This window comes from Eumetopias jubatus, unplaced genomic scaffold (assembly GCF_037043125.1).
Source record: "Eumetopias jubatus isolate StellerSeaLion01/CBP00866 unplaced genomic scaffold, mEumJub1_p1.0 scaffold_11, whole genome shotgun sequence".
Taxonomy (NCBI): domain Eukaryota; kingdom Metazoa; phylum Chordata; class Mammalia; order Carnivora; family Otariidae; genus Eumetopias; species Eumetopias jubatus.
This window is the reverse complement of record NW_028274817.1, coordinates 114,136,246-114,252,223: the sequence shown is the minus strand read 5'-3', so window position 1 is coordinate 114,252,223 and position 115,978 is coordinate 114,136,246. Positions and strand designations below refer to the sequence as shown.

The following is a 115,978-nucleotide window of genomic DNA, read 5'->3' as shown; positions in this document are numbered from 1 at the left end:
AAAATATGGGTTAATCATTCTTCTCCTCTCCCCGCAACCCCTGGTTAATCAAAATTCCTTATATTAAATTTTATCTGTGAAGTAAACGTCTCGTTGAAATCGGTAACCAAATTTGGTGAATGGGACTAATTGCAGCTGCCGACTCATAAGCTCAGCTGCAGATTTTTACCCAGACCTTTTTCCTTTGCCTTTAAATTTCCCTAACTCTCCTCTGTCGGAGGTGGATTTGAGGCTTGCTCTCCTGTCTCGGTCGGTCGTTTGGCTGCCTCTTTCCTTGCTGCACACTCGTTGTCTCAGTGATTGGCTTTGTTGTGCATCGGGCAAGATGAGCTTGGGCTTGGTTACAAATTTGGCAAACCAGCCGGTTGCTCTTTGCCCGTGCTTCTTTGGGCCCCCAGCCGGTGACAGGAGTCTGGTGGTAAGTCTAAGCAGCTGCCTACACTGTTTGTCCTAGGGACCGTCCCCAGGTCCCCACGCCGACTGGGCACTGCTGGCCTTCAGCGCCTACTTTAACTCTCGCCACAAGGAAACGGTTTGGGGGTTTGGTTTGGACAGACTTCTCTTGGTGAGTACTTCGTGCTTAACAGCACGTGACCTTATTTCTTCCTCCCGTTTGGGTTGGCTCTCTTAGATTTCTTCCTCTTGTTTAGTTGCCTTCCCCTGAAGGGTTTTGGTTCTCTTAGTCTCCTTTTCTTGCATGCCTAAAAAAAAGGCTGGGGAGGAAGCCATTTGGTTCAGTCGGTGAAGCCCCAACTTTTGGGGAGGAACCAACAGAACCAAGGCTTACAGAGCGACTCTGGGCTTTGTCTGGTTTGCTTGTTGCTATGTCTTTTGCTGTCTTTGAATAAAACTGGCTAAGGTGTAATTGGGAAATGAGGATTTGATCCCCTCATGCGGCCCTTTGGGCTGTATTCTCCAAAATTGGGCAATCTTTTTTTTTGCAACACTTCTTGGCTATGATATTCGTTAGACCCTGGAGAAAAATAACCAATTAACAGACCCATAAATTATAATATCATCTTGCAATTGTTTTTTTTTTTTAAGATTTTATTTATTTGACAGAGACAGCGAGAGAGGGAACACAAGCAGGGGGAGTGAGAGAGGGAGAAGCAGGCTTCCTGTGGAGCAGGGAGCCCAAAGCGGGGCTCAATCCCAGGACACTGGGATCATGACCTGCGCCGAAGGCAGACGCTTAACTACTAAGCCACCCAGGCGCCCCTAGATTTGTTTTTTTTTTTATTTGACATTTTAATATTTTATTTATTTTTAAGATTTTATTTATAGCGAGAGCAGGAACACAAGTAGTGGGAGTGGGAGAGGGAGAAGCAGACTCCCGCTGAGCAGGGAGCCCGATGCAGGGCTGGATCCCAGGACTCTGGAATCATGACCTTAGCCAAAGGCAGCTTAATGACTGAGCCACCCAGGTGCCCCTGCAATTAGATTTGTTTTGTAAAAAGGAGCTGTTGAGAAATCGGTCCTTTAAGATTTTGTTTGCATCTTGTGTTTTTGTATGTGTGTCCATGTATGTTATAAATGTGAGCTATTTTCTTTACCTCCTGATGGCATTGCTAAAATTAATTTGTAAAAGAGCTCTATTCAGTTGGTTTAAAGGCAAGCACTTGTAAGAATTGGGCAGTTTAAAACTCAGAAAGATGGAAACTAACCCAAATGTTCAAGTTCCCATGATCTTGGAAAATATTTGGCATTAAAGCTAATTTAAGGTGGTCAGTTTAATTACAATGGACATGTCTTTAGAATTATCAGCATTTAATGTAAAAGTTTGTTATTTCCATTGCAAAATTTGTCAGAAAACGGAAAAAACTTAGAGCTTTGTCTAATGCTTCATGAAGTTTTTTTTTTTAAAGATTTTATTTATTTATTTGAGAGAGAAAGAATGAGAGCATGAGAGGGGGGAGGGTCAGAGGGAGAAGCAGACTCCCCGCTGAGCGGGGACTGACCTGAGCCGAAGGCAGTCGCTTAACCAACTGAGCCACCCAGGCACCCCGCTTCATGAAGTTTTATGGGTGATCTAAGACTGGAAATAATAAGAGTAACAACTCTGTATGCAAGGAGAGACTGGTTCTTTAAACAGGGTAAAGTTAGAACAAAATCTGACTATATAAAAGGAAAGTTGTAGAAGGCTTATGAGAAGGAAGCCTTTGGTAAGGAATTTTGTAATTTTGTACATGGTCAGGACTAAGACTATAGAGCATGAACATGGAAAAAAGTTTATTAGGGAGTAATCAACCGCTGGGAAAGAGAAGGGAAAGTAAAAGAGCAAAATGAGGCAGAAATTGAACAGTAATAAAATATTAACAGAAGCCTTAGCTGATTCTGAGGAGTTCCAAAGTTGGATTACCCTTCAGAACCATCCTAAATTGGGGCAAAGGGGCTGGACTTCTATAACAGCCATTGGATGTGACCACCTGGGAAGAGGGCATGGTCTTCCCAAGGCAGCTGTCTTCGGTCAAGGTCATCCCTGATGGCCTCAGAGTTGGGAATGGTTGGCAGCCTCCCCACAGCTGAGAGTCCTTCATTCCTAGTGGAGATTTTGGTCAGTATATCACAGCATCCACAGCAACTCCGATCCATGCAGTGTCCTGGATGTTCTTGTCAAAGTAAGTCTATATCAACATGGGAGATGACAGGAAAAAGACTGCATAAAGTCTTTAAAAATTCATTTTGTTGCAGGGCGCCTGGGTGGCTCAGTTGGTTAAGCATCCAACTCTTGATTTCGGCTCAGGTCAGGATCTTAGGGTCATGAGACTGAGTTCCACATCTTAAGCCTCTCTCCCCCCTCAGTACCCCCCGCCGCTGACCCTCCCCCTTGCTCTTGCATGTGTTCTCTCTCTTAAAGAAATAATAAAATAAAAAAATAAATTTGTCTTGTTGGAGTAAGAGTTTTAATATCAAGTACATGGTATGAGCTTGGGATTTGGTTTTCCTCTGTTAAAATGACAGTTCTTTGAGATTATTGGTCTAAATGGTAAGCAAAGGTTTTTACCTTTAATCTGTCTGGAACAACAAAGTTTGTTTTGTCTTTATTAGATCTTTGATTAAACTAAGGTTTCCAATTTTCTCCCATTTTTCTTGACTTGAAACCATTGAAAACTAAACCTGTCCTCTTTTCCAGAAGCCCTGCAAACCGAAGCTAGACAACTTGAAGTAAACTTCAGAGAAAATCGCCACACTGGCCCATGTTTGTCTGTTGCTGTATGGGCCACTCAGAAAGATCACCAGAACAAGTTTATTCCAGCCATCCTGATTTGATGGATCTGCCATTGGAAATTCCAGACCTTAAGATAATCACGGATGGGAGCAGTTTTATGGATCAAGGACAACAAAGAGCTGGATGCAAGGGTGACCCATCAGCTATAGTCCAATGCTGAACACACCCCAGATTGTTTGATTGCTCAAGGGAATAATCAGGCAGACCAAGCCACTAAGCTGGGAACCCTTACAAAGACCGTAAAACTCTTTATAATATAATGGCTTCTGTACTAGATGTAGACTTAATTAAATACCAGCCCCAATATTCCTGGAAGAGCCTCAGAAGAACTAAAGAATGGGGATTTGGATACCCTGCTGGCTCTAAAGCCAGCTGGAAATATAATGAATCTTTATCCTGGAACATCTTATGGAAGAAATGGTTGGTTAACCATATTCACCAAAGCATCCATTATGGATGAGATACTATTCTTCAATGGATCCAGAAGTATTTGGTGGGACTCAATCTTCAGATAACTATTCAAAAATAAGACCTCTGTAGTAGTCGTCGTCGTCGTCGTCGTCGTCGTCCTAAATGTCCTAAATAATCCTAAGACTGGGACCCCATCAGTTCTAAAAGGTCTGTAACTTAGAGACACTGAGCTTGCAGAAGACTGGCAGGTAGACTAGACCATAACGCCAAAAGCAGGTTGTTTTGTTTTTGTTTTTAAGTAATTTCTATGCCTGACATGGGGCTTAAACTAATGACCTTGTGATCAAGACCTGAGCCAAGATCAAGAGACAGTGCTTAATCAAATGAGCCACCCAGGTGTGTGTGTGTGTGTGTGTGTGTGTGTGGAGATCCTAACCCATGAATATTTTGTTTTTTACCATTGTCTTTATATACATAGTTTCCATTACCTTGAAAGGATATAATTAAAACTGAGACTTGGGGAAATCAGAACAAAATTCATGAATGCCTGTACTCAAATATGCAATATATGTATGTGAGATTTGAGTTTTTGAAATGCACGTGCTCTCCCACTATTCCATACATGACGAGAACTTTGGGTGTATCCTCTTCCTGCTGGAGTTGGCTCCCCAGTGTGTGCCGATCTAATCGTACCCTCCATGGCCTGCCATCACTATGCCTGAGCAATCTGGGTATGAAGTAAAATCATTTTCTAAATCTTTTAGTGTCTGCCAGAAATGTGGAAGTGTATAGCAAATACTAAACTTGGCCAAATTCCTATAAGGACTTTAATCAGGGTTAGCTCAGAAGGATGGTATTGGGTAATCAAATTAAACAATAAGCTCTCTGTTCTATGAAAAGGCAAATACTCCTACCACTACCTACAACCCCAATAGTATCCAACAAACATGAAATAAATAATACTCCTGGCTGCTTTAAAGGTTAGGAGGAGCTCTTCTTTCTTTGAAAATACTGAGGTGGACTAGTCAAACTAGCATGGTTAACTTAACTCCCATTGACCCTTCAAGACACGGCTCAGATGTTACCTTAAACCTTCCTTAAATCTCTCTACCACCAGAAGAAAATAGTCCTCAAGAAGTTACTTTGCAATACCTGTATCGTAGGAATTATGTTGTTTGTGCATGTCACTGCCCATTACTGGCCTGGGCGCCCTTATTCTAAATTGTCATATGCCCAGTGTCTAATATAGTGCTCAGAATGTTGTAGGTGCTCAAATGTTTAATTGATGAATGAAAAATTTCTATTGCCACCAAGTTTATCCCGGGGTGATCTTGGTCCTGTGGCTGGCTGAGGTCTTCTCAGTGTAGCTGGGGGCTGTTGCTACCAGGAAACTCTCCAAGAGGTTGCACACAGGAATATCACCTTGGGAAATTGAGGGTTCAGCTTTCATCTGTACGGGTTCAGAAAAATGATTACCTTGATCTATTCAGAGGCTCTTAATAAGTATTGGGAGCTTTCTGAGTGTTATATTCTGTGGGGCAGTGTTAAGACAAGAGTTTAGTGGGGACTGTCCTTGCCCTCACTTCATTTACCACCTGGTTGGGGGAAAGAGTCAATTCAACAAGCCTTTACACTGAAGAGTGGGACTGGCTGGGGATGAGAAGTACAAAATGCTAGGGATGGGTAACACGGTACGCCCAAGATACCCTGGGCACCAGAGGGGCTTCCTGGAGGGGCCACTCAGGATATGTTCTCTCCAGAGCAGCCCTCAGGCCTGATTTACAAGGTCAAAATGTCCCTTTATTAACAATAAGCAATGGAAGTAGTTCACTGGATGGAAAGGTACACATATCTACATTCTCTCTCTCTCTCTCTAGTCAGATTCACATTAGGAGGCAGATTATAATGGTAAGATTGGTAAAATATCAAAACAATTTTCCCTGCTCAAAGGCATTAGAATGATGGGGCCTCCATCCCTACACTAGGAATTAGGCTTGTGAATAGGGCCATTATTTTTGAAGTTCTCTTTTTCGGAACAAAATTCTCTCTCCCCCAGACTTTGCATGGATGGCTTTGTCAGCCAGGCTTCCCTGACTCTCCCTTTTCTAGGTTTCTGCTCTTCTAATAGAAACACTGCTTCTTTAGATTTGTCAATACCTTTGATCATATTATAAGGTATGGTTGGGGAAGAAAAATTTTCCTCTATCCTTTAATATTCTTCTACCTAGGCTGAGAATCAAATTGACAAAGGACAGATTAATGGGAGAAAATAAAATTTATGTGCATATGAGGGATCCACACAGACATGAGAGAAGAGGGTAGGGGTCTGGGACTTCAAAGGGAAGGAAAGCGACTTTCATGAAGATGAAAAAGTAAATGTTTGGTAAACATGTTTGCTGAGCCACTCAAACAATGAGACACAAAGAGGAATTTGATCAAACAGGCTTGCTGGGTTCCTTCTTGTCTATCATATCTAGTTCATAGTCTAATATAGTTATTTATGGTGCTAGCTCTCCGAGTGGGTCCTCCATATTTGTTTAGGTAGTTAGGGGGAAGTTCCAGGTTTCTTCCTGAGTGTTTATGGGCATTGGTTATTTTCAGCTTGAAATAATCTGCATACTAACGTGGCACATTTTAGAGGAGCCTGCCCTTGGCCCTTACAGTTTGATGAGGTCTGTAATTTACTGTCAGCAAAAAGTGTAATAGTAGCAGCCTGTGTGTGTGTGTGTGTGTGTGTGTGTGTGTGTGTGTGTGTGTGTTGCATTAAATTAAGGGCTGGCAATGACACTACTCGGGACTTTACACACCAAGGGTGGTCAGCTATATTAATCAGGGAGTCCATATTCCATATTATAGCTACAAATGCTTCTGTTAGCCATAGCTCAATTAAACCAGCAGCTTTGCTAAGTAGCAGAATGAAGGTTAGAAATTGGTTTTCATTGGTGGAATTAGTAGTTTGTTAGCTGGTATGACAGGTGAGAGAAATGGGCTCGAATTGGTAAAATCAATGATACTCAAGACATGCGTTGTTTAGAATATGTGAGACTTCTCACCCTTGCATCGACAGGTCATAAGAACCTAGCAAGTTGCAAGCTTGTTCCCTTAGGGATAATACTATAGGCTAAAACTCCAAATGGCCCTGTGTCCAGCTATGAACTCTGAGAGTTCCAGCTCCCTGATAATGGTTGAGGCCAACAGAATCCTCTCTCTGTGATTGTGGTGAGTCTACTTTGAGTGCCTTGCATTTCCTGCAAAATGATTGTCAGAGCACGTGAAACAACAGAGAGCTGGGACATCACTGAACTTAATATTCATAAAAACTGTTTTGTGCCTCAGATACATGGCTGCTTAATAAACATCTGAATAAATGGGCCCATATTCAGGTTATGTGCAGAGCCCTTAGGGAGCCTGGGGAGAATACTCCCTACCCAACGAGGAGGAACTGTTTATCTTGGGACCTTTACCTTCCTGGCAGGCACAGTTCTTAACAGATGACAATTCCTTGAGCAAATGTGAGAATAATTAATGAAGACAGAACATGTGGTGCCTTTTCAAGACTCACAAAATAAAAAAAAAATGATAGCCCTCGCAAATCTAAAATATAACCCTAACAATGGATCCCAGCAGAGATAAGCAAAGTGCTTTATAGAGCTTTGGACTAAGTCTTGACAGAGACCTCTTTGAAGACCTTTACGATAAATATCTAAACAAAGAATGGGTATATAAAACAGCTTAGTCTGACCCAAGGAAAAAGAGAACAATCCAAGACCTAGAGGACAAGGCAGAAGCTATTCTTTCTCTGACCAGTGTTGGAAGCTGTGCATCACTTCTGTTATGCTATATTCCTTAGAAGCCAACCACTAAGCCTGGCCCACACCCTAGAGGAGGGGAATCATACTCCACCTTTTGGAGGAAGGAGCATCAGCGAACTTGTGGACAGATTTTAAAACCACCATTGCCTACATTAAAGATGTTATAGGACTTCTAAAATTCATATTTCTCTCAGGAGCAGTAATAGCTATGTTTCTCTTGAGCAACCACTTTGTTTTTATTTTACAGTATTGTGAATCACTCTGTAAATTGTGTTTTCCTCTTTTCTCAGCTGTCAAGAAGCACAAAATAAAAATTTGGCTCACCTCCAGCTTGTGTACGAGAACTCAAGGCATGTGTTTTATGGATTCAGCTCACCCATGACTTCATCTTATTTTTCCCATCCTTCTTTCATATTCACTTTCTCCTCATTCCCCCCCCATATATACATAGGAATGAATAGCATGATATAGATCTTTAACCCTACATACACACATACACCCAAATCCCTTTTGAAATAAGACCATGTATAAATAAAATAAATACAATTATTTTTCATCTTTTAAGATTTGACATCACTTACATAGTTCTTTTGTTTTCATAATAAAGATAACTACTGACTTTTTTCCATACATAATTAAACAACACAGAAAATCATGAAGTAAAAATACTCCCAAATCTCACCACCCAGGGAAACACATTATTAACATTTTGATTAATATCCTTCTAAATATCTCTTTATAAACAAACGGGCAATTCTATATAAATGGCTCTTTTTTTATTGAAGTATCATTGACCCACAATGTTACATCAGTTTCAGGTGTACAACAGTGATGTGACAAATCTATGCTACAGTATGTTGTGCTCACCACAAGTGTAGCTCCCATCTGTCACCATACAAGGCTATTACAGTACCATTGACTATAGTCCCTATGCTGTACCTTTTATCCCCATGACTTATTCATTCCATGACTGGAAGCCTGTATCTCCCACTGCCCTTCACCCCTTTTGTCCATCCCCTACCGCCTCCCAAATGGATTTTTTTTTTAAAGTAGGCTCTACACCCAACATGGGACTTGAATTCACAACCCAGAGACCAAGAGTCACATGCTCTACCGACTGAGCCAGGCAGGTGCCCCTGGAATTTTTTCTTTTAAAGCTCACCATGCTATGTATGTTTTCTAGGTCAAATTAAAACAATGTTTATCATTCTTAGTAGCTGAATGGTGTTCAATTGTGCCATTATTTAACTACTGTGCTTTTTGACACTCAGCTCCCTGAACAGGTTAGAAAAAGCATTACCCCTACATTTATTATGCATCTTGCTGGGAATTTTACCTTTAAGAAGGTGAAGCATGGGGCACCTGGGTGGCTCAGTCGGTTGGGCAGCTGCCTTCAGCTCAGGTCATGAGCCCAGGGTCCCGGAATCAAGCCCCACATTGGGCTCCCTGCTCAGCGAGGAGTCTGCTTCTCCTTCTGACCCTCCCCGCTCTTGTATTCTCTCTCTCTCAAATAAATGAATAAAATCTTAAAAAAAAAAAAGGTGAGGCCTGGTGGCTGAGACCATCAACTTTATATAGAATCTGGCTATGGGTTCATTATCTACTGCTCTAGTTTTGAAATCTCAAAGCTGGACTGAAGTGTTCTGCCTATGAGATAAAATACGGGTACTTTCCCCAAATTTACAGAAAAATTAAAATTGATAGATGGAATTTCCACAATATTGAAATTTACTCTCGTGTATATTATTACATTTTTAGCATATGCTACCACTGTCTTGTATTCAACTTTAATAAAAAATGGTAAAGAATTCACGCAAAACTTCATAATGAGTTATTTAATATATCAGAATTTCATGAGGGTCCGTGACTCTCAGAGGCTCGGTCATTAGAGATCTGGTTCCATCAGATGGAAACGGAATATTCCTGAGCAAAACTGCACCCCCCGCCCCAATCCTGTCAAGAAAAAATAAATCGATTCAGCAAACCTAATTTGTTTTAAAATTTCAGTAACGAGGAACACTACATCAAAAACTAATGATGTAATGTAAGGTGATTAACATAACATAATAAAAAAATAAAATTTCAGTAACGAAAGGACTAGCGGAGAAAACAGGATACATTCAACATGTATTAAGCGCCGACTAAATGTGGAGAGCTGTGCTAAAAGACCGGGCGGTTCAGCCAAGGTGAGCCGGACGCAGCCCCTACCCCGCAGGAGCTCAGGACAGGTAAATGGTGCTGAGAGCTCTGGTGGATGATTAGGACTCGGGACAGGTGTCCCAGCCAGAAACCTCAAATTCTGAAAGCCATTACATCTCTGCCGCCTTGAAAGTCATGATTTCCCCTTATCCCTAATCATTTGGGCTCAATTCCGAAGAGGAGCAACAGAAACAAAAACACAACAACACGTCCCAACTCCTTCTCCCTCCCAAACACTGGATTATTTCTAAACTTTTCCCTCAGGATAATCAAGAGCACCTTCCGGTACAGTTACATCGCTTCCAGAAAACTACAAGTCCCATAGGCTGCACGCACAACCCAGGGGACACTCCCCGTTTCAGAACACCGCCTTACGCTCCAATCCTGAGCGGGGCCGGTGAGCCGTGGCCGCGCAGCCTGCTGGGACTTGTAGTCCGCTTCAGATTTCTTTTTCCCTGTCTGCGCAGACTCGCGCGGCCTGTGTTCGCCCTTCGGCCCCGCAGAAGCCCAGCCCAGACTTCAATGTTCCCCACCCACATCCCGCTCCATCCCCTCGGGGGCCAACCTCCTCCGGTCACGTGGGAAGCCGTTCATGCGGCGATTGGCCGTGGGGGTTCAGGGGCGGGGAGCGGGGGCCCTGAAAGGTTCCGTGCCCCTTGTCGGGCCGCTTGTTTGGCTGCTGCCGTCACCTCATGGCGACGCGGGTAGAGGAGGCAGCGCGGGGAAGAGGCGGCGGCGGCGCCGAAGAGGCTATTGAGGCCGGACGGGGCGGACGGCGACGCAGCCCGCGGCAAAAGGTCAGTCTGGGAGGCGTCCGCGTTGTTGTACGGCCGGGGGAATGCCCGGGCTAGATTTTTCGGGGTACACATCTTCACTCTCTCCGGTTACCTTTAGCCACGGGACGAACATCCGGCCTTTTTCCTTCCCGGGGGTGACGACAGTGGGAGCAGGTGGGGGAGGATTTGGGACTGGGATCGATGGGGAAGAAGGGAGCGAAGGTTGGGGTTTTGGGGCGCGCGGCAGAGGTGGGGAGAGGGCAGGGGGCGCAGCCTGGTGTGAGGGGGAAGGGGTGCGAGGCGGGGGCACGCCAGGTGTGACAGCCACGTGCGGCCGGCGCCGGGGAACCCCAGGCGCCAGGTGTTTCTTCTAGCCCCCGCCCTCGGCGTGCTCCCAGTGCTCTCGGTGCTCTCCGTGCTCCCAGTGCCCCCGGCGCTGGCCGCCGCCGTCGGAGGGCTGCCTGGGTCAGCGGCTGGCCCTGCTCTTGCCGGGCAGGTGCGCAGGGCGCGCTGCGGGGTGCGCCCGGGCGGCGCGGGCGAGGCTGTTGCGCAGTAAGATAACCGCGCGGGAGCCGGGGTTGCACTGCGCCCCCCTTCCCCCGCCCCCCTGCCACTGCGCGGGCGGGCGAACGCCGCGGGGCTGGAGGGGCCATTCGGCTCCCGTGTCCCAGGGCTCGTCTCTGGGCACCACTGGCCTGGCTACACGTGGGACCGGCGATGGGAAGACGATGCTGGTGGACCTGGGTCCCGCAGGGTTGGGGGCAGCATCGCATGATAGCGGGTCTTCCCATTTAGCCCTTCCTCCCCTTTCTTGCTTTCTTTATTTACTCTTCTTTCCTTTCTTTTTTTGGGTGAACGGAAACTTGAGCGCCTCCCCCACCCTGGCCTTTGGTCTCTCTCAATCTGGGAGACAGGCTGGACCGTTCCCCTTGCCTTACTTGACTCACGTCAAGGAGTTTTCAGTGTCTCCCTGGATACAGGAAAATCGAGACCTTCAGAATGGGAGAATTCCACTTGTTCTGGAGTCAGTGGGTGGAGTTCGAAAAAGATTGCACAACAAATGGGGTACAGGGCTTTCAGGGCCCAGGAATGGAAATCCGCGGGGAAAGGCGCTGGAAAGGTGGAAACGCCTTTTTCCTTACAGTGGAACTTATTGAAACGTTCAACTTGTTGGACGGCCTGCTTGATCACTCAGTTATTTACTATTACTTAATTATGCATTTGAATACTCTCAAAAATCACTCCTGTGTGAAATTACGAAATAATATTTTTCTTATGAGATTTATAAGCTTGAAAAAGGAGAACAAAGGTTTGGTTTACATCTGAGCAAAATGTCAAGAATTGGCTTTTAGGGGCTTGTTTCTTTTCTTTTTTTAAAGATTTTATTTATTTGACAGAGACACAGCGAGAGAGGGAACACAAGCAGGGGGAGTGGGAGAGGGAGAAGCAGGCCCCTTGTGGAGCAGGGAGCTAGGGGCCTGTTTCTAAGGTCGAGTATTTTCATATCTCCCTGCGTAAGGGTGTTACTACTACTCAGTTACCTCTCTTTCTTTGTACTCTAAAATAAAGATCCAGTACTTGAAGGACAGAAAAAGAAGCTGTGGACCGAATGTACTCTAGAGTTTCAAAACTGTCACTTTGGACACTTATTTATTCCCTGAGAGTGGGGAGCCAATCTCAGTGTTTGATTTCATAGATTCCCCAGGGGAGGACTCTGATAGAAAGCCATTGCAATTGAGGACATAAGTTCCCGTTTATGTCACTAGGATAAGGACCAAGAGTCTGAATTAGGAACTGAGGTTTAATCAACTAGCATTTTAAACGACCGAGATAAGAGGTAATGACCCTTTGAGGCAGCACTCTGGGTAACAGCTGGATATGAATAGTCATATGTGTCTGTACTGTCTCATTTTTGTTTTATCTCATGTACCTTTTTTCTTTGCTCATGTTTTTCTGGGCATCTTTTTTCCCTTTTGTTTTCCAACTGACTATGACCTGGAATTGAAATACATGATTAAATATTAGTTTTTAAATTTTTATTTAAAAAAATTGGGTGACTATCTTGTGTCTGCAAAACTCAGTTCTTTATGACCCCTAATTTTTTTTATTTCCTCTGGGTTACTAATTTGAAAGAATATTCCTAATTCTAACTTGTAGTGTATATTTTCAGGAAGCAGAAATGATGTTTAACTAATTGGAATGTTTTGAAAATATTGAGGGAATTAAAGAAGAATGACTGTTTAGTCACTGACTTAAAGGGAAAAACAACTGGAGATGGGCTTTATTGGCTCCTAATTGTTTGAACCATCTACTTAGTCATTCTTCACCAACTCAGTTAATTGTGGCATTGTTTCATAACTACATGCATTTGAATGGTCTCTTGAGGTAACTCTTTTCTTCTAAGTTAATATTATAGTACATTTTTTTATTTTTAAGATTTTATTTATTAGAGCACGTGAGCGGGGGGAGGGAGGGTAGAGGGAGAAGCTGACTCCCCGCTGAGCAAGGAGCCCAGTGTGGGGCTCGATCCCAGGACCCCGGGATCACGACCTGAGCCGAAGGCAGACGCCTAACTGACTGAGCCACCCAAGCGCCCCTTATAGTACATTTCTTTTTTTTTCTTTTTTTATTATTATGTTAATCACCATACATTACATCATTAGTTTTTGATGTAGTGTTCCATGATTCATTGTTTGTGCATAACACCCAGTGCTCCACGCAGAATGTACCCTCTTTAAGACCCATCGCCAGGCTAACCCATCCCTTATAGTACATTTCTAAGGGTCTCTTGAATTGTCTAAAACTGTGCTGATATGTTAGCCACTAGCTGCATGTGGCTCTTTAAATGTTAATTGAAATTAAATAAGGGGCGCCTGCGTGGATCAGTCAGTTAAGCGTCTGCCTTCGGCTCGGGACCGAGTCCCACATCAGGCTTCCCCACTCAGCCCTTCTGCCCTCTGCCCTTCACCCTACTTCTGCTCTCTCTAGCTCTCTCTTTCTCTCTCTCTCTCAAATAAATCTTTTTTTTTTTTAAAGATTTTATTTATTTATTTGACACAGAGAGACAGCGAGAGAGGGAACACAAGCAGGGGGAGAGGCAGAGGGAGAGGGAGAAGCAGGCTTCCCGCTGAGCAGAGAGCCCGATGCGGGGCTCGATCCCAGGACCCTGGGATCATGACCTGAGCCGAAGGCAGTCGCTTAACCGACTGAGCCACCCAGGTGCCCCATCTCTCTCAGATAAATCTTAAAAAAATAATAAAAATAAACATTCCATTCTCTTTCATACTAGCCACATTTCAAGTGTTCAGTAGCCAAGGTGGCTAGTGGCTACTGTGTTAGAGAAGATCCAAAATATTTACATCATTGCATAAAATTCTGTTGGACAACATTGGTCTAAAAGGATGGGATATACATTGTCAAGTATTTCAGGCATTTTTTAGAACACCAAGGTCATGGGGCGCCTGGGTGGCTCCGTTGTTAGGCATCTGCCTTCGGCTCAGGTCATGATCCCAGGGTCCTGGGATCCAGCCCCACATCGGGTGCCCCGCTCAGCGAGGAGCCTGCTTCTCCCTCTCCCTCTGCCTGCCGCTCCCCCTGCTTGTGCGCTCTCTCTCTCTGTCAAATAAATAAATAAAATCTTAAAAAAAAAACACCAAAAAGTCATTACTCTGTAAATTTCTATGTAGAGTTTGTTTTAGATTGAATTTTTAAAAAAATTAATAGACACTGGTTTTTGAGCAGTTTTAGGTTACAGAAAAATTGAGCATCAATTACAGAGTTCCCATATATTCCCTCACGCACATCGTTTCTCCTATTATTTACATTTTCCATTAGTGTGGTGCATTTGTTAGAATTGATGAGCCAGTATTGATACATTGCCATTAACAAAAGTCCGTAATTTGCATTGGGGTTCATTCTTGGTGTTGTACATTTTAAGAGTTTTGACAAATGTATAGTGACCTGCATCCACCATTACAGTATCCTACGGAATAGTTTTCACTGCCCTGAAAATCCCCCATTTATCCCTCCTTCCATTCCCCTGAACCATTGGTAGCCACTGATCTTTTTACTATCTGTATCGTTTTTCCTTTTCCAGAATGTCTAAGGTAGGTTTGTTTTGGTTTTTAATAATAGAGTTTTGATGGGGAATGTTAAAAATGATTGAACTACTGTTAAACTTATTTATAGGGGCGCCTGGGTGGCTCAGTCTCGGTTGGGCGTCTGCCTTCGGCTTGGGTCATGATCACCGGGTCCTGGGATGGAATCCCATATTGGGCTCCCTGCTCAGCGTGGAGCCTGCTTCTCCCTCTCCTATTCTCCCTGCTTGTGTTCTCTCTCTTGCTATCTCTGTCGCTATCTCTGTCTCTCTCTCAAATAAATAAAATCTTTAAAAAAAAAACCCTTATTTTTATGTCAGTAAACCATTTGGAAGGATAAAGATATGTAACCAAGGCTCAAATTAACAAAATCTTACATTTACATCGTGCCCCATAATTTTTACAGCATATTTGCACTTTTGTTGACTAATTTTTTTTATTTTAAAGATTTTGTTTATCTGATAGAGAGAGAGAGACACAGAGAGAGGGAACACAAGCAGGGGGAGTGGGGGAGGGAGAAGCAGGCCTCCTGCTGAGCAGGGGGCGTGATGTGGGGACTGGATCCCAGGACCCTGGGATGGTGACCTGAGCCAAAGGTGAGCCACCCAGGTGCCCTTTTGTTAACTCTTTAGCATCACTGGATGCTATGGAGAAGGCTGGAGGAACTGTCATTGCCCTCATTTACAGATGACAAACTGCTCAGCAAGGTCAAGTGATTTGCCCAAGGGGTGAAGCCAAGTCTAAAAACCAATACCCTTTCATCTAGACTATGATAATAAGTAGTATACTAGTGGGTGAATAGTATGGATTTTGGAGTCAAGACTCTTGGCTCTCTGCCACTTACTTTACTAGCTGTGCAACCTTGGGTGAGTTTCTCAATCTTTCTGAGCCTCAGTTGCATCATCTGTAAAGTGGCGATGATGCTAACACCTACCACATAGGATTGTGAAGAATAAGAGTTGATGAGAAGTATTCGGCACAGTGCCAGGCATGTAGAATTTTACTTGATCTGGTAGGGAGAATATACGAAAGATCCATTTCTCTTGCTTTTAGGGTGCTATTAATTTTGTAAATCTACCTACCAAGCTTTGTAGTTTTCTTTCTTCCCAGAATCTCTCTATGATAGGTAAAATGAGAAGTCCAGTCAGGGTGTGGCAAGAGTATGGGGTAGGAAGAAACCATTTCATTATCTTGTTTTTCTCCCCATTTGTGGATTTGAATCTCCACTCTTCTGGCACAGAGATTAAATAATAAAGTGACCTTCTCTTTACAACGTTGTTGTCTATTTTCAAACTTTGGTCGATTTCATTTTCAAAGGGAACCAAAGAGGCAAAGCAGTAATGAGAGTAGACCAGATATAGCACATTCCTTTAGTAATTCTATGTTTTTAGATCATAATATGCCACATTTATATGCTATATTACTAGAAGGTGGTTTGTATGTTATGTGTGTCATTTATATTGTTTTTGACTAGAGAAGTGGTTTTTTATTTTTTTAAAGGTTTTGTTTATTTGACAGAGAGATACAGTGAGAGAGGGAACACAAGCAGGGGCAGTGGGAGAGGGAGAAGCATGCTTCCCGCTGAGCAGGGAGCCTGATGCGGGGCTCGATCCCAGGACCCTGGGATCATGACCTGAGCCGAAGGCAGACGCTTAACGACTGAGCCACCCAGGCGCCCCTAGAGAAGTGGTTTTTTTCTTTTGTTTTTTTTTTTTGGTTTGTTTGTCTTTGTGTTGTTTTGTTTTTGTTTTTTAAAGATTTTTTATTTATTTATTTGACAGAGAGCGTGAGAGCAGGAACACAAGTAGGGGAAGTGGGAGAGGGAGAAGCAGGCTTCCCGCGGAGCAGGGAGCCCATTGCGGGGCTTGATCCCAGGATCCCGGGATCATGACCTGAGCTGAAGGCAGATGCTTGACGACTGAGCCACCCAGGCGCCCCTTTGTTTTTGTTTTTAAGTAGGCTCCATGTCCAGCTTGGAGCCCAAAGTGGGACTTGAACTCACGACCCTGAGATCAAGGCCTGAGCTGATAGGAAGAGTTGGACACTTAACTGCCTGAGCCACCCAGACGCCTCAAGAAGTTTTTTTTTGTAACTGAAGTATAGTTGACATGTAAGGTTACATTAGTTTTGGGTATACAACATAGTGATTCAACAAGTCTATACAATATGGTGAATTACGCATTTACCACAAGTGTAGCTCCCATCTGTCACCATGTAGTGCTGTTACAATACCTTTGACTATATTCCCTGTGCTGTACCTTTTATTCCTGTGATTTATTCATTCTATAACTGGAAGCCTATACCTGTCACTCCCCTTCACCCATTTTGCCCATCCTCCCACCACCTTCCCCTCTGACAGCCATCAGTTCTCTGTATTTATGGGTCTGTTTGTTCTTTTTGTTTGTTTATTTGTTTTGGTTTTTTTAAGATTCCACATACAAATGAAGTCATGGTATTTGTCTTTCTCTCACTTTTCTTACCATAGTGCCCTCTAGGTCCATCCAGTTGACTAGAGAAGTTTTATGTAGGAATGTATATGTCAAATCTAGATGCCATAAAACCAGGTGTGTGTGATTTGCTTGTGTATGGGATTCTTTACAGAAGTCTTCACTATAATAGATTTTTTAATAATATGCTGTTCACATTTTACACTTTACAGAGAGCTCTCTTTCAAAGGAAAGAAATTTGAGCCCTCTCTGTTTCCTGCAATGTGCTAGGCACTTAAAATGTGCTCCCATTCTAATATCTGCTTACCTTTGCAGAGTGGGTGATATTCCCAGGTGGATAGATACGACATCTGAGGCTCAGTCAAATAACAGAAAACTTGCTTAAATAACATAGCTCAGAGTTGCTGAAGTTGGCCTAGAGTTGATATGTAATTGTGCAACTGATGTACTCTACTGCATGGACAGTTTCTGCTTACCTAGCACATTTTAATCTAACATCCCAAAGAAATTCCTTTGCCTTTTCCTCCCCTACTCTCCCCCTTCCCCCTCATTCAGTTCCTTTTGGTTGGGTTCTAAACTGCTTATCAGTAACTTTTAGTTACTATAACAGATGTGACAGTATTTTAAATGTATAAAATAATTACAAATTTAATGTAGTATTCATTAACACTGAGAATTAGCTATGTTTAAATTTTTCCCAAGTGGAGCATTTCCAGAAGAAAATAAAAATAGGTCAGGTGACCCTTTAAGGATTTGAACCCTGAGAGTATATTTTTATGATTCAATTCATTTCCTAGTTGAAACTCTCTTGGTACTTAGAACTACTTAAATTTTATTACTTGATGGAAAAGACATAAAATAACCAGTGTCGTCCTCCTGTGCTATCAAAATAATTTCCTTAGCATTTATTGCTCAGGGTGTTGATTTGCATTCTGTGTTACATTTCCAAAATATCCCCCAGAACGACCCCCATTATCCCCAACTTCGCATTCTGTAGTCTCCCATAAGTAATATTGCTAAACCAGCACTTCTCCACTTTTTTTCTTTCCCTACTTCAGAAAGGTCAGTGTAGAATGGTTTGGCAAGGAAGATGTGCCAGTAGCTTAGAAGCACATTTTGCCAAGTATTTTATGATTTGGGCCATATTAAAAGTGAGAACGTAGGCATTTTGCATAATTTGCAAATGCATCCTTATTCAGATATTATTGTAACAGTTTTGCATGCTACAGTTTATATTGACTATATCTAATATTACAACTCTAGAAGGTAGGTAATGTGTATCCCTAGTTTACAGACAGGAAACTGAGAGGTTGATCTCCCTCATGGCTGCATAGGAGGCAGTAAGTGGTCTGTTTGAAGGTCAGACTTTTTGGGCTCCAAAAGTTGTTACCCATGTGCCATATGTCTTGTGCTCTCTCTCTTTTTTTTTTAAAGATTTATTTATTGTTTATTTTGAGAGAGTGAGAATGAGAGAGAGAGAGAGTACATGAGGGGGGGAGGGTCAAAGGGAGAAGCAGACTCCCGCCGAGCAGGGAACCCGATGCGAGACTCGACCCCGGGACTCCAGGATCATGACCTGAGCCGAAGGCAGTCGCCCAACCAACTGAGCCACCCAGGTGCCCTGTCTTGTGCTCTCTTAACACATTTCTTGAGAATAGTGAATAAAAACATGCTCCTTGTTGAATGTAAGCTAAACTTGGTGGTGGGTCAAAAGAGTGATCATTTTTTGTTAAATGAAAAGATTGTGAAGGGTGGATTGGATCACTGGGGATATAGAAAAGCCATTATGATCTGGGAAGTTTTGAGGGGAATTTGGACCCTTACAGGTTTCATACCTTTTGTTTCACTGAGGCTTTACGTCAACCTTAAGGTAAATTATTTAGGAGGTATGCTGTACTTTAACTCTCTGCAAAAGCACCTCCAGGTGTAATTTGGATACATTGAAAGAGGGTTTAGAGAGACCTTTTTGTAAAAACCTGTCTTAAAGTCCACACAACACAGTGTTAACAAAGAGCTAAAGTGGTCTGGGTAAGTAGGACAAGGAAAAAGAGAAAGCTTGATGTTCAGAGGTACATCATGGTTGGTCCATGTGGAGCTGGTGAAGTGTGACTTCATAAAATTGGGACGGGTTGTTCCATTTAGGTAACCCATAAAAGTAGAAGACCATTTTTCGTCTTTTTTTTTTTAAAGATTTTATTTATTTATTTGACAGAGAGACCGCAAGAGAGGGAACACAAGCAGGGGGAGTGGGAGAGGGAGAAGCCGGCCTCCCGCCAAGCAGGGGGCCTGATGCGGGACTTGATCCCAGGACCCTGAGATCATGACCCAAGCCGAAGACAGTCGCTTAACGACTGAGCCACCCAGGCGCCCTGAAGACCATTTTACATCTCAAGAGTCTGTGGCTTGAAGATACTAATTGTGTGACCCAGGCCCTGCACCTCTGCAAAATAGGTCAGGCCCAAGTATATTTCAGCAGCTTTGGGCATTGAAATTTTGGGGTTTCCTGATATTTTTGCTGCCTAGATAGGTGTTTAGGCTAATGCTGCAGGTATCTTTCAGTTTGCAGATTATCAATGAATTAAACAGTTTTAGAGCTAGAAATGATTCTGCAAATCATGGAGTTCAGCACCCTTTATTTTTATAAAATAAATAGTCATAGAAATTAAATGCAAAATCTAATGCCGTCATCCTTATTTTAAAAGGCAAATGATGTGCATAGTCTAATACAGATGTTAGCACCTACCACAGATGTTAGTAGTATCTACTTACTACTATAAGAGAGATCATAAGGCTAAAGAAACTGTGTCCCAACTAGACCTTTTCCGGACCTCTTTGCTCATTTCTTGGCTTCTTCACCAGTGGGGGAAATCCGGTTCCCTCATCCTAACTTCAGTGCTGGTTTCCCTCTTTTTTTCTCATTTACCTATTAATGCCTCTGTGTGCTTCCGTGCTCAAAACATATTGCGACAGATCGTTGGCAGCCTTTTGCTGCCAAAAGTTAGAAGTTGGGACAACTCCTAGAACTTATTGCCTCCAGTTTATATCCCTCCTCAGAACTCTGTCATTGCTCTGGTTTTATTCATGTATTAATTTATGTTTTTGGTTAACAGCTTTATTGAGGTATATAATTCACATACCATACAATTCACCCACTTAAAGTGTACAGTTCAGTGGTTTTTAGTGTACTCACAGTTTTGTGACCATCACCACATTTATTTTTAACATAACCTTGGAAGAACAGATTCTCTGGAATGATGTAGAGAAAGCTAAGAATTCAGTCTCTGCTTTCTAAGCCCTTAGGTTCATGACCGAGGACAAACTACTTTAAATTATATCAGTGAGCCTCTTTGTTCATCATTCCTGCCTATTAGGTAGTTCTGAGGATTAAATGAGGAAGTATATAAAGTACTGTTGGAGAGGCTTCTGAATGAGCCAGAGGAAATTTGCCTTCTGACTCCCTGTCTTTGTACTTGGTACCAGGGCCGTATTCCCTAGAGATGGTATCTGCTTGGTTAAGGGTACCAAAATAAGGAACCCTCTCAGACCATGGTTTGAGTGTGTTGGCCTTCTAGTCTCTCTGTTCCTGTTCCACCACAACCAGGACAGCAGTTCTCAAACATTTTGGTTTCAGGATCTTTTTGCATAATTTATAACTATGTTTTTGTTTTTGTGGGTTATATCTAATATAGATTCCCATATTAGAAATTAAAACAAATTTTAAATTATCATTCATTTAAAATGAACTCATATTGTACTAATTATCTATTGCTGTGTAACAAATCACCCCAAAACTTAGTGCTTGAAACAACGTTTATGATCTCACTCTTTCTATAGGTCAGGAATCTGGGTGTGGCTTAGTTGGGTTCTCTGCTTCAGGGTCTCATGGACTGCAGTCATCTGAAGACTTGATGGGGATGGATCCACTTCCTAGCTCACTCATGTGGTTATTGGCAGGATTCAATTCCTTATGAGCTGTTGGCTCCGTGGGTGCCCTTGGTTCCTTGCTACATGGGCTTTTCCGTAGGCATCTCACAACATAGCTGCTGGCTTCATCAGAATGAGCAAGACTGTCAGCAGAAGAGAGAAGGAAGTTGCATTCTTTTGTCACATGACCATAGAGGTGACAGCCCCTCGCTTTTGCCAGATTCTCTCTTCATTAGAAGTCAGTCACTAGGTCTAGCCTGCATTCAAGGGGAGGGGATTGTACAAGGTTGTGACTACCAGGAGGATCACTGGGGTCATTGGGGGCCATGTCAGAAGCTGCCTGCCACATATCAGCATAATGGTTTTTGAAAATTAAATACTGATTTTCCAAAATAACAGACTCCTAAATACAGAGAACAAACTGGTGGTTGCCAGAGGAGAGGTGGGGTGGGGGAATGGCTGAAATAGATGAAGGGAATTTAAAAAAAAATCAAGATGTCTTGATTTTTCTTTTTTAAGTGAGAAGAGTGGCATTATTTATTTATTTTTTTTAAGATTTTATTTATTTGACAGAGAGAGTGAGAGAGCACAAGCAGGGGGAACAGTAGAGGGAGAGGGAGAAGCAGACTCCCCACCAAGCAGGGAGCCTGATGTGGGGCTCGATCCCAGGACCCTGGGATCATGAACTGAGCCAAAGGTAGACGCTTAACCATCTGAGCCACCCAGGCGCCCCAAGAGTGGCATTATTTTATGTTTTTGCAGGTTTCTTTAATGAATGGCTTAATAGCTGAATTGTCTCATCTGCTTCTGGATTCAGTTGGTGACAATATGCCATTGTAGTTGAAGTATACACAGTCTGGCCTTACACATGTATGTAGTTGGAGCAGGGAGGAGTGTTTTAATAGCTTTTTTAGACAGTTGTGGAAATTCTTTGATATTACACCAAAACTTGGCAAGTAGTAGTTCTTGCCATTGTGGGATCTGAAACTTTACTGAACTTTTAGTACTGTCATATTAAAATCTAATGGTCTGTTTTGCACTTTGAATGGATGTTCTTTTCCCCATGCATCATTTTGTAATATCATCTGTTAGTTATTTGAAAAGTATTGGTTTACCAAATTGTATCGATCTTCCAAATGTTGACACATTTTGCTATATAATATCAAAATAATGTTAGTATCACTACTGATGTCATCAGGAGAGTTTTTTTTTTAATATTATTCAGATGTACAGCATAGTGATTTAACAATTCTTTACATTACTCAGTGCTTACTACCATAACTATAGTCTCCATATGTCACCATACAGTGTTATTATATTATTCACTGTAGTTCCTATGTTGTACAGAAAAGTCCTAAGTATTGGGAAGCTCTCAAACTCATGGTAGCAGATAGTTTTAAAAAAATTCTAAATTTTCCTTAAAAACTCAAATTTTATCATTGGCAACAAATACTATCTGTTGTTTGCCTTGAAGTAACAGGCTCACTTCACTAATATATATATATACACACACACACATATATATATATTTTTTAATTTGACAGAGACAGCAAGAGAGGGATCACAAGCAGGGGGAGTGGGAGAGGGAGAAGCAGGCTTCCCGCCGAGCAGGGAGCCCGATGCAGGGCTTGATCCCAGGACCCTGGGATCATGACCTGAGCCAAAGGCAGACGCTTAACAACTGAGCCACCTAGGCGTCCCATCACTGTATATATTTTGGAGAATACGTTTGCCAAATACCCAAGTCTGAAGTCTGAATAAGTCTGGTTGGGCTTGTAGTTCAAACAGCTGCATTAGTGGTTTTCTTTACGATCCCATCACACTTTGGTGTGCAGCAGAAGTGCTTTATGTGTACTTTCTATGTCTTCACACAGTTAAAAAGATGTGTACTCATTGATTGAGATTTAATAAAAATTTGTAATTTTATTGCTTCCTCAAGGGCATTTTTAAGTAAAAATGCCCCCTCTCCCTCCATTTAGAGTACATGGTGGTGAAGAACACCATGACTTAGAGTTTGGTGCCTCTGCCTTGATTTCTTTACTGCTTTTGTACCATTAGTGCAAATGTTAACACCAAAAGATCAATAATATCTCTGTATTATTATGAAAGTAATGTTTGAGGTTGCATACTGTCTGGAAGGGTCCACAGGGACCATACTTTGAGAACCACTGCCCCTGAGTTTTCTCAGAAGTGGGCTCTGCTTTTCCTTGTTTTCCTGTTTTTTTTTTTCCCCCCAAGACCATTCTGTCAGAAGAGAATAGGCTTATTTTTCCTGGCCCTATTCCTAAACCTTGTTCTAGGAATGTGGAATCCCAATTATTACTGACTCAACTGCTTTATCTTGTTAATGGAGCAATTCAGTAATCCTAGCAACCAGAATATTTTTACATTTAATTCCTAATGGCCAGTATAAAGTTAGGTTTTATTTGCTAAAGGCTTGAAGAACATTCTAAACCAAAGTACATTCATCATGATTCTTTCGTGTGTGTGTGTGTGGGGGGGGGGGGGGGTAAAATATGCATAACGTAAAGTTTACCATTTTAACCCTTTTCGGGCATTCAGTGACATTAATTACATCAATTACGTTAACAGTATTGTGCAAACAACACAATCATCCATTTCCAGAACTTTTTCATCTTCCCAAACTGAAACTCTGTACTCCATTCCCCCTTGCCCTGAGCCCCTGGCAACTATTATTATTCTGTTTTCTTTCTCTATGTATTGGACTATTGTTGGTACTTCCTATACATGGAATCATACAGTGTTTGTCCTTTTGTGTCTGGCTTTTTTCACTTAACATACATAATTTTTTTTTTAAGATTTTTTATTTATTTATTTGACAGAGAGAGAGAGAGAGCACAAGTAGGCAGGCAGGCAGGCAGAGGCAGAGGGAGAAGCAGGGTCCCCGCTGAGCAGGGAGCCCAATGTGGGGCTCGATCCCAGGACCCTGGGATCATGACCTGAGCCGAAGGCAGACGCTTAACCGACTGAGCCACCCAGGCGCCCCAACATATATAATTTTTTAAAGACTTTTGAAGATGTATTTTTTTTAAGATTTTCTTTATTTTAGAGCATGAGCAGGGTTGGAAGCGGGGAGGAGTGCAGAGGGAGAGGGACAATCAGACTCCCCGCTGAGCAGAGGCCCCCCCCCCCCCCCCCCCCCCAGCCCCGCCACGCCACGCAGGGCTCTAGTCCTGAGATCACTGCTCAAGCCAAAATCAAGAGCTGGGCATTCAACTGAGCCATCCAGGTGCCCCTTTTTAAAGTTTATTTAAGTAATATCTACACCCAGCATGGGGCTCAAACTCATGGTCCCGAGATCAAGAGAAGCATGCCCTTCTGACTGAGCTAGCCAGGAACCCCCCACTTAAACATATTTTCAAGGTTCATCCATGTTTTAGCATGTGTCAAGATTTTACTTTTTAAGGCTGAATAATTTTAATGTCTGTATTATATACCACATTTTGTCTATCTGTCAGTGAACACCTGGGTATTCATGAATCATGGATTTTTTTTTTTTTTAAGGATTTTATTTATTTGAGAGAGCACAAGCAAGGGGAGCAGCAGAGGGAGGGGAAGAAACAGGCTCCCTGCTGAGCAGGTTCCATCCCAGGACCCTGGAATTATGACTTGAGCTGAAGGCAGATGCTCAACCGGCTGAGCCACCCAGACGCCCCACATCATGATTTTTTTTTTTTTAAGATTATTTATTTGTTTATTTGACACAGAGAGAGAGAGACAGCCAGAGAGGGAACATAAGCAGGGGGGGTGGGAGAGGGAGAAGCTCGCTTTCTGCTGAGCAGGGAGCCTGTTGTGGGGCTTCATCCCAGGACCCCTGGGATCACGACCTGAGCTGAAGGTAGACGCTTAACGACTGAGCCACCCAGGCGCCCCCCACATCATAATTCTTCAAATATGATTCTTCAGGACATCCCCCATAGAAGCATTACCTCCATACCAAGCTCAATAAATGTAGGTCTCAAATAATGGACTTTTTCTCTCTTACTTCCTACTTTGCTCCTTAGTTTATCTATATAATGGAGTGACATTCTCACTATCTTAGGAATTCTAAGGCTAGACTAAATAATGTATTTAAAAAGCTTAGCACATAGCAATTAGTAGATGTTAGGTGTTTTCCTTCCTCCCTTTACTCAGAATTTAGCCTTATGTATACTATGTTAACCCTCTTTTGTAAATTCCATGTATCTCTAACACTAGGCTGGTTTTTTTCCCAGTTTATTTAAATTGAGGGAAAAATGGTAATATCACATATTAGTTTTAGATGTACAGTATTATAATCAGTATTTGTATACACTACAGAGTGATCGCTACAGTAAGTCTGTTTACCATCCATCACCATATGATTGACCTCCTTTACCCTTTAGCCCACCTCCAACCCCCTTCCTCTCTAATAACCACCTATCTATCCCCTGTATCTGTGAGTTTTGTTTTTTAGATTCCACATATAATTGAAATCATACAATATTGTCTTTCTCTGTGTGATTTATTTTGCTTAGCGTGATACCCTCTGGGTCCATCCCTGTTGTTGCAAATGGCAAAATTTTGTTCTTTTTTATGGCTGAGTAATACTCCACTGTGTATATATACCGGATCTTCCTTATCCATTCATCCATTGATGGATACTTAGATTGTTTCCATATATTGGCTGCTGTAAATAATGCTGCAGTGAACATAGGGATGCATATATCTTTTCAAATTTGTATTTTCATTTTCTTCAGATAAATACCCTGAAGTGAAATAGCTGGATCATGTTGTAGTTCTATTTTTAATTTTTTAAGGAACCTCCATACTGCATTATCATAGCATCATAGTAGCTGCACCAATTGACATTCCCACTGTACTCAAGGGTTCCCTTTTTTTTCTGTAACCTCTCCAACACTTATTTCTTGTCTTTTTTTTTTTTTTTAAGATTTTATTTATTTGACAGAGATACAGCAAGAGAGGGAACACAAGCAGGGGGAGTGGGAGAGGGAGAAGCAGGCTTCCCGCCGAGCAGGGAGCCCAGTGTGGGGCCCGATCCCAGGACCCCGGGATCATGACCTGAGCCGAAGGCAGATGCTTAACAACTGAGTCACCCAGGCACTCCATCTTTTTTTTTTTTTTTAAGATTTTATTTATTTGAGAGAGAGAGCAAGCAAGCATGAGCAGGGGGAGAGGGAGAGGGACAAGCAGACTCCCCACTGATTGGGGAGCCCAATGCAGGGCTCAGTCCCAGGACCCCAAGATCATGACCTGAGCCAAAGGCAGATGCTTAACCTACTGAGCCACCCAGGTGTCCCTTTGACTTTTTGATAATAGCCATTCTGACAGGTATGAGATGATACCTCGTTGTGGTTTTAATTTGCATACCTCGTTGTGGTTTTAATTTGCATTTCTCTAATGAGTAGTGACATTGAGCATCTTTTTATATACCTGTTGGCCATCTGTATGTCTTTGGAAAAATGTGTATTTAGATCCTCTGCCCTTTTTTTTTTTTAAAGATTTTATCTATTTATCTGTTAAAGCACGCACAAGCAGGGGGAGTGGCATGCAGAGGCAGAGGGAGAAGCAGGCTCCCTACTGAGCAAGGAGCCTGACGTGGGGTTTGATCCCAGGACTCTGGGATCATGACCTGAGCCCAAAAGCAGATGCTTAACTGACTGAGCCACCCAGGCGTCCCTGCCCTTTTTTTATTTTTTTAAAGATTTATTTGAGAGAGAGCGTGCACACTTGTGCCAGGGTGGGGACTGATGGAGGGGGGAAATAATTTTTTTTTTAGATTTTATTTATTAGAGCATGCGTGCATGAGCTGGGGGGGCAGGGCAGAGGGAGAGGGAGAAGCAGGCTCCCCACTGGACAGGGAGCCCAAGGGAGAAGCAGGCTCCCCACTGGACAGGGAGCCCGATGCGGGGCTGGATCCCAGGGCCCTGGGATCATGACCTGAGCTGAAGGCAGACACTCAACCGACTGAGCCACCCAGGTGCCCCTGTGCAGAAGCTTTTTAGTTTGATAAAGCCCCATTTGTTTATTTTTGCTTCTCTTGCCGTTGCCTTTAGAGTCAGAACAAAAACAATTTCACCAAAAGCTGTGTCAAGGACCTTATCACCTGTGTTTTTTTTCTTTAGGAGTTTTATGGTTTCACTTTCAATTCTAATCCATTTTGAGTTAAATTTTGTGTAGAGTGTAAGAAAGTGGTCCAGTAGTCCCGGGATCGAGTCCCACATCGGACTCCCTGCTCAGCAGGGAGTCTGCTTCTCCCTCTGACCCTCTTCCCTCTCGTGCTCTCTGTCTCTCATTCTCTCTCTCTCAAATAAATAAATAAAATCTTTAAAAAAAAAGTGGTCCAGTTTCATTCTTTTGCATGTGGCTGTTCAGTTTTCCCAGCACCATTTGTTGAAGACTGTCTTTTCCCCGTTGTATATTTTACCTCCTTTGCGATAGATTAATTGACCATATATGTGCATGGGTTTATATCTAGGCTCTCTTAACTCTGTTCCTTTGATCTGTTTTATGCCAGTGCCATACCATTTTGATTACTAGAGCTTTGGAGTATAGTTGGAAATCAGGGCGTGTGATACCTCCAGCTTTGCTCTTCTTTCTCAAGATTGCTCTGGTTATTTTGGGGTTTTTGTAATTACATACAAATTTTGCGATTATTATAGTTCTGTGAAAAATGCCATTGGAATTTTGATATGGATTGCATTGAATTTGTAGATTGCTTTGAGTAGTATGGACATTTTAGCAATGTTAATTATTCTAATCCATGGGGTTATCCCCATCTGTGAGCACAGAATATCTTTCCATTTATTTGTGTCTTCTTCAGTGTCTTTCAACTGTGTTTTATAGTTTTCAGCGTATGTGTTTCTCATCTCAGTTAAATTTATTCCTAGGTATTTTTTCTTTTTGATGCCATCATAGGTGGGATTGTTTTCTTAATTTCTCTTTCTGATGATTCATTATTAGTGTATAGAAATGTAAATGATTTCTGTATATTGGTTTTGTATCCTGCAATTTCAGTGAATTCATTTATTCTAAGAGTTTTTTGGTGGAGTCTTCAGGGTTTTCTGTGTATAGAATTATGTCATCTGTAAATACGGTTTTGGATGCCATTCCTTTTTTTTTTTTTAAGATTTTATTTGAGAGAGAGAATGAGATAGAGCATGAGGGAGGGAGGGTCAGAGGGAGAAGCAGACTCCCTGCTGAATAGGGAGCCGGATGCGGGACTCGATCCCAGGACTCCAGGATCATGACCTGAGCCGAAGGCAGTCGCTTAACCAACTGAGCCACCCAGGCGCCCAGTGGATGCCTATTCCTTAATTGGATGCCTTTTATTTTCTTTTTCTTGCCTATTACTGTGGCTGGGATTTTCAATACTATGTTGAATAAACATGGCAATGGTGGGCATTCTTGTTCCTGTTAGAGGAGAAGCTTTCAGCTTTTCACTGTTGAGTATGATGTTTCCTGTGGGCTTGTCATGTATGGCCCTTATGCTGAGGTATGTTCTTTCTGCCTCCACTTTGTTGAGAGTTTTTATTTTATTTTTTAAAGATTTATTTATTTTAGAGAGTGGGAGAGAGCACGCGTGTGTGAGCATGGGGTGGGGCAGAGGGAGAGGGAGGAATCTCAAGCAGACTCCCTGCTGAGTGGGGAGCCCAACTTGGTGCTCCATCTCAGGATCTGCTGATCATGACCTGAGCTGAAATCCAGAGTGAGATGCTTAACCAACTGAGCCACCCAGGTGCTCCGAGAGTTTTTATTATAAAATGGATGTTTAATTTTGTCACATGCTTTTTCTGCATCCATTGAGATGATCATGTGATTTTTATCCTTCATTTTGTTTATGTTGGTGTATCATTGAATTGATTTGTGGTTATTGAGCCATATTTGAGTCACTGGAATAAATCCCACTTGATGATGGTGTATGAGCCTTTTTTTTTTTTATATTTATTGAGTATTTATTAGGTCCCAGGTATTATCCATAACACTCGATACTGTTAAATTCATTTAATTCTCTGGGGCACCTGGGTGGCTCAGTCGTTAAGCGTCTACCTTCAGCTCAGGGCATGATCGCGGGGTCCTGGGATCAAGCCCCGCATCGAGCTCCCTGCTCAGCGGGAAGCCTGCTTGTGTTCCCACTCTCGCTGTCTCTCTTCGATGAAGTAGCTGGCTCCCTCCTCCGTGAAGCCCTCCTCCCAGCCGCGGGGCAGGTCTGAACGGATCATGTGGCTGGAGTTGACTGGCTCCCCGGTGCGCGGGTGCAGCCAGGTCGTGCGGCGGAGCTCATCATTGATTAAGAAGACGCGGCCGTCCCGGCACACGCCATAGGACCAGTGCTCAGGTAAAGTGTCCAGCCCGACCGCCGCCGCTGCCATGTTCGCCGAGAGCCCAGCCGCCGCCGTGTATGAGCCTTTTAATGTAGTGTTGAATTTGACTTGCTGATATTTTATTTTTATTTATTATTTTTTAAAGTTTTATTTAAGTAATCTCTACACCCAACGTGGGGCTTGAACTCACAACCCTGAGACCTAGAGTAGCATGCTTTTCTGACTGTGTCAGCCTGGTGCCCCTTGCTGATATTTTGAGGATTTTTGTATCTGTTTTCTTTGGGGAGATATTGATCATCTGATTCCACTTGTGAATAGTTATCCATGATTGAACTTTTTTTAAACTAGTAAAGTGATTTGGTAGATGTCCTAGCCATATTTATAAATTGAGACCAAATTTAAGTGAGCTATTTAAATTTTCAGAATTGTTTTAAGAAGGAAATAAATGAGAAGTGCTACAAAACCTCATGCTTAGTAGATCCTACTTCCATAATCCAGTAGAAGATATGAGTATAAAGATCTAGAGGTCTGGGGCACCTGGGTGGCTCAGATGGTTAAGTGTCTGCCTTCGGCTCAGGTCATGATCCCAGGGTCCTGGGATCGAGTCCCGCATCGGGCTCCCTGCTCCTTGGGAGCCTGCTTCTCCCTCTGCCTCTCTCTCTCTCTGTCTCTCATGAATAAATAAGTAAAATCTTAAAAAAAAAAAAAAATCTAGAGGTCTGTAGAGCCGGGTGAAGGGAAAAGATGACATGAAATAGCAACTCCTGCAATCTTTAGACTTTAATCTTGGGGTATAGTGGTAGAATAATGAACAAGTATAATACTGTGATATCACCCCAAAATTAAAGAATAAATCAACTTCAAAGGTTTTTTTTTAATGAAAGTAATACATTCACATAATAAAATAAAATAGAACCAAAAAGTATAAAATGAAAAGTTAAGTCTTATTCATTTCCAGCTTCTAGGCCCATCTGTCATGGTAAACAATTTTGAGGATATCCTCAGAAAAATTTTTACAATATACTGGCTTAAATATGAATACATTCTTTTAAAAAGATTTATTAACTTGACACAGAGAAAGAGAGTGCAAGCAGGGGGAGTGGCAGGCAGAGGGAGAAGGAGAAGCAGGCTCCGTGCTGAGCAGGGAGCCTGACGCGGGGCTCCATCCCAGGACCCCGGAATCATGACCTGAGCCAAAGGCAGACCCAGGCACCCCTATGAATACCTTTCTAATTTATACTGAGACGTTCATCCTGCACTACATGTTTGTATTTTTCTCTACTTAATTATACCTTGGAGATCTGTCCATATTGACATGGATCTACATTATTCTTTTGAATAGCTGCAGTTTTACCTTGTATGGATGTGCATTATTTACTTAACCAGTTCCTTATTTGTAGATATTTAGGTGGTTTTTTTGGTAACAATCAGTTTGGTAAATAGCCTTTGCCCTTGAGTGGTAATATCTTCAGAATAAACTAGCGGTAGAATTGCTGGGTGAAAGTGAATGTGTGACATTGATAGATAATGCTAAATACCCCTACAAAACTAATACTTTACCAGTTTAGACTCCACAGGACTGTACTGAGGGATTTGTTTGCTCACAGTAAGGTTTGTTTTGTTCTTTTTAAATCAACCTTTTTACATCTGGTAGGTTAAAGATGACTTACGTTTTTATGTGTATTTCTTTTATTGTGAATGAGGTTAAACATGTTCTGTAACTGTGATCTGCTTGTTAACAAACCCTTGCAAGTGGGTCTCTGACTCATTTGAAGCCCGTACAAATGTGGCCTTTTGAAGCTGGTCCAAATGGATCTTCCTCTCCTTTTAAAAAATAGCTTCTGCACTTCTTGGTTAGTTCTTTCCCATGCCAAGGTTATGAAGAAAATTTTACTTAGGACTTCTAGTTCTTTTTGGTTTTCATTTTCTGTTTTTCAGTCCTGGTTCATCTGGAGGGATGCTACAGGGTATCACTCTTTTTCTCCCGTATGGTTTGGGAGCTATCTGAAATCATTTATTTCCTTTACCAATTTGAAATGACACCATTTTTAATATAGTGAATTCCCATATATGGGTCTGCATGGTCTGTTTTGGAAGAGAGTGCTATATAATTAGGAAGTTCTCTGACAAGTATTTCATGCTTGAAATAAAAATACGGTTTCATCTGTGGGAGTTTATATTTTGAGATATTAAGAGTTTATTGTCATAAAGAATATTGGGGGGGGCACCTGGGCGTCGCAGTCGGTTTAAGTATCGAATTCATGGTCTCAGCTCGGGTCATGATCTCAGGGTCGTGAGATCAGTGCGGAGGCTGCATAAGACTCTCTCCCTCTCCTTCTACCCCTCCCCATCCCCCAGAAAAGAATATAGACATTGTAGAGATGTACTCCAGAATCTAATTATATTCTAGTGCACAGTAATATATCATTTTATCTGTTAAAAATTAAAACCTTTTAATTTCACTTCACTCCTTTGTTCTAACACAGTGAAACAGACTACTGTTTAAGGAGGCATCAAGTTATGTAATATATATTTTAAAGGCTTTGGTCCAAAATGGTTAAAACAGAATTTTGAGATGAATGATTGATGCAGTGTTAACTGTGTGGAAAAGTTTGCTATCCAGAATAATTCTTTGAAAGCCTAAAATAGCTTTAGTATATAAACTATTTTAAATGATTCATATAAAGCTGAAGTCACTTTTCTGATTTAAAAAGTACATGAAGCCCCCACCAAGTACATGAAATCCCCACCAACTTCACCTATTTAAAAAAATGAAAAAGCACATGAAAATGTAAATGTTATAATAAGTTTGTAAAATTTGTATTTGGAAATATAAAAGCTTCTCAAAATAGTGGATACATTTAGGAGGGAGGTTCATATTTTAAAAATCAACTAAGGCTGATAGCTGATGTCTTGAGAGATACAGAGTATTTTTGGTATCTTTCAGTATTTCCTCAGGCGGTTTCTTCCTTCACAGGCCCCCACTGGGCCTGGCAAGCATATACTCTTGTCTTCACATTCCTGTTTGGTAGTTGACAACTCTTAGGGCAAGTTATTAGAAACAGGGTTGAAGGGATTTTTGGAGATAATTCAGTTTATCCTAAGACACAAAAAAGTAGGGGTGCCTGGGTGGCTCAGTTGGTTAAGCACCGGACTCTTGATCTCTGCTCTTGTTTTGATCTCAGGGTCGAGAGTTCAAGCCCCAACTTGAGCCAAAAAACTAAAACAACAACAACCTCAATACCTTAAAAAAAATCACTTAAATTATTTAAAGATATCCCTACCCCCAAATTAGTTCTATCTCACCTCCCTAAATTCCAGAGTTAATCACTGCTAAAAATTTAAAGCTCTTTCCCAACGTTTTCCTAATTTCATCCTTGTGTATCTAGCATGCTTTATATTTTTAGACATCATTTAATTTCTTAGGTTTATTTTGTAACCACATGAGAGATCTGTTTGACCTTTCATTTTTCAAGGCTAATGTATGAAATGTGAGGGGAGTTGTATAATGAAGAAAACCTAGGCTCTTGAGTTTGACAGACCTGCTTTTGAATTTTGTGAGTTCCTTTTATTGACTTTAATATGATCGTGGGCAAGTTACTTCAACTCACTAAGTTTCATTTTTCTTATCTGGGAACAATAAGTCCCACCTCTCAGAGGGGAAGGGTAAATGGGGGTAATAAAGGGACCCGCAGGTTCTGAAGGTTCTCTTTACCTACTCGATAAAATTTTCCAAGACTCTTTGGGAACCCAAGGCAAGCTATGGCTGTCTCCTCAGGAAAATGCATAAATGTGCACAGTCTTTCCCACTTGCTTCCTCTCAAGGGCCACCCTAGCCTTCAGTGGCAAGGTTTGAGTGATTTCTGCTTTTAACACATGCCTGGCACTGGTTGAAGACATTTGATCTCATTTAAGCAGATGGTAGTTGAAATAATTAGGAAGTGAATGTGGGTGGTGTTGGCTTTTTTGTTTGTTATTTAGACGAGTGTTAGTAAAAGAACAGTCATTACTAAAAACTTTTAAGTCCTTTAAACAATAAGCTAAAGAAATATGGTTCTTTAGCTTCAATAATATTTGAAAGAGCATAACTGAAAGTTTTAAACTTTAAAATTGTTCATCTTTCTCTTTACAGAGTAGAAGGGAAAGAAACTTATTTAAATACTTTTTTCTTCAAGTTCTTAATTCCTATGTGATCTGTTTCAAATGTGTTGATGGAAAAGCTATTACAAGTAGTAGATGAATACAGTGTATTCATGTTTGCAAAAATTGCTGTAATAGCTATTTGCTCCTACAATTAATGGTTGGTGAACTGGTGGCTATCCATTTTGAAGGCATCTCTTCTTCACTTAAGGAATCATCTTAGCTTCAAGTATGTAGACAATAGGAGGAAGTTGAGAAATGTATCGTTTGACAGGAGGGGAGTGGCTGGGGTGGAGGATTGTTGGGGGTTAGGGCTGTAGTAAACACTGCTGTGGCCGAATGACCTGCTCTGTCTAGTGTCTTTCAAGCTATAAGAGCTGTGTGTGCTGCTCATGACTGTAGACTCATAAACAAAATGAAAATGTGATAGCTCGTTTTGTGGTTTTCAGGGAAAAGTTCGAATAGAAGTTTATCTTGAAATCACTTATTGTCAGTTTCATTTTCATTTGAGATTGGAATTTCAATAAACACTTCCTCCTAATTTTTCCTAATGATAGGTACTATATTATTCTATTCATCTTGGTATTTAAAAAAAAAATGTTATGAAGGTAACTCATGGTCCCTAACTTAAAAAAAAAAAAAAAAGATAACAGGCATTCTGTGAAAGCTTGGTGTCCCCTTCCTTCCCTGCCACCTCCAGTTTCCCTCCATTAGTGTGTTTCTTTGTATCGTTCCAGAGATTGTATATGATTCCCACTCATAAACTTATGCAGCCACCCCCCTCACACACACACACATCCAAATTATGGCATGCAGTACATAGTGTTGGGCATTTTTCTTTATTCCCCTTTCAACTTACCCTTACAGATCAATAGTTCTACAACTACCTTATTTTTTAATAGGTGCCAAAGTACTCCGTTGTATGGATATACCACAGTTGATCTATCCAGTCCATTATTTTGGATGTAGTTTTAATTATTTATTTTAATTGAAGTATAGTTCACATGCAGTATTAGTGTCAGCTGTACTACATAGTGATTCAACATTTATGTACATTACAAAATGCTCACCACAGTTTATCATCTCTCACCATACAAAGTTATTACCATCCAGTTCATTATTAATGGACATTTAGGGTAGTTCTGATTTTTTTTCTTACTACAAATATTGCTACATAAATGTCATTATGTATATAATTTCACAGATGTACTGGTTTGTCCATAAAAGAAATTAATAAGAAAGGAGTTTGATGGGTTGAATCATTGTGGCATGATTTTTTTCCAACATTTTATTATGGAAGTTATTTAAAAAAAAATTTATTTCTGAGAGAGAGAGAGAGAGAGGCAGCAAGAGAGGGAACACAAGCAGGGGGAGTGGGAGAGGGAGAAGCAGACTTCCCCCGGAACAGGGAGCCCTACGGGGGGCTCGATCCCAGGACCCTGAGATCATGTCCCTAGTCGAAGGCAGACACTTAACGACTGAGACACCCAGGCGCCCCTATTATGGAAATTTTTAAACATAAAGTAAAGTTGAAAGAATTTGATACTAACATCTATATTGCCACCACCTAGATTCTACCATTGGTAGTTTACTATACCTTTTCATTTATCTATCCGTCTGTTGGTCCTTTCACCCGTGAAGCCATGTTATATGTACATGCTGAGTTTTAACAAATGCATGCAGCTCTGTAACCCAAACCCTAATCAAGTCATAGAGCAGTCCCATCACCCCAGAAAGTCCTTTGTGCCCCTTTCCACACACTCCCTGTCCTCAATTAGACTCATTTTTTTTTTTTTTTTTAAGATTTTACTTATTTGACAGAGATCACAAGTAGGCAGACGGGGCAGGCAGAGGGAGAGGGAGAAGCAGGCTCCCCGCTGAGCAGGGAGCCCAATGCGGGGCTCGATCCCAGGACGCTGGGATCATGACCTGAGCAGAAGGCAGACGCTTAACTGAGTGAGCCACCTAGGCGCCCCTAAATTAGACTGCTTGGTGGTTAAACCAATTTGTTCCCCAAGCAGGAATGCTTGAGAGTACCCCACATCCTTTCCCACACTGGTCAAAGTTTTTAATGTGAAAATGGTATCTGATAGTTTTAAGTTGCACTTCTCTTGTGAGTAAAGTTACATATGTGTTTACTAGCCACTTGCATTTTCTTTTCTGTGATTTCTTGCTTCATGTTGTTTGCCCATTTTTGTTGGGTTGTAGGTCTTAACGTTTTTTATTTCATTTGAGTATCCATTTGTGTTAAAACAATAAATTAATTTTGGGGCTGCCTGGGTGGCTCAGTCGATTGAGCATCCTACTCTTGATTTCAGCTCGGGTCATGATCTTGGGGTCGTGGGTTGGAGCACTGTGTCTGGCTCTGTGCTGGGCATGGAGCCTGCTTGGGATTCTCTCTCTTCCTCTCCCTCTGCCCACCCCCCTCCCCCGGTGCACACTCTCCTCTCTCTCTCTCAAAAAAAAATAAAATTAAAAATTTTTTTTACCTTAAATGACTGTAGAAATTTTAATAAAATTGACATGTTCTATGATGCTTCCAGTGTTGTTATTAGTATGAGTAGGTTTTTTTTTTTTAAGATTTTATTTATTGGGGCGCCTGGGTGGCTCAGTCGTTGAGCGTCTGCCTTCGGCTCAGGTCGTGATCCCGGGGTCCTGGGATCGAGCCCCGCATCGGGCTCCCGGCTCCGCGGGGAGTCTGCTTCTCCCTCTGCCACTCTCCCTGCTTGTGTTCCTTCTCTCACTGTGTCTCTCTCTGTCAAATAAATAAATAAAATCTTTAAAAAAAAAAAGATTTTATTTATTTTGATAGAAGGAGAGGGAACACAAGCAGGGGGAGTGGGAGAGGGAGAAGCAGGCTTCCTGCGGAGCAGGGAGCCCGATGCGGGGCTCGATCCCTTCACGACCTGAGCCAAAGGCAGACGCTTAACGACTGAGCCACCCAGGCGCCCCTAATATGAGTAGTTTTTGAATTTTTTTTCAATTCCAAGAGTAATAAAAATTCACTGTAGTTAAACTAGAAGATACAGAGAAGGATAAAGAAGTACCATCCGTAATTTTACTATTTAAAAATAAACATTATTGGGGTGCCTGGTTGGCTCAGTTGGTTAAGTGACTCTTGATTTCAGCTCAGGTCATGATCTCAGGGTCATGAGAATGAGCCTTGCGTCAGGTTCCATGCTGGGCATGAAGCCTGCTTAAGATTGTCTCTCTTCCTCTTCCCCTCCCCACTTTGTGGTCTCTCTCACTCTCTCTTAAAAAAAAAAAAAATTCCCTCTCCCTCTGTCCCTCCCCCTCTAATGTAGATGTATTTCTTCCCAGCTTTTTTTTTTTTTTAAGATTTTTAAGTAATCTCTACACCCAACATGGGGCTCAAACCAACAACCCTCAGATCGAGTTGCATGCTCTACCAGCTGAGCCAGTCAGGTACCCCTTCTCCCAACATTTTAATGTGTGTGTATATACATGCATAATATACATGTGTGTGTATAAAATATGTGGTACATACTGTTTTGCAATTTGTTTTTATACATATGGGGAGCGTCTCTACCCATTATTAAATAGATGTCTGGGCCAGGACAAGGGTGTTTGTATAGTAGACAAAGGGTAGTCATGAAGCAGTATATCACTGTGGTTAAAAGAGTGGACTCAGAAACCAGACTGCCAGGGTTCAAATCTTTGTTCTGCTGTTTACTAATTGTGACCTTTGGCATGATACTTGACTTCACCGTGTCAGTTTGCTCATCTGTAAGATGGAGGTAATAATACCTATCTTGTGACATTGTGAGGATTAAATTAGTTAATATAGGAAAGTGCTTACGCTTGTGCCAGGATGTAGTATTTGCTGTATAAATACTAACTGCTGCTGTTTATACAGGAAATTATACCCAAGAAAAGGCATTCACAGTGGCTCTCAGAGCAGAGTAGGGAGTTGTATTGGCCATGTGATGTAGAGGTCTCTGCTTGAGGAGATGAGGGCTGAGAAATAATTTACCATTTAAAGTTGTTGGCCTGGGGCGCCTTCGTGGCTCAGTCGTTAAGCCTCTGCCTTCAGCTCAGGTCATGATCCCAGGGTCCTGGGATCGAACCCCGCATTGGGCTCCCTGCTCGGCGGGAAGCCTGCTTTTCCCTCTCCCACTCCCCCTGCTTGTGTTCCCTCTCTCGCTGTGTCTCTCTCTGTCAAATAAATAAATAAAATCTTAAAAAAAAAAAAAAGTTGTTGGCCTAAGAATTTGCTTCATATCATGGCCCAGTGCAGAGCCTCAAGTAGGTTCTTGAACAATGGTCCTTACAGTAGAAAAATTGGAGCCTGCTATTTCAAGAGTCCAGCTGGACCTGGGCTTATTCATAAACAAAGATTTTGTAGCGCCAAAGTTAGTCTTTCATTAGCAAGTGTGAAAAATACATCAAAATTAGTTGCACAGGAAAGAAGGGAAATGTAGTACTGTATTGCTTCTAAAGATAAAGTAGCAATAGTGGTATTTTCCTCTAACTTGCATAGTAATGTTTAGGTACTTTCCATGGCTTGTTTTCAGCAACCATTTTGGCCCCTTGTGTTCTCCATCAGTTGACAACTGACTACCTTTTATGCATAAGCTTTTGGTGTCTAACTGGATATGCATACCAAATAAGTGATAATGTCATGTGTGTGACAGGATCTGAGAGGCCAAAGGGCAGTGTCTGGAAAGACAAAAAGAAATAGTATTAACTAAAAATAGAGAACAATGAAATAGAAGGACAGCATGAGATGTGGTGGTTATTAACTCTACACATTAATTCCATGTCCTTATTTATGCTCAGTGCCACCAGCTACTATTTTGAGTTAGGTAAACATTGTGACCTTTCTAGTCCTTCAATTTTTTTCTGTCTGATAGTTGAAATTGACCTGTATGCCTTTAATCTGAAGGCCAGAGTAACTTTTAATTAAATTTATGACATTTTGAAATAGGTCAATATATTGTGCGTTTTCTCCAAAATTGAGAGAACAGTGATAGAAGATACTTGCTAATCACATATCTGATAAGGGACTTGTATCTGGCATATATAAAGAACTCTTACAACTCAATAAGAAAATGACAAATAACCAGTTAAAAAATTGGGGCAAAGGATCTGAATAAACATTTCTCCAGAGGAGGTATACAGATGGCCAAATAAGCACATGAAAAGATTCTCAACATCATTAGTCATTAGATGAGATACCTTCACACTGTAGTGGCTGTTATCAAAAGGACAGACAATAACAAGTGTTGGCGAGAATGTATAAATACTGGAACCCTAACACACTGCTGGTGGGAATATAAAATGGTGCAGTCACTTAGGAAAATAGTGTCACAGTTCCTCAAAAGGTTAGATGGAGTGACCATATGACCCAGCAGTTCCATTCCTAGGTATATAGCCTGCAGAAATGTAAACATATGTCTGCATAAAGGCTTGTACATTAATGTTCATAACAGAATTATTCATAATAGCCAATAGTTAGAAATAATCCAATGTCTCATCAACTGATGAATGGATAAATAAAATATGGTATATCCAAATTGTGGAATATTATTTGGCAATAAAAAGAAATGAAGTAGTGATACATACTATACCATGGATGAACCTTGAAATCATGCTATGTGAAAGAAGCCAAACACAAAAGGCCACATATTATCTGATTGTGTTTATGTGAACTGTTCAGAACAAACACATCTGTGGAGACACAGTACATTAGTTGCCTAGGGCTGGGAGTAATGGGAGGGTTTCTTTTTGAGGTGATAAAAGTATTCTAAGATTGATTGTAGTGATGGTTGCACAACTCTGTGAATAATACTAAAAACCAGTGGATTGCACACTTTAAATTGGTGAATTACATGTGAATTATAGCTCAGTAAAGGTTATGAGAAGCACTAATAGAACTGAAAAACGTGAAATTAACAAATTCCATCCCTCAGATACCTTTCTTATTAAAATTGATCCTAGGAGAGGCCTCAGGTTTTCCTCGGTAAAAATTACTCATTAATTAAATGATGGCTCCCCCTTCTTCCAACAAATTGCTTGCTCATTATATTTTTAGTGTGGCATGACAAAACATTTTCTCGTACGATGTGGATTTTATCATTACACTTCTGAGAAATTCTGTCATGTATTAGAGATAGCAATCTTCCATTTTAATTATTTCTTAACAGACTTTCATCTGGTATTTAAAACCAATGTTGTGGTTGTGTGAACCCATTCTTATACTAATGGTTTTCAGGGGATAGGTTTAAAAGTTATTTTTTAAAAATTGGGGAAGGGGCGCCTGGGTGGCTCAGTCGATTAAATGTCTGCCTTCAGCTCAGGTCATGATCTTGGGGTCCTGGGATCAAGCCCTGCGTCGGGCTCCCTGCTCAGTGGGGAGTCTCCTTCTCCCTCTGCCGCTCCCTTCCCCCACTGGACCGCCCCCAAATAAATAAAAATAAAATTAAAAAAATAATTTAAAAATTGGGAAAGATGATATTAACAGCACGTATTATTTTTCCTCTACTGCTTTTGTATAGAGGGTGGCTGTTAACGTTATCCATGTGCCCAATAGTAAATGGCATTTCAGTATTTGATAGAAAGTAGAGGTGGAACTAATAGCCCTATGTCTAGTGTAGCAATAAATGGTCACTTTGCATTTAGTTTGAGATTAATATGTAGGTAGTATGTTATTTGGGCATATTCATGGCTTTAAGAAGTTTCTGCAGGAATGAAATTTAATGAAAGATGTTTGTTTTGAAGTTCTTGAAACTTCATCATGAATATTTTATAAATTTAATACCTATGGATTACACTTGAGTAATCTCATTCCACAGAATGCATTACATATGGAAGTGAGTTTTAAAAAGTTTTTGAAAGGGCGCCTCGGTGGCTCAGTTGGTTAAGCGACTGCCTTCGGCTCAGGTCATGATCCTGGAGTCCCAGGATCGAGTCCCATATCGGGTTTCCTGCTCAGCAGGGAGTCTGCTTCTCCCTCTGACCCTCCCCTCTCATGCTCTCTCTCTCTCTCAAATAAATTTTAAAAAATCTTAAAAAAATAAAAGTTTTTGAAAGAATTTAAGAGTCTTTTCAATATTTCTAAGTTTTTAGGCTTAGAGTGTGGCATCAAACAGTAACTCTGAAAATAGATAACCCATTTCCCCTTAATGCATTAATTTTTTTAAGAAATGAAAGTATTGCATGCATATTATTTTATTTTTAAAGATTTTTTATTTATTAAAAAAAGATTTTTATTTATTGAGAGAGAGAGAGAGAGAATGATAGCATGAGAGGGAGGAGGGTCAGAGGGAGAAGCAGACTCCCTGCTGAGCAGGGAGCCCGATATGGGACTTGATCCTGGGACTCCAGGATCAGGACCTGAGCCGAAGGCAGTTGCTTAACCAACTGAGCCACCCAGGTGCCCTGCGTGCACATTATTTTAAAAGTATCACAAAAAGCAACATATTGCTAATCTTTCTATCCAGAGGAAAATACTCTGTTTCTTCATAACTCTTGAATAATGTATAAATTGCAACTTTTAAAAGAAACTTTTCCGAAATATGTTTTACTTCAATAAAGTAGACGAATTGCAAATGTTTAAGGCTTCATGAATTTTCATAAGGTGAACATCTGTGTTACCCGATCTGGATCAAGAAGTAGAATATTACCAAGCACCCCAAAAGACCCTACCCCCAAAAATAACCACTCTGTTGATTTCCAGCACAATTGATTAGCCTTGCCTGTTTTTGAACTTTATATATAAGTGGTTTCCTACAGTATGGATTCCTTGGCTCCTTCCTCATAGTGTTTGGTCTATGAGACTCATCTGTGTTGCTGCATCTAGCAGTAGTTAGTTCTTGTTGCTGGATGGTATGAGCATAGTACGATGTATCCCTTCTTCTGTTGATACAAATTTGGGTTGATTCCATTTTGGGGCAATTACAGATAGCCCTGCTTTAAACATTCTCGGCCTTTGGCTGCACATATGTACACACTTGGGGAAAATCCTAGGAGTAGAATTAACTTGGTTGGAAGGTATCCGTATTGGTCAAAGAGTTTTTCAAAGTGGTTATACCAATTTGTCCTTCCAGAAGCATAGTACCTGATTATCAACATTAGGCTGTAAAAGATAAGGACGTGATATAATCTCCGCCTCCCCTGCTACTTTGATACTTTAAATCAATTTTAGTTCTTCAGTTGGAAGTACTCTTATAACTTGAAATAATGAATCTCTGCTCTCCTATTAACTTTGGAAAGTAGTTTTTGTCCACTTGTGATAAGAGAAAGATACTAGACACCTCCCCCCTCCAACTGTATTATTCAGAAAGGGAAGAGGCCCTCTTTCATTACAGAGAGGGAATGTATAGAATGTATAGAATTCAAATTTGTGCCACATCATATGTTAAGGGGGGGAACCCATAAATAGGGTTAACAATATAATAGAAGAGAGAGCAAGGTAAATTTTACTGATTTGAGAATAAAATACTAGAATAATGCCTTCACTCCCATGGCTACTATCTACATTTGTTAGGGCAGGGATAGTTGCTTAAAACGTTGTTCTCAGTTTCTGTGGCTTAACGTGAGAGAAATTTATTTTTGTACTCGTCTAATAGTCCAGTGCGGGTGTTCTTTGTAAGAAGGGCAGCCTTCTTTTGTATGTACATGGGATTTAGGGGCTAGACTGTTACTTATTTCATCCTATGGCTGTGCCATCTCTCAGGGTCTAGGAGACATCTGCATTCAGCCAGAGTGGGGAGGAAATGGTGGGGAAAGAATGTATGCTTCTAACAATGAAAGTCCTGTTGAAAAAGGGACAGTCATTATTTTGTCTTATATTTCATTGGTGGGAACTTTACATGGGAGTTCCACTTAGATACAGGGGGTTGGGAAATGGAGTCCCAGGCTGAGCATTTGTCCAGCAGTGCCAGCTCCAGAGGATATTGGAGGAGCAAGGTTTTTGCTGGATAGCTAGTGAGCCATCTCTGCTGTACCATCTCTTCAAGGATAGGAACAGAATAATTAATGTTCACTAATGGGATAATTTCATTTCTAAGATGCAGATTATTTTCAATTTTAGTATACGTGCTGCCAAAGCGAGCACGATGCTGATTATTTTAATGGTGAATTTTTATAGGGAAAAAAGTTTATTTTTTTAAAGGAAGTTTGAGTACTTTCTCTTTTTTTTAAAGATTTTATTTTATTTGAGAGAATAAATTAAGTGCAAGAGAGAGCACAAGCTGGGGGAGAGACGGAGAGGGAGAAGCAGGCTCCACCCTGAGCAGGGAGCCCTACTCGGGCTCAATCCCAGGACTCTGGGATCATGACCTGAGCCACCCAGGTGCCCCTTTTTAAATTTTTTTTTTTTAAGATTTTATTTATTTGAAACACAGAGGGAGAAAGAGAACATGAGTGGTGGGGAGGGGCAGAGGGAAAGGGAGAAGCAGACTCTCCACTGAGCAAGGAGCCAGATGTGGGGCTTGATCCCAGGACCCCGGGATCACGACCCGAGCCAAAGGCAGACACTTAGACACTTAATGGACTGAGCCACCCAGGCGCCCCTAGGGAAATAAGTACACCTAAATGGCATTTCTCACTTCCTTTGGTACCACTTAGTTATGTGATTTGTTTTAACTTTAATTTTCTTACACTTTACAGTTATGTCCCCCTCTCTGTGAAACTTATAAATTACCATATTTAGTCCATGTATACAATGGAATATTACTCAGCCATCAGAAAGGATGCGTACCCAACTTCTACATCAACATGGATGGGACTGGAGGAGATTATGCTAAGTGAAATGAGTCAAGCAGAGAAAGTCAATTATCATATGGTTTCACTTACTTGTGGAACATAAGGAAGAGCACGGAGGACATTAGGAGAAGGAAGGGAAAAATGAGGGGGGGTGGAATTGGAGGGAGAGATCAACCATGAGAGACTATGGACTCTGAGAAACAAACAGGGTTTTGGCGGCAGGTGGGGGGGATTGGTTAGCCCGGTGATGGGTATTAAGGAGGGCACGTACTGCATGGAGCACTGGGTGTTATACGAAAACAATGGATCATGAATTACCACATCAAAAACTAATGATGTATTGTATGGTGACTGACATAACATAATAAAATTAAAAAAAAAAAATTACCATATTTACATCAGTTTTACATATCACTAAGAAAGAAAAGCTATCAACCTATGGTGTATCATTGGACGGAAACATTGATTACATTTGACTTAACCCCTCTTTCCATATTTTTTCTTTTCCTCTTTCCCTCTAGTTTGTGATTGGCACAATGGAAGAAGCTGGAATGTGTGGGTTAGGGGTGAAGGCAGATATGTTACACAACTCTCAATCAAATGATATTCTTCAACATCAAGACTCGAATTGTGGCACAAGTAACAAGCATTCATTGGAAGAAGATGAAAGCAGTGATTTTATTACAAAGAACAGGAGTTTGATGAGCCCAGCATACTGCACACAAGAGTCAAGAGAGGAAATTCCTGGGCGAGAAGCTCGAATAGATCCGCCTGACGGTCAGCAGGATTCAGAATGCAGCAGGAACAAAGAGAAAACTTTAGGTAATAATCTGTGCTCAGTGGTTGGACATTTTCACATGCTGCTCTTTTTCCTTCTGTTTTCTGCAGCACAGGTGGTTATGAACGTGGCCAGTGTTGAGGTAGATGTTTAGCTAATACATCTCTTGTCTTCAGTGGGGTCACTGTGTGTATTTACTGCATTTTGTGCAGGAGACAGAGATAGCAGAGTAGGAAGTCATTTTCTCTAAGTAATCAGGAATAGGCTTTCTTTTTTTTTAAATATTTTATTTATTTATTTGACAGAGAGAGATAGCAAGAGCAGGAACACAAGCAGGGGGAGTGGGAGAGGGAGAAGCAGGCTCCCCTCTGAGCAGGGAGCCTGATGTGGGACTCGATCCCAGGACCCAGGGATCATGACCTGAGCCGAAGGCAGACGCTTAACAACTGAGCCACCCAGGCGCCCCAGGAATAGGCTTTCTTGACAAAATTTGGGGCCAACTTGGCAAAGTGGTATTTGACTTCCTTGTTTGCATCTTTAATGTAGTTTGACTGAAATTTACTGTGAAAACTATATTTATTTGCTTGTTTTATTTAAAATCTAGTCACAACACTTTAGAGACAACATAATGTTATCTGTAGTTCAGAAAGTGGGTTAAGACTGGCTTTCAAGGGGCGCCTGGGTGGCTTGGTCGTTAAGCGTCTGCCTTCGGCTCAGGTCATGATCCCAGGGTCCTGGGATCGAGTCCCACACTGGGGCTCCCTGCTTGGTGGGAAGCCTGCTTCTCCTTCTCCTTCTCCCACTCCCCCTGCTTATGTTCCCTCTCTTGCTGTGTCTCTCTGTCAAATAAATAAATCTTAAAAAAAAAAAAAAAGACTGGCTTTCAAGGGTATGTTTTTTTTTTTTCCTCCTGCTGTGTTTGAGATTTAGGACTAAGAAAGTGATATGTTAAATCTTGTTATGAAATCTGAAATCCCCTTTTATTTTATCCTTACTCATTGCCTCTAAATTTTTTCTTAATTTTATTTAATTATTTGACAGAGAGAGTGAGTACAAGCAGGGGGAGATGGAGCGGGAGAAGCAGGCTCCCTGCTGAGCAGGGAACTCAATGTGGGGCTCAATCCCAGGACCCTGGGATCATGACCCAAGCGAAAGTACACTCTTAACTGACTGAGCCACCCAGGCGCCCTGCCCCTAAATTTTTTATGCTCAGTATACCTAAGATTAACAGTGTTTGATTTATATGGTTTTCTCTACAGAACTGTCCTTATTAAATCTATTTTTCGCTAACTTGGAAAACCTAAAAATTCTTATAGAAATACAAGAAATAATTTTAATTCCTTACAAACTTACTTCTTCAAAATCAGCAGCCCCAATTATATGTGTAAAAGCAGATATGGAGTCTTAAGTTACACAGAATGGGGCGCCTTGCTGGCTCAGTTGGAGGAGCATGCGACTCTTGATCTCGGGGTTGTGTTTGAGCCCCATGTTAGGTGTAAAGATTACTTAATATTTAAAAAAAAAATTGCACATAATGTTGCCATGTGATACCTCTAGGTATGTAACCAGGAGGGTTGAAAGCACATGTCTGTGCAAAAATGTGTACATGAGTGTTCATGGCAGCCTTTTTCATAGTAGTCAAAAAGTTGAAACAACAGTTATCCGTCATCTGATGAATGGATAAACAAAATGTGTATTATATCTGTACAATGAAATATTATTCAGCTATAAAAAGGAATGAAGTAGTGATAACATCCTACATGGGTGAGCCTTGAAAACATGCTAAATGAAAGGAACCAGACACAAAAGGCCACATAATAGGATTCTGTTTTATATGAAATGTTCAGAATTGGCAAGTCCATGGAGACAGAAAGTGGTTGCCAGGGTCCCGGGGCGGGGGAGGAGCAAGAGGGAGGGACTGCTAAAGGATATGGGGTTTCTTTTTGGGGTGATGAAAATGTTCTGGAATTAGGCAATGGTGATTGTTGCACAACTTTGTGAATGTACTCAGTTGTACACTTCTAAGTTAAAAGGGTGAATTTTATGGTATGTGAATTGTGTCTCAAAAAAAAAAACAGATGGAATATGGGTTTTAAGATCTTGATTAAAAATTGCAGGTTACATTATGGTTACTTCTAATCATATTTAATAATTATGTTTAGTCATCTCTTTTAAAATTCTTACTGACCTTGGGCTTTGAGAGGTTTTGTTACTGAAATTTCGTGTGGATAGGAAGGTGTTCTATTTTGAAGTCAGCCTGCATTTTTTTCTTCATGTCAGTCTGTATATCACATACCAGTCCTTTTAATATATATTTTTAAATGCAATATCCTACGTATAAGAGTAAACATTTGAAAAAATAAAAATGGTTCCTTAAGAAGTAAAATATTATCACTTATTTTATTTTATTTTATTTTATTTATTTATTTTTTTGGATTTTATTTATTCATTCATGAGAGACAGAGGGAGAGAGAGAGAGAGAGAGAGAGAGAAGCAGAGGGAGAAGCAGGCTCCCAAGGAGCAGGGAGCCCGATGCGGGACTCGATCCCAGGACCCTGGGATCATGACCTGAGCTGAAGGCAGATGCTTAACGACTGAGCCACCCAGGCACCCCGACAAATGGTCTTTTAAAATAAGTGATAATAGGGCGCCTGGGTGGCTCAGATGGTTAAGCGTCAGCCTTCGGCTCAGGTCATGATCCCAGGGTCCTGGGATCGAGCCCCACGTCGGGCTCCCTGCTCCGCGGGAAGCCTGCTTCTCCCTCTCCCACTCCCCGTTTGTGTTCCTGCTCTCACTGTGTCTCTGTCTGTCAAATAAATAAAATATTAAAAAAAAAAACACATTTGTCTTGGACATCAATGGTTAAGCAAGGGAATTTTTAAGCCTTCAGCAAGAGTTCTTACAAATAGCTAGTGGTATTAATGAATGAAGAAATTTGGGGTGGGAGTGGGAAGGGAGGGGTGCCCGCTAATCCAGAATTTTAAAATAGCTTTCGGGCGCCTGGGTGGCTCAGTTGGTTAAGCGGCTGCCTTCGGCTCAGGTCATGATCCTGGAGTCCCGGGATCAAGTCCCGCATCGATCGGGCTCCCTGCTCGGCGGGGAGTCTGCTTCTCTCTCTGACCCTCCCCCCTCTCATGTGCTCTCTCTCTCATTCTCTCTCTCAAATAAATAAAAAAATCTTAAAAAAAAAATAAAATAAAAATAGCTTTCTTTAATTTAGCTGGTAAATCTCTTATGTCTAGATACAGGCATAAATTATTTTACTCTGGATGTCGGAACCTAGGAAGTGTTACGTAGAATTTACAGGTTAGACTTGATCTTATTCTTCTTATCTTGTTAATCATCAGGAAAAGAAGTTTTATTATTGATGCAAGCCCTAAACACGCTTTCAACTCCAGAAGAGAAGCTGGCAGCTCTCTGTAAGAAATATGCTGATCTCGTGAGTATTAAATCAAGGGAGTAAGGTTCATATGAAATACAGCAAAATGTGTATGTACTTGATAAGCTTTTGAAAATACTTTGATATAGCTTTAGATGTAAAATTACATTGTATTCCAAAATTGAAGAGGAGAATGTCATTTCTTGGGGCTTTTTGTTGCTTGTATAACTTCATTTTGTAAGGTGATACCTATAGGACATTATAATGCTAAGATATGGCACAGATTTTCTAAAACTCAGTTTTAGAAATGAAAAGGCTGACTTAGAAATACTCTGTTGTGATGCTGTACATGCTAGTCTGGGTGTAGTGGTTCCTGTATTTAACTTTTCCCAAGAGAATTTTAGAGATAAAGGTTCTAGCCATTGTGATTGAAATTGTGAGTTAGATGAAATAGTCTACTAAAACAATACTTTGTCTCAGGAAATATTTATTTCACATCTACTATGTGCCAGGCATTTCTTTTTCCATCTTCAAAAGAAACTGACCTCATTTGTTCTGGGCCTATGTTATTTCAAGTAGCATTAATTCTCTTTTTAAAATTATGAAAGAAGTTTCAACATGGAAACCCTGCCATCCTGTTTAGGTTGAAGAATGGGGAAGCCCTAGAACCCTTTGAAGTGTAAGGTTTGTGGGAAACTTAGAATAAATGTAATATGAATGCTAAAAATAATGCCTTTTGTGAAAAACTTACGTGAACTATTGACAATTTTTATGCATTTTCATCTGTTGTTGAAGCAGTTATTCCATATCACAAATACTACTTTTTGTCATTGGCCAGCTCTAAAAATTAATTCTGTTTATTATTCAAAGAATTATAGTTACTCTCCCTTGGTTTATAAAGGGGTGTGTGTATATGCCCATGTAGCTGGCATTCAGCACCCTAGCACCTTCTATTCAGAGCAGCAGGAAGCCCTGTGCGTCAGTATGAATGGCCTAGAACAGTCACAGATACAAAGATGGAAGAAAACCCCGTGTTGGTCTGATTGCTGGCTTCAGGAAAGGAACTCTTCCTCTGTCTGGGGAAGACCACTCCTATTGGTTCCATCCACATGGGAATTCTGCAAGAAGTGGTGGAAAAAGAAGACACGAAAAAAAAAAGGGAAAAGAAAAAAGAGAAGAGTAAAAGACCAAAAGCAGTGTAGAGGATTAGCTAGCTGCTTGGCCGTGTACTGGGACAAGGCAGACAGCCACGAAGAGACTATAAGAAGAAAGGGCGAATAGTTGCCTAGGGCAGTCCTCAGATTCATCCATATCATTGGGACTTCTGTTAAAAGGCACATTCTGATTCGCTGGGTCTGGATTGGGGCCTGAGAGTCTGTATTTTAACAAGCTCCCAGGTGATGATGTTGATGTTGTTAGCCCTTAGATCACACTTTAAGTAGCAGGGGTCTAGGCTGTTTTTGTTTGTGGCTTTTATTGTGTGTGGAGGTGGGTACGGTTATTTTTAAGTCGCAGTGATAATTGCTACATTCATTTTAGGATGTGTGACACATTGAAGACTTGCCTAGTGGTAACCTCTCTTTGATTTAGATTTGTGCTGAATGTATGAAGGATGAAATGTGTACCGTTTTCAGAAAATGTTCTAAAGCTTTATTTCTTGAAACCACACTCATTTCTTTTAAAAGGTAGAGTATATAGGTTATGTAGCAGTGAGACCATCAATGGAGTAGCCTCTTCCTAAGGGTTATTTAGAAAACTTCCCTTTAGCCATCACTGCCCTCTGCCCTTTTTGTGATAGCATCATCTGACATCATTGGTGCTTGTGTCATGGATAAGTAGAAAAGTCCTGTAGAGCAGGTGGTATGGCGTGTTGCACTGTAACTGGGATTGTCCACTGGGGAGACCTTGTGGCCTCCATGTTTACCAGATAACATGGGTTCTTGAAATCCTCACATTTCACTTGCTAAGTGTGGATATATTAGGTTTGTAACATTTTTTTTTTTTTAAGATTTAATTTATTTGACAGAGTGAGAGCAGGAACACCAGCACGGGGAGTGGGAGAGGGAGAAGCAGGCTTCCCGCGGAGCAGGGAGCCCAAGGCAGGGCTCGATCCCAGGACCCTGGGACCATGACCTGAGCTGAAGGCAGATGCTTACCGACTGAGCCACCCAGGCGCCCCATAACATGATTAAGTACTTGTTATAGTGCTATTCTTTCCCATTCCTGAGTCAGTTTGTGTAGATTATTATTATAATTATTTTCAAAGATTTTATTTATTTGTCAGAGCGGCAGGCAGAGGGAGAAGCAGGCTCCCTGCTGAGCAAGGAGCCTGATGTAGGACTTGATCCCAGGACCCTGGGATCATGACCTGAGCTGAAGGCAGACGCTTAACCGACTGAGCCACCCAGGCATCCCGTGTGTAGAGTATTATAGTGTAATAATAAATCTTGATATCTGCTGGGGTAGGTGTGTATATTCTTATTCTTTTTGTTAGAAGTATCTTGGCTAGTCTTGGCTCTTTATTCTAAAATTTTAGGTTCAACTTATTGGGAAAAATTGGGGGGAAGAAACACCAGTTGGGGATTTAGAAGAACATCTCATGGATTCTCTTGGTGCATTTGGGGGAGAGTTGCCATCCTCATGAAATCAATGGAACTTAAAAAGTGTATATCGTGGGCGCCTGGGTGGCTCAGTCGTTAAGCGTCTGCCTTCGGCTCAGGTCATGAACCCAGGGTCCTGGTATCGAGCCCTGCATCGGGCTCCCTGCTCCACGGGGAGCCTGCTTCTCCCTCTCCCACTCCCCCTGCTTGTGTTCCCTCTCTCGCTGTCTCTCTCTGTCAAATAAATAAATAAAATCTTTAAAAAAGTGTATATCCTGGGGCACCTGGCTGTTTAAATTGATGGAGCATGCAACTCTTGATCTCGGGGTCATGAGTTGGAGCCTCATGTTGGGTGTAGAGTTACTTAAGGTGTATATCCTTATGGGAAATAAATTAGATTCTTATATATCATACTACACAATGATTAATTCCAAATGGATTAAGGATTTAAATGTTAAAAACTAAGCTTTAAAAATTTTAGGGATGCCTGGGTGGCTCAGTCGGTTAAGCGTCTGCCTTTGGCTCAGGTCATGATCCAAGGGTCCTGGGATCGAGTCCCTGCATCAGGCTCCTTGCTCAGCGGGGAGCCTGCTTCTCCCTCTGCCTGCCACTCCCCCGCTTGTACTCTCTTTCTCTCTCTCTCTAGCAAATAAATAAATAAAATCTTAAAAATTTTTTTAGATATTTAGGGGCGCCTGGGTGGCTCAGTCGTTAGGCGTCTGCCTTTGGCTCAGGTCATGGTCCCAGGATCCTGGGATCAAGCGCCGCATCGGGTTTCTTGCTCCGCGGGAAGCCTGCTTCTCCCTCTCCTGCTCCCCCTGCTTGTGTTCCCTCTCTTGCTGTGTCTCTCTCTCTGTCAAGTAAATAAATAAAATCTTTAAAAAAATTTATTTTAGATATTTAGGTTTATTTAGATATATTAATATTTTTCTAAACTTGGGTTAAGGGTTTTTTTTTTTTTAAAGATTTATTTAAAGATTTTATTTATTTGACAGAGACACAGCGAGAGAGGAAACACAAGCAGGGGGAGTGGGAGAGGGAGAAGCAGGCTTCCTCCCAAGCAAGGAGCCCGATGTGGGGCTTGATCCCAGGACCCTGGGACCATGACCTGAGCCGAAGGCAGACACTTAACGACTGAGCCACCCAGGTGCCCCTATTTATTTATTTTAGAGAGAAAGGGGAGGGGGAGGGGAGAGGAAGAGAGAGAACCACAAGCAGACTCCCCGCTGAGCACGAAGCCTGATGTGTGGCTCCATCTCACAAACCTGATGAGACCGTGATCTGAGCGGGTATCAAGAGTCTGACACTTAACTGACTGAGCCACCCAGGGGGCCCCAAGGGAAGGATTTCTTTTTCTTTTTTCTTTTTTTTTAAGATTTTATTTATTTCACAGAACACAAGTAGGCAGAGTGGCAAGCAGAGGGGAGAGGGAGAAGCAGGCTCCTTACTGAGCAGGGAGCCCGATGCGGGACTCGATCCCAGGACCCTGGGATCATGACCCGAGCTGAGCAGACGCTTAACTGACTGAGCCACCCAGGCGTCCCAAGGGAAGGAATTCTTGCAACACAAAAAGCATTATCAGAGAAAGGATTGCAAGAATGGGCTGTGTTGAAATTAAGTTTCTGTTCAGCAAAAGACACTTCAAAAGACAGAAGTCACATTAAAAAACTGGGAAGAAGGGGCGCCTGGGTGGCTCAGTCGAGTGTCTGCCTTCGGCTCAGGTCATGGTCCCAGGTCCTGGGATCGAGCCCTGCATCGGGCTCCCTGTTCGGGGGGAGGCCTTCTTCTCCCTCTCCCACTCCCCCTGCTTGTGTTCCCTCTCTTGCTGTGTCTCTGTCAAATAAATAAATAAACTTAAAAAAGAAAAAAAATTAAAAAACCTGAAGAACATATTCCAACAAATACAACCAGCAGAATATTTAGTTTCAAGAATATGTAAGGAACACCTACAAATGAATATGAAAAGAATAACCCAACGGAAAAATGGGCAAGAGACATGTAAGAGGCATTTTATAGAAGTGGAAAAACATGAAGATACAAAGAGATGTGTGACTTTATTAGTGATCAGGGAAATGCAAATCTGGACTGGAAGGAGATGCCATTTTATGTCCATTGTAGGGGCATAAATTAAGAATTCTGATTGTACTTTGTTTTGGAGAGGATGTACATCTATCTGTATGATCTCTTATAAGTCGCTGATGGGAGAATAAATTTGTCAGCCACTCTGGAAAAGAGTTTGGCATTGTCATGTGAAATAGAACATTAATCACTGCCTAGCAGTCCCACGCTTAGGTTTGCACCCAGAGAAATTCTTGCATGTGTATAGCAGGAAACGCATAAGACAGTGTTCATATCATTCTAAGTAATCAAGTCTGGAAACAACCCAAATGCCCATTGACTTGAGAATGGATCAGTAAAGTATGTTGTGTGTGGTATATTTTTTAAGTGAGATATATAACCAGTGGGCCAAATCTGGCGAGGCCTGTTTTTGTACTGCCCACAAGCTAAGAATGGTTTTACATTTTTAAAGTGTTTTAAAAAAAAAGACAACGATGCAACAGACAGAGTATGTGGCTTGCAAAGCCTAAAACACTTACTTTTTGGCCCTTTACAGAAAAAGTTTGCTGTTCCCTGATCTGTGCAAATGATTTGGATGAGTTCTAGCAATATAATCTACAGCTGTGCTGTCCAGAATGGTAGCCATGAGCTACATGCGGCTATTTAAGCTCAATTTAAATTCAAGAAAAAATTCAGTTCTTCAGTTGCACTAGCCACAACAGAGTCAAAATAACTGAAACCAGAACGATTCTTTTAGGACCACACACAAATGAGATAAAAGAGAAGAGCAAAGGAATTGTGAGCCTGGGATTCAGGATTGTGATTACCTTGAGTCTGAGAGGGCAGGGGGGTTGCCGCTCTCAGTGGAGCTCCAGATAGTATGTACAGACTGGAAGCCTCTTGCAGCTGTGCTGTACCCACAGTCATCTAAGATTACTTTGCAAAAGTAGTAAACAAAAAAAACTATTTTTTCCGCAGGACTTTCTGTAAGGATGTTTCTAATAGCTGTAAGCATATGGCATGTAAGGATGCTGGGTGTGTTTTGATAGGCCACAAGGTGTCACTCTTGCTCCTGAAATTGACTCAGCATCCTTGCTTTCTGTGAAACTCAGTCTGAGTCTTAATCTGTTACTGTTGATTTAACCTTGAAATATATTTATATGCTCCAGACCTAAAATTGCAGCAATTCCTCTTTCTCACAAAGAACCCTGAGTGCTGCTTATTCTTTTTTTTTTTTTTTTTTTTTTTTTTAAGAGAGAGCGTGTGCAAGTGCCTGAGCTGAGGAGAGTGTGGGCAGAGGGAGAGAGAGAATCTTAAGCAGGTTCTACACCCAGCATAGAGCCTGGTGTGGGGCTCAGTGTCACAACCCTGAGGTCATGACCTGAGCCGGAATCTGGAGTCGGACGCTTGACTGAGCCACCCAGGCGCCCTACCATTTCAGTAGAGTAGCCTGTGTGTGTTTTTTCAGAAAAGTAAAACTCGATTGTGTTGGTCTCTAAAATTTTTCCAAAAACAGCATTTTTCAAAATTTTTAATAAAAGATTAAGAGTGCTTGGCTGGCTCAGTAGATAGAACATGTGAGTCTTGATCTCAGGGTTGTGAGTTTGAGCCCCACTTTGGGGGTAGGGTTTACTTAAAAAAAAATGGATTAAGATTGTTTTTTCCCCTACCCTTAATTATTTGCTTACTTTCCTGTCACAACTGGAAGAGAGAGAAGTTTGGCAGAGTAATATGGCACGAAATAATTAAAAAAAAAAGACTAATATTTGTTTTTTGAAAATGTGTTCCATAGTTCTTAGTGTAATTTCTCCAGCCATAACTCAAAGGTTTTCATTGTACTTCCTGATTGTAAAGTGCTTATTAATTTTAGCTGGAGGAGAGCAGGAATGTTCAGAAGCAAATGAAGATTCTGCAGAAGAAACAAGCCCAAATTGTGAAAGAGAAAGTTCACTTGCAGAGTGAACACAGCAAGGCTATCTTGGCAAGAAGCAAACTAGAGTCTCTTTGCAGGGAACTTCAGCGTCACAATAAGACATTAAAGGTTAGTTGGTTCGCTTTTTTGTTTTTCAGGAGGGACTGACACTTAGCTTGTTTTATAATCACTGTGTACCTATTTGAAGTAAATCTTTTATCTCTACATGGAAACAGCAACCACTTTTCTACTGTTTTGCTTGGCCTGATGGTTCTTAATGAACCTCATATATGATCATGGGGAATCGAATTGAGATTGGTATTTAGACCACAGCTTACCTGCCTGGAGCCCTGGCTTAGGAAACTCAAAGTTGCCAATTTTCTGCTGAGCACTGAGGTAGTTAATTACCACGTAGGAAAAGCTGACGTGAATGAGGAGCTGAGTAGAAACAGACTTGAGGCAGAAACTGAGTCTGGGGAGGGAAAACATCTGCTGAGCTCTGTAGGGGCTGTTCACCAGCTGCATTGCCAGACTACCCTTGCCTACCCCCCAGTACCCAGTGGCTAAGTACTTTCAGAATAGTACTTAAGCTATGGCTGAAAAAAGGAAGAGGGAGCAGGTGCCCAAAGATGAGCTGGTGCCAGCAGGGGAAGAAGGAGAAGGAGCCAGAGACGTTGGAGGTGGGCCTGTCCTCATGTACAGTGTTGGTATGATTTTGACTGAGCAGGATCTCTCATCAAACTGCCCCAGCACAGCAGATGCCCAAGGTCCTAGAATCCAGGAACACTCGGAAATGGATCTTCACCACTCTGGGAGCTGTTAGTTTTTTCTTTGCTTTTGAACTCTTGGATTTAATTATTCACTAAAGTAGGTGGTATTTTTTTTCCTATAGAAAAATCAACATTTTGATTAGACTGGATAGCCGTTTAAACACGTGAAAGTCTTTTAACACTTGTATCTTTGGCAAGTGATGGAAGTAGTCCCTTGCCTTCTAGGAGGTCAGGTGTACCCAGAAAGTAAGCTGCAAGAAGGGTCTCTCTCATCAGGCTCATGTAAGATGTCGCTGTGTAACCGGAGAGTGTTGGGGAACGTACAATGGAGGGAGCTGGCCACGTGGAGAAGCTCCTTGTCTTTCAGGGTAGTCCGTTTAATTACTTAATTTTCAGTATGGTGATTTACATTGGACGTAGCCTCATTTTACAGCAGGGCAGCTTGCCTCTCATTATCTGCTCAGGAAGAGCTGCTTGCTTATTAAATGAGCACTTTCTCATCACAAATAAAGGGAAGGGGAATCAGAGTTCAGAAGCAATAAATAAACCCCCGGAGCAGCAGAAGCTTTTATGAGCATCTTCTGTATAGGTCTATACCATTAACAGAGATTATTTTGGATGATAAGGAAGAAAATATGCAGCAGGCACGAGAGGAGGAAGAAAGACGGAAAGAAGCTACCGCCCACTTCCAGGTCACTTTAAATGAAATCCAGGCACAGCTGGAACAACATGACATACACAATGCCAAGCTCCGCCAGGAAAACATTGAACTGGGCGAGAAGCTGAAGAAGCTCATTGAACAGTATGCGCTGAGAGAGGAGGTAAAGCCATTTTATTGGTTTACACAGCTTCTCATTATCGGCAAGAATTTTTCACCATTCGCTACCAGAGTAAAACTACCATCACAGGATGTTTTACAACTTTTATATCTGCATAATGGCAGTTGGGTTTTTCTTAGGAAATCTTCAGCCACCGTGAGAATGGGAGCCTTGGGGACGTAGATAGGTGAGGAGCCCGTGGGTGTGGGTAGGGTGAGGCAACTTCTTAGGGAAGCGTTGGGTACTGCTCGTCTTCTGTGTGTGCGCTACTACAAGCCTGCGTTTGGAGCATACAGATTTTTCCCCTTGTCTGGACTAATAATAAATATTTGGCCCCCAAATATGCTCTAATTCAGACATCTGTGATAACCTGTACAGTCTACATTACCATTGTGTTATACCTGTGTTTTAGATTTTTTCTTTTAATGAGGGTTTTATACTCTTTGAGAGGAAAAAATAGAACCTATTTCTAAACTCTCATACCCGTTGAAGTAAAAAGTTTATCGGAAGGATCCATGCCTGCTGATCTTGGTCATTGGCCTCCAATTAAGACTTTTTCAATCTAGTCAGGAAATTCAGAGGTGTCAATTAAAAGCAAATAGGTGGGCGCCTGGGTGGCTCAGTCGTTAAGTGTCTGCCTTCGACTCAGGGCATGATCCCAAGATCCTGGGATCGAGCCCCGCATCGGGCTCCCCGCTCGGCGGGAAGCCTGCTTCTCCCTCTCCCACTCCCCCTGCTTGTGTTCCCTCTCTCGCTGTGTCTCTCTCTGTCAAATAAATAAATAAATAAAATCTTAAAAAAAAAAATAAAAGCGAATAGGTGATGGCCTGTTTTTTGTTTGTTTTGTTTTGTTTGTTTTTTTTAAGGTTCCTCATTTTTAGAGGCCAAGTGGGCAAGATTAGAGGCATCAGGCTTTTTATTTTATTTTGTCAAAGAAAATGACATTAATTTCTTTCATGTTTATATGCTAAAAAGTTTTATTTTCAATTAGCCATTGTTAGTTTTTGATGTAATGTTCAGTGGTTCATTAGTTGCATATAACACCCAGTGCTCATCACAACACGGGCCCTCCTTAATACCCACCCCCCTCCCCTCTGTAACGCGCAGGTTGTTTCCCGGAGTCCAGAGTCTCTCATGGCTTGTCTCCCTCTCTGATTCCTTCCCCTTCAGTTTTCCCTCCCTTCCCCTGTGGTCCTCTGCGCTATTGCTTATGTTCCACATATGAGTGAAACCATATAATTGTCTTTCTCCGCTTGACTTATTTCACTTAGCATAATACCCTCCAGTTCTACCCATTTCGATGCAAATGGTAGGTATTCATCCTTTCTGATGGCCTCAGGCTTTTTAAACAGTGCATCCCCTGCCTTTGAAGTTAGGGAAATGTGCTTTTATGTGTGTTAGAACCCTACACAAGTAGGTTAAAATAACTGATTAAAGGAAAAAAAAAAAAGATTGGCACCTCTGTGGGTTACTGTGTCCAGTTTTGAAGGCAAACTTCAGATCATACTTAGAGTCCTACATTCAGCCCTTCAAAAACTTTTTTTTTTTAAAGATGGTTTATTATTTGAGAGAGTGCATACGGGGTGGGGGAGGGGCAGAGGGAGAGGGAGGGAGAGAATCCCAAGCCGACTTCATGGTGAGCATGGAGCCCAACATCAGGACCCTGAGATCATGACCTTAGCCAAAATCACGAGTCGAACGCTCAACCGACTGAGCCACCCAGGAGCCCCTTAATCACTCTCTCTGCCTTCTCCCTTTTTTTTTAAATGGAGAATTACAAACTTAAAAGTAGAGAGAGAATATGTCATCTGGTTTTAGCAGATGAAACCATAGTTTCAGCTTTATTCCCATCGGCTTGCCCTGGGTTATTTTGATACAACTTCAAGGTGTCCTCTTCCATTCTGTTCATATATATTTGAAGGGTATACCTCAAAAAGATAAGGATTCCTTTTTAAGCACAACCATGCTATCATTTTCACACCTAACAAAATTAACAGTAATTACTTAATGTTAAATATTGAGTCGTTCAATTTTCTGTAGTCCCCCCGTGCCTTTTTTTTTTTTTTTTTTAAGCTATTTGAATCAAGCTCTAAGTAAAGTGCATCTGTTTCACTGGTTGATCGGTCTCAAATCTGTAACATGAAGATTTCCTCTTCACTGTTTTTTTTTCTTAGAGTATTTATTGAAGGAACTTTTTTGGCCTAGAGAATAAATTTTGTATTAGATTATAAAACCCTCAATTTTCTTAAAATTGTTCTTTTAGTTTTGTTTAATATGACAGTCTGCCACATGATGGAGAAAACTTGAAAATTAGATATGTTTAAATCACATTACATGTGAGTCGTCTTATTTTGAACGTTATCAAGTGTTCTTTGGTCAGGAAGAGTTACTCTTTGTACATCTGAGGAGATGTTCTGATGACTTTATTGTGGATAAATAACCACTTAACAATTTCGTTTGGAAATCATAATGACATTTTAGCAAATGTCTAATATGTGCTGGGTACCAGGCACCTTACACAGCAGAACCACCACTTTGGCATTTAGAGCTGTGCAGCGAGTGTGGTTATCTGTGCTTGGAGGAGGGAAGTGAGAATCAGCAAGGGAAAATCTGCCCTGGGCCACACACCAGCCAGGATTTGACCTGGGACCACTCCAGTTGTCACTGCATGCTGCTTCCAACTGAGAAATTTGGGGAAATTTAAAGGGGAGAAAAATATCCAGGAATTAATGTGTTTGATGTACAGGTTTAACAGTTTGATCTCCTTATCCATCTTTTTCTTGATACACTTTGAGCCTCATTTTCGTTGTAGGGCAGAAATAGGAAGTACAAATGTGTGGTTATTGAGGCTCCTTGACAGCCCACCTCCAAAAGGGAGGGGGTACAGGGTAGTAGCGGGAAGGCTTCTTTCCTGCAAGTGCCAGGAGGGCTTGCAAGGTGATGTAAAGCTCACGCTTCTACAAACTCGTTGACCCAGTGTCTTCAGCTATGGTGGTATTAGCAGGAAAAGCAGGGTTAAGAATAAGCAAGGTATTGTAACTTGTGTTTCCTTATCGTTGTGTTCCTTTTTCATTAAGTGATGTAAGAAATTTTACTTCTCCCATAGCATATTGATAAAGTGTTCAAACATAAGGAATTACAACAACAGCTTGTGGATGCCAAGCTTCAGCAGACGACACAGCTAATAAAAGAAGCTGATGAAAAACATCAAAGAGAGAGAGAGTTTGTAAGTTCTCTTAAAAAAAGAAATTTATTGTCAAAATTGTAACCAAAGCCATTTAAAATACTTAAACTTATTCTACATTAATAGAGCTCCTGGGTCATGCTAATTGGTTTTTTGTTCTAGATTGAGAAGGGCATGTGTGTGTTAGAAAGTATTTGGCTTTTTATTTCTGTTTAACTTTTTTTATACAGAAGACCACTGGAGAGATTAGACCAAATTAGTGGAAAGACCTGCACTCATTTGACTTTTTCATGCTTATAATTATTTCACTTCTTTGGTAATGGTCACCAAGTTCAAGAATTATACCAGTATTTAGCACATTAAATTTGGCAGCTCAATTTAATATCGAGCTTACCAAACACTGGTCTCCTATATAGTGTGATATTTTGTTTACAGACAAGTAACTTGAAACTAGGGAAACTATTTGTCTACTTACTCTGGTATAATTTTCTGATAAAACTTTAACAGAATTCTCTGTACCTAATCACTCAGCATCGTTCCCAGAGTGTATGTTCAGACTATATTGCCTGTCAGTAATTGTGAATACAGTGGAATCTCATTGGGTATGTATATTTAACATATGCAAGTTCAAGTTTATGTGCTTAACCCCCCACCCCCAAAAAGTGAGAAATGATTATGGCAATGAGGACTGTTCATCCAGCTTTCACTCAAGTAGCATAGGCCTTGAGGCAAACCAGGTATGAAGACTCTGTGAGTGGCCTTCATGATGTGAACTTACCATGTTGAGTGTGAGTCTAGGCTTAAGAGAGACCTGTTTTTCATACAGCACGATCTTCTGTGTGAACTGATAATGCTATTCTGTGTGTAATTGAAGAAACGGTTGTTCTTTGCAAAGTGGGGGTATAAATTTCATATATTCACAGACATATACATACATTGCACGTATATACTTTGTAGTTGGTTTAATGACTTTTTAGGGCTTATTTGGACTACATGTGACCTTTTACTTCAGGGGCTGAATTTCAACAGTCTGTTACTATGCAATTTCACTATATAATTTTCTTGAAAACCCAAGTATATAAAGCTCTCATCCACTTCTGCCCTGCTTTTTAAGAAGTGATCGGAAACTGGTCTCTAATTTCATTGCTTTGCTCCATACCCTTTCACTCTGCCTCATCTGGACTCTCAAGGAGTAAAGTGGCTTTCTAAGTCACCTAGATCATGTCTGCTAATACCAAACTTCTAATTATTTTCACCTGAAACATAACAATTTAACCCTGAGCTTTGTAAACCTATTATTAGGCCTCCAGGTTACTCTTTCTAAGCAGTAAAAGATTGTTCCAACATTCCTGAATGTTAACAAGTAGAACAGATTGAAGATAATAGGTAATGAGCAATTGATGTAACTGAAAATTTTATCTATAGACTTACAGTTCTTGCTAAAATAATGAGTGGAAGGATTAAGCCTAACTGTCTCTCTGGTCATTTGACATTATAGTCATATTTGTAATTACTATTAGTATTTTGCCAGAATGTTTCTGTTTTCTAGTTATTAAAAGAAGCAACAGAATCGAGGCACAAATATGAACAAATGAAACAGCAAGAAGTACAACTAAAACAGCAGGTAACTTGACAGGAGGGGATAGTAGCATTTGTTTAAAAAAAAAAAATGGTTCATTTGATATATACCTTGAATCTTCTCTAAGATGCTTGTGCTTGTTCCCAGCCAGAGCCAGCCAGGACTGAGAGTAGATCACGTGTCCCTCTTGGAGTTTTCCTCTTGGTTTAGGGTGACCAGCTCATCCTGGTTTGCCCAGGACTTTCCCTGGTTTTAGCACTCAGAGTCCCGTGTCCCAGGAGACACTTAGGTCTCAGGCGGACTGGGGCAGTTGGTGATGCTTCCTGCAGTGTTCCCTTTCCAATATCCCAGGTGTTTCCTCCCTTTCTCAGTCTTTTTCCACATGTGTCTCCTAACTTCCAACTAAAGAAAAACTGAGCAGTTTGCAGATTGGAGCTCTTGTGTATTAAGTTGAATTACATGAAATTGCTGATACGTTTTTGACTTAAAAAAATGGCAGTTTCATATTTGAACCTAAAATCTTCAGGGTTTTGTGCTGTGAGCACATAACCCATTTTAAAAATTGCCTATTAACCACTCTACTCTCAGAGCCATGGAGATGGTGATGTTAATGGGGGCCTTCCCAAGTTTTCTTCTCTTTTTAAGTATATGGTACGTGATTGTAAAGTATGGTTACCATGCTGTACATTAGATCCTCCAAACGTATTCATCTTACAACTGAAAATTGGTACCCTTTGACCATCATCTTTGTATTTCCCCCTCCCGTCCATCCCCTGATAACCACCATTCCACTTTCTGTTTCTAGGAGTTTGACTTTTTTAGATTCCATATGTAAGTGAGACCATACACTGTCTTTTCTCTGTCTGGCTTATTTCACTTAGCATAATGCCCTAAAGGTCCATCCATATTATCACAAATGGCAAGATTCCTTTTTTTTTTTTTTTTTAATGGCTCAGTAATACTGCCTTGTGTATTTATACCACATTTTCTTTATCCATTCATCTGTTAGTAGGCACTTAGGCTGTTTCCATATCTTGGCTATTTTGAATAATGCTGCAGTGAACACAGGAGTGCATATATATCTCTTTTAGATAGTGATTTCATCTTCTTCAAGAGGTTTATACCCAGAAGTAGGATTCCTAGATCACATGCTAGTTCTGTTATTAATTTTGAGAAACCTCCATATTGGTTTTCATAGCAACTGCCGATTTCCCTTCCCACCAGCAGTGCACAATGTTTCCCTTTTCTCCACACCCTTGCCAACATTTGTCATCTCTTGTCTTTTTTATAATAGCCATCCTAACAGGTGTGAGATGACATCTCATTGTGGTTTTGATTTGCATGTCCCTGAGGAGTAGTGGTGTTGAGCACTTTTTCATGTTCCTGTTGACTGTTTTTTGTATGTCGTCTTTGGAAAAATGTCAGTTCAAGTCTTCTGTCCATTTTTAAATTGGATTATATATTTTTTTCCTCTTGAATTGTATGAATTCCTTATATATGTTGTATATTAACCCCTTATCAGGTACATGGTTTGCAGATGTTTTTACCCATTCCATAGTTGCCTTTTCATTTTGTTATTTCTTTTGCTGTGCAGAAGCTTGTTAGTTCAGTGTAGTCCCACTTGTTGATTTTTGCTTGTGTTGCTGGTGCTTTTGGTATCATAACCAAAATTCCAAGACTGCTTTCAGAGAGTGTTTTATCTGTGTTTTCTTCCAGGAGTTTTATGGTTTCAGGTCTTACGTTTAAGTCTTTAATTTTTGTGAATAGTGTTAAGAGAGGGGTCCAGTTTTCCCAACACCATTTATTGAAGAGACTGTCCTTTCCCCACTGAGTATTCTTGGCTTCCTTGTCAAATATTAGTTGACCATATTGTATGAGTTTATTTCTGGGCTCTCAACTCTCTTCCCTTGTGTCTCTGATTTTATGCTGGTAGCATACTGTTTTGATTGCTTTAGCTTTGTAGTATAGTTAAAAGTTTGAAGTCAGGGAGCATGGTGCCTCCATCCGGTTTTGTTCTTAAGATTGCTTTGGCTATTCCAGCTCTTTTATGGTTCCATTCAAATTTTAGGATCATTTTTTCTGTTTCTGTAAAAATACCATTGGGGTTTTGATAGGGATTAAATATAGATGGCTTTGGATAGTGTGGACATTTTAATAATACTAACTTCTGATCCTTGAACACAGGATATCTTTCCACTTTGTGTTTCTTCAAGTTTTTTTCATCAGTGTCTTAGTTTTCAGTGAGTTGATCATTTATATCCTTGGTTAAATTTATTTCTAAGTATTTTATTGATTTTGAGGCTATTGTAAATAGGATTGGGTTTTTTTTAATTTCTTTTTCAGATATTTTGTTATTAGTGTATTGAAGTGCAACTGATTTCTGTACGTTGGTTTCACATTCTGAAACTTTACTGAATTTGTTTTAACAGTTTTTTGGTGGAGTCTTCAGGATTTTCTATATATAAGATCATGTCATCAGCAAACAGATACAGTTTTACTTTTTCCTTTCTGATTTGGATGCCTTTAATTTTTCTTGCCTAATTGCTCTGGCTAGGAATTCAAGTACTGGGTTAGGTAAAAGTGGTGAGGGTGGGCATCCTTGTCTTGTTCTGATCGTAGAAGGAAAGCTTTAAACCTTTCACAGTTGAGTATGATGTTAGCTGTGGGTCTGTCATGTATGGCCTTTATTACATTGAAGTGTGTTCCTTCTATACCCAATTTGTTGAGTGTTTATATCATGAATAGATGTTGTATTTTGTCAAATGCTTTTTCTGCACTTGAGATGATCATATGATTTTTCTCCTTTATTCTATCAACGTGGAGTGTCACATTTATTGATTTGTGTATGTTGAGCCATCCTTGCATCATCACAGGGATGAATCCCATTTGGTCATGGTCTGTGATCTTTTTAATGTGCTATTGAATTTGGTTTACTAGTATTTAGTTGAGAATTTTTGCAGCTATATTCATCAGGGATGTTGGCCTGTAGTTTTCCTGTAGTATCCTTATCTGGCTTTGATATCAGGGTAAAGGCTGCCCTTATATAAAATAAGTTGGGGAGTGTCCCTTCTCTTCAGTTTTTTGGAAGCGTTTAGGAAGAATTGACATTCATTCTTCTTTAAATGTTTGGTGGAATTCACCCATGAGACCATCTGGGCCTAGGCTTTTCTTAGTTGCTTCCCTATTTTTCAACCAAACCCCTTAAGTTTGTCCTAATGCAGTCTTTCTCTGTATTTGTCTTAATGTGGAGTAAGGGTAGCAGATGCTGCCTCCTCACTCAAAGGAAAGGTACAGAAAAGAGTTTCCATGTCTTTATGGACAGGTGAAATTAGGCATTTACCTATAGTCCACCCTTTTCCAAGTAACTAGATTACATTCTGTTGAAAAAAGTATTCATTTTAAAAGTTTATTAAATAATACATTTATATTTAATGTAAGGTCTCTAAATTAGTTCTAAAATGCACTGACACACTGAGACTAGTCTGAATCTTTATGAGCCCCTCTTTTGAATGCTATTTTTGTCTTTGGGCATGTTTTGCGATGTGGTGCTCATTTCCTAGAATAGTAGCCTAACTCTGAAAACTCAAGAAGTTTTTTGAATTTTGCACTGTAACCTAGGATTGTGCTAGATTGCTTCTAGGAAATTTGAACCCCTTATTAGCTCTGTAAACTCTCAGTTGTCCATATAAATGGAGAAGAGTGTTGATGTGGAAAATGTATGTAAAGTCTATTTATATACGGCTTTGGAAGATAGACTTTAATGTGGGAGTCCTTGTCATGTCTCTAGTGCAGAGCACCGGAGGACCCTTCTGTGAAGCTCCCAGGCAGCTCTGATGCTGTTGGACTGTTACCAGTGAAACTTCTGTTGTCGGCGATCTGTGTCACCCTGGGTCGTGTTATCTGATCATTAGTTTGTTGCCTTTGCTGTCCCATCTTCCTTTTCCCAGTCCCTAAATGTGGCTGTCCTTGCCAAGAGTTGGTCCCATTCCATGCTCTTACCATGTTAATTTCCAGCATTTGTTGAGGATAGAGTCGAATTGGTGTCGGTTGACCCGTTCTGTAATGCAGGCATGTAAGTCCAGGTGTGAGGGTAGTTGCCACTTACGAACTACCCAGAGTGGGCCAGCATTGAGCTTTCCGATGGGACAGTCTACCTGGATGTTCCATCTTCAAGAAAAGCAGCTATGAACATGCATTTAAAACTTTAGATATTCTACAGTGCACCAGCGATATTATGGTTATTACAAGCAGGATAATTTATAGTATTTGAAGTGTACTTTAGAGCCATGGTCCCCAACACCCAAATCAATTAAAATCAAAGCAGTCAAAAGACCCCATCCCACTGAATTCTCCCCCCCCCCCCCGCCCAAGCCAATGTTTCGTCTTCTGTTTTGTTTTCCTGCCTATGTTAAGGCGAGAGCTATCCTTGATAATCAAGCTAAGAACTGTGCAGGTGGTGTTTTAAAAGAATGCTCTTTTTGCATGGACAGTTTTCAAATACGAGGAGAGGAAATTGGTGGATCGGAGCTAGTAAATATTTGTGCATTTTAAACATTTACATCTAAGGATGTTTAAGTCAACAAAATTTCCTAAGTTTCCATGAATTTCCATGGGTTATAGAACTTCAGCTGTCTCTGTGTGGTAGCCAAGGGCTGGGTGTATGTTCTTATTTCTGTCACTTGTAACAAGTAACTAACGTGTAACTGTATTATGTCCTTTTAGAAAGTCTTTTGGAATCATTTTAAATCGTTTACCAGGAACTCAGAATATGTCATACTTTTTTCTGTAGCTTTCTCTTTATATGGATAAGTTTGAAGAATTCCAGACTACCATGGCAAAAAGCAACGAACTGTTTACAACCTTCCGGCAGGAAATGGAAAAGGTATTTGCATATTTAAGTAGAATATGACCTAAAAGGGCATTTATGTAAGAAGCTGTTTTAAGCACGATCACGACCTGGATGAGTTGATGTTCTTACGGTACAGTCTTCATTTCCTCTTTTCTGATCCTCCAGTGGTGCCTCATTTGGTCATTTTGCCCATGGTGTGGCCCATGTAGCTAGTGGTCTCTATGCTTATTTTAAATACTAGCTTTATTAAAGTGAATTCCTCTATTAAATACAATTTGTTGTTACACATAAAGTGGTTTCTTTTTTGTTGTGTCTTTTGTTTTATTCACTCAGGTGACACCCCACCCCTCCTTCACAAAGCTGTGTTTTTGGAGATTATTTAAAGACATCCAAGCCCAGAACAGTAATTACACGATTTGGTTGGTTGATTTTATATATACATACACACACACACACACACACACACACACAGACATGCACATTTATGTATGTATTTTTATTTATATGTAATCAAAATATGTCCGTGTTTCCACCTTTTTTTTTTTTTTTTTTTTGAAGTAATCTCCACACCCAACATGGGGCTCGAACTCACAACCCTGAGATCAAGAGTTGCACGCTCCACCGACTGAGCCGGCCAGGTGCCCCAGTGTTTCTACCTTTTTAGCTTTTTTTTTTTTTTTTTTTAACTATACTCCCACTGAATTCTTTCTCCTTCAACCAAACCCATTCTTTCTTTGGCTTCTTTTTAATTTTCCTGCCTATGTTAAGGAAAGCGATATCCTTGATACCAAGCTGAGAACCAGAATATATACATATGTATCTATCTGTCCGTCCATCCATCTGTCCTTATTTTATGTGGCATATGCCCCTTAAAATGGGGCTTTGGAAGATGGTGGTGGGTTGGGGAGAAGTAGAGCGGTGCCTGGCACTTTGTAAGCGTTCAGTAGATGTTAGTTGTGACTATAACTAGATCTTAAATAGTGGCTGGGAGTGTGTGCTCTGGGTAATGTCCCAGTTGCATCATATAATGTGTGACTGGGCACAAGTTGCTTAACCTTTCTGGGTCTTCCTCTTTAAAAATAACAAAAATACCCTCCCTACAGTGGAGTATTTCAGACAGCGCTTGGCCATGTTAAGTGCTCCCATTACCACCTTCAGGTATTTTTAGACCCGGTAACCTGGAGAGTTTGGTGAGTAGTGGATTAGTTCCGCGTGCCAGTGCTTTCAGCGGAGGCTGCGGTCGAGGGCGCTCTTGTACCCGGCGGGCGCCTTCGCCAGCCTGCGGCGTCCCCGCGCACTGTTGAGCCTGAACAGAGTTCACTGTCGGTCAGCGCTCAAGCCAAATCTTCCACGAGCTCGTCCTGTGGCCTTTGTCACACTGTGCCTTGTGCTGCAGTTTTGTGGGTGATTACCCCCAGCACAGGGCATCGGCGCTGCCGTAGCCTGGTCGTCCCTGACAGCACGTGGCCCGGTGCCCCACCTGGGATCAGAGCTGGGCACAGTCAACAGTGCATGGAGGAATCTTGAAAGCGGGCTCAGTGACAGGCACACAGAAGTCGCGTGGTGAATTTCTGAAAACTGGGTTCTTTCGGTATAGGTTTAAGAATGTTCCCCTCATTTGGGGGCCCATTTTCTTTCGGTTTTGCTGAAGAGAGACGTGAGTTGTGGGCATGCCCAAAGCTAAGGATAAAACTACTGCTATCTTTTTCTTGGTCACGGGAATGTTCCCAAAGGGACACTGCCAAAAAAATTTTTTTTTTTTTTTTAAGATTTTCTTTCTTTCTTTGACAGAGAGAGACACAGCGAGAGAGGGAACACAGGCAGGGGGAGCGGGAGAGGGAGGTGCAGGCTTCCCGCCGAGCAGGGAGCCCCCCCCCCCGATGCGGGGCTCGACCCCAGGACCCCGGGACCCCGGGACCATGACCCGAGCCGAAGGCAGACGCTTAACGCCTGAGCCGCCCAGGCGCCCCTATAGTTCTGAGATTGACATGGTCTTGGAGGTTGTGGTAGATCAGCAATTCTCAATCTCTGGGGGGAGCTGGAAACCCCTATACTTCCAAGAACCAAATTAATTTAATGAATAGAAAACCCCTAACCTGGACATGTTTTTGTACAGCCCGGGGAGGTCTCCTTGTTAACCCCAGCTGGAATGAAAGACGCACTCCAGCCTAAGTTAGAGTTCACAGTGTGCTGTCTGACCGCTTCCTCCATGTGCTGCTGCCTCTGAAATTGAGGAGATTAGGTTTGTTTTTCTCATAATTTGAAACCCCTACTTCGGTTCCTGCTGCTGCCACTGTAGGAGCCCCTGAGGTCAGCTCTGCTGCCGATGCACAGGCACAGCGGTCTGCTGCGCGAGGCTGGGGCAACGACGGGGCTGGGGTGGAGCAGACCTTCTTGTGGTGGGACAGGGTGTAGAGAGAAATGGAACTGAGAATTTACATTTGCAACTGTGTTGATTGACAGATGACAAAGAAAATTAAAAAACTGGAAAAAGAAACCATAATATGGCGTACCAAATGGGAAAACAACAACAAAGCACTTCTGCAAATGGCTGAAGAGGTGAGGTGGTTTCCCATGATTAAGGTGTGTTTGTCATCATGGGGGCTCATGAAGCTCTTGCTCCTAACAGGGCAGGGGGCGTGTGGTGACACCACTGCCATAGTTGAGGGCTCTGGCTAGAGCCGGGGGTAGGGGGATGGCGCCGTAGAATCTGTAGATGTCTTTCGGGCTTGCAGGTGGGGGACCCTGAGGGAGGTACTACATTTCCTACCGTGCAGTTGACTAGACCAGGCTTGTGCTAGAGATCGCTATAAAGCATCGCGATTTTGCTTGCTTCTATAGCAGTGATTTCTCAGACTGGAGCTTGCGTCGAACTCGAGCTTGTTAAGACCAAGATGGCTAGGTTCCACCTAAAGTTGGCTCGACTAGTTCTGGGGTGGGGTTGCAGAATCTTTCTGCCAAGTTTCCAGGTGGGGCTGATGTCACCGCCACGGGGCCCATATCCAGTAATGCTGAGCACATTGCTCAGGGCAGGAGTGCGGAGAACAATTCTGGTGCCTGCCTTTTTTTGCTTTGACTGAGTCTTCAAAAAAGGCAGCAAAGGAGAAAAAAAAAAATTTTTTTTTTTTTGCCAGCTGAAATGTATCCTCTGCAAACACTAAATTTCACACCTTGAATCTTGTTCTCACCTAAAGATTGGTAGAACAAGAGAAATCTATGTAGAAAAGAATCCTTTTCTGTGTTTAATCAGGCCCTTAATTTTTTGATCTTTAGCTTTGTGATGAGTATCTTAAAATTTTCTGAATAGTTGATCAATACAAAATGTTTTTAAAAGTGGATTTTGCTTATTTCTTTTGTCACCCCAGAATGGTGGGAACCGGTAAGTATCACCTGGTACCCGTGGACAGGTATGCAGCGAAGCTAGCTACGTGGTCAGGTGGTGTGTGAGGAAACAGTGTGGTCGAGAGGCGATTAAACGAGTAGTTTCTAATATGGCTCAGGTTAATTTGTATCCTATGAACTGATTTGTATTCAGCGAGGTTACGTAAATCATCTTTTTTCCTTCTAGAAAACTGTCCGTGATAAAGAGTACAAGGCCTTTCAAATCAAACTGGACCGGTTAGAGAAGCTGTGCCGGGCTCTTCAAACCGAGAGGAACGAGCTCAACGAGAGGGTGGAAGTCTTGAAGGAGCAGGTCTCGGGGAGAGCTGCAGGTGGCCATCTAGCGCTGCCCGGGACACAGCCCTGCACTGGCCTGGTGGCCCCCAGGGAGCCGAACACTGCTTCTACAGGTGCCCCGGGAGGCCCCCTGGAGGCCATGCCCAGGGCCTCAAAGGAGAAAGCAGCTGTGTCCGCAGGCGCCGCGCCAGGTATTGAGTCCGTCGACTGAAAGGAAGTATGATCACTGTATCGAGAGCTATATTTTGTGTATAACTTTCTGTTAGTAGTAACTATTGGTTTTGTGGTGAAAATTTTCTTACTTTTTCTACCATATCTGTATTTTCTTAGAACTACTGGACTTATGTGGTACAGGCGGCTGCTTAGCAGTTTTGAATAGTTTTCCTCTATACATTTTCCTCAGCCGTGTTGCACATCTGCCTCATTTCCCTTCGTTGGAAGGCATGTGACCATCGCCTTGTCCTATCTTCCCTGTTCCTTGCACAGAATTATTCAAAATTTCACTCAAGACAGGGCCGATCATCACAAGGGAACTTTGTTCTGATAATGGTTCCTTGATGTGAAAACAATATTGATTCAAACATCCTGCCCCCACCCCCCCATCAATATTACACAAAATCAAGATGATTAGTTTTGTCTAATAGCCCACTGACATGCCAAGTAAAAATAAACTTAGGGTTGGGTCAGAAATAAGCATAGCATCTTTGAATCAAATTAGCTTTTTGATAATATTTATATCCCTTGACAAATTGACATGGCTGCAAGCCTCAAATACTCAAAAGTTTTGGCAGATTATGTACATAAAGGTGTCACTTTTAAAGTAGTATATACAGATCAATGGACAAAAAAAAAAAAAAAAAACCAGGCTTAATGTTTGTGACTAAAAACAATCCTACTGCTTTCGTTTCTAGGTTAGAACTAGAACCCATGTTTGAACTTGGACCACCTAGATGGTTCACTGTGGAGTATGGTGGTTTGCTTTCAGTTTGGGATTTGGGTACGCATCCTCCCCCTCCCACAGAAGGCGGCCATCGGTAGCCATCGGTAGTTGTCTTATTTTAAGACAATGAAAGCTACACATGAACTTAACCCTCACTAAGAAGTCCCTCTGCTGCCATGCTGCCTGCTGGCTACTTGAAATTTCATGTTCGACTGTTTTGTGAATCCCGCCAAGCAAAGTTCTCTAGGTTTTTAAAATGGGAATTTTAATTGTGGATCATGCTAACTGAAATGGGTTTTATTTCCGAAACAGAAAGACTGAAACCCACACTTTTAACTTAACTGTGGGAAGACTTGGCACAGAGTTTTAAGTAGTCAGGATCTATGATGCTTTTGGTCTGATTCTCATCCCTTTTAATTACTGTCTTTTTAAGAAAAAAGCCAATAGTATTACCAAGGTCTCTATACTTGCACTGGGGGAACTTTCTGTACGAAGCACGTCACTTCTGAATTAGTTCTTTTAATTTTCCTTTGTTCTTAACGATGTTGAATATGGCTGAGTTACACAAATGATAAGTCAGGTTGCACCACGGAAGTTTGGACTTTGTCCCTGATAAAATTTGCATTGAAATAATTTATGAAATATAAAGAGGCTCTACTAGAATTGATATTAGCACATTCCACGGAGCAAAGCTATCAAACTGACACTGAAACTGCTCACTGGACTGAATCAAGCCCGTTCTGTCCAGTTAAAAGCGTTTTCTCTTTAAAACTGTCTTTGTAAAGTCCTGTCATATTCATGGTCTAAAGTGGGTTGAAAGAATTGGAAAGTTGTCTCATAGAAGCTTCTGCCACTGTCACAGGAATCAAGGGGCCAGACAGTGGAGGAAAAGAAAACAAAACCACAGAGCAGGTTCTCTCATTACGCTGTCAAAAATGAGTCGGAAGCAAAAACAAACAATCCCCTTCTCCAGTGGCCTCGTATAAATACTCCTTTCTGCTACTAGATGAAATGTTGGACTCATTTCCCCTGGAGGAAATGAAGGTATATATCAGAAATATAATCTTTAAAAATTAGTACTAATGATATTTCACAAGAACTCTGCTGGATGTACAGCTCTTACTGTTGAAGCCATTTGTGTAGCCCACCACGTTTCTTTGTGGTGCTTGTCCTGTGTGGAAGATGTAAATCTTGGACGCGTTGCCTATTTTCAAGGGCTTTCTAAAGCAATGTGATTTAACAGTCCTTGGCCTGCTGCTTTCGGCTTTTACTATGTATTTGTAGCTAGATGCGATCGTGGTATTTAAAGGAGCTCGATTCTGTTTGGGATGCACGAGGGGTCCTTTCCTCCCATTACCCTGTGAATAAAAACAAGCAGGCCCCTCTGCAGACACCCTCCTAAAAGCAATCACCTCACCAGCCCAGTGTTGTGGCTTTGTAGCACACCCTGTATCCACCGTATTCTAGAACACTGTAATGCTGTTAGGCTGGTCCAGAAAAGGTTTAAATGTCACATTTACTTCAATTGCATTTGTTGCACCATCATGGAATCTTGCTGTGTATTATTTATAGTGGCGGTAGACTCCGAGGAGTAGAGAATACTTGGGTCTTGGATCATGGACCATTTCATCCTCAGACTTGTTAGGAGTACATTTCTTGGTCTTGAGACCAGTGTTTTTTAGTTATGTATGCAACTGCCTTTATTACACCTGGTTATCACAATTCAATTCTCAGGTGTTGCAGAAAAATCTACCTCTTTCAGACTGTAGATGGAAATAACTGTGAAAAACAAATGATGCAGAGATCTTCTAGTTTGTGCTAAACACACGGCTTTATTTTTACAGCCCACGTCTTTCATGAGGATACGAATTGTTCAGAGGCAGTCTTGTTTTGCTTTTCAAAGACATTTTGTAGAGATTTTTCACTAATGTGAATCTGATTTTATCTACTCAATTCTGTATAGATTAAGTAAATATGTATGATAAATTTAACAGTTTCTGTGTATTTTGTCGCACATGTGACCTTACCTGTAACAAGTGCAAGGACCGCTGTAGATGGTTGGTCTCTCAAGGCCTTAGAAAGGATGGAGCAGCAGCTCACCCCTGGGACTGGGTGGCAGAAGACTCATTTTATGTAGCCAGACCTCTGTGCCTACTTTTTTTTCCTTTAGAAAAAAAAGACTTAAAAAAAAATCTTACAGTTCAGCTGCTGTCAAACCTTAAGAAAAAAAAAAATATGCATTTCCACAAGTCTTGGCTTTTCCTAGCACATCCCAGGGTGCACCTATTTGAATAGCAAGAGAATTAGGTATATTATAGAGGCAAATAGGGAATGATCTAATTTGAAGATGAGCAAAAAGTATTTAAGCACATACAATCAAATATGAGGGGGACCAGCCAACTTTATTTTAGACTTAATGGGCTACACGGTCTTTGTTGTCAATTTTTGATCTGCTAAAATTAAAAACTATTCCTAGCTGGCAGCTCCTACAAAATAGGTTGAGAGGCCAACCTGGTTTATCCCCTTGGCTAACCCCTGCTGTATAAGCAAACAAGCTTTCCTTGGGGCGGGGGGGGAGGGTTGTGTAAGATATGGTAGTTCCAGGTTTTCAAGTCTAACTTCTCCCGCCCCATCTTTGGATTAGGACACTCTCATGTACCCTGGAAAGTCAGTTCCACATACACACGTACCAGCTTTCTCACAAGAAGGGACACACATGGACAACACACACTCATACTCTCCTACCCGGGTTCTAAAAGAATAAAACCGAACTTATTTTAAAACTTTATTTCTGCAAAGCCAATCAACAAGTGTTGGAGGGAAAAAGTGTAAAAGTTATTCTTGCATATTTGGGAACAGCAAGCACTTAGTTTGAGAAAACAAGGACTTAAAATAGTTGAATCAAAGGCAGTACCCTGCTACTTGTATTTTAAAACAACCGAGATGTTCTCGCTCAACATTCCTTTCTTCCCTAAAAGCTACAATATGATACAGTACGCAATAGCTCACTTGAAAGTGCTAGAATCAGAAGGTAAAGAACGCCCTATGCCATCCCACTTACATTTCCTACTATACAATGCCTTTTTGGCGCTTGATAAACCAAGCATTCGTGTAGCATTACATACATTCAATAGAAACATTTCTTGTACTTTGGGTTTTAAGATCCTTGCCCCTCCAGTTCCGATGTTGTGACATCTGACTCTTCATCATTGTAAATATTTTCAGCCTGGAGAGGACAACCAAATAAAGGCACAGGTAAAACTCCCCATGGTTTTTACAAAATTTCCTAAAAACAGCATTTAAGTCCATCTAAGATTTTGGGATTCACTGGTCAGCGTGTTTCTGTGTTGGACATTTTTAGAGTAATTTACTTTGTAGTTTCCCCCCCAGTCTTGAATGAGGAAAACCCAGGGCCAGTGTTCTTATTTGGCAGGGGAGCCCACCTACACACCGAGCTGCCCACGCACTGCTACATTCTATTGTAAAAAGTGTTTTCCAAAAGTATTTCAAGCATCCCTGAGATGAAGCAATGGCCCCGCAGTTAACGAGAGGGTTAACACCACCTCAGAAATATCAGGTTCTTAGTACTCAGCATCCGAGAACTCGTGGCACTTTGCTTCATGCCCGTGACGCAGCAGACACTGGACCTACAGCAGTGATGCCAAGAGCCCAGCCGATGAAGCGGACGACAGTCACGCAAAGCAGAACAGAGGCTGTGTCCCCATCTGTGTGTAGACACAGATTTCTCCTGACCTGACAGGTGCATACTGAACTAAAGACTTGTTAAAATGGAGAAATGTCTTTTAAGATTATACAGGTACACCAAATTTAGAAAAGCAACAATCTATAACAAACATTTCAAATAGTTTGTTTCTTCTTTTCACTCAGGAAAAATAAATACTTTAGCTCACCATTTGCCATATCTGCATGATGTTATCCTCAGACACCGAGCAGATGACCCAAGGCTCATTGGGGTTCCAACTAAAATCTGATATCTTGGCGGTGTGTCCTCCATGAATAAACTGTTAATAAGAATTTTAAAAAGCCTTTGTTTCGTATCTTATGTAGAAGCTTTTAGAGCATCAGTCTTCCAACTGAGGTTTAAAGGGAGGGGTTTTACAGGCTTATACAACCTTAGTAATCTACCTCTTGCTTATTTTGCAAATTTTCAAACCCTCAAAAAAGGTGAAAGAACAGTACAGTGAATGTCTGGATACCCTTTGCCTACATTCCCCTGATACAAGTATGTTCACAGGTGCGTTTTCTTATACAGACATACCTAACTAAGCCCCCCGCCCCCCAAGTACTCACTCCACATCACCCAAAAGTAAGGACATTTTCCTATACAACCACAAGACCATTTCCATACCTAATACATTTAACATTAATTTACCTTCATTATCAAATATATGTAGTTCGGTACAAATAGTTAAGGCAGTAAATTTCCTTAAAGTTCTGTTATAGACTCTCAAAACTGGCCCACCCGAGTCGTCTTCTGGTTCTTCTGTAGCCTTGGCCTGTTCCCCCTTCTCCCTCTTGCTAAAAGAAAGGCACACCTCCCAGCCACCCTCCATCTTTCCAAGGTCCATCACTCAAGGTGGGGATTCAAAAAGCCAAACCAACCCGGGCTCCAAAAGCAAAGCCCCACAAAGGCTAAGCAGAGGGCTTTGCTGTGAAATGATGGAGGGGGCAAAGACTCCTTCCCTACAAGACACACCCTCATGGGAAGGCACTGGACTTTCCTTAGCTCAGAATTAAGAATCCGAAGAAACCATTCTCACAGGGACAATATGAATATACGGTTTTGGACTGAGAAGTCACACTTCCTGACAAAGTCTGATTGGACTCAGGCTGACAATTAGGTTACATGCAAGGTAACTATTTTACCTAATAATTTTTTTTAGTTGAAAAATGATAGGAGGAAAACAGCTTTTCAGAATTGTGTTACGGGGGACATAAGAGAAAATATGTTAAGACCACAGGCTTGGAATATATAAGGAGTCCTCAAATCAAGATATTGTTATACTAAAATTAGTTAGCATCCAGTTTACTACAAGTTAAGTGTCCCTTGATTTCAGGCTCTCTGGTGAAAGGAGCAAAATCCTAGTGGATCTCCTCAAGGACCATAAAATTGTTAAAGAACCATAATATACAGGGTACCCAAAAATAGCTGGAAACCTTGGAAACATGCCAAGTACAAAAATCAGTCACAAAAGACCACCTTATATTACATTTCTATGAACTATCTAGAATAGGCAAATCTAGAGACACAAAGTAGATCACTGGTTGCCAGGAGCTGAGGAAAGGAGCAGACTGGGAGGTGATAAAAGAGTAGAGTTCCTTTTAGAGGGGAAGGAAATGTTCTAAAACTGACTTGTGGCAATGGCCAATTCTGTGAACAGACTGAAAACCATTGAATTATATCCTTTAAATAGGTGAACTGTATGGTATGTGAGTTATATCTCGAAGTTTTTACCAAAGTAAAGTAAGTACAAATAGCTGGACGAAAACAACTGATAGCAATGCCTTGGCTAGAAAATACTTTAAAAACTATGAGGCCATGCATCACAGACAGACTTTTCAGATTAAGTCACTCAAAAAACCATAAACCATTTAGGTGCCGTCCATCTGTCTAGGAGAGTTTATTGAGAAATGCTCTTCTTTAATCAGCAGTGCACAGAACATGCTGGCGCGTCTGCGCGTCATCACAACCTTGTGTCACTTTCTGGCCACTGCTGTCGGGCGCGGTAACACACAGGACAAGGAGTAAGGGGATCTGGGAGGTTTGTGCCACATGGGCTTTAGTGAGCATCTCCTTTATGTACAGCTCACCTTCAAGGGCCGCCTTTACCTTTTAAAACGTGGTGGGCGAAGCCCAAGTGTGCCAAAAATTAGTACTGGCCTAAGAACTAAAAATGAGTCACAGAGGAAGGAATGACTAACTGCCACATAAATGGTGGAGACGAATGTGGATTCTGAGTGAGGAAGAACCACTGCTAAGTGTGACCATGCTCAACAGGAAGGGGACCTGAAGCATATACCGAAGAGCTCAGAAACAGGAAGAACAAGGAGCGACAGGACAGACACACCACAGAAACCTTCAAAGGGCCAAGGAGATGCCGAGTGATTCTATTAGGAGCAGGAGGGAGATGGTAGACACTTGGCACCAACAAGATCGAGAATGCTTTCGTTTTCGGGGCAGGGAACTTAAAAATCAGGTCACTAAAATATTTCTGTGCTGTTAGAAAATGTTTATTGCTAACCGAATATCAATACCTAGCACCCCCCCAAAAAAAACCCTCAGAAATACTACAAAGTGAGAATCAGTGAGAAATTATACTATTTTCCAAGAGCCCAAATGGTTCTTAAATATCCATAAAAACCTACTGTGCTCTATTTGTTATTTTCAATAAACGTCAAAACCCAGTCAGAATAACCTTCAAGACCTCCAATTTGAAATCATCTCCAAGAGCTAGCATTTGAAGTTCTGACTCATTTTCCAAATTCATGGATCAATGACAAGTAGTCCAATCTGCATATGACATTTCATCTTGCATAAGAAAGCCAATATATACCAGAAGTTCTGGAGGCCCATCTTCTGCATCTTCTGCTGACTGTTCTTCTCCAATTTTGCTATCAAGAAAGAACATAATGCTGTCATTACTGAAATTCTTGTAGACGGCATGAACGTTCACAAAACCAGCATCAGCCCACAAAGGGCATCTTAAAACATACACACTCCAGAAACAACTTATTTCTATACTACTGTCAATGACAACTTCTATATTAATTACTGGTGGGAGGGTGGGATGTTCACTTTCTAGAAATGATAAGAGCTGTTCATAACTGAGGATGCAGCACAGAAAGTGTTAATAATAAATATTAATGTAAAATTCATTATTTTTAACTGTGGCTGTTTATTACACTGGATTTAAAAGGTGAAACATAAGATACAAGCCAAGGAAAGGCTAAAATTTTTTTCCTCTCTTAACTTCAATTTGTAGAATCTGCCAGCAGTCCCAACAGTGAAATCACTCAAGTTACACACCAAACAAATATCAGCCTTGATATCTAGCCCCAAGGTGGACTTTGCTAGTAAGAGCTGTTGAAAAAGCAACCAAAATACACAACCTTCCAAGTGATACTTTAGTTTTCTTCCCATTAAACTCAAACCAAACACATGGGACTGCTAGACAATGATGTATATCCTCTGGTCAGGACCATTTTAATCTGTAATTTTATCCAATGTAATATAATTTTAATAGTACATAAGTCATAAAAGCGCTAAGAAACTACAATGCCTACAAATTTACTACTGGCACCTTTAGGGACAATTCAGCTGCCAGGGCATCAGACTTTCAAAGCTTGCTGCTTCACTTCATATAACCACTAGAGTTTTCAGTTTCTAATTTTACTACTAAAATTGTTTTCAAATAAAATAGTGTATACTCAAATGTCTGCTTTAAAGATTCCCTACATTTCCAAGATTTGATCACGGCCAGAGTTTGTTCTATACAAACACAGAACATCAGATGTTCAGAAATTTTGCAATACAAGCATTTTATTCTAATGTTTTATGCTCTATACACTGAAGGACCGGCCTACGGTCTCTGCCTTGGTTTTAATAAACTAAAAACTTAGTCTACTTCAAAGCAATACATTTAAAAGAAGTATTTTAAATAAGTTATTTCTTGGTAATTATTTAAACTTAGGATAATGACATCTTAGAGGGAAGTATATATAACTGGACAGCTTTATTAATGGCTCTAAAGGCTCAGACAAAAAAAAGTAAAGGAGTCTGAAATTAGTAGAATGGCAACTCTGAAATCAAGGTACTTTACAAAATTGGCAGGAACTCTATGAGCCCCAGAAGAACGTAAGCTCTGTTACAGCATGGTGTGTGCTTATCCCATCCCCAAGTGTATCCCCAGCAGCTACAGAGCCCACAGCAGGGGCTCAGCTCCTCAAAATGAACCAATGAAAGCACAGAAGAGCAAATGATAGAAACACCCTAAGAGTGCAGGCGTCACGTGAGCTCCAATGAGACAAGAACAGCTAACATCTATACCCCTTTCTATACCAACAGTGTTTTCAATACAATTATGTGGATCGTTAAGACATACAAACGCCCCCAACTTCATGCCTGAATAACAATAAAAACTCTCATCGTATAAATTTATTTTGCATTCCATTTGCTGATTCACTTCTATTTTACAGAACAAAGACTCTTCAGGAAGGTACTTGAAAGTTGCTTTAATATCTGGCTTATTAAACTGGGGTCAGCAAACTACTCTCTACTTTATGAATTACATCATCTGTCAGATTAGCATACTTAAGCGGTTTCTTGTCACCGGACTCAAGAGTTACCTTAAATCCCACACATTCAGGCGGCGATCAGTACCACTTGAAGCCAGGATAGTTTCGTTATGTGGAGACCAGTGGACCTAGCAACACAGATTTGAAAGTGTGAAGTATCATCTGTTCCTATGTTTGTGGGTATTATTCTAATCCTTGAGATTTTTCCATCTTCTGTTCTGTATCCTCTCCTTTCAAGTGCTCTTCAACGGCCCATCTCCTCAGCCCGCTCTCCAGGAATGTCACACCCCAATACAGGGGGAGCTTGGCTAGGAATCCCCCTAACTATCCCAGAAGCTTTTCAACATTTCAATGAAGTGTACCTTAAACCTATGCAATTTGAAACCACATACAAGGCATTTTTTTTCCCCCACTAGAGGACCCACCACACTGGACACCTTATCTAAAGAATCCTTGGATTTCACTTTTTAAACTGATCCTGTTTTGCGAGACATTCTCTACTTCTAAAATCATAATCTCACAGAGCTCCAAGTTACTTCCCACTAGTTAACTTATACAGAAGAGGAACTTAAAAAAAAAAAATACACAGCATGCCTGCTATAAAAGCAAAAAGATTTTAAATTTCCCCCATCAAAAAGTTACTAAAAACCTGACAGAGACACGAGAAAACCACCACGTACCTGGAAAATTTCATCTTTATGAGATTCAAAGGTATGGAGTTTTAACTTTAAATTACGCAGATCCCATAAAGCTACAGTCTGAAGAAAAATAAATGAAAAGTTCATTTGTGCACTTTACGTAAGAATTTTAGACTATCTCACTGTAGCATTAAGAAAACTGGATTCATAAACACCCAATATACAAAAACTGAGAAACCTTATCTGCAGAGCCAGTTGCAAGAATGAACTCGCTGTAGGGGTTGAATGACAGGCAGTTGACCTCGGCAGTGTGCGCATCCACCAGGTGGCTTGGCTTGGAGGTGGTATTGGACCTGGTGTCCCATCTAAAACAGAAAAGCACAAGGCACACAGCACAAGACGAAGCCACCCGCCCCTCCCTAGCTTCTCACACCTGTTTCCATGTCCGCACCACTCCACAACCCCCTTATCTCTGCCATGCTCGCTCCTTCACAGACACCCCAACCACATACAAAGCTGCCAATTTGGATTTCCAACCGAGTGACATATTCTAAACCTATAGAAAATAAATTAGGGCTATCATTTCCAGTTTGTTTATTAGATTCCTGTCTTAATACCAACTATTTCAAGCATACACCAACTACTACATATAGAATAACGTAACAGTTTGATACCTACAACATAGCCTTGTCAAATTTTACTATTTGGCCACATTTGCTTCAGTTAGGAGTTTCTTTATGAAATAAAACACATTATAGGTGGCTGAATGCAGCCCTGTGGCCATGACCTGATATAATCATTCTCAGCCCTCATCTTCAAAGTCACCACGACACCGATTTTGACATTTACCACTACCAAGCATGTTTCTTCATATTTACTTATCTGTTTTCTTTTCTCGAGTAAAAAATGGTGTTCATTTATATAGCACAGTAACTTTTATGCAAAAAAGCCATTACACATGTATGGTTTCTTGTATGTCAATTATACTTCACTGAAGTTTTTAAGGCCAATATATAACTTAAAAAAAAAAAAAAAAACAAACCACAGGCCACCACAATCACTGATGGTCCTTCAGGACACCCATATAGCAAGACCCCACTGAAGCTTCCACCTTACATCATAAGTTTCTGATCATCAGCAACGGATCCAAATAAGGACTCGTGTAGCAGATGCCAGGCCACATCCTCTACAACAGCCGAGTGGCCAGTGAAGATAGCTTTAGCATCCACAATCTTGCCTTCCTTTGGTCCTGCATTTATATCCCACAGACAGACAGTCTAAAGAAGGAAAAAGCAAACAACCTTCATTAAAAAATTATTTAACGACGGGGCGCCTGGGTGGCTCAGTCGGTTAAGCGACTGCCTTTGGCTCAGGTCATGATCCTGGAGTCCCGGGATCGAGTCCCGCATCGGGCTCCCTGCTCAGCGAGGAGCCTGCTTCTCCCTCTGACCCGCCCCCCCCATTTACTCTCTCTCTCTCTCTCTCTCATTCTCACTCTCTCAAAATAAATAAATCAATCTTTAAAAAAATAAAAAAAATTATTTAACGAGGGGCACCTGGCTGGCTCAGTCGGAAGAGCATGATCTCAGGGTTGTGAGTTTGAGCCCCATGCTGGGTGTAGAGATTACTTACATAAACAAACTTAAAAAAATTAACTATATAAAAGGTAGAAATAAACACAAGAGAGAAGAAACAAGCAAAAGTGAAGCTTCTAAAACAGAAGAGTAGATACGCTTGTAGCATTCATCCTCTGAGACGCAGAGGCCAAGGAAAGGGTACGATAATGGGGACGGGGAAACCAAGCACGACGGCAGGCAAGGGACATTCAGGTTCGAGTTTCTACCGACATACCTTCAGGCAAGTATCCAAAGTTCATCTAGATTACACAACGCAACACTGAGAACCCAACATTCAGTATCTACTGAATACATATTTGTGTCCTCAAAATTCACACAGGGTTGGGAGACTGGAAATTAAAACTAAAACATGCTTCTTAAACAGCAAAAATATTTGGATAAGTCTTTCACTTCACAGTAGAAGCCACTACAAACATTAGGAAGTGGGACAGGTGAATAACCCAGAAACCCCAACTAGGCTATTTTGAGAGATCAAAGCTTAAGGGCCTGAGGACAGATCCCCACAGCACGCTCCTCAAAACATCAGCAGAACCCAAGGAGAGGCCATGGGCCTTCCCCAGGCCTCAAAGATCACAGATCAGCAGGCTCTGGGACCTGAGCCTTCAAATGACAATCATCACAAAGTTAAGAGGAAAGTTTTTATGAAAAAATATTGCAAGCTATCGGGGCGCCTGGGTGGCTCAGTCAGTTGAGCGTCTACCTTCGGCTTGGGTCATGATCCCAGGGTCCTGGGATCAGGTCCTGCATTGGGCTCCCTGCTCGGTTCTCCCTCTGCCTGCCTCTCTGCCTACTTGTGCTCTCTCTCTGTCAAATAAATAAATAAATCTTTAAAAAAATATTGCAAGCTATAAGGCAATGATTATCATCGAAACGATTTAAAATAAAAGGTAATTCCATTAAGGTGTATTTGCTGCAATAATTCCACTGACACTGGTATGGGGTTCATCTCTTTGAAAATCACTTTCTTATCTCAATTTCTATAACGAAGCTATTTCCCAGTAATAGCTATTTACCCAATAACAAAAAAAAATAGTTTTACGTAATACACACACTTAGTCTTTGTTGATACACAGACACACAATTTACAAGCACTGAAGAGAAAGGAACATGTAGAGCTCTAGTCATCCTCCCCTGCTCATTTCAGAAGGATCCTGGGAACATGAGCAAGATGCCTGGCACATGCAGTGCCCTTGAAAAACAGTCAGCTATTATTATAACTAGCAACTCCCAGCCTGGTGTCTTCAAAATGCACTAGTAATTAAGTTACTGAGCGTAACTCATCCTCCCTGTTTCAGGGACTCAACCACGCCCACTTTGAGGGAAGTGGAGGAAAGCTTCCTTTCGGAGAACTAAGGAAGACCCTTGCTTCCCAGCCTCTCTTGTGGCTGGAACAAGATGTTGGCTCCATCAGTCTGACCATGATTTTGAACTGTGAACATCAACAGGGAAATCTGTTCTCATGACTGCGAGTGTGTTGGGGGGTGCACAGCAGAGAGTAACATCCACTGGTCTCTTCTGTTTTAGGCCATTTTCTAGCCAGCACAGCAATTCTGTGAGCTACTCTGCCCAATGCCCTTCTGATAAATTCCTTTTCTGTTTGTATCAGCCAGAGTTGGTTTTGGTTGCTTGCAGCTAAAGATTCTTAACTGGGCCAATTATCCACTTTCAATATTTAAAAAAGCATAACAGAAATTGTGACCAGTAGAAATATAAAGAAAGTCTGTGACGGGACAGGCCCTGTTCCAGGCAGGAGGATATACTAAGGAAGAAGGTAAAGAACCTATGGCCAAGTTACAAGATGTTTCAAAAGCTCCAGAAGTCTACTCTCAGCTCTGGGCTGGTGTTATAGGAAACATGTTTTGCTTACAGTATGGGATCCATGAAGGAAGGTATGGAGCTGTACGTGGCAAGAATGCTACAAACATTGATCTATAATAAATTAACAAAATCACTTTGCATTTGTGTAGTACTTTTGTTAAAATACTTGTATTAAGGATGCCAAGATAACTCAATAGGGAAAGGTTAGTCTTCTCAACAAATGGTGCTAGAAAAAACTAGATAACCACATGTGGAGAATGAACTTGAACCCCTACCTCACACCATATACAAAAATTAACTCAAAATGAATAAAGGACCTAAATGTAAGAGCTAAAGTTGTGCAATTCTTAGAAGAAAACATAGATGTAAGAATCTTTGTGATGTTGGATTATGTAATGGTTTCTTAGATATGATCTCAAAAGCACAAGTGACAGAATAGAAACTACATAAACTGGACTCAAAATTCAATTTTTGGGCTTTGGAGGACATCACCAGAAGAATGAAAAGACAACCCACAGAGTGGGAGAAAATCTTTTGAAATCCTATCTGATAAAGGACTTATATCCAGAATATATAAAGAACTCTTACAACGCAATAAAAAAACAAAATTTAAAAACAGACAAGGGATCTGAATAAATATTTTTCCAAAGAAGGTCTATAAATAGCCAATAAGCACATAAAAAGATACTTAACATCATTAGTCATCACCACCACCAGGAGATAAACCACCCCGCCCCCACCAGGACAGCTATAATAAAAAAGACAGACAACAAGTGCCGGCGAGGAAGTGGAGAAACTGGAAGCCTGGGGTACACATTGCTGGTGGGAATGTGAAGTGGTGCAGCTGCCTTGGAAAAGCTTGGCAGTTTTTCAAAAAGTTAAATACAGAGTTACCATATGACCCAGTATTTCCATTCCTAGGTAATTACCCAAGAGAAATGAAAACCTACATCCACACAAAAACTTATACAAAAATGTTCATATAGCAACATCATTCAAAATAGTCCCAAAGTGTTAAAAAAAAAAAAAAGGAAAAAGCCCCAAGTAGAAACAACCCAAATGTCCATCAACTGACAAAGAATCACTTCTGGCATACCCATATAATGGATTATTCAGTCATAAAAAGGAGTGACATACTGACCTATGCTTCAACATGGTTGAAAAACTTATGCTAAATGAAAAGAAGCCAGACAGAAAAAAAGCACATATGATTCCATTTATCTGAATTATCAAGAAGAGACAAATCTACACAGATAGAAAGTAAATTAGTGGTTGCCAGGAGCTGGGGGAAGTGGGGAGTGACTGCTTAATGGGTATGGAGTTTCTTTTTGTGACATTTGATGAAAATGTTTCAGAAGAACTTTTTTTTTTTAAGATTTTATTTACCTATGAGAGAGAGAGAGAAAGCACAAGCAGGGGGAACAGCAGGCAGATCCCTGTTGAGCAAGGAGCCTGATGCGGGGCTTGATCCCAGGACCCCAGGATCATGACCTGGGCCGAAGGCAGACGCGCAACAGACTGAGCCACCCAGGCGCCCCGATGAAAATGTTTCAGGACTAGATAGTAGTGATGACTGCACAACTTTGTGACTATACTAAAGCCAATGAAATAAAAAACTAAAATGTAATTTCTGTTTATCAGGCCTCACAAACACTTCATAGTTTCCATTACAAAGATACACTTTGAAATAATGGGACACCTTTTGCCCACCTTCCTTCCATTCTAAGGCTGCTTCAAAAGAGCTCTGTGGAATTCTAAGGCTCCAGCAGGGCAGTATGATAACCATTGCTCTAAATCCTGTGAAAATGTTATCACAGTAATCAGGAGTATTATCTTAGGAAACCTTTCTCAACAATACAGCGCTCCTTCAGCGCACAGCTCTCCACGACAGTCTTTAAGTACATGAGATTAGAAAGAATAGGTCTCTCACATGATCATCCGATGCACTTAGGAGATGTCCACTCAAATTTGAATTCCAGGAAAGACCATAGCCTTCCTTTTGGTGGCCTCTTAACCTAAGATCAGGATTACATTCTCCACTTGGGTCTAAAAAAGAAAAGAAACACATTAACTACTAAGTGATTTTCTGTTTATCAGAACTAGTAAAAGCAATCCTTACTCCTCATTGAATGAGCCATAACATTCATTACAATGCTTGAAGAAGCATCACATACAAACGATGACTTAGGACTTGGTCTGACCCAGAGCCACCCTGAAAAGCTGTTCTCTGTGCTTCACTTCAAATACTCAATGCAAACCAAGTCTCAAGATCATAAAGTGACAGTTCCTTTGCAAAACCTAGTACTAGCTCCAACACAAAATACTGAAAACTCCAGCTATACCCTCAAATTTCAGTGGTGGCAACCTGCCCCATCTCCGGATCAATTTTTTTCAAACCGGTTTGTGAGGAAAGAGTTAACACAGCAGGTCTGGTTGCTCAGTCCTTGCATGTCTCCAGGGTAGCCCGCAACCATGACTGACCCTTAGCCAACCTCTAGGAATGTGACCCTCACAAAATTCTTCATGTCACCGACTGATGAAGTTGTGTATGCCCAGAGCAGTGAGGCGTGCTGTAGCAGCTCATCAAGACTTGCAGGATTGTTTAGCAAGATTCATGATGTATCTGGCTTCACTGTTGGGGTCCTGAGTTGCCCTTACCATGGGTGGTCATAGAACAGAATGTTGCTATGTGATCAGAGCTCTATAAAAACACCAGATCCTGAGATTCAAATAGGCTTCCCTAAGCAGAGACATACATGCCCCTTTGGTCTGCTGCTAGAGAAAAAGCACGTTCTACCTGGCTCTGGTGGGGAAGGACTCAGAAGCCGGTGCCTAACCTCTTTAGACTCTGCCTGCTATCTATCTTTTCCTCCTGCTTTTGCTCTGTACCCTCTGCTGTAATAAACCCTAGCCAGGAGTATAACCTGTTGGGAGGTCCCGTTACATCAACTGAATTTTGAGGGTGCTGACGGGACCCCTGAAACCATTTTTAAACCTTTAAAAATTATAGATTATACTAGTCTGAATGATCTCAAAGCAATTATCTCAAATCAAGAAAAATGTTCAAGCAATGGCCTGATTTCATCACTACATACCTGGTTTAGCAGGGTGCTTTGTATAGTCAAAAACCAGCACATCAGAAGATGGTGTTTTTGTAGCAATGATGTGAGGATTCTGCGGCATGTAACGAGCACGATTTACTTCTCCTTCATGGTTAATTTTAATTTCACATTCGATTTTTCCTGTTACAGAACCAAAGCCACCAAATTCTAATGTGAGAAAAAAGAAACACATACACTTATGATTAAAAACCACAAGTCATTTAGTGTAATCCACCCAACAGATTTTAACCTGACAGAATACAACACAAATTAGAGAACACAAAAATACGGGTTTTTTTTTTTTTTTTTAAGATTTTATTTATTTGACAGAGAGAGACATAGTGAGAGAGGGAACACAAGCAGGAGGAGAGGGAGCAGCAGGCTTCCCACAGAGCAGGGAGCCCGATGCGGGGCTCAATCCCAGGACCCTGGGATCATGACCTGAGCCGAAGGCAGACGCCTAACAACTGAGCCACCCAGGCGCCCCAATGGGTTCACTTTCCACTTGGAATTAATTTATTCTCAAAGCCCATTTGAATTGGAAAATGTTGATAGCTATTTTATGCAAGTTAATTGTTTCACCTTGGATTTAGAATAAAGAACTGGCCTCTTTCAGTTGTGAAGAGGATGTAATTATTCCCTAAAATCAGAAATCCATGCTAATTAACCCCCCCAACCCTAAGACATAGACATATTGGTTCCACCGATATCGTGGATACCAAATTCAACTGCTAGTGGAGTGCCAAAGCTAAAACGAGGGGGCTAACCTCTCTATCTGGTGTGTAAGTAAGACTACAGTGTTGAGGGGCGCCTGGGTGGCTCCGTCGTTAAGCGTCTGCCTTCGGCTCAGGTCATGATCCCAGGGTCCTGGGATCGAGCCCCACATCGATCCCTGCTCAGTGGGAAGCCTGCTTGTCCCTCTCCCACTCCTCCTGCTTGTGTTCCCTCTCTTGCTGTGTCTCTGTCAAATAAATAAATAAAATCTTAAAAAAAAACTACAGTGTTGAATAGTTATTAAAAAGGCCTTGGAAAAGCAACAAAGTCACATAAAAAGTGTAAGGAACTTCTGAGAAGCAGCAAGATAATAGCAGAAAGAATACAAGTAGAGAACATCTAAGCAGATAAGGACAAATAAGATCATTTTCTTTTCTTGTGTTCATAGATTAAGAACTCAAATAGTTGCTAAAAAAAAAACACAACTCGAATAGCTGCTGACGCTTAAAAAGTTGGGAGGTTTCATATTGTAACTGTGTTATTTCTTCCTGACCTATATTGCTGCTTCTCTGCACATTCCTTTTTTGTTCCCCCTGTGTCTCAGGTTAGGGAACACTAACTCAAATGCCTAATGGAGCCAGGCAGGTAAAACAAGTAAAACAGACTAGCTGGGTCCTGGAGAAAACCAACTGAAAGCAGCAAACCGTTTCTCAGTTTCAGTCAGCTCTTGCTGTATGGGAATGCTTAATGAACACTGGCTCCCATGGTTTAATATTGGCATTCAGCCATTCTTCTCTGTGGCAAACATAGCTTACACAACCATATACACAATCACCTCTTTCCCTCTTAGCACGGTCCCTTTCCATCCCTCCCATGTCAATTGGAGAAATTGGCCCAGCCTTTCTAAGATTGCCACTCATCCTGAGACTCTGCTTCAAACCTGCCTCGACCTTGCTCTTTCAACCTACCACCCAACCCTCCACCCACCCCTCGTGGACTCCAAGGGCTCTAACGTTTCTAATATAAAGACACTCAAGTTCCCTAATTCCTTTACTTAAAACAACCTGAACAGCTCTCCTCTTTAAAAAAACAAAAAATGGATTTCCAGGTAAGATTTACTTTCAACACAGGGCCTTGTTTTCTCAAATTCAAAAGTTTGAAAATAAAAACCACTATTTTGGGGCGCCCGGGGGGCTCAGTCGTTAAGCGTCTGCCTTTGGCTCAGGTCATGGTCCTGGGATCAAGCCCCACATTGGGCTCCCTGCTCAGCAGGAAGCCTGCTTCTCCCTCTCCCACTCCCCCTGCTGGTGTTCCCTCTTACTGTGTCTCTGTCAAATAAATAAAATCTTCAAAAAATAAAATAAAATAAAAACCACTATTTTAATAATAGTATGCATTAAAAAATACCGTAACTGAAAATAAAAATAGGTGTTAACCGTGAATTATTTCAGTCACTTGTTGGAATGCAATACACTGAACAAGTGACTTCAGTAACTTAATACATCCATAAATTATGCGCAAATTCTTAAGCCAAACGTCCAATAAATACATACTTTAGGATTAAAAGCCACTAAAAATTTCTGATTACAATATTTACAGAAATAATGCATAAGGTCATAGGGAAATGGACTGTGAACTGTGGCAGTGGCAAATGGATAAAATCATTTTGGAAAATAGTTTTATACTATTTTAAGCTGACAATGAATATACCATACGACTCAGCAATTCCACTCCACTAGATAAATTTTCCCACATGTGTACAAGGAGACATGGCAAGGATGTTCACTGAAGCACTGTTTATAAGAGCAAAATACCAAATAGATGCAATCCAACTGCCCCCTGGTAGAAGAATGAATAAAGTAAGGTTTAATCACAATGGAATACTACACGGCAGTTAAAAGGAGATAGATATCTACATGGTATACGCACATACACTAACAGTACCCAAAGAAAAAAGCTGGGGAAAAAACCCTTTATATATATTCACTATTGTATGAGTAATAAAAATACAAGCAGTTAAAAATGGCACACTAATTTCAGGACAATGATAAATTCTTCAAAGGGAGGCAAGTTAGGAAAGCAGTATGGGGTGGCAGGACTTTATAATGTTTTATTTTCAATAAGAAAAAAACTAAAGTAAATTCCTTAAAATGTTAAGATTAAACCTTTCAGGGCCGTGCAGACAGCACTAACCCAACAGGTCTGGTTGCTTAGCCCTCATAACTCTGTGGGACACTGGGACCATGAATGACCCTTGGCCAAGTCCTAGGAACATGGACCTCAGAATGTTCTTAACGTCACTGATGGATTGATGATTTTGTGGTGTACACCTGGAGCAATGGACCATGCTGTACCAGTTTGTCAGGGTTGCTTTGCACAAATACCAAGATTGACAATATGCACCTGGTTTCATTACTGGGGTCCTGAGTTTCAGTTGTCTTTTTTTTTTTTTTTAAGATTTTATTTATTTATTTGAGAGAGAGAATGAGATAGAGAGAGCATGAGACGGGGGACGGTCAGAGGGAGAAGCAGACTCCCTGCTGAGTAGGGAGCCCGATGTGGGACTCCAGGATCATGACCTGAGCCGAAGGCAGTCGCTTAACCAACTGAGCCACCCAGGCGCCCGAGTTTCAGTTGTCTTAACTGGCTGCCAGCAGGATGTGCCTGTGAACACAACCCCCACAAAAGCCTCAGATCCTGACACTCAGATGGGTTTCCCTGGGCAGAAGAGAGATTCTGCACATGTCCCTGTTGTTTGCTGCCAGAGAGAAAGCACATCATGTGCGGCCCTGGAAGAGACTTGTGCCAGACCTCCCTAGACTCCCTGATGTGTATCTTTTCCTTGTTGCTTTTGTTTTGTATTCTTTACTGTAACAAACTTTAGCCACGAGTATAATTTGCTATGAGTCTTGTGAGTCCTTCTAGCACAATGACCAACCTTGGGTGATGGTGGGAAGACCAAATCAGGGGAATGTATGTTTGGAGAAAAAAGGAAGTCAATAGCTTCCATAAAAAAAGCCATTATTAACTGGCACATACACCTCCTGACTTCTTCCTATGCAAACCCAATGCATATTACTACTTTTTACCAAAATGGGTACTATAATCATACAAACGAGTTACTCAATTTATCTTGGATACCTTTCCATACTAAGGCATACAGATTTGCCTCACTGTGAGTCTGTGTAAAATTTCAGATTTATTGCATTCTTAGGAACTGCTGCATAGTAACTCATACCACAATGTGTTTAACCAATTTCCTATGAACTAACATCTAAGTTGCTAGGTTGATCTTAATTTTTCAATCCTGCAAATAATGCTATTGTGAAATCCTTGTGCACATGTGTGCAAGTAGTTCTATGAGATAAACTCTTAAAAGTTAAACTGCTAGGCTAAAAGATATTATTAGAAAACTGTAATAATATATTAGGAAAGAAGACACACTCCCTTAAACATCAATACTGGAATATATGGTATACTTACCACCCTTCTCACTGTCACAGTGGGAAGCATCAAACTGTGCATCATCGTTCGGAATATGGACTCGAGCAACCACGAGATGATTCTGCTCATCAGATGTGTGAGTCCCCAACACCAGCCAATGAAGGGCATAATCCTTTCCTTCCGGTCTGTTTAGGAAAGAAAGAAAGTCACACTAACCCTACAAGAAATCAGTTGCTAACAAATTCAGTCCATCACCAATCATACTCATAATCACTGACTTCTCACCTAAAAAATATCTTCCATTTTAATAAACTAGACACTTCTAATTTTCCAGTAAGAGGCAACAAGACAGAATGGAAAGTTTAAGCACTGAGCCAGAAAACTGGGTTCAAATCCTGGCTCAAACTAAAATTAACTACATTCAATTCTTTAAATCACAACTTCTTGGGGGCCCCAGTTTCTTCACCTAAAAAACAGGTTATGAGTGCAAAAGGCATGAAAACTCTTTATTAATGTTCATGGTGCTTAAAGTTTATGAAATGGGGATTCTCAATTTTATGGGGGGAGGGGTATCTTTGTTACTTTGCTCTATGGAACTTATTTTGAGGCTAAAGAACCTACTGATGCTTCTTGGCACCCTGGTCAAAAGAGTGATTTTTTTACATCTGTATCTATTAATGATGTTTTCCCATTTGTAATATCTAGAATAGCAATTTGCACCTGTGCTCCATGGTCCCACCTCAGTGAAGATGGCCAAGACATAAGGCTCTGGGCCCCAACACCAGACAAGTTAGGCTATTTATCTGTTTCTAAAGTTCAATTGTATAAAGGATTAATAGATTTTTAAAAAGGCTTGAGGGTTGCTTCTACAAATGTTAATTTACTAATAACTAAAAAAAATACAAGATGAAATTTTACCAAGATTTGGCTTAACGTAAAAAAGAACAATAAATACATACACAACTCCAAGAACAGAATAACGCAGCCAATGGCTAAGCAATAGCAACTTGTTTGAAAAAAGACATGAGTCTTAGTCAATGTATGTTCGGGGGCCAAAAATAGGATATAGCTATCAAAACAGTTAATTCCATCTTAGATGAACTTATATGGGGAGGGGGGAGGCAATGCATGTGAGCGCTCACCCACTTATTTTTATTTTTTTTAAAGATTTTATTTATTTGACAGAGAGAAAGACAGCCAGAGAGAGGGAACACAAGCAGGGGCAGTGGGAGAGGGAGAAGCAGGCTTCCCGCCGAGCAGGGAGCCCGATGCGGGGCTCGATCCCAAGACCCTGGAATCATGACCTGAGCTGAAGGCAGACGCTTAATGACTGAGCCACCCAGGCGCCCCTCACCCACTTATTTTTAAATGAAAAAAAAAACTTGGAAAATTAGGCTCTAGGGCGCCTGGGTGGCTCAGTTGGTTAAGCGACTGCCTTCGGCTCAGGTCATGATCCTGGAGTCCCGGGATCGAGTCCCACATCGGGCTCCCTGCTCAGCAGGGAGTCTGCTTCTCCCTCTGACCCTCTTCCCTCTCGTGCTCTCTCTCTCTCATTCTCTCTCAAATAAATAAATAAAATCTTAAAAAAAAAAAGAAAATTAGGCTCTAAGCAACGTACTTTAGGAGGACTGAGACAAAACAAAATCTTTGTAGCTCAAAATGAAAGGGAACTTAAACATCTCATTAAAACCATTTGAAGAGAAATAGGAATGCTTGAGAGAAGGGAGGCACTGCAGAGCATTATTAAGGCTAACATAAAAAGGAAGGAAGTGACTTTTTAGGGGGTTAAACAGAAAAAAGAGGACCTTTCTAAGGAGCAGGGTCCCAACATAGACAGGAGAATCTAAAAAATTCCTCCACTCTAAAATTCAATTCATATATCCCCTGACACAATAATCATACAAGGATTTTTTTTTTACTGGAAATCCTTTCATCTCCATGATTAAAATACAAACTTATTTTCCTGAACCAATCAATATTACAATGTTTTCCTCCAATGCTAAATGCACCTTCTGCATTAGGCAGAAGCACTAATGTTAAAAGACCTTGTCCATTTCCAGTGCCAGCATCCTTTGATCACTTGGACTTCACTGCTAAGAAATTCACCTAACAATCACAGATTATCACAAGGTTATTCTCAGTAGCACTGTCTTAGTGGCAAAAGACTGATAACAACCTAAATATCCATCAATAAAGAACTGATAACATAAATTATAATATATTCATAAATGGAATTCTATGGAGCCCTTAAAACAAAAGAGCGTATCTAAGCATGCTGATAGGAGAAAATCTCCAGTATAAACTACTAACTGTAAAGTCAAGTGAATAACTTGCTACCATAAAAAAAGAGCGGAAGGGCACCTGGGTGGCTCCGTTGGTTAAGCGTCTGACTCTTGGTTTCCGCTCAGGTCATGATCTCATGGGTCCTGGGATTGAGCCCCCTGTTGGCCCCTGCACTCAGCCAGGAGTCTGCTTAACTGTCTCTCTCACTCTCTCACCCTCTGCCCCTCCCCCTGCTCATGTGCACATGTGCTCTCTCTTAAAAAAGATGGAGGGTAGATAAGTATATATACTTATTTCTGGAAGGATGGGTAAAAAAAAAAAAGCCAAAAATGACCCTCTGCTCTGGGTAATAAAACCAGGAGAATAGGGGACATGGAAAGGGAACTTGTATTTCACTGCATGCACTTTGTACCACCTGAATTTGAGTGATTGCAAAGATTTTTAAATAGAGTGTTAGTCTCAGTATGTTTAATAACAAATTATTTAATAAAAGATATAGAATAATGAAATTATTTCTTAGAAACACCTAAATAAAAATTTTTACAAGGCAAATCCACTATGTGGACAATTACCTAACTCAGTTTAAGGACAAGAGTTCAGAAAGTGCAAGTAATTATTAGGAAGTATGTTGTATGTAGTATGTAGGTAGAAAGCAGGCCTTGGGGCGCCTAGCCTAGGTGGCTCAGTCGTTAAGCATCTGCCTTCGGCTCAGGTCATGATCCCAGGGTCCTGGGACTGAGCTCTGCACTAGGCTCCCTGCTCAGCGGGAAGCCTGCTTCTCCCTCTCCCACTCCTGCTGCTTGTGTTCCCTCTCTGTCTCTATCTCTGTCAAATAAATAAATATTAAAAAAAAAAAAGGCAGGCCTTATGAGGTTGACTAGGATCTAGTTCCTCAAAGACTCAGGGAGTTAAGAGTAGCCAACATTTCCAGTGTTCCATACAGTAACAAAACACAATCACAGTCCCTTCATATTCCAAACAGAATCCTGCAAAAGCACCACAAAGCCATCCTCAACATCCAAGAATGCAGGCTGGCTGGCATTTTCTTGCATTCCCAGAGCAACTGCACATCCCACAACCAGATCCCACTTCTTTGTATGCAAAGAACACCATGGAATACATAATTTAAGGTATTTTCTGTTAAGTTCTTAACTGTTAATATAAAAGCAGTATGGGGGGAGGCTGGCTGGCTGGCTGAGTAGGTGGAGCATGTGACTCTTGATCTCAGAGTTGTAAGTCTGAGCCCCACGTGGGGTGTACATATTATTTAAAAACAAAAATCTTTATCTGGGCCAAGAACTTACAGATTTATCGTCTTTAAAATTGTTACACAAAACATATCATAGGTAACATTTTCAAAAGACATGAATAAGCAGTTTTCATTGGAATCCAAATAGAGAAACACAATTATTACACTCTAATAAATTATTTCTGAATACAAAGGGGTGGGAAAATCAGCATCAGTCACCACTTACTGCATACTTACTCCATGCCAGCACTTTAACAGTGCATGATCTTATTTAATTCCCTCAAAAGCAGGCAGTCACAACGGCCAGCACCTCCACTTATCAGCTTGGAGACAGAGACTAACCAACGTGCCCTAATTTAGCTACTAAGAAGCAGGGGGCAGGATTCAAACTCCAGTTTCTAACCTTAGAGTCCCACCCACCCCCGCTGTTTTCTACTGTTAAGGTAGGTCAAAAAGATCCAAAAGAATGTAAATTAAGCTGTTAAAGCTTTTAATTTAATTAACAGCAATGCAGAGTCAAAAATACATGGTGCTGGGGCGCCTGGGTGGCTCAGTTGTTAAGCGTCTGCCTTCGGCTCAGGTCGTGATCCCGGGGTCCTGGGATCGAGCCCCGCATCGGGCTCCCTGCTCCGCGGGAAGCCTGCTTCTCCCTCTCCCACTCCCCCTGCTTGTGTTCCCTCTCTCGCTGTGTCTCTCTCTGTCAAATAAATAAAATCTTAAAAAAAAAATACATGGTGCTCAAAATGAGAACCTGAATACCCTTAAGTATTTGATGCTCAAAATTGTTATGTCAGTGCTCAGAAGTCTCCATTATTTATTTATTTCTTGGCTACTCTTCCTACATCTGTGTATCTACACTGTGATTTTTGGGAACCCCAATGGAAGCCCCTACCTGTAAGGAAGACAATGTTTGCATATGGAGAATCTGGCCACTGAAGGAGTAACCTTATATAAAATTTACTTGCTCTTATTTTCATTACTTGTCTCAAAATCCCCTTCCTAGTTTTGTTAGTCCTCATTAAATTATATGCTCACAATACCTAAATTTAATAGTTTTAAAGTACATGGCCAAGTTCCTACTAGAAAAAGCACAAGCGCATAAGAAAGGTAGTCTAATACAGGGCTGGCCTCAACTCTGGGATACTCAGTTTGGGCTCAAAATCACCTTCCACCACTTACAGGCTGTGTGATCTTGGGAATTTTACTTAACGTCTCCACCCCCGTTTCCACAACACAAGGATGATAAAAAGTAATCACAGTATAGTTCTGAGTATTAAACCAAACAACGGGACACAAAACTGTTCAGATGTGCCAGGCCCTATTTTAAGTGTTCAATAACACCAGCAATTATTACCAGGGAAATTTTAGAAATGGCTGAAAAGAACACTCTTATGAAGACCAACAACAGCCTCAAAGTGTATTCCACCCTATTAGCCAATAACATCTTTTCTTTGGTGAACTGTTGCTAAATGGTTTTCCCCTTTGTCAATTAAAATCTATTCATATGGGGTAGCTGATTACATGAATGTGCTCACTTCATAGAAATCCATCAAGCCATATGCTTATGATTTGTGCACTTTTCCATACATACCCTATTTTTCAATAAAGTTTTAAAGAAATCCATTAGTCTGGGCCCCCCCAAAATGCCACTCTTTATTTAAGCCCAAGAAATATCAAATATGTCAGGTGCTTCCCACGAATATCATTAATCACACTTTATCCCCACACTTACGTATCAGAAACCATCCCATAAATCACGTTTTGAAAATATAAATCACCTGCCACTCCATCCAAAGGCTAAACTGATTACACGCTCATGTTCTGTGTGTGAAATGCCAAAACTAGGAAATTAAGGACAATAGTTAAATCTATGCAAAGTAAAAGTTGCCAGAAACCCTTACTTAGTCACTTCAGGAAGCCACTGAACGGTAAGACTCGGCCACTGAAGAGCATGGGTCATAACCAGGTCATAGAGAAACGGTGTATTCTTCTTCCAGATTTTATATTCTTCATTGATGACACGCTCCTCCACAGTATCTTCAAACACTGAAATTTGGAGAAAGCCCATACAATTAAGTGGCTGAGAGAAATCGAAGTCAGAATCTGTACACAGATACTGGAGGTCACCTCGAGATGGCCACACCTAATCCACTCAGCTTTACCTCTAATTTGGACACGAACTAACTGCTCTTCCAGAATGTGGAGAAACTATTTATTAACACCAGGAAGCTTATTTTTTGCACTTAGAAATCAATACCGCTTGCGTATACAGAATTGGGTAATTACACAGACAACGATTTTGTTTCGCCAGTTACAGCTGTTCGCACCTGTTCTAAGATGACGACCCATATGCACAGGGGCTCCAAGACCCACCCGGAGAGACGAATCCACGTGTAGCAGAAACCCCTCGGCCCGCTCCCTCCATCCCCCACCAGGAGCGGCCTCCGCTCCCACGAAGCCCGCGTCAGCAGCCATAGGCCGGCGTGTTCCAGAATCCCCCGGACAAGGGCCGCGACCCCGAAGCGGTCGACGCGCGCGCGTGGAAGGAGCAGCCGTGTCCGCTTTCCGGTGGCGGAGGCCGCCTCCGCCCGAGAGCCAAGGGCGCCGAAGGGAGCGCCGCCGCCGGGGGGGGGGGGGAGGGGGATTGGGGGGGCGGAGGGGGAAGGGGGCCCAACCCGCGGCCCCACGCCCGGCTCCGGAAGTGCTCGGAGCCCTCCGCGCCGCGATCGCGTACCGAGTAGGCCCCTCGAGGCGCGCGCCTAGCCTCGCGCCCGGCCCCGCCCCCTGCTCCTCACGCCAATTCGCGCCTTTCGCCGGCGCGTGCCGCGGCCTCGCGCGCCCGCCGCCCCCCGCGGTCCCGGCGCGCGCCGCCCCGCAGGGCCTCTTACTCTCTTTACTCGCCATCTTGCGTCGGGTCGTTCGCCCCTCGCCGCCGCTTCGGACTCCCCTCGCTAGCCAACAGCAGCCCAACCGCAGGCGTTCCTGCCTCGCCCAGGCGCGTCACACTCTTCTAGGTCTCGAAGCGTGAGCTCCGTCTTACAGCCTGGGTGCTTCCCAAACGCTGCGTCCTTCTCTCCTGCCTCCTCCCCGCTCGCGGGTACCGAGGTCTGAGGCGCTCTTCTCTCTCTCTCCAAACTTGGAACGAGACTTTTCAACCCGCGCCTCCCAGCCCGCCCAGGCAGCTGAGCGCAGGCGCATCCGCCCTGGGAAAAGTGAGAGGCGGCCGAGAGGCGGGCCTGGGAGCCAACGGCTCGGTCGTTTCAACCAATGAGGCGCGGCAGGCAGGTTTCACGCGGCATTTGGAGGCGGGCTTCTGGGGGTGGGCGGGGCGTTCCGCGGCAGGAAGTTGGCAAGGCGCAGGCGCGAGGACTCGCCCAGCGCTCCCAGGGCCGGGCGCGGGGGCGGGTTGGGGGGCGCGCGGGGGTGGGGCGGATGGGGGCGCGGCGTGCGGGCTGCGCGGGGGCCGCGAGCCCCGGGGCCGCGGGGCGTGGCTGCTTGCAGCGGCCGTGGCGGTGGGGTGGGGGGGGCAGGGAGACTGTCGCCGCTTAGCCAAGCAAAATCTCAGAGCGAGGGAGGAAAATGGTTTCTAGTCTCGAGAGATTACTGTGCCCTCAAAATCTCCCCGATAATCACGGGCATGCAATTCTGTGCACCCTGAAAGGTTTCCCCCCGGCCGACTGGCTTTTCCTGGGGCCCGGTCGAGCTGAGGTGGGGTTCGTTGGAGGCGAAGGGAACCTCTTAGAGGCCGCGGGCGTTTTTGACTGCTGAAGCCGCTGGGCCTCCCCGTTAGGCTAAACCTGCGGCCTGTACTGGCACAGGCCGCCGACAGCTCAAAACTGACTTGAATAACATTTTCGTTTGTTCGCACATTTGGGTCCTTAAAATGATTTGCGGCCTCTCGAACTGCAGAGAATTGTGTCCCTACCCCGGCGTCCTTGTCTCCGTCCCAGTCCTGGACCCTGCTGAGTCATTCCTGTCACCTGCAGGGGTCCCAGAGCGACCCCACTCCACGATGGTGAAGCTGGGGAGAGCTGCCCTAAGCTGACCCGGGATGGCTTGCTTGAGGCCTGCTCTACCTTAGAACTTGGTAGCCCCTGAGGAGTGCGTGGGAGTGAGGGGAAAGTGGGCTGCAAGGCCAGAAGGGCCAGAGGGTACCGGGCTGGGGGAGGTGGCCAAGATGCCTACGTGCAAAGGGAACCTCAGTGTACATCCAGACTCGGAGAGAGGCTCTCCCTGCAAAAGCACCCCAGAACATTTGCTGCCTTGATATTTTCCAAGTGCTTTCACGAGAGTGACCCTGGTGATCCTCAGACGAAATTGTTCAGTTGCCGCTGTGATGCTCACTTTTCTGATCAGGAAACAAACTCAGACGTTACTCTAGTCGGTGGCAGAACCAGTAATATTACCTTATATAGAAATTTACTGTCTGGTGTCTCTGCTTTCCAATAGGTTACAATTCATTATTATAACACTCTGCCTTCATGTCAGGCCCAGGAATCTTGTTAGGGACTTAAAGCTGGGGTGGGGCGGGGCAGACGGGCAATGCGGCTGGAGAGGGACTAGGGTTGGAAGGTGTTTAAATAGCACAGCTCTCATATTCTAGAACACTGCTTGGCAAATGTTTTTCTGAAAGGGGCCAGAGAGTAAATATTTTAGGCGTTGGGAGCAACTACTCAGCCCTGCCACCTTACAGTGAGAAAGCAGCCGCAGACAATATGGATGAACCTGGCTGTCTTCCAATAAAACTTTATAGACACTGAAATTTCATATAAATAATTTTCACTGAATTTTCATATAAATTTCACCTGCCACAAAATATTCTAATTTGTTTTTTAACTACTTTAAAATGGAAAAATCATTCTTAGCTCGTGGGTCATACAAAAACAGGTGGTGGGTTATATTTGGCCAGAGGACTCTAGTTTGCCCACCTTGTTCTAGAATAATTGTCTTTTTAAAAATATTTTTATTGTTACGTCTAGAATAATTGTCTTAACAGCTTTACTTCGGTGGGAATGTCCTCATGTGCACAGCAAGAGAAGGCTTGGCAGACAATTTCCAGTCTCCCTTTAATCTATTTTACTTAATATTTGTTGGGTAGGCATGATTTCCAAACCTATTACATGTGTAAAGAGTTGAAAGAAGGGGGCGCCTGGGTCGCTCAGTCGTTGGGCGTCCGCCTTCTGCTCAGGTCATGATCCCAGGGTCCTGGGATCCAGCCCTGCATCAGGCTCCCTGCTCGGCAGGAAGCCTGCTTCTCCCCCTACCTCTCCCCCTGCTTGCGTTCCCTCTCTCGCTGTGTCTCTCTCTGTCAAATAAATAAAATCTTAAAAAAAAAAAGTTGAAAGAAATCTTCACAGACATTATGGCTTTAAAATCTTTATACTGTCCACCTCACTGAGGGTCAGAGGCAGAAGTATGAAGCAGATATTTTGGGAGTTTCTGAAAATATTCAGGCACTATTATATACTTAATCCAAAAGTATCATGTACAACATATTTTATTAGCTTTGGATTTTTTTTGTTAGGTAGAATCTGTCAGTCGTTTTCTCTAGTTTTTTTGGTCTTTTTTTTTTCCCCCGGTCAGGTACTTTTTTGCCTCAAAAAGTAATACGTTTTCCTTCAGGTTGCGAAACTGTTCGATTTTGCTTTTGTTTTTCACCCCAACTTTTTAGCTCTCCTCCTAATCTTTTCTCCCACTTTCTCTGTTTTTGTCTCTCTTGCAGTCAGCTAAGTCTGCTAAATGAGTAAGGCACCAACAGGTGCATGCATAAAGTATGGGCTCTCTTACCCCGGAGAAGCCCTATTTAGGTACCTTTCTCTAAGACTGCTTACATCAAAGTTGCTATATTGTTAGCCACCATTTTCTCCATGCCTACTGTGTTTTACTTGTATTATAAACCAAAACGGGTTACACCAAACCGTGCTGACCTTTAATATGTATGACGCAGTCTGGTATTTTATTTCATTTAAAAAATATGCAGATTACCCTGTACATTGCACTTTTGTGATCACACTTAGTCACAACTTGAAATTTGAAAAACACAGACACTAGGATATTTTTGAAGCCTCTAGACAGTCCCTGACCATCTTTTATAAAATAGCAACACACCAGGGCACCTACGTGGCTCAATCAGTTAAGTGTCTGACTTCAGCTCCAGTCATGATCTCCGGGTCCTGGGATCCAGCGCTCCCCGCCCCGCTCAGTGGGGTCTGCTTATCCACTCTGTCCTCCCCACCCCCTGCTGCTCATGCTTACTGTTGCAATCTCTCTCTCTCTCAAATGAATAAATAAAATCTGTAAAAAAAAAAAAAAAACAGAAACAGCAACAGGGGCGCCTGGGTGGCTCAGTCGTTAAGCGTCTGCCTTCGGCTCAGGTCATGATCCCAGGGTCCTGGAATCGAACCCCGAACCCCGCATCGGGCTCCCTGCTCGGCTGGAAGCCTGCTTCTCCCTCTCCCACTCCTCCTGCTTGTGTTCCCTCTCTCGCTGTCTCTCTGTCAAATAAAATAAATACAGTCTTTAAAAAAAAATAGCACAGGGGCGCCTGGGTGGCTCAGTCGTTAAGCGTCTGCCTTCGGCTCAGGTCATGATCCCAGGGTCCTGGAATGGAACCTCGAACCCCGCATCGGGCTCCCTGCTCGGCTGGAAGCCTGCTTCTCCCTCTCCCACTCCTCCTGCTTGTGTTCCCTCTCTCACTGTGTCTCTCTCTGTCAAATAAATAAATAAAATCTTTAAAAAAAAAATAGCACATCCCCATCCTCCCCTCGCACAGGTAATTGCATCGTATCCCCTTTACTCTTTTTTTCTCATAGTGCTTTTCACCACCTGACAAATGTTTGTTCATAGGTTATTCTCCCTACACTAAAATGTAAGTTGCAGGATCTTTGTTTTGTTATATCCCCAGTACCTGGACCGGTGCTTACCACATGAGGAAGCTCAAGCAGAGAATGGTGGTTTCTTGCCAAGGTCACATAGCTAGTGAGTGTTGGACTTGGAATCTGAATTCGACCAGTCTTATATTAACACAGCAAAACTGATCCTATGTGATAGAATGAACTGTTTACCAAAAGAAATGAGAGAGGGAAATAATACCCAGACATTCTGTGTTCGTAAGCAACTCTCACTAGTTTTTGGTGAAAATCTTTGCCATTCAAAAAAATTTTGGAGTACCTACTGTTTGCCATGCATTGTTCTGGGAACTGAAGATACCTGGAATGAACAAGACATATAGAGCTCCTACTCTATACATTCCGTTATTGTTTGTACATACATTCCTTTATTGTTTTTTATTACAAAAGCAAAGCTCCTTACAGAAAAATATGAAAATTACACAAGCAAAAAGGAGCATAAAGAATACCAATTTTGTTTCTGACCAAATTATTTTCATCCAAATTGTTAGGAGCAGAAGGTACAGAAAACATTAATAACTATTGTCTTTTGGTTACTGGTATTATGAATGATGGTTATTTTATTATTCATACATTGCTTTATTTAAAAAAATTCTCCAATGGACAAACATTACTCTTATAAGCAGGGAAAAAAACCCCCACACATTTTTGAAAAAAATATGAAGAATGGTAGAAGAGTAATGCACACAAATGAATTGTCTTAATGTGATAGAATTCTAAGTCATTTCTCTTAAAATATTGTTTAATACACTTGTGTTAAAGGGAGTTGAAGGAAATTATTGTGAAATAGAAAACACTGTACTTGTTTGAACTTGTACTTTGTTTTCATTTACTATTGTGATATTTTATTAGGTAAAGTGAAGTCATTGTTTTATACTTATATATGTGTTAATATTTAACTTTTGTGGGTGTCCCTCTGGATTTCTGAAAGGCCAACTTACCCCGTTGTGCTGGCTGTTAATGTTAAGCAACATGATCTCTGCATTGGTGACAGTGAATAAAGGAAATGACCCAGACCAGAATCCCTGGGGCTTAGACTTAGAATCACTGGGGCGGAGTAAATAAATATTTGTCAAATGAAAAATATTGAATAGGAAACTCCTCCTGGTCTGTCCCAATCCATAAGTAGTGATAACAAGGCTTCAAATGTGGAACCTTCTTTTAGAAAAATTGCTCTGAGCATTCCACCCCAAGATCATTGTTCTTTTATTCAAAGTTTTAAGTACACAGTGCATTGTAATTTACAACAGAAGACTGCTTCTGAAGTTCAATATAGTGAAAATTTGTTGTAATTGCTAGCTATCATCCATTCTTCCTTCTCCAGGAAACAGCATGCTAAATTTCTTTTGGTTGAGTTCCTCTTCCTTCTCCAAACTTCTTACAGGTCCATCAAGATACCTCACCCTCGGGCGCCTGGGTGGCTCAGTTGGTTGAGCGACTGCCTTTGGCTCAGGTCATGAACCTGGAGTCCCGGGATCTCCCGCATTGGGCTCCCTGCTCAGCGGGGAGTCTGCTTCTCCCTCTGACCCTCCCCCCCTCTCATGCTCTCTCTGTCTCATTCTCTCTCTCAAATAAATAAAATCTTAAAAAAGATACCTCACCCTTGGGGTGCCTGGCTGGCTCAGTCAGTGGAGTGTGCAACTCTTGATCTCGGGGTTGTAGGTTCGAGCCCCACACTGGGTGTAGAGAGTACTTAAAAAATCTTTAAATGAGGGGCGCCTGGGTGGTTCAGTCATTGAGCATCTGCCTTTGGCTCAAGTCATGATCCCAGGGTCCTGGGATCGAGCCCCGCATTGGGCTCCCTGCTCAGCTGAGAGCCTACTTCTCCCTCTCCCACTCCCCCTGCTTGTGTTCCCCCTCTCTCTCTCTCTGTCAAATAAATACATAAAATCTTTAAAAAAATCTTTAAATGAACAAACAAACAAAAGATACCCCACCGGGGCGCCTGGGCAGCTCAGTCGTTAAGTGTCTGCCTTCGGCTCAGGTCATGATCCCGGGGTCTTGGGATCGAGCCCTGCATCGGGCTCCCTGCTCAGCGGGGAGCCTGCTTCTCCCTCTCCCACTCCTCCTGCTTGTGTTCCCTCTCTCACTGTGTCTCCCTCTGTCAAAGAAATAAATAAAATCTTAAAAAAAAAGATACCTCACCTTGGACTAGCCAAAGGGCAGGCAGTTAACCCCAGTGGGGCCAGTCAGCCACACCCTTCCTGGAAAGTGGATTCCGTAGATTCATGCTGCTAAAGTATCCCAAGTTGCCTTCCATTGGTTCCCACTTTCTAAATCTCTGGAATGGCTCTGGTTCCCACCCTTTACAAATTGGTTCCTTTGATTCTGTGAGTTGATCATATCTTTCCATAGATTCCCTTCCTGAGTCCATTTGTTGCATACAACAGAATCTCTGATAGTCACCTAACCCTATCCCCTTCCAGCTCCAAGTCCTGAATTCAACCACAGATTCTTCTGAATAAGGAACACAACCCTTATAGTTGGAAAGAAAATAAAGAAGATGCTAAAATATTGTGTGCGGGGGAGTTGGCAACATTTTGTTTGCAACTGTATAAAAGCTACAGGAAAACAAAGCCATGCTAAGTATTTCCAATAGAGCGGATTCAATACAGAGAATTGGGTACATCGATGTTAGATGAAAGAGGGGACGACAAGGTAACCCAGATATTTGTCATTGCTTCCTGTGCCCCTAGGGCTGATCTTAGTAACTGCAAGAAGTTACCATTGCTGGGCTGGGAGAACAAAAGGAAAGATGTGGGGTTACCAGAACCTGGGAGTGTGAAGGAGAGGTCTCAAGCTGGCTGGCTCTTGGACCTCTGGTGGAGGCCCTCCACACAGCCCCTGCTCACGGGGCTGTGAGCAGAAAGACTGAGCACGAGGTCAGACCGCCAAGGAAGATGTGGCCAGTGAGTGTTGGTGCCTCTGTGGGGATCTGGTGTTGTGTGCTGGGAAGATTGAAAGAAGCTGGAGACCGGAACTATGGGGGGAAGCTGTTGATAGAAGCTGGCAACCAGAGGTCCCTTCTTCCTTTCAATCTGCCATCAGAACCTTCCATTGACAGAACCTAATAGGGAGGCCATGGGCATGGGAGCTTGGGAAAAGGAGTTTGCAGAATCCCCAGCCCTGGCACCACAGAGCATAGTAAAAAAGGGTTAGTTTGGGGCTAAGAGATGGTGGCAGGTAAATAACCATGACAAAAGCATGCTTTTAAAAGGATAAGTAATGGTTTTTGAAAATAGAATTCCCAGGCGCATGGGTGGCTCAGTTGGTTAAGTGACTGCTTTTGGCTCAGGTCATGATCCTGGAGTCCCGGGATCGAGTCCCGCATCGGGCTCCCTGCTCAGCAGGGAGTCTGCTTCTCCCTCTGACCCTCTTCCCTCTCATGCTCTCTATCTCTCATTCTCTCTCTGTCAAATAAATAAATAAAATCTTAAAAAAAATAGAATTCCCAAGCAAATTGGAAATTTTCAGTATATCTGTGGCTAAATGTAAATTGCATCATTATTTTACTTTATGCCAAAAGACCTAAGGGCCCAAATTTCAAACCTGTAACATGTTTTCCGGCCCGTAGTGATGGCATATGGATGTATCAGTTGAAAAATTTGTCTCCTAATCCATATTTATGAGGTGCAGGAGGCATGGCAAGATTGTTCCCTTTGATTATTACAAAGAGGAAACCAGCTTTGATGTAAAGCTATCTTAGTCATCAAAAGGTCTGTAATTGTAAGGTCATTTACAAATTCCTATTGAGAATTGCTTTTCAAAATATGCTAGGAGAAAGCCAGTGAAATTCATTATACAATTGAGAAAATACTTTATAGTCTCACTTAAGGGAAATTACTACACATGCTTCAAAAGTATAGACTGATTAAGCCAATAGATTTTATTTGAAAGTTTGCAAAATTACTAGTCTTCTAAGATTAATAGAAGGGGAAAATACTATACTAGTAGCAAAACAAAATGTTAGATGAAAAATGCATCTATGAATGTTCCTGGAAGCTTTATTTGTAATAACCAAAAACTGAAATTGGCCTAGTTGTCCCTCAGTGGGTGAATAGTTAAATTATGGTACATCCATACCATAGAATTCTACTCAGCAATAAAAGGAAAGAAACTATTGATATACAAAGCTTGGATGAATCTCTAGGGAATTATGTTGCGTGAAAAAAAAAAACCCAAAAGATTACATACTTTATGATTCCAATCATATAGCATTTTTGAAGTGACAAAATTTTAGAAACTGAGGAGAGATTACTAGTTGCCAAGGGTTAGGCATTGGGGATGGAGGTTCAAGAATGTGAGTGTGGTTATAAAAGGACAAACTGAGGAATCCCTATGCTTGTGGTATTGGAACTTTCTGGTATCTTTTTTTTTTAAGATTTAGCGAGAGAGGGAACACAAGCAGGGGGAGTGGGAGAGAGAGAAGCAGGCTTCCCGCTGAGCAGGCAGCCCTATGTGGGGCTCCATCCCAGGACCCTGGGATCATGACCTGAGCTGAAGGCAGATGCTTAACGACTGAGCCACCCAGGTGACCCGGAACTTTCTGGTGGTGGATGTACAAACCTACACAGGTCATAAAATTGCATAGTACTTAATACACAAACATACACAAATGAGTACAAGTAAAACTGGGGGAAATCTGAATAAGATTAGTGCATTATAACAATGCCAGTACCCTGGGGCGCCTGGGTGGCTCGGTAGTTAAGCGTCTGCCTTCAGCTCAGGTCATGGTCCCAGGGTCCTGGGATCGAGTCCCGCTTCGGGCTCCCTGCTTGGCGGGAAGCCTGCTTCTCCCTCTCCCACTCCCCGTGCTTGTGTTCCTGCTCTCGCTGTCTCTCTCTCTGTCAAATAAATAAATAAAATCTTAAAAAAAAATTAAAATTAGAAGTGGTGTGCAGTAACAATAAAAAAAAACCTTTGCAATACTTTCAGTCTAGGTCCATTTATTAACTGAAGTAAACACAATAGTTCCTACATGGGTGATTTTTAAAAAAATTTTTTTTTTCTAGTCAATGAAAGGGATATTGAGGCCCCAGGGCCTTGGGGCTCGGGCAGGAGGCCGCCCTGTGGGCAAAGGAAGAGCCGGCGGAGGGGTCTTATTTGACCTTCTTTTTGGGGCGCAGGTTGTTGGGGTTGTTGGTGTGGTCGCACTTCTTGCAGCAGTTGATAGCGCGGGGGTGCAGGCGACCATAACACTTATGGCAGATCATCTTGTCACATTTGTATTTCTGGGCCAGCGGGCGGAGGGAAGGCTCAATGATGCCACCCCGGAGGTGAAGCACCAAGTGCAGGGTGGACTCTTTCTGGCTATTATAGTCTGACAAGAGTATGGCCGTCTTCCAGCTGTTTGCCCGCAAAAACTAGACGCTGCCCGTCAGGCGGGATGCCCTTCTGGTCTTGGATTTTGGCTTTGACGTTTTCAATGTCACTGGGCTCGACCTCAAGGATGATGGTCTTGCTAGTCAGGGTTTTCACAAAGAGCTGCATCTCTGTGTCTGGCGCAAATCCGCAAGGCCGCCGCCACCAAACTGCTCGGCTACCTCGTTGAAGAGAAGGAGCTAAAAAAGATTTTATTTATTTATTTGAGAGAGAGAGAGAGTGCGTGAGTTGGGGGGAGGGGTAGAGGGACAGGGAGAAGCAGACTCCCCGCTGAGCGGGGAGCCATGCGGGGCTTGATCCCAGGACCCTGGGATCATGACCTGAGCCAAAGGCAGATGCTTAACCGACTGAGCCACCCAGGCACCACCATGTGTGATTTTTTTTAAAAAGATTTCTTTATTTATTTTAGAGAGAGAGGGTGTGGTGGGGAGGAGCAAAGGGAGAGAAAGACTTAAAGCAGACTCTGCTCTGAGCATGGAGCCTGATGTGGGGTTTGCTACAGGGCTCGAACTCAGGACACTGAGATCGCGACCTGAGCTGAAACCAAGAGTCAGATGCTTAATCCACTGCGCCACCCAGGTGCCCCCCACCAGCATGTGTGCTTTCTTTCTTTTTTTTAAAAAGATTTTGTTTATTTATTTGACAGAGAGAGAGAAAGCAGGAGGAGGGGGAGGGGCAGAGAGAGAAGCAGGCTTCCCGCGGAGCAGGGAGCCTGATGCAGGCTTGATCCCAGGACCCCGAGATCATGACCTGAGCTGAAGGCAGATACTTAATGACTGAGCCACCCAGGCGCCCCCCCTTTTTTAACTTTTCAATTATGGACAATTTCAAACAAATACGAAAGAAAAGAGAGTAGTGAAATGAACCCCCATGTACACACCACTGGGCTTTGATAATTATCAGCTCATGGTCAAGTGTGTTTCATCTATGCCCCCCGTCCACTCCTGCCATCCCTCATTATTTTGATGCATATTTCACATCTCATGTCATCTGTAAATATTTCTATATGCATCTTTTATGTGAGTTCCCTTTTTAAAACATTTATTATTTTAATTTTTTTTTACTGAGGATGTTGATTTTGGGGGTCTTAGAGTGTTTAAAAGTAATTTCTGTGCTCAACGTGGGGCTCAAACTCACAACCAGGAGATCAAGAGTCACATGCTTTACTGACTGAGCCAGCCAGGCAGCCAGGCACCCCAAGTTCCTTTTTTAAAAAATTCAAAAATAACAGCAATACATTTGCGTGTACAAAAAAAATGTATCAGTTCTTTGATATCAATACCCAGACAACGTTTATATTTACTGGCTTGTCTCTCTCTCTTTTTTTAAAGATTTTATTTATTTATTTGACAGAGAGAGGCATAGCGAGAGAGGGAACACAAGCAGGGGGAGTGGGAGAGGGAGAGGCAGTCTTCCCCGTGGAGCAGGGAGCCCGAGGCTGGGGGACCAGGGACCCTGGGATGATGACCTGAGCCGAAGGCAGACGCTTAACGACTGAGCCACCCAGGCACCCTGGCTTGTCTCTTAATAAAGGTTATGCTTTAGCTTTACTGAGGTATAGTTTATGTACAATAAACAGCACCTATTTATTTTTTTAAAGATTTTATTTCTTTATTTGAGTGAGAGAATCAGCGAGAGAGAGAGCACAAGTGGAGGGGACGGGCAGAGGGAGAGGGAGAAGCAGAGTCCCAGTTGAGCAGGGAGCCTGATGCAGGGCTCGGGTCCCAGGACTCCAGGATCATGACCTGAGCTGAAGGTGGACACTTAACAGACTGAGCCACCCACGCACCCCAACAGCCCCTATTTAAAGTATGCAATTCAGGGGTGCCTGGGTGGCTCAGTTGGTTGGGCGACTGCCTTCGGCTCGGGTCATGATCCTGGAGTCCCGGGATCAAGTCCTGCATCAGGCTTCCTGCTCAGCAGGGAGTCTGCTTCTCCCTCTGACCCTCCCCCTCTCATGCTCTCTCTCTCTCTCTCTCTCTCTCTCTCTCTGATTTGCTCTCTCAAATAAAAAAAAATTAAAGTATGCAATTCAATAAGTTTTGACAGATGTAAGCACCTATGGAAACAACACTACAATAAAAAAAAAAAAAAAACAGAACCTTTCAATCATGCCCAAAAGTTTCCTTGTGCCCCTTCCTCCATCTATGGCCACAAAGCAACCACTGATCTGCTTTCTGTCACTAAAATGAGTTTACAGAGAATGTAGTTTTGAAAACAGCAACAACATAAATGGTACATGATTTTATAAAAATTAGAAGGGAATGTGGAGAATAAAGAAAAATATACGCATATTCTTCTTTATATATTTTGGCGGTGAGCCCCTGAGGCAGAAAGCAAGTTAAACTTAGAATACTATCATAATAACAGCTGACATTTCTTGAGCAGTCTATGTCAGATATTTTATATATATTATCTAATTTGTCTCATGATAACCCTATGTTATTATCAATCCTATTATTATCAAACTCATACATTTGGGGAGACTGAGGCACAGAGAGGTAACTTGCCCATGGTCTCACAGCTTGTAACTGAAGGAGCTTAGATTAAAAAACTAAGTCTTTGGGGCACCTGGGTGGCTCAGTCGTTGGGTGTCTGCTGTCGGCTCAGGTCATGATCCCGGGGTCCTGGGATGGAGCCCCACGTCGGGCTCCCTGCTCAGCAGGAAGCCTGCTTCTCCCTCTCCCACTCCCCCTGCTTGTGTTCCTGCTCTCACTGTCTCTCTCTCTGTCAAATAAACAAATAAAATATTTAAAAAAAACCACTAAATCTTTGACTCCAGAGCAAAGCCCTTAAATACAGCTATGGTCAGTTTATCAGCAAAAAGAACTGACATGAGAAGAACACCTGGATGTGTTGCTGAAAAGTCTTACCCTTTTCTTGGACAAAGGAGTAAAGGCAATTCAATGCATAAAGGATAGTCTGTTCAACAAATAGTTCTGGAACAACTGGACATCCACGTGCAAAAAATGAAATCTAGACACGGACCTTACATCTTTTACAAAAATTACCTCAGAATAGATCATAGACCTAACTGTGAAACTATAAAACTCCTAGAAGAATTAAAAAATGGGCAGAGGACCCAAGTAGACATTTTCCAAAAGAAGACATCCAGATGGCCATCAGTTGCAAGATGCTCAACATCACTCATCATTGGAGAAATGCAAATCAATACCACAATGAGCTATCACTTCACACCTGTTAGGATTCCTATTATCAGAAAGACAAGAGATAAACGCTGGTGAGGATGTGGAGGAAAGGGAACCCTTCTGCACTGTTGGTGCAAATACAAACTGCTACAGCCACTATGGAAAACAGTATGGAGGTTCCTCAAAAAACTGATAGAAGTAACATATATGTATGATCCGACAATCCCACTTCTGGGTGTATATCCAAAGGAAACCAAAGTGTTACCTTGAAGAGCTATTTGCACTTCCATGTTCATTGTAGCATAATTCATAATAGCCAAAGTATGGAAACAATCTAAGAGTCAGTCGACAGGTGAATGGATAAAGAAGCTGTGGTATGTATGTACAATGGAATATTATTCGGCCTTAGAAAAGGAAATCCCATCATTTAGAACAACATGGATGAACCTGGAGGTCATTATGCTAGAGAAAGACAAACACCTCATGGCATCTCTTCTATGTAGAATCTAAAAAAAAAGAAATAACAAAAAAAGTTGACCTCATAGAAACAGAGTAGAAAAGTAGTTGCCATGAGCTGGGGGTGGGAGAAATAGAGAGAAGTTGGTCAAATTGTACAAACTTTCAAAAATGAGATGAATAAGGTCTGAGGATCTAATGTACAACATGGTCACTATAGTTAGTAACACTATATTGTTTAATTGAAATTTGCTAAGGGAGTAGAACTTAAATGTTCTCACCAAAAAAATTAAAAAGGCAAATATGTGATGGATATATTAACTTGGCGAGGGGAACCCTTTCACAATGTATATGTATATCAAATCATCACATTGTACACTTTATTTTTTTAAATATTTATTTCTTTTAGAGACAGCGCAGTCATGCATGAGAGCAGAGAGAGGGTCAGCAGGAGAGGGAGAGAGAGAATCCCAAAACGACTCCGCTGAGTGCAGAGCCTGGTGGGAGACTCAGTCTCACAACCCTGAGATCATGACCTGAGCCGAAATCAAGAGTCGGATGGTTCACCAACTGAGCCACCCAGGTGCCACCGTACACTTTAAATATCTTAAAATTTTATCAATTATGCCTCAATAAAGTTTTGGGGAAAATGCTGAAAAAAAAATCCTCCTAGAAGATAACATGGGAGAAAAATCTAGGTGACTTTGGATTTGGTGATGACTTCTGTGATATGATACCCAAAGCATGATCCATGAAAGGTAAAAAACCTGATAATTTGGACTTCATTAAAATTAAAAATGCTCTGCTCTGTTAAGAGAATGAAAAAACAAGCCACAAACTTGGAGAAAATATTTGCAAAATATATATCAAATAAAAGACTAGTATCCAAAATATATAAAGACCTCTTAAAACTCAAGAATAAGAAAACAGGGGCGCCTGGGTGGCTCAGTCATTAAGGCATCTGCCTTCGACTCAGGTCATGGTCCCAGGGTCCTGGGATCGAGCCCCGCATGGGGCTCCCTGCTCAGCAGGAAGCCTGCTTCTCCCTCTCCCACTCCCCCTGCTTGTGTTCCCTCTCTTGCTGTGTCTCTTTCTGTCAAATAAGTAAAATCTTTAAAAAAAAAATAAGAAAACAACCCAATTTAAAAATGGGCAAACAATCTGAATAGACATCTCACCAAAAAATTATACTGATGGCAAGTAAGCACATGAAAGTTGCTCCGTATCAAATGTCATTACAGAATTGCAAATTAAAACAATGGGATACTACTACACACCTATTAGAATGGCTAAAAACTATGGAGACAGCTAAAAGGATGCCAGGGGCTCAGAAGGAGGGAGGAAGGGATGAACAGATGGAACACATGGAATTTTTAGGGCAGCAAAACTATTTAAAAATTTTTTTAAAGGTTTATTCATTTATTATTTATTTATTTATTTATTTATTTGAGAGAGTGAGCACAAGCATGGGGAGTGGGAGGCAGAGGGGGAGGGAGAAGCAGGCTTCCTGCCGAGCAGGGAGCCCGACGTGGGGCTCGATCCCAGGACCCCGGGACCATGACCTGAGCCGAAGGCAGACGCTTAACGACTGAGCCACCCAGGTGCCCCAAAACGAATTTTTTTTAATTTAAATTCAAGTTAGTTAACATATAATGTATCATTAGTTTCAGGGGTAGAATTTAGTGATTCATCAGTTGCATATAACACCGAGTGCTCATTACATCAAGTGCCCTCCTTAATGCCCATCACCCTGTTACCCCATCCCCCCACCCACCTCTCCAACAACCCTGTTTGTTCCTTAAAGAGTCTCATAGCTTGCCTCCCTCTCTGTTTTTATTTTTCCTTCTCCCCTCTGTTCATCTGTTTTGTTTCTAAAATTCCACATATGAGTGAGATCATATGGTATTTGTCCTTCTCTGACTGAGGGATTTCACTTAGCATAATACCCTCTAGTTCCATCCACGTCATTGCAAATGGCAAGATTTCACTCTTTTTGATGGTAACATTCCATTGTATTTATATGCCACCTCTTCTTTATCCATTTGTCTGTTGATGGACATCTGGGCTTTTTCCATATTTTGGGTACTGTGGACATTGCTGCTATAAACATTGGGGTGCATGAGGGCAGCAAAAATATTTTGTATGATTCCATAATGGTAAATACATGTTGTCATGTGTTTGACAAAAGCCAAAGAATGTACAACCCAAAGAGTGAACCCTAACGTGAACTATGGATTTTAGTTAATGACAATAATGTACCTATGTTGGTTCATCAATTAGAACAAATGTACCACACTAATGCAAGATTAATGTTTGAAATTGAATCAGTAAAGATTAACATGTGTGGATTAACATGGGACACTGTGGATGGGTGGGAGGAGGAGCTATGTGGAAACTGTGATTTCCACTCAATTGTTCTGTAAGCCTAAAACGGCTCAAAAAAAAAAGTCTATTGATTGAAGTCTTATCCTCTGCAAGTCTCGGTTTCCTCATCTCAGAAGTGAGGAATTGAATTAGATCTCAGAATGAAATTTTGTCCTTAGAAGTAGAGATGAATGGGGGCGCCTGGGTGGCTCAGTCGGTTAAGCGTCTGCCTTCGGCTCAGGTCATGACCCCAGGGTCCTGGGAAGGAGCCCCTCATCAGGCTCCCTGCTGAGCGGGGAGCCTGCATCTCCCTCTCCTGCTCCCCCTGCTTGTACTTTCTCTCTGTCAAATAAATAAATAAAATCTTAAAAAGAAGGAGAGATGAATTATCATCCCCACCCCCTGCATTTCCCAGAGTGTTTACTTTATGATTGTCATCTCTCCCCACCATGTGGCTGTCAGTGATTACACTGATAGATCAGCAGAGCTGCCATCACTTGGCTGTGCTTGTTCTGGCAAAGAATAGACTCACACAGTAAAGTTTTCTTTATCAAGTCTTTTTGGTGATATTTAAAACAGAACTTCAGGGAAAATTTGTTTCCATGTCTATCTATGTCTATTTGTTTCTAAGTTTCCTGTCCATGTTTGTATGAAAGCCATTTTGCGTGTTCAGCTACAATTTTGGCTTTGGCGACTAGTTAGGGTAAATATGCTAACTTTTGGGAGAAATCTTAGTTATATTAAAATGTCAGCAAAATCCTTTGTTAACCTGGCCTTGTAGCTAAATATCACAATAGTTCAGTCTTACATGAACACAAAAATTTATATGATAATGTAAAATCAATTGGTCACAGGGACCTTGTGGTGTTATCTTGATATGAAATAAAGACATTCAAGAGGATCCTGGCTATATAAGCTGCCACTCCAGCAGAAGGGAGTAACAACATTTATATAAGCTCCCGTGTCCCATGTTCCCTACAGACAGTCATAAATGTTTGATTTATAATGTCTAACGATTCAACTGAATGAAGAGGTACCGGAAAACTAGACTGGAAAACATCAGCAACCCTCTTTTTTTTGAGATTTAACTTATTTGGGGCACCTGGGTGGCTCAGTCGTTAAACATCTCCCTTCAGCTCGGGTCGTGATCCCGGGGTCCTGGGATCAAGTCCTGCATTGGGCTCCCTGCTCCGCGGGAGGCCTGCTTCTCCCTCTCCCACTCCCCCTGCTTGTGTTCCCTCGCTAGCTGTATCTCTCTCTGTCAAATAAATAAATTAAATCTTTAAAAAGTTTTAATTTATTTATCTGAGAGAGAGCGAGAGAGCACAAGCAGGCTGAGTGGCAGAGGGAGAGGGAGAAGCAGGCTCCCTGCTGAGCAGGGAGACTAACCACATGGGGCTCTGATCCCAGGACCAGAGGATCATGACCTGAGCCGAAGGCAGACACTTAACCAACTAAGCCACCCAAGCGCCCCCATCAGCAGCCCCCTCTTAATGTATACAACAATGCTGTTTAAATTGCATACATATAAAAGCATTAGAAGGGTGCCTGGCTGGCTCAGTTGGTGGAGCATGTGACTCTTGATCTCGTGGTTGTGAGTTCGAGCCCCATTTTGGGTGCGGAGATTACTTAAAAATAAAATATTAAAAGAAAAAAGTAAAAGCGTTGTAGATGATTCTTATTGAATCATTTAATTCCTAAGGAAACTTGAGTTGATGGAGCCCTGACTCTAAATTTACATTAAAACCAGTATTTAGGGGGCGCCTGAGTGGCTCAGTCGTTAAGCGTTTGCCTTCAGCTCAGGTCATGGTCCCAGGGTCCTGGGATCGAGCCCTGCATCGGGCTCCCTGTTCCGCGGGAAGCCTCCTTCTCCCTCTCCCACTCCCCCTACTTGTGTTCCTGCTCTCGCTATTTCTCTCTCTGTCAAATAAATAAATAAAATCTTAAAAAACAACAACAACAAATCTAGGGGCGCCTGGGTGGCTCAGTCATTAAGCATCTGCCTTCGGCTTGGGTCATGATCCCGGGGTCCTGGGATCGAGCCCTGTACCGGGCTCCCTGCTCAGCGGGAAGCCTGCTTCTCCCTCTCCCACTCCCCCTGCTTGTGTTCCCTCTCTCGCTGTGTGTCTCTCTGTCAAATAAATAAAATCTTTAAAAAAAACCCAGTATTTAGTATGGGAATTAGTGTTGTTACTTTTCTGGGGAGTAACTGTTAATACTAAGTATTTTTGCTTATGTTATATTAATTGTTCTCTTTTAGTCAAGAAAAAACAGGCTTGCCACATCCACCACTTCACTCCCATTATAGAAAGGAATGTTGAATATATATTTAGATTGCTTAAAGCAGTGGCTTGAATTTTTTTCTTGGCTGCAACCCACAGTAACGTACATTTTACATTACCTATCATCTGTCTTTCTATGATACTGAACCACGTTTCTCACCAAGCAGCGCCTATTCTATGTGGTAATACTCCCTGATCTGATCTATTCGGTTCTGTTCTATTTCATTAAAAAAATACAACCATGACTCTCTAATTTGATTTCACTAATGGACCAAGACCCACAGGTTCAAAAACATAGCTTAGAAAGCCCCAGATGAATAGACCAAATATTGTATGTAATGATTAAAATGCATCCAAAGAGGCTTTTACCACTTCACTTCTGAATAAATATAAAAATTTTAAATTGCTATGCCATAGACTGTATTTCTGGGGAGTGGGACTGGGAGAGAGAGAGAGCGCCTTTTAATTTTATCTGCCTGTTGTTTGAAAAAATAATTTTAACATGTATAACTTTTATTGTAAAAAAATCTAGCATGATGTACCTATTTATCCTAAGGAGCTGATGTAATAGATTCTGAAAGTTATGTTTTTTAAAAAGTAGTGGGAAATTGAACACAACAAGAATGTACAATTATAGGGTATTAGTTGCATAAATTATAGAATGTCCATGGATGTACTATACCACCGTTGAAAATGATTATGTAAGTTCTAGCTCAGTGGTTCTCAACCAGGGGTGGTTTTGCCTCCCAAGGAACATTTGTCAATGTCCAGAGACGTTTTGGATTGTCACAACTTGGGGAGGGGAGTGCTGCCAACATCGAGGGTGTACAGGCCAGGGATGCTGCTGAACATTCTACCATGCACAGGACAGCCCGTCACAACAAAGAATAATCCCCAAATATCAATAGTGCTAAGGTTGAAAGACCCTACACTAACCAAATGACTGTATCTATGTGGAAATTTTACCTCCTTCCTCATTTCTGTAAATGACTTTTTTTTTTTTTGAAGCTTTTTCTCTCTCTCTCATACTTGGAATAGAGTTATTTATGTTCATGTCTTATTTTCCTTTCTTGGTAGAAAGCTCCTTTTCACAGATGGGATATGTGTCTGATTCATCTCAGTATAACCAGCAACCAGACCACTTTGTGTCTTGTAAGTGTTTAATAAATATCTGTTGAATTATTACACAAGAAAAAAATTTGACATTCTTATTGAAATGGAAAGATGTTCTCAATATATGTAAGTGGGGGGAAAAAGCAGGTTATGAAACAGTATGAGTGATCTCCAGATTCAGTGCAATTCCTATCCCAATCTCAGCTAACTTCTTTGTAGAAAATTGATAAGCTGACCCTCAAATTCTGATGGAAGATCAAAGGATCTGCAAAAGCCAAAACAGTCTTGAACAAAGCTGGAGGACTCACACTGCAGAACTCTCAGAATAGGGGCGCCTGGGTGGCTCAGTCGTTAAGCGTCTGCCTTTGGCTCAGGTCATGGCCAAGCCCTGCTTCTGGCTCCCTGCTTAGCAGGAGGCCTGCTTCTCCTTCTCCCACTCCCCCTGCTTGTGTTCCCTCTCTCGCTGTCTTTCTCTCTGTCAAATACATAAATAAAATCTTTAAAAAAAAGAAGAACCCTCAAAATAAATTATAGGACTAAATCTTTGTGACCTTGAGCTAGGCAATTTCTTAGATATGACACCAAAACTATAAATGATGGAAGATTAACTAGGCTTCATCAAAATCAAAACTTCTGTGCTGGCTAATGATGCCATAAAGACGGCCAAAAGACAACCCACAGAATGTGAAAAAATTTTTGGAAATCATGTATCTGATAAAGGAATGTATCCAGAATATATAAAGGACATTTACAACTCAATAATAAAAGAAAACCCAATTTAAAAATGGACAAAGGAGGGGCGCCTGGGTGGCTCAGTTGGTTAAGCATTTGACTGCAGTTCAAGTCATGATCTCAGGGTCCTGGGATGGAGCCCCGCATGGGTGCTGGGTGTGGAGCCTGCTTGAGATTCTCTTTCTCCCTCCCCCTTGGCCCCTCCCCCTTTCTAAAAATGAATAAATAAATAAATTAATTTTAAAAAGATGTACAAATGGCTGATGTAGGGGAAGAAAAAAAAATTTCCCTCTGCCCTTCTAGATTTTCTACCAGTGCCCCTGTAACAAAAGACAGATTAACAAGAGAAAAGAATACAAATTTATTTAATATAAGTTTTATGTCACACAAGTGCTTTCATAAGGAAATGAAGACCTGATGAAGCAGTTAAACCGAAGCGCTTTTATGCTAGGTTCGATGAAGAATGAACAAACATGGGAAAATGTGATAAGACAAAAAGGGTAAATGAATAAGTAAATGGAGGTAGCATGTTCTGAACCCTGTCACCAACAAGTACATGAAGAGGAAATTATAAATAAAACCACAATGAGATGCTACTCCACACCCACAAGAACGGCTGTAATAAAAAAGACAGGTAATAACAAGTATTGGTAAGGTCATGGAGAAACTGGAACCCATATACATTGCTGGTGGGAATGTTTTTTTTATTTTTAAAGATTTTATTTATTTATTTGACAGAAAGAGACACAGTGAGAGAGG

At 41.7% G+C, this 115,978-nt stretch overlaps 2 protein-coding genes and 1 pseudogene across 5 annotated transcripts in view; 1 reads left to right on the top strand and 2 right to left on the bottom strand.

The window, feature by feature from the left end:
- The first annotated feature begins 10,309 nt into the window (after window positions 1–10,309).
- TXLNG (taxilin gamma) lies at window positions 10,310–71,624 on the top strand. 2 transcript variants are annotated; one of them, XM_028092567.2, is made up of 10 exons: window positions 10,310–10,448; window positions 43,610–43,910; window positions 47,214–47,305; window positions 53,774–53,944; window positions 55,212–55,406; window positions 58,510–58,629; window positions 60,137–60,211; window positions 64,956–65,048; window positions 67,479–67,574; window positions 68,584–71,624. In XM_028092567.2, the coding sequence occupies exons 1-10, from the start codon at window positions 10,344–10,346 to the stop codon at window positions 68,902–68,904; spliced, it is 1,569 nt and encodes a 522-aa protein (XP_027948368.1). In that variant the 5' UTR covers window positions 10,310–10,343; the 3' UTR covers window positions 68,905–71,624. The 2 variants fall into 2 exon arrangements, with proteins under 2 accessions (XP_027948368.1, XP_027948370.1); XM_028092569.2 differs by lacking the exon at window positions 68,584–71,624 and adding an exon at window positions 67,132–67,257 and having other exon boundaries at window positions 10,333–10,448; window positions 67,479–67,564.
- A 633-nt stretch (window positions 71,625–72,257) lies between these two features.
- Window positions 72,258–96,044, bottom strand: RBBP7 (RB binding protein 7, chromatin remodeling factor). Of its 2 annotated transcripts, none has more exons than XM_028092572.2 (12): window positions 95,722–96,044; window positions 94,735–94,879; window positions 89,341–89,486; window positions 85,138–85,284; window positions 83,973–84,088; window positions 79,704–79,864; window positions 78,826–78,952; window positions 78,630–78,707; window positions 78,001–78,077; window positions 76,209–76,266; window positions 73,545–73,655; window positions 72,258–72,859 (listed from the first exon to the last, which is right to left on the bottom strand). In XM_028092572.2, exons 1-12 carry the CDS (start codon window positions 95,735–95,737, stop codon window positions 72,791–72,793), a joined length of 1,251 nt encoding a protein of 416 aa, XP_027948373.1. In that variant the 5' UTR covers window positions 95,738–96,044; the 3' UTR covers window positions 72,258–72,790. The 2 variants fall into 2 exon arrangements, with proteins under 2 accessions (XP_027948373.1, XP_027948372.1); XM_028092571.2 differs by having other exon boundaries at window positions 72,260–72,859; window positions 85,138–85,311.
- An 8,643-nt stretch (window positions 96,045–104,687) lies between these two features.
- LOC114200452 (ubiquitin-ribosomal protein eL40 fusion protein pseudogene) overlaps window positions 104,688–115,978 on the bottom strand; it is a 12,676-nt pseudogene continuing 1,385 nt past the window's right edge. Inside the window, exon 2 of the transcript XR_015769411.1 lies at window positions 104,688–105,302. The product of XR_015769411.1 is annotated as a ubiquitin-ribosomal protein eL40 fusion protein pseudogene (transcript). The remainder of the gene's footprint in view (window positions 105,303–115,978) is intronic.

Excerpts from the sequence above, each read along its gene's own strand:
- TXLNG (XM_028092567.2), top strand. The coding sequence starts at position 10,344 with ATGGCGACGCGGGTAGAGGAGGCAGCGCGGGGAAGAGGCGGCGGCGGC. Across the intron at positions 47,306-53,773 it reads GTAAGAAATATGCTGATCTC|CTGGAGGAGAGCAGGAATGT; the intron begins GTGAGTATTAAA and ends TATTAATTTTAG. Across the intron at positions 53,945-55,211 it reads GTCACAATAAGACATTAAAG|GAAGAAAATATGCAGCAGGC; the intron begins GTTAGTTGGTTC and ends TTGGATGATAAG.
- RBBP7 (XM_028092571.2), bottom strand. Across the intron at positions 78,708-78,825 it reads CAACTGGCTCTGCAGATAAG|ACTGTAGCTTTATGGGATCT; the intron begins GTTTCTCAGTTT and ends ATTTTTCTTCAG. Across the intron at positions 72,860-73,544 it reads TCATGCAGATATGGCAAATG|GCTGAAAATATTTACAATGA; the intron begins GTGAGCTAAAGT and ends TGTCCTCTCCAG.